This window comes from Conger conger, chromosome 6 (genome assembly GCF_963514075.1).
Source record: "Conger conger chromosome 6, fConCon1.1, whole genome shotgun sequence".
Lineage (NCBI taxonomy): Eukaryota > Metazoa > Chordata > Actinopteri > Anguilliformes > Congridae > Conger > Conger conger.
Genome location: NC_083765.1, coordinates 19,045,068 through 19,189,246, shown reverse-complemented (window position 1 = coordinate 19,189,246; position 144,179 = coordinate 19,045,068). Strand labels below are relative to the sequence as shown.

The window sequence follows — 144,179 nt, the reverse complement described above, 5'->3', positions numbered from 1 at the left end:
ATTAAATTCTATTCCATTTCCAACTGCAGTTTTACACTGTTTTTCACCAATATACGAATGCCTTCGGAATGTGTCCTAAAGCATAAAAGAGTTTGATCTTATTTGAAACAAGTTGTATTCCCTTAATTCTTTTTGTAAGGTGTCAAATCCAGGTATGACCATCTTGAAATGACCAGCTACTAGCTCTTTCAAAACATTGCTTGAGCTAATCAAACTATGTTGACTATGGAGCTGGTCTGAGGTGGTCTACTATCTACCAGCTGTTTCAAAACCTAGCTTGAGCAGTTTTTCAGCAGGAAAGTGATATTTCTGCCTTGCATGTGCCTATCCATGCACCCACTCTAAAATGCTGTTTGGCAGAGAAAGTAGTTCTGGTGCAAACATTATGCAGTTACATAAGTATTCTCGACTGCACATTCTCTACTTGTAACATTTTGGTCCCTTGATTTAATTTAAATATCTTCAGATGGGAACATGGTAAGAAGTAAGTTAATAGACAAACTGAAATATCACATAAAACCCTGGTCGATTTAGAAATGTGAAAAATGTTACAACTGACCCTGATGTCCTATAGCCTATGTCAAATCTGTGGTTTTGACTGACAAGAATTACATTTTTCTGATGCCTACATAAGTGTTTGTTGACCTGCAATGTTAGGTATCAGGAAATGTTTATTAGCGGGGTGGGGTAAATGGTCTGCATTTATATAGCGCCTTTTCTCCAAAGTGCTGTACAATTGATGCTTCTCATTCACCCATTCACACACACACTCCCGGCAATTAGCTGCCATGCAAGGCACCAGCCAGCTTGTCAGGAGCAATTGGGGGTTAGGTGTCTTGCTCAGGGACACTTTGACACGCCCAGGGCGGGATCGAACTGGCAACCCTCCGACTGCAGGACGACTGCTCTTACCTCCTGAGCCCCAATACTGGGGTCCTCCCCAGTATTTTGTTACCATCACCAAGTAGCACAATTCTGCAGCCAGGAGGTAGAACTAATTAGTGAAATCAGCTGGCTGAATTTATAGGTGGAAGAAATACATGACAAGACTTTTACTTTCTGACTCTTGTTTCCAACAATGTACTCTATGGTGCTTTGGGTCACACAAGGCTTAGATGCAATTTCCACAAAAATGGGCCCAGTATGACTGAATATATTTGACTGAATGCTGCTGTAGATGGTTGTTTAGCTAATAAGGCGAAGAGAATTTCCTCCTGAGAAACTCATAATGGTCCGATGGAGTTCTGTTGTCTGAAATCTACTCGACATGCTCAGTACACTGCCTCTGGTGTGAAATCATCTGCACATGCTCAGTAGGCTGTGCCCGGAGCCCATACCCACAGAACAGGACACACAGCTTTTGCATTTTGCCTTTAATGAAATTTAAATTTGCTCGTTTCACACCTAGATGTGGATGAAGCGATGTGTGTCCATATTGTTTGATGCTCTGTCTGGTTTAAAAATCGAGGGTTTTTAATAAAAAGAGACACTGAATCACCAAGGCTCAGTGAGAATGGATGAAGGACATTTTTATCTCATGTACATTATCACTGGGATATATGGTAAAGGCTGGTGTGTACATTATCACTGAGATATGGGGTAAAGGCTGGTGTGTATATTATCACTGGGATATGGGCTAAAGGCTGGTGTGTACATTATCAGTGGGATATGTGGTAAAGGCTGTTGTGTACATTATCAGTGGGATATGGAGTAAATGCTGTTGTGTACATTATCACTGGGATATGGGGTAAAGGCTGTTGTGTACATTATCACTGGGATATGGGGTAAAGGCTGTTGTGTACATTATCACTGGGATATGGGGTAAAGGCTGTTGTGTACATTATCACTGGGATATGGGGTAAAGGCTGTTGTGTACATTATCACTGGGATATGGGGTAAAGGCTGTTGTGTACATTATCACTGGGATATGGGGTAAAGGCTGTTGTGTACATTATCACTGGGATATGGAGTAAATGCTGTTGTGTACATTATCACTGGGATATGGAGTAAATGCTGTTGTGTACATTATCACTGGGATATGGGGTAAAGGCTGTTGTGTACATTATCACTGGGATATGGAGTAAATGCTGTTGTGTACATTATCACTGGGATATGGGTAAAGGCTGTTGTGTACATTATCACTGGGATATGGAGTAAATGCTGTTGTGTACATTATCACTGGGATATGGGTAAAGGCTGGACTGAGGATGGGCTGTGCAGCAGGGTTTGTGCGATAGTAATTAGATAGAGATTGATGAATGGTGGTTAAGTGAATGGGTTCTGTGGGACCTGGGGCGATGTCTGTCACTCAGGCAGACTGCAGGGCTGCTGCTAAATGAGGTAATCTCCCCTCTGATGATCCTGCTTCTGTGGTGGCAATGTGACCTCCAAGCACTCCGAGATTACTCCTAATTTAACTCATTAATATGCATGACTTGTCTTGAAATCGTTCAGGAAAGGTGCAAAACTTTTTTTGAGCAACATTTAAATGAAACCCACAAAAACATATTGAAACAATGTAGGAGTTTATTCAAGTTTATGTGTGTGTGTGTCTAAAACGTCTACATTAATTCAAACACCCACCCCAAGTAGTAAGAAATCATCTTATATTGCTGAGGTGTAAATATTCCTGTCTTCCTTTTTGCTGTTACATGTCATACTTACACATGTTTTTCTGTACTTTTTATCCATTTAGTTTAAAACACGTGGGCTGCGAACAAGGCCTTCCATTTCACATTACTTATATTCTTGTGTTAACGTTTGTGTTAAATGTTAACAACTTACAACAATCCATTTTGTCTCCGTCAACAGATCAGTGTTGACTTGACCACTCCTCCCCTTTGAGTCCATTGTGTTGCTGCCCTCACTTGAAGATTTATGGATTTTTAATATAAAATTCCTTCTGTCATGAAGATTGTTCTGTTGTTGACTTTTCCTGACGCATTGACCTCTTCCCTAAACGTTCTCATATTTAATGCAGGATGGGTTTTTGTGCAGCAGTTTTGCTGTGCAGTTGCCTGCGGTCCCCGCTCTGTGTGGGCCTGTGTTTGCTCTGCTCTCGAGCCCCTGTCCTCTCTTAGCTCTGTATCTCCTGGCCTCCCTTGCCTCACAGCTTGGTAATTAGTTAAACAAACACCTTTCCTAGTGATGCCCATGCCTGCGGTCCGCATGGTTTTGTTCAGCTCAGCTGCCCTGCCGGAGATCCTGCTCGTCCCGCTGGAGGCTTGGCCCCGCTGACCTGCAGCTCCACCAGGCCCCTGAACCCTCAAACCCAGTGGACAGGTCTGAATGTGCCCCCCCTACGGACAGGCCTGAATGCCCCTCCCTCCCCCTGGACAGGCCTGTCCGAATGTCCCATACCCCCCAGTTCAAAGGCCAAACACAGCAGAACCCTGGATACCCCCAGCTGCTTTCTGTGACACCATCACAGTCACAGCCACAGTCACAAAGGCATTCATATATTTTGCTGGTCTATTTATGTTGTGCATTTCTATGCCCTGTAAATGGAGAAAGGACCCTAGTTTATGGGGGAAGCAAAAGATTAGGAAAACGAAATTGCTGGTAACGTGCAGGCTTCCGTGGAGAGTGACATCTGCGTGGTGCAGTTTGGGCTGACGCGGTGGCTGCGCCATTGTGCTCTGCAGTAAGGGTTGAGTGTGCGTTTGCAGCGCGTCGCCTCTCTCGCGTTGTCCCCGCTTACCCGCCCAGCTCCCCGGAGATCCCGACAGAAATTGATACTAATTGAGGTGACTGTACACTGCTGGCTGCCCAGCCGCCCGCGGCCAGCGCAGGACCTGCTCGTCAGCGGCTAATTGACAAGAGCTTGTCTGTGTTTAGGAGCAGCTGGGCCTAAGCACTGGCGCACAAACGCAATCTTGACACAGCCTCCCTTTGCCTGAAGGAGTCTGAGGGCAAATGTAGTTAAAATGAAGAAAGATTTATGGAGACCATTTTTGGGTGACGTGACAGAGGATGAACATGGGAGATATTTTTCCTGGTGGAGTCTCTAGGCTATTTGGCTTGTCCTGGTTGGAGTGTCTTGATCTAGTGGTTAAGGATAATATAAGGGGCAATTAGAAAGTAGCAGTTAGCTCGGTTAAATTATTATTCGATGCATCATTGTAAACTAGATGTGAAGCGCACAAACGTTATTTAGCCGCAATAAAGATTTTTTTTTTTTTTTTTTTTTTGCGCCTATCATTTGTCTGTTGGCACTTACAAATGTAATATTTGAAACCAAACCTATATATTATTATGGAATATAAAAGCACACAGCCCTACAGAGCCGTGAGTGGATAGATTAAAACGTATTATTTTAAGCCCAGTAAGAGAGCATAAATCAGGCAAAATGGGGCATTGTTCCGGTGGAGTTTAACTTTCCCACTGTCTGTACGTGAGAATAAAAATAAAGAGCCGTGGAACTTAGTTTCTTTCGCCTTTAGACCGAAATCGCAGTTTTCTTGCGTTTTCTTTGCGTTTCCTCGCTTTATTTTTCAGTAACAATGACGACATTGAAGCACCCCGGTGGTGCGCCACAGTTGGGGATCTTTGGTAGTGTTTTAGACATCTTTAGATTTCATCAATCAAAGTGACTGCAGTTTTCCATAAAAATGCTGAATTCGGGTCTGAAACTGGGAGAAGTTTATAAAAATACCCGGCTGTCCTGTGAAATGATAAATTGCTATCCTTTTACATAGACAACAAGAAGAAAACTTGTTTGTGGTCCCATTTTCATGTATAGCTTCAGATAAACCGATATAACATGTTCTTTGTTCAACAATTCCACCTAAGTTACCGTATTACAGCATTATATTTATGTGGGAATGAACAGCATTGAATTGTAAGTGGTACAGAGACATTCATTTTATAGGAAATGTCTTTTGCCAAAATAATAAATAATAGCATTAACTAATGTCCACCTATGAATAATAAAATAGATTAGATAAAAGAGAAAGTTCGTTGCTTTTTTATGAAATAAGAAACGTAATTAATGGCTTAAGGATGTTAGATTTGCGTTTGTTGTTTATTTCTATTAATTTCATCATTTCTAATGTTATTATAACTATATTTGTATTGAAGGATAAGGAAACATTCATCATTATATCATTACTATTGGAGATGGAATATGAGTCGTTATTTACAAGGTTGAACTGTAAGCAAAAAAACATTAATTAATTGAATTTATATATATTTCCTCTGTCTAAATGACACTAAACTCGGAAAGGAAGAGAATAGACTATTTAAAAAGTGGACTGATTCATAGATATTTATATCGTGGTTGTGTTAACTTGCATCATGGCATCATTCACCCCCTCTGTCCTCAGTATCTTCATTCATACAACTAATGCTCAAAAACAACAGCTTGACTGTACAGTAAGAAACCCAGCGAATGTGCGGCCATATTGCAATGGACTTATAGTCAAAACCTGCTGCTTATATGAGGAAATAAAATACCTCTGAAGTCAAAGATAACCTCGGTAACACATTCGGAGGTTTTTTTTTCCTGCTTATCACAATTCATCAAGTGTGGCCCGATATATCTCCATGATCTCCCAGATATGACGCCGCCCAGCATGCAAATGAGAGCGCAGGTCAGCGCGGAGGAGGCCGGCGGGGAGAGTACGCGCCCTGGCCGCGGTACGGCGTGCCAGTCACTCCGGAGGGGGGCTCACGGCTCTCCCCGGCTTTAGTCCCGTTTTTCAAAGCCCTTTTCATCGTCTCTGCGGGCTCCTCGCCGAATGAGACTGGGTCTAAATAAAGGAGCATTATGAAAATTATAATATCAACCCCAAGAGCATGTCCGTCTTGGCAGTTTCACAGCGTTCACGCATTGAGCTGCTACATCAGCCAAGTCGATACCTAAACGTCCATTTAAATGTATATACTGGGGCTGAATGAAGCAACAGTACTTTCTTTATACAAGATATCCTAACTTTTCAATTTCGTGACACTTGATTTTAGCTCGCCCCCTTCACACCGAATTCTTTTTTAGTTGGTCTTTTAACTGGTCCTTTGTGGCTTTATCTGCCACACTGTCTTACTTTAGTTTGTCGTTGATGATAAATGATCCTTATCAGACCTTTACAATCTTTATTGTGATACATTTTCAGGCAAAAAGAATTCGTACAAATGTAGTGAAAGCACCAAACAACGGACTTGGGGGATAAATAAGCCGGATTCCACAGACAACAGGTATTCATGCCATTACGGAATAGTATAGCCTGTAGTCTCTCTCCTTGGATATTCCATCTGAAAAGTTAATAAATATGATCTGAAAGTCAACCTCTTGGCCGGATCGTAACGAGATGACTTCAGCCATACACATAGCCTAAAATAGAATGACAAAGTATTGGGTGATTGCATCTCCTCCTTTTCACCGGTGACTGTTTATGCGTGAAAAACATTGCTTCTCAGCCATCAAATGTGAAATAAACTAAAACCCAGGTGACGATAGGCCTATTGATATTGTTGTGTAGGCTGTATGAGAAGGGGGGTGCATAAATATTAATGGTCTGAGTGAAAAGAGTGTTTGACAGATATGATGTATGGCGGCAGATGAACTGAAGGAGGTATTCAAATGTACAGTACGTGGCTCATTGTGTTGTTAATTACCTTAAAGTGGGGGCGCATTTCATAATAATAAAGCTTTTATCATTAATAAACCGAGTGGAGCTGATATAATTGTGTGTGATGAATGGCGTAGGCGCTGTTCTGCAGGTGCCGCAAGATGCTGGTCACTCCGGGGAAGTGAGGTTCCCTCATTGTTGGGTGACACTGGGCGCGTATATAGACTGAGTACGAAGCGATATTTCTGCATGGATAAGCAGGTGCTCGTGTTGTGTACATGGAAATAGAAAACAAAAACAATAGGGGCTTTGGACTGGAGGTTAGGAGTATGAAAAATGGTGCAATCTTAGGACAGAGTGAAAGGTCTGACCGGAGCAGGTCTGAGGCATCTCCTGCGGTGAGGTCTGCATTGGCTGCTAATAGAGCTCTAATTGATGGGCGAAGCCCCATTTCCTCGCGCCATCCGTTATTGCTCCATCCAGCCGCTGTAAAATAGAGCCGTAATCGGATTGCGCAATTCCACCAGGATCGGAGCAGCAGCTAACGGCACAAAAAAATCGTTATTAAAAAAGTTAAAATGCTGGCTTGAAGTCGGCTTTCTGCCTTCTTTAAAGGGAAAACACGAAGCAAAGGATACCATCGAGGGACCTGACAGTAACCTACCTCCAACATTCCCCCCACCACACACACACACACACACACACACACACACACACACAATAAAGCACTGATCATAGATTACTTAATACTTCTTCACAATAACAGCAGCAATGATGGCCAATTATATATATATATATATATATATATATATATATATATATATATATATATATATATATATATATATATATATGTGTGTGTGTGTGTGTGGATTATGATTACCTAAATTCCTCTCTCTGTATATTTGCCATCCCAACATTGACGTAAAGAACTACATGCCTTTATCTTGAGCTCCTGCTTCTGCGCATTTAAATCTTGTTCCTTGGATAAAATGCTGAAAAAAATCTTTAATATAATTTTCCTACATGCAGAATATGGTATATTCAATTCAATTAAATTCACTTCAATTTTATTTGTATAGTGCTTTTCAAAGTAGACTGTCACAAAGACGCTTTACAGAAGGGAAGAAACATCAGCCCTAAGCCCGCAAATAGCATATGAGGTAAACGACTCCCTAGTAGGAGAAAATAGTGGTGAGAAAAAACACCCCGATGGGAATGTCGAGAGGAACCAAGCTGTAGGGCGATGCCCATCCTGTGCTGGCCTATAGGCTAAAATGGTAACAGTTCAGGAATTGAGCTAGCAATTCTGCATGTCATCTGCTAGAATTCCATATATTTCTACAATCGGTTTGCATATTCGTGATTCATAGCCCAAAGGGGAGATACTGACATAGTTTCACATAGGAGCACCAGGATTAGTGTGTTAATGTTAAAGAGGAGGCAAAGTGTATTAAGAATATTGAAGGAGTACTGCTTTAGATGACTAAGGATTTTGCTGATGCCTTAAATGGCTTCTTTGTTGAGGGTTTTATCAGGGAGGAGGTTACTAATAGGCCAGAAGGCATATTCAATACTAGAATGTTTTGGCCGATATTGAGATATGGGATAAATACGTACAAAACTAAACTAAAGACAAATAAGGCAGCTGGATGGCATATTCCCAAGGGTACTCAACAAGTTCATCAGATCATCTTTAAAGTCATACTATGCAAGATTTCTTTCCTTGCTTCTCTCCTGTGTTTACAATCAAAAAACATCTGCATCGTGATTCTCAACCCTGCCTACACCCCCAAAATGAGGACGCTCACCCACCTATAAAACAAGTAGATATTTTATTCTACTAGCTGTCGGTAGCTTTCTAACACTATATTGCAGACTACTCCAATTACATCAGGGGGTGACATTGGCTCAGGTGGTAAGAGCAGTCATCTGGCATTTTGAGGGTTGCCGGTTGGATTCCCACCCCGGGTATGTCAGAGTATCCCTGAGCAAGACACCTAACCCCCAAATGCTTCTGACGAGCTGGTTGGTCCTTTCATGGTAGCCAATCGCCGTTGATGAGTGTGCGCATGAATGGGTGAATGAGAAACATAAATTGTACAGCACTTTGGATAAATGCGCAATGTAAATGCCAACATTCACCACTTATGTCTCTTTCAAAAATACAGCTCCAGTCTGCTTCAATCTGATGCACATAAATTATGCAGGATAGTAACTGTTTGATACTACAGATTGTAGCTCTTATTAGCAGAGCTCCAACCAGCATCAACCATGCTCGCAAGCAACATGCAGGGCCTGGACCCAGTCTATGGGGGGCAGAATTGAACCAGGGCGGAAGTTTGGTCAATCTGGAAGAGGGGAAGAGTCACTCGAACACTCTAGCTTCGTGAGCATTCTAACACACACACAGACACACACAAGCCAGGCTTGTTTGCTACGTTACCCTTTAGCTAACCTGGCTAGCATCTATGCTAGCGTCTGTGTCCCTGTGTTGTATATATCTTAGTTGGTGCTTGTGTTTGCTGTATGTACTGTTCACTGTTCATTCATACTTTTTCATAGTATATGCTATATTTGCTACAGTTACTGGGTCAATACTTTAACTAGCACAGATACACATACTAGTTTTTTCATTCACATTCGCATTCAAACAGTCTACACTCAGTGAGAACTTTATAGTGAGCACTTTATTAGGTATTTATTAGACTTATTGGTCTTCTGCTGCTGTAGCCTGTCCACTTAGAGGTTTGATGCGTTGTGTGTTCAGTGATGCTCTTCTGCATACCACTGTTGTAATGTGTAGTTATTTGCGTTACCAGTCTGGCCCTTCTCCTCTGACCTCTCTCATTAACAAGGCGACTTTGCCTGCAGAACTGCTGCTCACTGGATGTTTTTTGTTCTTTTCACAATTCTGAGTAAACTCTAGAGACTGTTCTGCATGAAAATCCCAGGAGATCAGCAGTTTCTGAGATACTCAAACCACCCGATCTGGCAGCAATAATCATTCCACTGTCAAAGTCACTTAGATCACATTTTGTCCCCATTCTGATGGTTGATGTGAACATTATCTGAAACACCTGACCAGGAATCAATCTGGTTGCCCTTCTTTGAACCTTTTCCAACACCTCTTGAAGTATGCCCCCCAAAAGTACACACACTGTGGTACAAACAAAAACTGATTATCCATATTTGCCACACGATTGGCTGATTAGATAATCACATGAATACGTAGGTGTACTGGTGTTCCTAATAATGTGAGTGTAGCGACCTTGGATAAATACTTGCACACACAAATAAAGCACTTAACATTTTATTTTACTTATAAAGCTGGGGGGAAATATGTCTTTTTTTTGTCTTCAGTGTTTGTGCGCATTTCCTGGTTGGGGGTCCAAACTGAGGCCAAAACGTTACTCTTACTGTTGATTTGGTTCTTTCAAAATCTCCAAAAAACAGCATTGGCATCACTCATGTACTGTAGTGAGATTTATCCCAAAAAACAGCATGTTGTGCCCTTGTGTCTGATTGGCCTTATTTGGCACCTGGACATGGCAGGATCCAGTTGGGCACTGAAGAATAAAACCACAGTACAATTCTGCATTTTATCTGGGCACAACAAAGATATACTGTATAATGTAAATAAAAATACAACTTGACAGGGAATATCAATTTCTAAACTAGCCCCTGAGTGACTTGAACACATTTGTGTGACAGTGAGAGAGGGATCATAAGTGGTGAAGTACATTCACAATTCAACCAGAAGCCAGAAATGGACAGATTCCTTCTCAAAAAGGTCACATCCTTCACCCTCCTCACTCTCTTTTACCCTCTCTCACTCTTCTTCATTCTCCTTCTCACTCTCTCTCTCTCTTCTGCCCTTTCTCACTCTCTTCCTCACTCTCTCTCTCCCCCTCATCTCCCTGTAGTGTGTAATGAGGCATGTCTTCACACAGGGGCTTGGGGGCTGGGGGGATGATTGATGAATCTGGGGTCTGGGGCGAGCCCTGCTGGGATAAAGACCCACAGAAGGGCCCATAGAGCTGGGATAGTGGTGGGGCTGGGCTGGCTCAATGGCCCAGACCCTGGAGTACAGAGGCCAAACAGGCAGGGAAGGTGCTCTGTTGTTCTATAATCCATTTAGCCATTGAGCCACCAGCCGTCTGAAGCAGGATAAGTAGTGCAGAGGAAGTGAGGGGGGGTCGAGGGGTTGGGGGGGGGGGGGTGTTTAGGGATGGCAAGATGCTCTCATTGGGCTGCAGTGATGGGGGAAGGAGATCCGCAGTAAGGACGCAGAGCTGTTAAACCCCGGGGCCCAGGGACGAGACCCCAGCATGGGGTGAGTATCCAGGGCCCGTCACCACAGCCTGGCCCCGAAAAGTTTCTGTTCCACTGCTGTTGGGCCGGGCTGTTCTGTAACGACTTTCTGGAGAAAGAATGAGAATCATTTTAGTGGAAAAATGGAAATGCAGAAAATTCAAACCATTCTGCAAACTTGATAAATACATAGAAACCAGTAGTGATAATACAGAATGATATAAAAACATAGTGTCATCGATGAATCTGCAGTAAAACAGAGAGAGAAAGAGAACGAGAGAGAGAGAGAGAGAGAGAGAGCAAGACAACAAGAGCTTGTCTCTTCCTCGTGTCTTCATGACTGAAAGCTTGGCTGTACTCCTCTCTGCAGGCTGGTTGTCGTGTTGTTCCTGAGACTGTGGCTCAGAGCCAGAGTCTAGCAGAGCCGGCCTGCTGCCAGGCTTCAGAACTGCACCAGCCGTCAATGGATCCATAATCTGCCCCTGATATGGGGGGTCAGCGCTCAATGCGAACCCCACGGTCTGACACAGTGATGGTCCTGTCTGCCTGTCACAGGCGGGCCGATTGGGCCTGCTAGACGCCACCTACCCCCCTTTTCATTTATTTACAACCTTCTACCCCCTGCTTCTATTTATGTAAGCACTTTCTACAACGCGAGGAGAGTGAAAGACAGACATCTTACTGTGAGGGTTAGAGTTTACCGATTTTTCCCTTATTACCCAAAGTATGAAAATATGAAATTAAAATATTCAGCATACTGTATGTTAAAATGGCTGCCACAAAGTGTGGTCTACTATGTAATATGCCTGGTATGAACATCTTTGGAATATGTAAAATAAACAGAAACGACCTTTATGATTGTGTTGTTGTTATAATAACAATAAAAGTAATACATTATTATTATCCTTCTGTCTGTGTGTATGTGTAAAAACAAATGTGGATGAGGATGTGTATGTGTGTGTGTGTGTGTGTGTGTGTGTGTGTGTGAGTGTTGAATCCAGAACCAGGCCTGACCCTTTCATATTTCAGGATTCATCGGCATCGGACTGGGAAGAGTGCAGGGTCTGGGAGAAGCACCACCCCAAACCCCGCCTCCTCACACCAACCCCCACCCCCCACCCCGCTCTGTGCAGAAGCCCCTCAGGCTGGATAATTGAATTGCGTCCATGATTAGATTATCCCTGCAGCAGCATGCTGCCCGTCTGAAGTGCGGCTGCCCTCTATTCTACTTAACCCCACGGCCCCAAAAACCCACTCCTGCCATAACCCCACAAACCCACAAACCCACTCCTGCTACAACCTCACAAACCCACTCCTGGTATAACCCTACAGCCCCACAAACCCACTCCTGCTATAACCCCACAAACCCACAAACCCACTCCTGCCATAACCCCACAAACCCACAAACCCACTCCTGCTACAACCCCACAAACCCACTCCTGCTATAACCCCACAAACCCACTCCTGGTATAACCCTACAGCCCCACAAACCCATTCCTGCTATAACCCTACAGCCCCACAAACCCACTCCTGCTATAACCCCACAAACCCACAAACCCACTCCTGCTACAACCCCACAAACCCACTCCTGCTATAACCCTATAGCCCCACAAACCCACAAATCCACTACTGCTACAACCCCACAAACCCACTCCTGCTACAACCCCAGAAACCCACTCCTGCTATAACCATACAGCCCAACAAACCCACTCCTGCTATAACCCTACAGCCCCACAAACCCACAAACCCACTCCAGGTATAACCCCACAAACCCACTCCTGCTACAACCCCACAAACCCACTCCTGCTATAACCCCACAAACTCAAAACCCACTCCTGGTATAACCCCACAAACCCACAAACCCACTCCTGCTACAGCCCCACAAACCCAGTCCTGCTATAACCCTACAGCCCCACAAACCCACTCCTGCTATAACCCCACAAACCCACAAACCCACTCCTGCTACAACCCCACAAACCCACTCCTGCTATAACCCCACAAACCCACTCCTGGTATAACCCTACAGCCCCACAAACCCATTCCTGCTATAACCCTACAGCCCCACAAACCCACTCCTGCTATAACCCCACAAACCCACAAACCCACTCCTGCTACAACCCCACAAACCCACTCCTGCTATAACCCTATAGCCCCACAAACCCACAAATCCACTACTGCTACAACCCCACAAACCCACTCCTGCTACAACCCCAGAAACCCACTCCTGCTATAACCATACAGCCCAACAAACCCACTCCTGCTATAACCCTACAGCCCCACAAACCCACAAACCCACTCCAGGTATAACCCCACAAACCCACTCCTGCTACAACCCCACAAACCCACTCCTGCTATAACCCCACAAACTCAAAACCCACTCCTGGTATAACCCCACAAACCCACAAACCCACTCCTGCTACAGCCCCACAAACCCAGTCCTGCTATAACCCTACAGCCCCACAAACCCACTCCTGCTATAACCCCACAAACCCACAAACCCACTCCTGCCATAACCCCACAAACCCACAAACCCACTCCTGCTACAACCCCACAACCCCACTCCTGCTATAACCCTACAGCCCCACAAACCCACTCCTGCTATAACCCCACAAACCCACTCCTGGTATAACCCCACAAACCCACTCCTGCTATAACCCCACAAACCCACTCCTGCTATAATCCCAAAAACCCACTCCTGCTATAACCCCACAAACCCACTCCTGGTATAACCCCACAAACCCACTCCTGCTACAACCCCACAAACCCACTCCTGCTATAACCCCACAAACCCACAAACCCACTCCTGCTATAATTCCACAAACCCACTCCTGCTATAACCCCACAAACCCACTCATGCTATAACCCTACAGCCCCAAAAACCCACTCCTCCTATAACCCTACTGCCCCAAAAACATACCTGCTGTAACTCTACAATACCACAAACCCACTCCTGCTATAACCCTACAGCCCCACAAACCCACTCCTGTTATAACCCCACAAACCCACAAACCCACTCCAGGTATAACCCCACAAACCCACAAACCCACTCCTGCTACAACCCCACAAACCCACTCCTGCTATAACCCCACAAACTCACAAACCCACTCCTGGTATAACCCCATAAACCCACAAACCCACTCCTGCTACAGCCCCACAAACCCAGTCCTGCTATAACCCTACAGCCCCACAAACCCACTCCTGCTATAACCCCACAAACCCACAAACCCACTCCTGCTATAATGCCACAAACCCACTCCTGGTATAACCCCACAAACCCACAAACCCACTCCTGCTATAATCCCAAAAACCCACTCCTGCTATAATCCCACAAACCCACTCCTGCTATAACCCCACAAACCCACTCATGCTATAACCCTACATCCCCAAAAACCCACTCCTCCTATAACCCTACTGCCCCAAAAACATACCTGCTGTAACTCTACAATACCACAAACCCACTCCTGTTATAACCCTACAGCCCCACAAACCCACTCCTGTTATAACCCCACAAACCCACAAACCCACTCCAGGTATAACCCCACAAACCCACAAACCCACTCCTGCTACAACCCCACAAACCCACTCCTGCTATAACCCCACAAACTCACAAACCCACTCCTGGTATAACCCCATAAACCCACAAACCCACTCCTGCTACAGCCCCACAAACCCAGTCCTGCTATAACCCTACAGCCCCACAAACCCACTCCTGCTATAACCCCACAAACCCACTCCTGGTATAACCCCACAAACCCACAAACCCACTCCTGCTATAATCCCACAAACCCACTCCTGCTATAACCCCACAAACCCACAAACCCACTCCTGCTATAATCCCAAAAACCCACTCCTGCTATAATCCCACAAACCCACTCCTGCTATAACCCCACAAACCCACTCATGCTATAACCCTACAGCCCCAAAAACCCACTCCTCCTATAACCCTACTGCCCCAAAAACACACCTGCTGTAACTCTACAATACCACAAACCCACTCCTGCTATAACCCTACAGCCCCACAAACTCACTCCTGCTATAACCCTACAGCCCCACAAACCCAGTCATGCTACACAAACTGGAGAAAATATGAAAGTTATTATTGTATTGCTATTCATTGCTCTCCCTCATTAAAGGACATGTTGTGAGAAAAATCACACCCCCTGCCCCCAACCATTACATGCCCACAAATCAGATTATTTGCTTTCCATTTTGGTTGGTAGAGTTGTTTACTGTCTTTATTAGTGAGGTGGCTGGTATAAGTTATGCTTGTTGCTTTACTATGAGATATAGCATAATTACATTTCTCTTCAGTAATTCTTAAACAGTAACTATAGAAGAACAAATATGGATAGCTCAACTAAATGCTGTTTGTAGGTAAAATGGCTAAATTAAATGGGGTTGATGTTTGCAGAGATGAAGCAGTGAACAGAAAGGTTCCATAACCTCACACAACACTTTCAAACCCTGGTCGCAAAGAGCAGGCAAATAATAATTATGAGTTTGTCTACCAGGGACCGAGTGGTCTGATATTGAAACAGACCAAGGAGAGCTGAATTTTAGTAGTTCCAGTGCAGAGATGGCAAAGATCCTGAAATGTACTTGCTGCAGTTCTCTTTGTGTCATTTCACAGTGCAATTTAATTTCCATTAAATGCACCATAAATATTCTCTGCCACATATGAACCAAAAGTTCTCTGAATGAACAAAACAAAGCCTCTAAAAAGCATATTTTTTGCTTAAAACAACTATGCAGACTTCCCTATATATCCACAGATTTTTACTTTTTTTTACATGCCACATTTTTGTTTAAAGTCAATGTGTGTGATTAATATGTACTGTGGAAGAAATCCTGTTGCTATTCAATTATCATCTATTGCTTCCTGTAATTGTATCAAACCCCCTTTAACAATACATTCATGCCAAATGTCTTGGGCAAAGTCTGCCTTTCTTTCTTTATTGTTCTTCACTCTGATAAAAGCAATTGAATTGTTGGCTGCGATATTGGATTTTGCTCTGTAGAATATACTGAAATCATATTTTTTGTTAGAAACTATCAATAAATCTTGTACAGGAAAAGTAATAAGATACAAATATGAAGAAGACCTTGGGAAAGAAAATACTACAGCTTAAGCATTTAGGCAAGTTAAAATAGAGTGAAAATACCACAGGATCATTCATCTGGAGATGGAGATGGTACCCTGGGCTTTTGATATTGAAGTGACTTGGGACCTATTTTTCCTTTTATTGGACACATGGGCTGTACTAAATTGAAGTATGAATGTGTGTATGTGTGCGTGAGTGTGCGTGTGTGTGTGTGAGTGTGTGTGTGTGTGTGTGTGTGAATGAGAGAGAGAAAGAATACACATGTCTGTACATTAGATAAAAACATAACCTGTATTTGTGTGGTTTTCAGTTGCTCCGTAACTGGTGGAGGAAATAGTAATCACTCTTGAGGAATTGCATTAGTTATCATCAGAGATTATGGAAAGTTCACTGTCAGCCTTGAATGCCATAGACTGAGCCCAGAGAAGAGGCCCCTCACTCAGCTGATCCTGAGGCTCAGTTCACTAACCCACAGAAACACCATCCAGCACAGCTACACACCGTTAATAAATGGTAAATGGCTGGAATTTATATAGCGCCTTTATCCAAAGCGCTGTACAATTGATGCTTCTCATTCACCCATTCATACACACACTCACACACCAACGGCGATTGGCTGCCATGCAAGGCGCCGACCAGCTCGTCAGGAGCATTTGGGGGTTAGGTGTCTTGCTCAGGGACACTTCGACACAGCACGGGCGGGGGATCAAACCGGCAACCCTCCGACTGCCAGACGACTGCTCTTACTGCCTGAGCCACGTCGCCCCTAATAAGACGAAATGATCAACAAAAATAAAACAACTCATTGGTAAACTGAAACAAAAACTATAAACAAATTGAGAACACAATTGAGACTCAGTGAGCACAGCCTGGCTATAGAGACCGGCCGCCACCGGCAGACCTGGCTGCCCAAAGAAGCGAGGCTGTGCTTCCACTGTGACAAACAAGAAATAGAGACAGAGCTGCACTTCCTCACCTAGTGTGACAAATAAAAAGAAATGAGAATGTCTTCACAAAATTTAAAAGAGCACACCCAAATTTTCTAATCCTACCAGGGACCAAACTGTCACAAATTATCCTTGGAAGGAAAGGATCCAATATGCAGCAACCTGCTATAGATAGCAGAAACCATAATCTCCCATTAATTAATTAATGGCATTTTTTGGCAGACGCTCTTATCCAGAGTGATGTATAGTTGATTAGCAGGAGACAATCCTCCCCTGGAGCAATGCAGGGTTAAGGGCCTTGCTCAAGTGCCCAACAGCTGTGCGGATCTTATTGTGGCTACACCGGGATTCAAACCACTGACCTTGCCTGTCCCAGTCATTTACCTTAACCACTATGCTACAGGCCGCCCTACCCACCAGTGAGTATGTATTTATTTTATTAAATATTGTGTGTTTGTATTTATTGTATTTATTTCCAGTTTCATATTTATTATTAGTATTATTTTTGTTATTATTACTAGTATATTAACATTTTATATAACTATTGTTGTCATTGCTGCTATTGTTATTGTTTTTGGTTGATTGTTATTAATACTTCAATCAGTACTTGCAATATTTATGTAAAAATGTCATCACAAAAAGCACTTTGAATTCAAATTTGAGAGAGAGGGAGAGAATAGTAAAAAATAAATCAAATATATTTCACGAAATTGTCCCAAATTATCAAGAACATCTCTGTCCTGACAAAGGATGAAACCTGAAAATCCTGTTAGGAGAAGGATAACAGCCCAACTGCAACACATACAGTATGAGCCAGTGAGCCAGCTGTAACCTGAGGGACACTGAGTGACCACAAACATTGCTGTTATAATTTCATTAACTTATTATTATTATTATTATTATTATTATTATTATGTTTTGTAGTGCTATACATTTTGGCAATTGAACTATGAATTTGAATTGAATGAGAGAGAGAGAGAGAGAGAGAGAGAGAGAGAGAGAGAGAGAGAGAGAGAGAGAGAGAGAGAGGGAGAGAGCGAGAGAGAGAGAAAGGGGCGAGAGAAAGAGACGAGAGAGTGACAAAGAGAGAGAAAAGAGAGGGAGAGAGGGAGGGAGCAAAAGAGGGAGAGAGAGAGAGAGGGGGGGGGGGGGAGGGAGGGAGAGAGCAGAGCAGAAATCCCCTGTCAGGGTGGGCTTGTGTACAGGTGTGGTTCTCTGAGTGAGAAGCCCATCCATCTACTGGAGTCACTTTTCATAATTATTGAATTACATTCCTCATGAGCCATTAAGAAGTACATTTACTTTTTAACCACCTGCTCTTCCCTCTTATCCACCATTTGCACCATCAATCTTTCAGCGTTAGCGGCTAAAAGCTTTCTGACTTAGCTATAATAGGGCACTGCAGGCCTGTGTGCAGACCACAGCCCCACAGCTAGAGTCACTCAGTCAGACCAGTGCCCCAGAGCTAGAGTCACTCAGTCAGCCCAGAGCCCCAACACAAGAGTCACTCAGTCAGCCCAGATCCCCAACACAAGAGTCACTCAGTCAGCCCAGATCCCCAACACAAGAGTCACTCAGTCAGCCCAGATCCCCAACACAAGAGTCACTCAGTCAGCCCAGATCCCCAACGCAAGAGTCACTCAGTCAGCCCAGATCCCCAACGCAAGAGTCACTCAGTCAGCCCAGATCCCCAACACAAGAGTCACTCAGTCAGCCCAGATCCCCAATACAAGAGTCACTCAGTCAGCCCAGAGCCCCAGCACTAGAGTCACTCAGTCAGCCCAGAGCCCCAGCACTAGAGTCACTCAGTCAGCCCAGAGCCCCAGCACTAGAGTCACTCAGTCAGTCCATCTACTGCCCTAGCCCTAGAGTCACTCAGTCAGTACAGGTTTTAGAGGAATGACAATCTCAATGACAGGTCATTCGTTGTGTGGAGACACGCACACACACACACACACACACACACACATGCATGCAGACACATGCACACACCACACACACACACACACACATACACACACAGACACACAAGCATGCCCACACACATACACACATAAACTAAAGTTAGCCACAATGCTCACAGACATGGACAGAAATTAATGCATGAAACACACACCCAACATTAACAGAGAATGCGTCTTCCATTCTTTCCCCAGTCTTTTTCTGTTGTGCATTTTAGAGCCACTTCCTGTGTGCTCTCGGGTAATTGGATTATCTCTGGCCTAATGGGCCTCTCTGCGGAGTATGGAGCCACCAAGCCCAGACCCTGAAAGACCCGCCCCCACCCCCCATCAGCCAATCCTGCCCCCCGGCCCCCCCCTCAGCCAATCGAGGGGGGGAGGCAGGGCCAGGTGCGTTTCTCTACAAATCGAGTTAGCTGCGAGATGCCACATCCAATTGTAGAAAATTGATGTGAGAGTTTGTGATGTCTGCCATAGGTCTTACAACAAAGGTCAGCATGCCTAGACAGTGACATCAATCTGCCCCACGTGCACAGCACCCACGCCTCCAATGGATTAAAGGCAGTATGAAAAACAAATTATTCCCTTATAAATATCGCACATCAATTGCACCTTCTCAGGAAATAGGGACAAGGAATATGAGTCCTATATGTGTTCCTATAATAATGAAGGCACAATATTGCAAATACGAGAAATGTGAGTTATTATTGCTGTCATTACTGAGCCGAGTTGTGCTAAGCTCTTCAGGCCCCATTATAAAGACGCATATATGGAGAATATTTCTCAGGTTATGCTTTAAAAATGTTTATTTGCTCAGCTTGTTGTTCTTATTACCAAAGCTTGCATTTGGATGATGATCCATTCAGCCGTACTGATTCATATTTATTCAATGTGCTTTAGGAAAGTGAATGGTGTGTCAAAACTCTTTCTATGAATAAACATTTACTGTAATGCATTCTTTATTAAAGACAATGCATTTAAAAGTTTCAGTGCTTTATTCTCCGATTCAAATAACTGTTCTGCGATTTCCACAGAGTCTTATTTCAGGTGCATCATGGAATCACTTTTATCACACCTACCTTTATTCAGAAATGCTTTTTCCCCTTTATTATGTTAGCGCTCTGGCCTGCTCTGAGGAGGACTGGAGCTGAATGTTTAGACTGCAGGTCCTGTATGGTTCAGAGAGGAAGGGGTTGAAACAGTGCGGAGTCAGTGAGCTGTGGGCTGGCTGGGAATCATCACAGCCTCACTGTTCAACACAACCTGAGGGAATAAACAAATAAACACATAAACACATAAACACATAAACACATAAACACATAAATAACCTAAAACTGATACATGTTATTCCTACAGATGTCTACTGTGCAGTCTCTTAATGAGTCTATTAATATCTAATAAAGGAAATGAATTAAATGCACGGCGTTTTTAATTTTTGTGTTTTTAATGTACATTATTTATTTGGAAAGATAATGGAAAATATTTACTAAGTAAAACAACACAATTAATAAGAGTGAACAACTGAACAACTAAGCACAGTTTACATTATCTGTTTTCACATTTGAGTACAGTTTACATGTTATCTTTGTTTACATTTGAGCACAGTTCAAATGTTATCTTTTGGCAATAATAGTAAGTCCAGTGGCACATCAATAACTACAATATATTTCCAGCACTGCGTTTAGCACAGGGCATATGATGTTTGAATTATGCTCTTATCTTTGTACTTATAGCCATGGTCTGAGCAGGTTGCAGTAAATGGCTGGTCTGCTATAGTCTGATAGAATTCCCATCATGCCTTTGGCATACAGTATGTGGACAGTAGCAGGAACTGGGAACACTGTCACCTCAGTAACACAGCTCCATGGTGTGTGTCTGTCTCATGCATACTGATCACATTTAAACATGATGCGGAACAAAAAGGGGAATTTGTTTACATTAAGCGTGATTGGGCCCTCAGAAAATGGCACACGCATGACCAAATAAATAAATGAATAAATAAATAAAATAAAAAAATTTTGACTTGACAGTCAAATGCAAGGGAAATGTGCAGACCTGACCCCTGGGGAGGATTGAGTGGGGGGGCTGTACATCAGCCCAGATGTGCGCTCAAGATGGCGCATGTTAGCTGAGAGTTCGAAAAGGTAGAGCATGGTGAACAAAATGGCTGCCAACAGGGAAGACACAAGAGAACAAAAGCTGACAATCAATTCACTGTTATAAGGCACTTTAATCAATGTAATGTTTGTTCTTAACTTGAAAAAAAATCCCAGGTGAGCAGCTAATCAGCTAGCTGGCATTGTTGGACCTAAGTCGGGTCCATTTGTATTAAACAGGCATAGGTTGCAAAGTAAATAGTATGTTCATTTAAAATCGTTCAACAGTAACTGCTGCAAACATAGCTCGCCGTGAATATTCGCCATCTTGGACACACGTCACTACGCCCGTGTATAGAGATGAACTCTGAGGGGTGAGGGCGAGGTCTGTAGCCCAGTGTATGGGGGTTAATCCTGGGTTGGGGTGCGGGGCCTGTTCTCGAGCCTCTGGAGCACAGCCCCATCTCTGCTGCTCTCTGCATTATGACTCAGGCCTGGGTCTGATAATGGACCAATTGAAACAAATGAATGTAGGGAAAGATAAATGAATCTGTCCTAGATTATGACATCGCTCACATTTGATTTATTGTCCCTCTCGACTCGGGGGGGAAAGGCAGGCGGGTCTTCCTGATGTCACAGCACTAGACACACCACAGAGAGGACTTGTTGGAGTTTGGTTGCGTGCGTACTTTCGACCCCGCAGCCTACGGGCCACCAGCGATGAGGAAGTCTTTAGCTGATGAAGCAGATATTACATGATGAAGATGAATTTTGTGTTTGTGCAGAATATTAATGATTTTATCCAGGCAGTATGAAAAGGCCATGAAGTCACCTTAAAATATGACAGAATGCTGCATATTTATTCTAAGAAAAACACATTGTTTTAAACACAGAGAGAGGAGTTTCAGGTCGTGCTGACTTGCAGAGTGTTTGTTTACAAGCCAAAACCTAAAGCTCAGCTCTAGTCTTTTTCACTTGTACTTGGTACTTAAAAAAATAAATTAAATAACCTTTAATATTTGACCTGGAAGTCCAACCTCTGTGTTTGTGCTTGACCTCCCATCTTTGCCTGTTTTCTCCATGTGAAATGTTTCTGTGGACTTGTGGTCAGAATGGTGATAAGGAAATTCAGAAATTATTGCAACAGAATGTTAGAAAACAAATTGCAAATCAAATATCTATCTATCTATCTATCTATCTATCTATCTATCTATCTATCTATCTATCTATCTGAATATATTTGGTGTCTATGATGCTAAAAATCGGAGACATATCCAAAACGTGGCGTGCATCAACATCAACTGACTGATACATAGTTCTGAGGAATGAACAGCCTGGTGAGCCCAGCAACAGCAAACAGCCTGGCAGACCTCAGAAGACCACTGTAGTGGATCACAGAAGAATACTTTCAAATGTGAAGTAAAAAACCTCTTTTCAACTGTTGAACTGATCAAGAACCCACAAGGCAGGGTAACAGTATGCTGGATAACTGCACTGAGTAATACCCCCAAAGCAGGGTAACTGAGTATGCTGGATAACTGCACTGAGTAATACCCACAAAGCAGGGTAACAGTATGCTGGATAACTGCACTGAGTAAAACCCACAAAGCAGGGTAACTGAGTATGCTGGATAACTGCACTGAGTAATACCCACAAAGCAGGGTACCTGAGTATGCTGGATAACTGCACTGAGTAATACCCACAAAGCAGGGTAACTGAGTATGCTGGATAACTGCACTGAGTAATACCCACAAAGCAGGGTACCTGAGTATGCTGGATAACTGCACTGAGTAATACCCACAAAGCAGGGTAACTGAGTATGCTGGATAACTGCACTGAGTAATACCCACAAAGCAGGGTACCTGAGTATGCTGGATAACTGCACTGAGTAATACCCACAAAGCAGGGTAACTGAGTATGCTGGATAACTGCACTGAGTAAAACCCACAAAGCAGGGTCACAGTACGCTGGATAACTACACTGAGTAATACCCACAAAGTAGGGTCACAGTACGCTGGATAACTGCACTGAGTAATACCCACAAAGCTGGGTAACTGAGTATGCTGGATAACTGCACTGAGTAATACCCACAAAGCAGGGTAACAGTACACTGGATAACTGCACTGAGTATTACCCACAAAGCAGGGTAACAGTACACTGGATAACTGCAATGAATAATACCCACAAAGCAGGGTAACTGAGTATGCTGGATAACTGCACTGAGTAAAACCCACAAAGCAGGGTAACAGTACGCTTGATAACTGCACTGAGTAATACCCACAAAGCAGGGTAACTGAGTATGCTGGATAACTACACTGAGTAAAACCCACAAAGCAGGGAAACTGAGTATGCTGGATAACTGCAAGTTAGTAAGTAAAAAAACCAACCTTTCTGGGTTTTACTCTATCCAGTTATCCAGCTAAAAAGTATTTGAATTGAATTCTGGACAGATGAGGATGAGTGTTAACCTGTACTAAAGTGATGGAAAGAGGAAACTTGCTCATGAAAACTGCTCATGATCCAAAGCACACCACCTCATCTGCGAAACATGGCGGAGGTAGTGCCATGGCTTTGGCATGTATGGCTGCTACAGACACTGGCTCACTTGGGTTCATTGATGATGTCAGTGCTGACGGCAGCAGCAGAATGCATTCTGAAGTGTACAGAGGAGGCACTTCACCTTGCAGCAGAGCAATGACCCAAAACATACTGTTAAAGCAAACAAGGAGTTCTCCAGGGCCAAAATGTGGGCTGTTTGTGACTGGCCAAGTCTGTCACCTGTCCTGAATCCAAATGAGCATGAGTTAGACAAGACTGAAGGCAAAATGCCCCAGAAACAAAGAGCAACTGAAGTGGGCTGCAGTACAGGCCCGACAGAGCATCACCAGGGCAGATACCCTGTGTCTGGTGGTGCCTATGGTTTGCTAACTACTCTTCAGGCAGTGATCAGATGCAAAATATTTGCAGCCAAGTACTGAATATGATTATTTTACATTTAGTAAATTTGTTCAATTACTTTTGCTCCTCTAAAATGCAGTGACTCTGTGTAAAGATTTCTGTATGAAATTCCTACATGGATCTCCTGCTATCAATGCAAATTAGAGCTGACAGTTTATAAGTTAACATCACATATCTAGTTATTTTATTTTGGAATAAATGTGCTGGAGTACAGAACCAAAACAACAGAAAGATATACAGTATAATCTAAAATATTAAAGTTTTACATTTTGACTCAAGCATTATATTCAATAATGAGTGTGAACATTTATGATTATTTTAAGGATAATGTATTATTTTATTATTTTCAAAACTTCTTATTTCCAATTGATGGCCTTATAGTTTTCAATCAAATATAATTCTTATGGATGTAATTATTATGATATGAATATTATATATTTTTCAAAAACGATGCGTGAATCCAGCACACGGTCTTGATACACAAAGATGGATATTAACATTAAAAGTCACTCAATCATTTGTGACCCCGCTCATTCTGTCAAGATGGTCCTTAATCGCTTCATTCCGTTTAAAATCCCAAGTAGGCCTACACAAAAGCTGGTTTTATTTGAGTAATGCATGTGGCCGTCTCGCTCTCGACGTCCCGGAGTCCTAAATACACGAAGATACACGTCAGCATATCCCGCCGGGCTCCATGGCTCCGGGCACCATGGCTCCAGGCACTATGCGTGTTAAAGCAATGACGGAGGGGCTGGTTAATGACACTGACCCCGACTTCCCCAACGGCTATTCAGCTCAGCCGCAATAACATCCAGGCAGCTGATATATGAGACTCTAGCTAATAATTGTCAATTAGGTACTGATGCGAAGAATTAATCCGGAACGTTAAATAAAACCCGCCACCCCCTGACACCAGCAACGTCACAAAACAAGGTATAGAAAGTGGAGATCTCGTTTTGGTGAGCCTATTGTTTGGCATATATGTCTCTGATTGTTTTTTTAAATCTTATTTCTTAGCCTCGTGGATTCCTTGACTTATATTGGCACGACTCTGGTCCTCATGTTGACAAATGGCAATAACAGACTCCAAAGGCAATGAAATGCTTATAATCAAGCTTTCTTATATCTGCAGCATGGAAGTGATTGAACACACCTGACTAATCAGAAACACCTGTGATGGTATTTGCCCCAAATGTTATAGCGCCCTGAAATTAAGGGACTATGTATGTACAAAGGCCTGTAATTCCGACATGATGAAATGAAAGTGTATTAAAATACTATTTAATAAAGGCTGATAATCTGCACTTAATTTGTGAATAGTTTGATTACAGTGAGCTCACTGTATATAACCTACTTTACAGCCTATATCCGCCCATTATTTCGACAAACTGTTTAGCAGAGATTTCAATAACATTCCTCCGATGGTTAGCCTGCTATAGCATCATCGATGCAGACCATAATAGAAGGTCAATGTTAAATTGTACAAGATGAAATGATGACAGGAGACTCCGTGAAGAATTTAATTCTTTTTTATTTTGGACAATTTTATGAATCAGATTTGTGAATACTGGCGAGAGATTTAATGATCGCAATTTTTTTAAATCTTAACTCAAACCGATCGATGGCATCTTTTTCTGTTAATGTCGTCTTAGAGCTTGAAGTAATTTAGTAATTGAGTCTAAGGAAGGCATGTTGCCAGCAGCAGGTCTGCTTTTTCAGAGTAATATGTTTGCTAATTTTATCCTGCGGAATGGGATTATTATGTTAATCCTGCTCACTATGCCTAAACTCGTGGCCACTTGGGAAGTCTGTGGAACGGTTTGACTGCGCAAACCTTGGGGAGTCCGGCATTCCTTTACTGGTGCAGAGAGGACAGGTAGCTACGTTATGGATGTAAATAGCACATACTGTGCATCGACTGCGACTAGAAAGAATTCACTAGTTTGGGTTAGGTTAATTGCTGGTATTAATCAACAGTTTCTAATGAACTTGCTTATAACTTAAATTTAACAATGAATCACCGCCCTCACCGACACCATTTCAGAAACGTTAAGATAGTGTAGTATGCAACTTCTGACGATACGCTTAGGACGCAAGTGTTATCGCCATTTATTTTTTTATTTTTTTATTTATTTATGTATACAAAAATACATTTGAGCAACTGAATCGGAACACTCATCCCCCCCCCCCCCCCCCCCATCCTTCACGATTACGCAGTAATATAATAATATTTCAGCTTGAATACCAAGAATGGGCTACAAGACATTAAAACCCAGGATTTATTGTATCTTATAAAGCAGCAGGAGTAGTAGTAGCCTGAGAATAGTAGTAGTAGCAGTAGTATTAGTAATAATAATAATAATAATAATAATAATAATAATAATAAAATTAATAATAATAATAATAATAATAATAATAATAATATACCATCTTTCAACTTGCTGTGTATAAAACCAGCGGGCCTAGAGTTTAAACTTCGGAGTATGGGGATATTAGTTACTCGCTAGTTTTGTGCGGCTCTCGGATTGCACTAAGAATGGAAAGGGTTTATAATAATTCAATTTACTCTCCCTCCTCATCCTCTTCTGGGGCAGATGTCACTTCATATCGGCGCGTCTGCTCAAACGCTCCGTCTCTAAACCTCTGGCAGATGCTTCCCCCATAAGGAGCACTACGGGAAAGACTGCGACAACTTTTTAAAAATTAAGTTGCGTGGCGACATGTTGAGCGCCATTATTTCACGTGCAAACAATATTGGCCTTAATGACTAACGTCTTTAGTACATGTGGTAATGTGATATAACAAATGGAAATTTTGCAGTAAGACGCATGAAATGAAACATAGCACTGGACTGTTTCTTTCTCATTTTAAATAACTTATTCAAGATAAGATTCGTGCTTATCTTGAATATTATCACTGTCGTCCTCTGTAAAGGCTGCATATTCAAACTCATTTGTACAGCACATTTTGTACAGAAGTTGCTATATAATAGGCTAAGCTACGCTTTCATCCCGTTGAATTACTGCTATAGACTGCGTAATGAATGAGCTAAAGCAGAATTTGAACATGTATCGTCACCAATTGTATTTTACGCTGTCATTATCTTGCACAGCTCATCACATGAAAAAACTGATAAGTTAATGTCTAAAGCTTACATGCCCATAGAGTCCGTTCATAGCAGAAATATTTGGACATTCTGTTTAACAAGGCAGTTCTGAGCTTCTTTCACAGCATTTGTTTATGGGCTGGGAGGTTTAAAGTGGGACTGAAAATGTGAACATTAAATTGAGAAATCAACCAATGAAGGCAAGAACGGGCCCCAAGGAATGTTTAATGGCTGATATTTTATTTATATATTCCCATGTCCGCTATGATTACACCCCGCCCCAGATTATTATTGTTTAGCCTCAGGAACACGTCCTCAGTCAGAGTAAGACATTATGTTTAACGTGACAGCGATTCTTCTCTTTGTCTCACTTTCTGTACTATATCTCTTTGTGCGCGCATACATCCATACAATGGCATTTTTGTCTTTTTTTCACTGGCTTGTCGCATTCTTCTCCTTAGTGGAGTTCAGGATCTCTAAAGAGAAGGGTCCCTTTCGGCTTTATCCATTTTTTCACTATTGTTCACCTTGTAAACATAAATGTTGGATTTGGGAAGGCGTGTGTTCCTTCATTTATTTGAAGGAACCATTTGGATTGTATTTGTATTATTAAGTCAACTGTTTTTTAACACTTTTCATTGATAATTTCGCTTTTCATTGATACTTTGCCATGAAACCACTTGCGATTATATGTTTTCAAGATCTAAATGAGAATTACCACAATGATATATATATATATATATATATATATATATATATATATATATATATATATATATATCTTAATAAAATTTCATTTTATTTTTATTTGCATATATTTTGCTATAGTGATGATACCTCGATGTCATAGATTTTGGTTTAAATACGATGCATTTTTTCATGATAGCTGTGCTAAAATAAGCAGAATACTACACTAATAATTGAACCTGATATCTCAATCTCAGGGATTCCTTCAATTCAAAATGTATCATGTTCAATGTCCAAATTAAAATGTAATTTTAAAGCACAAATAAACATTTTAGTAAAAAGTATAAAATGGAGGCCTCTCTGTCGTTGGGGGACTATAGACCTCGAGAAGCACACAACAGGGCCCTTTGAATGAGAAAGAACGGAGGAGAAAGCTATAATTCTATTTGTCTCAGCAAAATATCAGAAAGGGTTTCTCCTCGCTTTGTGCATTTTATTAGATTAATTCTTAGCAATTGGTTTCTTTTCCTTGCCAGACGCGTGTAGGGAAGCCAGTGAGGCAGTTGGTCTTTGGTTTCAATAATCAAATTAACCATTTGGTACAACTTTTAGCCGAGACTCGCGTGTAGAAGGAAAACATTAACATAAAAGGGGACTGGGGTGTGTCAAGAAAGAATAAACTTTTCTGTCATTCATCTTTCAACTTACAGAGAAAAGAAACGCCATATTGATGCAGAACACTAGCTAGTGTTTATTCAAACTAAGACACTCATTTAAATAATTAATTTTATTGAATAAAAAAAGCATTTCAGGGAGTGAAATATAACATAATAGCCTACGTTGTAAATCTTACGCGGTTTCGGCTACACCTGTCCATTTTTATTTTTATTTAATCCTACCCAGAAAATATAACAATAAATGTCTTAGCGTATGGTAACGACAACGTGCAAGGACAAATTGACGAAATTAATTTTTGGTTGATATTACTATTTTTTCTGTCGTTTTGACGAAAAGCCATGTAGCCAACTTACTTTCAGAACATGCATAGGCCTACTGTCGGCACACGTGTGGGACCGCATTTCCACAGCTGTATGTGGAGACCGGGAAACAAGTCTTTAGGCCCTGGCAATTTATCTCGCACTGTCACATGGTGAACATTTATTTTCATTGTTGCTTTGAAAAAAGCGTTACAAATACTTGATTTGACTTACTCTGTCAAATCAGTTTTGTAAAACAGCAGAATCAATAAAGCCATCGGGAAGCACAAAAATGATTTCAACCAAATGCCGGTATCAACAAAAAGGAGTTGTGTTCCTCGAGACTGCGCTAGGAGGACAGTACAATTGTATTGCTTTACGTCAGATAAATGTGATCTGATAGATAGTTTTAGAGACGTTCTTCTGCATTCTTCCATTTTAAAGGCGCTTTAAGTTGCAAAAGAGAAAGGGGAATGCCACGTAAAATAAAAACTGATTCAAATAAATCTCTGTTTTTAATCACGAAGAAGTCTATTGATAGCGAGGATAACAAAACAAAATATCGTTGTGTTACTATAACAAAATTAGGCACTTAACTCGACTAATACTCCGGGCCTCAGATCACAATGATGACTTCACGAGTTTGTTACTTTAATTACAGAGTTGTTACTGGGCATAAAGCGGAATAATGAATGTAATAAAACGAATTACAGGGGAATTGAAATCATATAAAACATTCCCAATTTGTTTATGGAACGCTCACTATGCAAATAAGATCTAATTCTTCGTAGAAACAAACACAACTTATGGAATCCTGCTGCGAAAACGATTTATCGTCCATTGTCAAGTGGTTTATAAGTAGGTTACTTTTACCAACACAATCTTGATGAACTGAAATTAATAATTTCCTTACTTTTTTATTTTCAACACCGACTAAATTCAGTAAGGATGGGTAGATAATAATAATAATAATAATAATAATAATAATAATAATAATAATAATAATAATTATTATTATTATTATTATTATTATATTACATGCTTTTTATTTTTGTGCTGTTATTTGTATTAAAAACATGAATAACCATTTTAAATGAAAGTAATATTTTCGTATAGCTTAATGATCGCTGTTGTCATGCTTTAATAAATAAAAATAATTAAAAAGATAATAAGTATTATTGTTATTATTATTATTATTAATAGGCCTAATAATAACAAAAATACTACTACTACTACTACTACTACTACTGCTACTACTATTACTAATAATAATAATAATAATAATAATAATAATAATAATAATAATAATAATAATAGGCGTAATACAGATAATTACATTAATAATAATAATAATAATAATAATAATGATAATAATAATACAAATTTAAATAAATAATCCCAGGTGTTGCAGAAAATAACACTACTGACTCCTGAGAGGGCGTGAAAAGGAGGAAACATAAACGCGTCAGTACTATTGTACTCATCCCGATCTCTCCACTGTCCCTGTCTTTCAAACGTTTCACGCGCTTCGGGGGGCGGCTTGTTGTTAAATTGAGCGTGTAACGTCCTTACAAGAAAGCCGGGGAGGCACACCCGGGCCCCGAACTTCAGCCAAGAAAGTACGGCAAAAAAGAGGAGAGGAGAGAGGTGGAAAATACTATCTAAACTTTGTGCCCAAGGTATATGATCAGTTAAAAGGCTTAAAAGCTCGGGGAAAATTGGATCAGGGAGAATCGTCACCCAACTTTCATTATTTCCAAGTGGTGTGATTGAATTAAAGGGCAAGGGGATGGTTAGGGGAGGGGTAGAGGGAGCCGGTGCGTAATGGTGTGGTATTAAATTCTAATTAGAGATGCAGGGAATCAATGATAGGGGAGGTTAGACAGCTCGGTCCCCCAGTGCCAGCCCAATAGCCTGATGAGTTATTGTCATGTAAAAAGCGCCAGCAATAAGACCAACCGCTTTGCTATTGTCCAAGTAGAAAGAGCCAAGTTTATTATGAGGACTCTATGCTCTAGAGACCTCGGGCTAGGCGGCTCATAGGAGGCTTTTCATAAAACAAGGCTCTGCTGCTATAAAGGAGGCCAGTGTAGAAGCAGGCTCCGAGCAGAGCGCATCTACCCACAGTCAAGCCGCCTTCAAACAAAAAAAAAGGAAAAAATTACAACTGTTATTGCTCCCCAACAATTTTAACGTTCATTTAAATCCTGCTGTTTTTAATCCACATTGAAATAGATATATATTTTGAAACTGCTTTTTAATCCACTGAGCCTTTTCAAATGTATAAAATGGAATATTCTTACCTCAATTCCTCCGCCTACGAGTCATGTATGGCCGGGATGGACACTTCGAGCCTGGCATCAGCCTATGCGGACTTCAGCTCCTGTAGCCAGGCCGGCGGGTTCCAATACAACCCGATTCGAACCACGTTCGGAGCCTCCTCCGGCTGTCCCTCCCTCACCGCGGGATCCTGCAGCCTCGGCACGCTGCGGGACCACCAGAGCAGCCCGTACGCCGCAGGTAAGGACCTCCGCTTCTATTCCCCGTTCAAGAGCCTCTTCCTCGGTATATAGGAAGCGGTGATTGCATTTGAAAATGGAAATGTGTTTAGTATTTACCAAACGAAATTTGCTTACACAAATGAAAGAATTTATCACGTTAGAAGTGATTGCAGGCAAGAGGTAATTCAGTTACGGGGTTACACTATCCCTGTCAGACCCGAACCGCCAACAAAATTATCTTAAGCTGCCAAAATGATCGGCATAATTTATTTACTTTGCGATGAGACGTAAAGCTTAGAAAATAATGAAATAACCACGGAATAAAGCTCATTATTGGGACTACATTTGTTACCGTACTGTAGCCTACAACGAAGGAGTAGGATGACAACATTGCTACATTTTCAAAATTTTTACTTTTAAAAGATTACAATTGCAGTACATAAAATTAAGTACAGTTAGATAACTGATTATATTCGTATTTTACAGCAATACAGACTGGGTATAAGTTACACAGTTGCAAAATATTAACTCTGTTGCAGGACATTAACCGTTTTCAACATATTTATAATATTTAAGAAACAGAACATCTTTTGCCTTTTTTTAACGGTAAAAAAATGGTAATGGTAAAAGTAACCTACCTATTGAATCATCAGCTCAACACGAGAGGAGAGTAATAATAATAATAATAATAATAATAATAATAATAATAATAATTATTATTATTATTATTATTCTAATTATTATTAGTATTATTGTATATAATACTACTAATACGACTACTACTAATAATACTAAGAATCATAATGTTAATAACAATCATTATCATTATCATTACCAATATTTTCATTATTATGATTATTATTATGATGATGATGATGATGATTATTTTTAATTTCATTATTATTATTATTATTATTATTATTATTATTATTATTATTATTATTATTATTATACTCATCATCATAATCATGTCTTTGCATTCTCTCCCACGATATGTTCAGTGCCCTACAAGTTGTTCACGGATCACGGCGGTTTGAACGAGAAGCGGAAGCAGCGGCGCATTCGGACTACGTTCACGAGCGCGCAACTGAAGGAGTTGGAGCGAGTATTCGCGGAGACGCACTATCCCGACATCTACACGCGCGAGGAGCTGGCGCTGAAGATCGACCTCACCGAGGCGCGCGTGCAGGTCTGTTCCGCTCCTGAGGTGCACTTTAAATTAGCCTGTGTGAATGAACATTCTGCAAAACAATGCTGCAGTTTCCCCCACCACATATTGGGCCTGAAATTGCACTGCCATTCCAGATAATTTGGGGACTAATGCGGCCTCTACTGTAGGCATATGCCTGTAGAGGATACATATATAATCTAAACACAGATTCATTTATGTAATAATAAATGTGAATGCAAATTTTGGAGATTTATTTCAGATTAAAATACATTAATATAAAAAAAAGAATCAGTGAAGAAACTGCATCTTCCCTGTGCATTAAAGGACTTAAATGCTAGATGTAATATTTGCTTGTAGGTTAAATGGTTTTCTTCGTGTTTTAGGTGTGGTTCCAGAACAGGCGCGCAAAATTTCGCAAGCAAGAGCGCGCGGCAGCCGCTGCAGCCGCAGCCGCCAAAAACGGATCTTCCGGGAAGAAGTCGGACGCTCGGGAGGATGAAAGCAAAGAACCGAAAGTTACTGACCCAGACAGTACGGGAGGCCCGGGTCCCAACCCAAACCCCAGCTGTGGTGGACCTAGTCCGACTGGAGGACAGGGCAACCCCGGAGCCAACGGGCCAGTGGAACAGGTGAAGACGTCGACACCGGGCGGTCTGGGAGGCACCACACCGAACCAGGGATGGGCCTCGGCTCCCGGAACCATCACGTCCATCCCGGACTCATTAGGAGGACCGTTCGCGAGCGTGCTGTCTTCATTGCAGAGACAGAACGGAGCCAAAGCCACTTTAGTAAAGACCAGCATGTTCTGAAGCGCGAGGAGAGATGCTTGAAACATCGAAATAATTTAAAAACGAACACTTAAAACTGGCGACTGTACTGCCCAGAGTAAAACGAGAGGGATTTAAAAAAATACACTCGAAGTCCGAAGCAGAGGGTGGAAGAGAGAACATTATTGGTCGCCAAATCGATGTGGATCCCTCTGACCACCTTTGATGTTACATTTCTCCATCAGGATCCGGGCAGCACAGGAAATGAGTATTGAACATTTGATTGTTTTTACCCATCGGCCTCGTTATGATACATTACGGTGGTTTTGATCAGCACTTGCGTCATTCCATGAAGGAAACAATCTGCCACCGTGTATGTTTGGCGATAGGCTAGCTCTTTCCCCGGTATAAAACTATAATACTGTACTAAACCTTTTCCAAGCCAGAGCATACATTATTTCATCGATAGCCTATTTTTGTTTGCCTAAGATGATTAAGCCCCATGGCTGGTAATCGCCATGTACACCGTTTCAATTTATGGATGAAAAAATATTTGTTTTTATTTCACTTACAATTGTCGCGACAAATTTAGTTCATATATATTTTCGACCAAAGGCACAAACTACAAATTTCAATGTTAACAAGAATAATTCAGAACATTGTGTGAGTTTCTACGGCTGTGTTTGTGTGGCTCAATTGTATAGTGTTAATACAAGTGTAAAATTGTCTTCTATAGTTCTATAGTTATGTTTACCCTTGTACTTTATTGAGGCTTTTTGACGTTTTACAAGGTCACCACGGGTTTATTTCTTTCGTTTTCAAAGGAAGTGTTCCAACATTGTATTTATTAAAATCTGATTTGCATGTTGTCCTTTTCAGTCCAATTTTATGATTATCCATTTCCCTTTTTGTGAGCATAATATTGCAGGTTTTGTTCAGGATTTGAAAGCTATTTATATGTAGGTATAACGGATACTTATATTTAAGAGGGAAATATTTCTACATGTGCATAGTTTTCCAGGAGTGTACCATTGACTTGGTTGTTAATAAAATGATGAGAAAATTTACAGTGTTGAATATATATTCCTTCCGAAAGCAGCATGTTGTGGCTGCATTTCATTAAGTGATATCTTTAAAACGATACAACTAAATAAAATATATAGATCAGTTCGCAAAAGGGCTAACAACATCCTCCGGTAAGGTCATTGGTAAACACCGTTATCATTGAACTGTGTTTTAATGCCCCCTAGTGGTAACTCTGAAAATATAAATAAGTATTCTCGAGATAAATTCTTCTATTATAATTCACTCTATATATCTATTTACAGTAAAAAAGAAACGGTGTATTAATTCAGAGGTGGTGTGTGGTTTCTATACGATGGTCTGTGCATTTTCCGTTTTTAATGTACAACACTATCATTGGCTGATTACACAATTGTTTCAGGACCACGGACAGAGTCAACATTTATGAAGCCCAATGCTTTCTATTATGCCCCCAATAACCAAATTAGTCCACGCATGCATTTTCACACAAACTAAAACAATAATACAAGGTAAATACACGATAATTATGAACATTTTATTTACAAACATACATTTGCTATAAAAGCCATCTCATTTCAACATTTATTTAATCTGTTATTTAAATTGCTTTCAAAGGAACATTGTAATAAGTACACAAGTTAGTGTTCTCAATGCCAGCGTACAGATACCTCTCTCCCTGCGCAGAGAGGATCCTAATTGCCAATCAAGTTACATCTTGGATTATATCTAAATCTGTGTCATATGCAAGCAGAACAGAAACACTGCCAGAATACATATCAACGGAACACTAAATTATCTAATTGAGTTCTCACTGCAAAATGGCATAAAGGGGAATATGCTTAAATTCCAGATCACTGCCATTCTAAAATTAAAGGGTTTAACTTCAGGGGTTCGCTGGAGGTAGAACAGTGGTTCTGGTTCAATTACAATGTTACCATAAATAAGAGGTTACCAGGTACTAATTTTGTAAAATTTTAAACCCGATAGCACCCAGAGATTCACAATCTACACCCAGGTATGGGCAATCATAATTGTATCGTATGCTCATTAACAATGGGGTGCTGTTTAGAAAAATGCGGTAGCCTACGTACGAGCATAATTAACAAGATATCAAGACGCTGAATACACAGTCCCAATACATTTGGAAACATTTTGACGTTTTGTGTTTGGTTTAGGTAAGAAAAGTCAAAAGAAGCATCATCATTCAAAAACCCGTGAACACACCCGTACTTCCGCCGGAGGTCACGCGCACGTTAGTCTCTCGTGAGCATACACACAGTGACCACTTCATTAGGTAGACCTGTACACCAGCTCGCGAATGCAACTATCTAATCAGCTAACCATGTGGCAGCAACTCAACGTATGAAAGCATGCAGATATTGTCAAGAGGTTTAGTTGTCGTTCAGTCCAAACATCAGAATGGGAAAAAAATGAGATCTAAGTGACTTTGACCATGGAATGATTGTTGGTGCCAGACAGGGTGGTTTGAATATCTCAGAAATGGCTGACCTCCTGGGATTTTCATACACAACAGTCTCTAGAAAACGGAAAAACACCCAGGAAAAGAGCAGCAGTTCTGCGGGCAAATATGCCTTCTTAATGAGAGAGGTCAGAGAAGGGCCAGACTGGTTCAAGCTGACAGGTAGGCAACTAACAAAAAAAAGCACACATTAAAATAATAAAGTGGCCACTGAGTGTATATTAACCATAAAATAACTTTATCTTTGGATTGACTCTCCAGACCCAGCATTCCACAACATGTGCAATCAGCTGCATTCCTAAGGCACAGGTTTAAATTCATGTCAAGCCAGCCACGTAAATAAAAATTCTAATCAAGGTTTCAAGGGAAAACAATCTCAGCAAAAGCAACCATGCATTCTTTCTTTAAATAAATTACTGCAATCATATGTGATAATACAAATTAAAAGGTGTTTTTGAAAATAAAATTTGACATGTTAATCAACTAAAAATGCAACAACCATGTGTTAAATATACTAACTCAAATCTTCTGAACTGCCTTTATACTTTAAGGCAGGTAGCCGAGCTCTGGCATTCCAAACTAAATAATGAAAAGCAAACCAAAAACTCCTGGCACAAAATCAGGCCATTTAAAGACACACTCAGTGTTCTAAAGCCATTAAAAGCTCCCTGCATTGATTGCTGGCAGCCAAGTCAGAGAATTGGCTGCATTACTAAAGTCCAATTAAAGAATTATAAATATCTGGCTGCTAAACAAACCCATCTGACATTTTTCCTGGGAGAAGGGAACGACTGATACTTTGCCATTCATAAGAAAAAACGACAGAGCCAGAATTATTTGAACCTTATTGGCCTGATGTATACTGTGGTCAACAGTATTCCAAAACACAGGCAGATCTTTAATTTCAGGTAACCCAAAAAAATGCCCTGGATGTCTGAGTTTCATAAGCGTGCATTATTATGCACACATCTCTACAACATGAGAGAAATGGGAAATATCATTATGAGTGTAAAATTAAGGAGCAGTTCCAGTGTGATTTATACTCAAGTCTCTGCAGACCTATGATGTCCACTGGATACATCATATAATAATAATTATTATTAATAATAAAAATAATAATATAAAGTGCTTCTTCATTTCACAAACTGCTGAGAAGCAAAAGCCAGCCACTAAATAAAACACACATTAAAACATAATTAAGACCAGATTGCAAAAAGAGAAAATGCATGCACCTTTTTTTGCATAATGTTCAGTTACAGAAACAAAATTATTGCATTAGCAGATTCCTATATTGCATTATTTATGTTTAATATAGAATGCCAAATTGTGATGTATCACACACACACAAAAAAACAAGTCATAATACGATTCAGAGGTCAGTTGGGTTGGTATATGGTAATGTCACATCCAGGTGTTAGTTTATCAGAGGAAAACCACTTCCTATGTCTGTTGCGAGCCAAGTTGAGGTCATTCTAACTTGATTCTCGTGAGCAAGGAAAACATGTTCCAACTCTTCAGTCCTGACTGGGGTCCCAGTGGCGATTGTCTTGGGACAAGCAGGTATGAACATGCTGAAATGTTCTCTCAAACAGGGATGAACGCAGGTATGAACAAGCTGAAATGTGCTCTGTGTCTGAGCTGTGTGGAGGTCCCGGTAGGTCACAATATGGTGGGCTGGCCAGCAGCTATAACCAAGAAACAGGAGGAGCATTAGGAAGAGGCTAAGCAAGAAGGAAGTTTCTGTTTAGCTGCTAAGCAATCAGCTATGGTGCAGCTAAGAGGCAAATCCGCGTCAGTCTTAAGTCACCTCCCAGATTCTCTGTTAAATACTGTTAGAGTCTAGGTTAATGTATGAATCAGCTGATATTAAATATTTGAATGCTTTAACAGATATGATAATTGGGCACTTTCACTGAACTCTTTATTTTGTTGGATAAAAGCTTTGTGCTTACCACGGGACTTTACATAGCACTGGTGGCAGTTGAGGAGGCCATTACGAATTCTGACATCAGTCCCTGAGCTGGTGTCCCCAAGCTGACCTTTACAGACCCCACACTGGAGCATAAAGTGCAAACACACATCACATATGGAGGAATGCACAGGTTATATATACAGGTACACACATATTACTTATACACTGTTCAACCCCTACCAGTCCTGCTTCAGACCTGGCCACTCCTCTCCATCAGTGAGTCACTTCATGCTCTACGAGCAGCCTACCGCTCAATCTGCACTGATTCTTCTAGATCTCTCTGCGGCCTTTGACACTGTGGATCACTCCATCCTCCTGTCCACCCTGGCAGCTACAGGGATTTGCAGCACAGCCCTGAACTGGATTGAGTCCTACCTCTCTGGTCACTCCTTCCCGGTTGCCTGGGTTGGTAGAGTGTCAGCACCTCATCCCATTGCCACAGGAGTTCCCCTGGGTTCAGTTCTCAGTCCCATTCTTTTAACCCTTTACACTAAATCCCTGGGCCCTGTCATCTCTGCTCATGGTATGTCGTATCACTGTTATGCGTGGACACTCAACTCTTTCTCTCCTCCCTATCTGAGACACAGGTCTCTGCCTGCGTCTCTACATGCCTGAGAGATATCCAGAGCTGGGTGGCCAACTACCATGTAAAGCTCAACCCAGGTAGGACAGTCTAATCTGTATTCCTGCTCTAACCTCTCCCTTTCTTGATTTCTCCATTTCCCTAGGGGACACTCCAGTGACGGTGCAAGGAACGTCAGAGTTGTGATGGACAACAGCTGTCCCGCTCTGAGAACATTGCGGCAGTGACCCAGGCATACAGATATACAACATTTGGAGAATCCAACCGATGTGGTACTCTACAAGAGGGGGAGCTGTGTACTGACCGTGAAACACTGGATATGGAAGCAGAGATGGAGGCTCTCGATGATCATAGCAGCTCCTTTCCCTAGCGGGAGCCCACAGCTGGAGCAGAGTTTCCTGCCACTCACTGACCTGCATAGGGCACCATTTTAAAACAAAACTGTTACCTCCCTGCAGGGGGCGCCATTTTACACACACTTTTGCGGGCATGGCTGGGAGTGTGTGGGCAGGGCTTAGTGTGTGTGGGGGCGTGGCTCGGTGTGTATGTGGGCATGGCTGGGTGTGTGTGGGGGCGTGGCTTGGTGTGTATGTGGGTGGTGCTGGGTGTGTGTGGGCAGGGCTTAGTGTGTGTGGGGGCGTGGCTCGGTGTGTATGTGGGCATGGCTGGGTGTGTGTGGGGGCGTGGCTTGGTGTGTATGTGGGTGGTGCTGGGTGTGTGTGGGGTCGTGGTTTGGTGTGTATGCGGGTGGTGCTGGGTGTGTGTGGGCAGGGCTGAGTGTGTGTGGGTGCGTGGCTTGGTGTGTATGTGGGCGTGGCTGAGTGTGTGTGGGGGCGTGGCTTGGTGTGTATGTGGGCGTGGCCGAGAGTGTGTGGGGGCGTGGCTTGGTGTGTATGTGGGTGGTGCTGGGTGTGTGTGAGGGTGGTGCTGGGTGTGTGTCTGGGCAGGGCTGAGTGTATGTGGGGGCGTGGCTTGGTGTGTATGTGGGTGGTGCTGGGTGTGTGTGTGGGCAGGGTTGAGGGTGGGGCTGAGCATCCTGTGTGAGTCCTACCTGTTTGGGGACTGGGGATGGATGGAAGATGAGTTTGCAGGTGATGAGTTTGTCGCTACATTTTCACAAGATCCACACCTGCAGACAAGCCAGACCTTTGACAAACACGAACACACTCTAACACACTCTACATTTCAGAAACATTAACACACACTCCCTACATTTCACAAACATTAACACACACCCCCTACATTTTACACACACTAAAACATACCCCCTACATTTCACAGACACTAACACACTCCCTACATTTCACACACACTAACGCACACCCCTTACATTTCACAAACAGTAAAACACACACTCCAGGAATTACACAAACATAAAACTACAGCCAGCACAAACCACAAAATGAAACACACGGATGATGTCCGCACATGCAGGGACAAGCACACGCACACACCTCTTTGCTCTTCCAGGCTGTGGGTTGAGGTTGCGATCTAAAGACGCAGTCTTCTTCTGCATCTTCTCTGCCTCCTGCTGTGCACTCTGGGCCTGTTTACTGCTCCAGGGTGAGTCTGTGCACACATACACAACTCTATATTACTGGTGTGCGAAGTGTGACAGTGAGCTGTGTGTGTGTGTGGAGTGGGAGGTGTGTGGAGTGTGTGGGGGGGGGTGGAGTGTGTGAGAGATGTATGAGAGGAGTGTGTGAGGGGTGTGTGTGTGTGTGGGTGTATGTGCGTGTCGGGTGTGTGTGTGCATATGTGCTCGTGAGGTGTGTTGTGTGTGTGTATGTGTGTGTGTGTGCGGCATTTTTGTGAGGTGTGTTTCTGTGTTTCTCACTGAAAGGCTGTTGTTGGGGCGTTGTGCTTCTGCTCGGCTCTGCAGGGAGACTCTGGCCGTTCTGGTGAGGAGCTGCATTCAGCTCCGGCAGGACTGGGGTCAGGGGCAGCGAGACTCTGGGGGGGTAGAGATGAGAGGTGGGGGGTAGTATATCTCCGGACAGCTTGTCCGAAACAAATGTTTCAGTTTCACAAATGTACTTGCTAAAAAATTAGCTTCAAGCAACTAAAAAACTAAAGTGAAAAACTATAAATTACAGATACTGGTGACACCTGGTGTTGAAAACTGGAACAGACAGAAACAGCTTCCCTGGCTCCACCCATTTTGTCTTAATTTTTTATTTTAAAGGTACAATAGGTCATTTTGGACTTCTAACGGTCAAGTGAGGAATTTCTCAAACCACAACACAGTTTATCCAACCCCTTCTCTGTGAACATGCTGACGTTGAAACGCCATTGGCTGTGGCAATTAGAACCAATTTACAACCATTGAGCTTGAATTATTGTCCAGCTATGCAATGTTTTGGTACAGAGTGCCAGCCCGTCAACTGTATATTTTGAAACCAGAATTTAAGGACCTTTAAACACAGGCAGAGGGTGAGCCAACATGTCAGCAAGCCTTTTTCAATGATAGGAAGAGATTTACAATGGTCTTGTAACAATGTTTTAACACAAAAATCTTACCTATTGCAGCTTTAACAGAAATTAAATATCTGCCAATTAGTACCTGTGTGTCTCACTGCGGTCCTTCTGTCCCATGAGTGCTTCCTCTGGTGACACCTGTGGGGGAGACACACCACCATAAATCAGAACAGCTCTAAAAATTCAGGTGGGTCACTCATGGCTAACATTATGGTTCCCCCACTGAGGACAGAGCAGCATTCTCAAGGGTTAGCATTAAGGTTAGTGTTAGCATTGCAGTTAGAAGAAGTTTGAACATATACATTATTGAACCCCGCGGGGTAATTTGTACTCTGCATTTGACCCATTATAGTTACTTAGGAGCAGTGGGCAGCAGTGCCTGGGGAGTAATGTGGGGTTAAGGGCCTTGCACAAGGGCTCAACAGCTGCATGGATCTTATCGTGTCTACACCGGGGCTTGAACCACCAACTTCCGCGTCCCAGTCATGTACCTTAGCCACTAGGCTACAGGCTGCACCCAGTGCTGGACTTAGGAAGGCTTAGGATAGGCTGCTGCCCATTTCAGTGTTTATTTCCCCCCTTATACCTGACCTGTGAAACATAGGAATGCACTCCCTTGGGTGATGAGCCTCAAGTATAAACTAATGAAGTGGGGAAGGTGACCCATGCTCAAAAAGCACCTTCTGAAAAAACATTTATTGGCCCAAATGTCATATTAGCCAACTAGAACATATCATTATTTATACTTGTGAACTTGCCAACTATTTGAGTGAGACTGCATGGTTATTTACAAGAGTATTCTAGCATATCAGTCATTCTCCAGCCAGTCTGGCCCCACCCACTCCAAAGTCTGCCCCCTCCCACTCCAGAGTCTGGCCCCGCCCACTCCAGAGTCTGGCCCCACCCACTCCAGAGTCTGGCCCCACCCACTCCAGAGTCTGGCCCCTCCCACTCCAGAGTCTGGCCCCTCCTCACCGCCTGCACAGGCTGCTCCTGCTTTAGCTCCATGTTGGCTGGCGATGGGAGGGTGAGGTCCTGGGGGCCGGGAGGTGGGGACAGGCCCCCACGGAGGGGGGAGGACAATGCTGAGGAGCGGGGGCTCAGGGAGGGCATCGTCTCCTCCAAAATCCTCCTTTCCTGCAGGGCACAGCAGCCCCAAAATAGCACTCAGGAAACAAATTTTTCATTTGTATTGAACTATTCCATCAGCCTCTCCATGTGAAAGTAAAATTGTACATCTGTAGATACATCTGTAGTTCTGATTAACCCACAGAATCATCTGGAAACTCTCCTCCCAGAGTTCACTTTAAGGAGTACGCAAACAGGGACGGCAATTATCAACGATAATGCTAATGTCTGAAAGCAGTTTCCATGACTACTGCTTTACTGTAAAAGGGCCACTCACCTCCTCATGGTGCCTCCTCTCCTCCTCCTGCACCTCCATCTGCGCTTTCTCCCACTCCCTCTTCAGCTTCTCCTGCTCCTGCTCATACCGCTCCTGCCCACATCACATGACACGGGTCACACGGGCCAAACAGGGGAACACGCACAACCAACCCACACCTGGGGCTCTTTCCAGCCCCTTATTTTTCACCTCCTTCTTCCTTTCCTTGCTCCAAGCTCTACCCATCAGGAGAAGCCAGAAAAATAGGCAGTGAAGATGGGGCAATCAAAAAACGTGAATTAGGCAAATAGAATGTCGTTGCTCCTTCAAACATCAGTTCGAAATCACGTCAGTTATAGATGTGGCAGATGGGGAGAGGTGGATCCACAGGTCGATCATTTATGTGTCACGCATTCCAAACAAATACTTCCGCAAAGGATGCGTTCATGTTTTCTTGCTCAAGAAACATTTGGGAGTCTCTAGCTCTAACTTCTAGCTAGCACTTAAAAGGAATATTTAATGGGCTGTAATTTCCTTAAAGATGGTGGACGTTGACGGATTTCCAGGCCAGGCAAAGAACGAGGAGATAGGAGGCAAAAAAGAAGCTATTTGAAAGGCACACAACCACACACACATCTGGCCAGAAGGTTTAAAAAAGGGTGAAGCAGGGTGTAGAGTGGGGGAGGGTGGGGTGAGTGGGGTATAGCAGGGTGGGGCATTTCAGGTAACACACCTGAAGCAAGAGCTCCTGCTTCTGCTGCCATCTCTCCTGCCTCTTCCGCTCCTCATCAGGATCCCAGGACCAGTGATCCACCTGCTGATCCACATTAGGCTCAGAGTTAGGGTTCATTACAATATGACTATGAGCCTCTTCATCCAGCCTATTCATTAAAACAAAATACTTAATACAAAACCATATGAGAAGACAAATAAATAGATGGATTACACAGGTTTTCATGATTTCTGCACAATTTCATAATCGTGATGATTGGCCAGAGAGACTCATCACAGACAGAGGACTGAACCAATCAGATACTTACAGACGAGCTGTCTTTCTCCCTGCCCTCTGTGAAAACACACAAGAGAGCCAGTGTTAAGGACACTGCACTGTATAAACTAACTTTCACAGTTAGATTTACATTTTAATCATTTCGCAGACATTTTTAATCCAAAGTGATTTAAAAGAGCATACATTCCTCAACAAGTGTAAAGCATAAAATCCATAAGTGACTGTATGACCGTAGCCAGTCATAATCAAAAACCATAGTCATAATAAGTGCAGATTTTTATTCTATTTTTTAAAGGGCATAGAAGACATTGGGAGGGTGGGTGAATCAAGATGGAGGACTAATGTACACTGAAAAGGTGTATTTTCAGTCTGAGTCAAAATATCGGGAGGAATTCTTCCATTCTGAATGTGTTGGAGACAGACAGAGTCAAAATATGGGCAGGTCATTCCGCCACTGTGGTAATGAGGGGACCACAAGGTGACCAGAGTTGGAAGACTGGAGTGGTCTTGCTGGGGTGTAGAGTGCAATTAAAGTCTGGATGCACAGTGGGGCAGTCCCCTTAGCAGCCTGGAATGCCAACACTAACGCCTTGTAGTGGATACGTGCAGCAATAGGCAGCCAGTGGATAGCGATGAAAAGTGGCGAGCCAACCTGGGTTGACCGGTGGTCAGGTGGGCTGCAGCATTCTGGACCAGCTGGAGGGGCTTGCAGTGATCCAGGCAAGAGAGGACGAGCACCTGGACTAGAAGTTGGCTTTCTCCGTTAGGATATGACGAATATGGAGGAAGAACCTGCAGCCTCTGCCAGTGCAGGATATGTCTGTGGCAAAGCTGAGATTTATATCAAGAGTCACTCCAAGATTTTTTACTTTGCGGGAGGGGGATACTACACAGTCAGTGAGAAGCTGATTGTCGGAGAGGATGGATGGGCAGAAAGAGCAGGGATGTAAAGGAGTTCAGTCTTGCCAAGGTTAAGCTTGGGGTGGGGGGACGTCATCCATGCAGAGATGCCAGCCAAGCGGGCAGAGATCTGCGAGGTGACCTGAATATCAGGATGGAAGGAAAGAAAGAGTTGTGTTTCATCGGCATAACTATGAGAAGAAAAGAGATAACAGAACCAAGAGACATGCTGTACAGAAGAGGAAGAGGAGGGGACCAAGGACTGAGCCCTGCGGCCATCCAGGTCACCTGGTAGGAATGATTGGAGAGGTAGGAAGTCAGTCACGCGGTTGCAGATCCTTTGAAGCCCATGCCAGTCAGCTATGAGAGCAGAATCTTGTGGTTTACTGTATCAAAGGCTGCCGACAGGTCGAGGAAGAGGAGGACAGAGGAGAGAGGTTTGGCTCTAGCAGAGTGGAGTGCCTTAGTGACCGCGAGTAGGGTGGTCTCAGTGGAGTGGCCACTCTTGAAGCTGAATTGGTTGGGATTGTGAAAACCGTTCTGTAGGTGATAAGTAGACAGTTGAGAACAGACAGCATGTTCCAGAGTTTTAGTTAGATAAGGTCGAAAGGGAGACAGGCCAGTAGTTGATAGGAGCAGAGCATAATATTCTCAAAAAAAATTAAATGTTTTTTGAAAAGAGGAGCCCTCTGAAGAGCAGATGGCATTGCGCCAGAAGAAAGGGAAGTGTTGATTAAGGAGCAGTTGAGCCCACATCATACAAATACATTTGACAAGAACATGTATTTCAGGTTCTATTTTGACTTGAAAACATCACCTGTACAGTTAGAATTTGAAGAAATGTTTACAGTAACGGCCAGACTTTACAATGATTTCTAGATTTCCCAGAAATCACACCCAATAATAATTCAGTGGGAGGAAGGAGAGAAGGAAGAATTACATTTTACCATGACCTCAGACACCAAAAATATCACAAAATGAAAACTGATAAAGTGAAAACAGAAGCTCGACTGTAATAGGGCAATCAGAGAGTTCAGTTTGTGCATTTCCAGTTCCTGTTTCAGAGCTCATCTGTGAGCCGGAGCTGATCTGTGTGCCGGAGCTCTGTACCTGTATCAGTGAGAAGCGACTCAAGGTTACCTGGCAGCAGAGGAGAGCCAGGTGTGTGGGCCCCTCCCTCTGTGGGCTCAGCTGGGCTCTGTGCTGGTCCATATACACCCTGAGACACACCCAGGGCCCTATGGCACTGTGAGAGAGAGACAGGTCAGCTGACCCCTCATCGCTCATCCCCAAAACAAACTCCCACTACTTCACCAGGCTCATAACATCGACATTACATTAGGCAGTCCTTACTGTGGGCAGGGGCCTGGGGTGGGAGGGTGTGGCTTCCTGGTCAGGTTGGCTGGGAGGCGTGTCCTTCCTCTGGGCAACAGGAGCCTGTACTGGGGTGGGAGGAGCCTGCAATGGGGTGGGAGAGGCATATACTGAAGTGGGTGGAGTCTGTACTGGGGTAGGAGGAGCCTGTGCAGTGGTGGGAGGAGCCTGAACTGGTGTTGTAGGCCCCGCCCTTGGTCCCGCCCTAATAGCTCTGTTGAAGGGCTCCCCAGCGTCTCCATTAACCCTCAGCATGCAGTCAGCCTGCGGACATACACACACACACACACACCCCATCAGCCTGTGCACACACAGCAGCCTGCAGGAAAACACAAACACATACGTCAGCCTGTGTTCACGCACACATACACACACACACACACACCATCAGCCTGTGTGCTCACACGCACATACACCGTCGGCCTGGTGGAAAACGCACACACACACACACACACACACACACACACACACACACGCCTCATCAGCCTGTGGACACACACACACACAGGAGCCTCACCTTGACTGAAATGCTGCCTCTCTGTGAGCTCGAGGGCTGGCTGTATGGTTTGGGTGTCAGAAGGGGCACAGGCTTGCTGGGGGCGGTGCAGGATGGGGCGTAGGCCTGTACAGGGGCCATAGTTGAAGTCTCCAGTGTGGCAGAGAACTTAGGAATCAGGGTAGTGGTAACAGAGCAGGAGTCTGTGGTCTGGGAAGGGGTGGGGCCTGAAGAGGAGGAGAGGCCAAGTGAGGGGGCGGGACCAGTGGCCACAGGGGAAGGGGCAGGGCCAGGGGCCACAGGCGTGGGGCAAGCTGAGGGGGCAGGGCCAGGGGCCGCAGGCGTGGGGCCAGCTGAGGGGGCAGGGCCAGGGGCCGCAGGCGTGGGGCCAGCTGAGGGGGCAGGGCCAGGGGCAGCGAGCTCTGCCGGTTTGGACAGCTGCAGTCTCTCCAGAGCGGCGTCGCTGAGGGTGAAGCGCTGGGCGTAGCGACGCAGCACGGTGGCAGCCTCCTCAGGGGAACACGCGCTGCGGTACGCATCATGCAGCTCCTGCTCTCTGCGCTCCCTGAAGAGAGAACCGCGGTCAGACCACGACCATGAGATTTACAGAGAGAGTAGGGGCCAAGAGGTCGGAGTCCAGGGATCCTGCAATGTGTTTCCTCCACCCATTCATTCAGCCAGCTGATTTTACTCAGTACTTCTACCTTCCGGCTCCAGAATTGTGCTAATTATCAAATCCAGGTGATTGCAACAAAATACTGCAAAGGACTTAAACTTCCTGAACCTAGATTTTCCACCTCTTGTCTGAATATAGCCACTGTTAATAAGGGAGAGGCAGGTAAACACACACACAGACACACACACAATGAAAGGAGCATTATATGCTGTGTTTTCATACTTTTCCTCCACAATCTCCTTGTAGGTCTTGATGCTCTTTCTCCGTTGGGACGCTCTGTCATCTCTAACCATCAATCTCTCCATCATCTTCCTTTCCTCCTCCTTCTTTATCAGGTCCTGAGACGCAGTCCTCCTGCGGTTCTTCCAGCGAGCCAGGTCCTGCCATTTCAGAAACAAAGAGCATGATACCATCATCATCACCTTCACCACCTCATCATCATCACCATCATCATTACCACCACCTTCACCATCATCATCACCATCATCATCATCATCACCATCATCATCATTATCATCATCACTTCGTCAGCTGATCCCACACTCCCCTACGACTTTCTACTCTGCACGCTGGAACAATACCACCAGATGAGCTGCTCCTGGGTAAGACCTGTCATCAGAGGCCGTTGCCCCACAAATTCAAACTTACAGATATTAGGGGCAGTGGCTACAGTAGCAGGTATTTGAGGCAGTGGCTACAGTAGCAGGTATTTGAGGCAGTGGCTACAGTAGCAGGTATTTGAGACAGTGGCTACAGTAGCAGGTATTTGGGGCAGTGGCTACAGTAGCAGGTATTAGGGGCAGTGGCTACAGTAGCAGGTATTTGGGGCAGTGGCTACAGTAGCAGGTATTTGAGGCAGTGGCTACAGTAGCAGGTATTAGGGGCAGTGGCTACAGTAGCAGGTATTTGAGACAGTGGCTACAGTAGCAGGTATTAGGGGCAGTGGCTACAGTAGCAGGTATTTAAGACAGTGGCTACAGTAGCAGGTATTTGAGACAGTGGATACAGTAGCAGGTATTTGGGGCAGTGGCTACAGTAGCAGGTATTTGAGACAGTGGCTACAGTAGCAGGTATTTGAGACAGTGGCTACAGTAGCAGGTATTAGGGGCAGTGGCTACAGTAGCAGGTATTTGAGGCAGTGGCTACAGTAGCAGGTATTTGTGGCAGTGGCTACAGTAGCAGGTATTTGGGCCGGTGGCTATAGAAGCAGGTGTTTGTAACAGTGGCTATAGTGGCAGGCATTTGAGGCAATGGCGCCCCATGGTGGCTCACTCACATCCTGCCACTGGCTCTCCTCCTCACGGTGCTGGTTGTACTGGCTCTGCATGAGCTCCTGCCGCGCCTCGCCAAGGGCCTGCTCCGCTGTCTCCTCACACCGCATGTCCGTCATGCTCACGCTCCTGCAAACAGGCAACAGGAAACGGTCACGGGCCTACACCCTGCCAAACCGCAAAATCACAATACAGCAAACGTATTTAATACATACATGTCTGCGTTTGACAGCAGCCAATCCAGCAGAAAAACAGGAGAGATGGGAATGTAATTCGAGAGCTTAACCAGGAATACAGCGATGTTTCAGCCAGGGGCACCTCACCGTGAGTGGATGTTCAGTGAATTACTTCATGAATTACTGCTTCTAATAAATTGTATACGTGCTGCTGCTCTCATTCATCTGCAGATGTAGTATTATTTGCACCAATTACAGCCAGCAAGGATCCAGCAGGGAATATGCATTCATTAGCCCTAATCCAACCCAGCCCAGCCCTAAACCAGCCCCAAAACAGCCCAGCCTAGCCCCGCCTAGACCAGCTTAACCCAGCCCAACCCAACCCAGCCCTCCCCAGCCCAGCGCAAGAGAGACAGGCCCCACCCTGCAACTCATAAAATATTCAACAAAATATCTGCTTAAGAATCATATTACATACTGGATGTGGATATTTACATCACCATATTGATGCGTCATTAATTCTGGAAGAGCAGGATGATATATTATGGTAGGGTAGCATCAGGTTATGGCACATAACACACAACCGAGACACATGAATGCATTTGCTGTTCTGCTGCAGACAGAATAAATGGAGGTGTTATTTTAAGTTGAGATTAGATCCCTACACAGCTGTGGATCAACCTACGCAGTGCTCAGTAATCAGACATTAGCATTTACACCTGCAAAGGAGAACTCCGAGACACACAGTCACAGGTTCTGGAGACTTCTGTATACCATTTGCTGCCTTTAAAAGACTTAGGTTCTGAGTTAGGATCGAAACAGATTAAATTAAGATGCTACCAGAAATACCACAGAAATCACAGGCTCTTAGGATGGGTGGAGCCATGCATACCATAGAAATCAAAGGCTCTTAGGACGGGCAGAGCTATGAATACCATAGAAATCACAGGCTCTGAGGATGAGGAGTCTCACATTGGGGGGAGATCATCTAACCAGGAGGGTCTGCGGCGGGGCTCGCTCTGCAGGGTGCTGGAGAGGGGCAGGGGGGGTGCAGAGGGGGCAGCGCTGTGTTTTGGGGAGAGGGTGATGGGACTCGTCATGGAGGTGGAGGTTGTTGTGGTAGCAGTCGTCCTGGTAGCAGCAGGCACGGGTGGGCAGTTTAGCTCTGCCGAGAACAAGCTTGAGCTGCTGCCGAGAGAATGACTCAGTTACACAAGTGGGCGAGCTGGGAAGGGGGTGGGACATTTCAGATATACGTAAGCTGTCAACATGAGAAATGTACTAAATATTTTACAGTATTCATATAACCAACTATGGAAAAAAGGGAATTGCAGAAACAGCATGTCATGTATGTTCATCAATATGATCATCATTATCTTCCCCCATAACAGAAAAATAATTAATAGAACATGAAACTAAAATTGCCATCAGCAGCAAGTAGACCTGCTCAGCCTTATTCAAATCCACAGAATATTTGAGGGGAGGGAGAGATCACTAAAAAAATATTCATCATTCATACAGCTCAATGGAAAATCGGTGTTCAAGGAGACTTGCATCAAAGAAACAACAGCAGTCCGATACAACCCCCAACATGCCCCACAAACAAAAACACTGCCTTTAAAGAGGAGCCATTTCCTCTGACCTGTGAGCGTCTGACACTGGCTCCGACTCCAAAGGTTTGACGTAAGGAGACGAGGGACTGGAGGTGGGTGTAGGCGTAGATTTGAATTTCACAGATCCAGGCACAGGTAAGAAAGGATTGATGGCTGGTGTAACACCACCCCCTGGAACTTTCTGGAACTGCCCAGTTCTGCGTGCATGCATGTCATCTTTCCCCAAATCTGGATGGCTCTCTTCTTCATACTCATCATCATCATCACTGTTGTAGTCATCAGGACTGCCGTAGTAGGCAGTGGCCACTTGGATCATCTCTGCTACTCCAGGAACAGGTTTGGCAGAGGCAGCAATGCGTTTCTCGGGGTCTGGGTGATTTATCCTGTCTTTCTGGGGGTCTGGGTGATGAAGCACTGAAGTGGCAACACTATGGAATGACAAACCAAGCACTGAGAGCCAAAGACTAGAACATGAGTCACTGTTTTTCCATCATGCAAAAACACCAAAAGCAGGCTGGGCAGACGAGTCTTGGGTGTTTATCCTGGGATAGTTCACATAGAAAGTTCAAATTGCTCAAAATATTAGCACTTTAGTTGAGTTTTGGTAAACTTTTTAAAGAATAAAATATTTTGAAAATGAATACAGTATTATTCACCAGTGCACTAAAATCACCGAAAACAATTCACAAAGCAACCATCAGCTGAAGATGGACCATCCAGGACAAGGCTGATATGTTCAATGCCTTTATAAATCACCGGTTCAATCATGCGACACACCAGGGACACGCAAAACAGCCAACCTGCCACTAAACTGGCAACCTCAAAAAAACATCACATATTTACCTGTAAATCAACATTCTCACCTTCACAAAGCCACAAATTAACCACTGCAGTCCACCAAACATGTTAATGACAAGCACACATGTGCACATGTGTTAATGACAAGGCATATATGCACACGTCAGCAAGAGGGCTCTGCCCACCTGAGCTCCTGTCTGGTTTGGGGTTTGCTGAGGTTCATCTTCACCCTACTTTTGGAGCTGTCCAGAAAAGGCTCTCTCTGCATGTTATCGGGCAGGGCCTCCATCTTAGTTTTGGTGGTATCTGACATGCCCTCTGTCTTGATTTTGTGGATATCTGGAAGTGTATCCATCTCAGTTTGGGGGGTAGAGGGCAGGCCCTCTGTCTTGATTTTGGGGATATCTGGGGGTGGATCCGTCTTGGTTTGGGGGGTAGAGGGCAGGGCCTCGGCCTTGGTTTTGGGGGTATAGGGCAAGGCCTCGGTTTTGATTTTGGGAGTCCCCCTGAAGGACCCCGGCAGAGGGAGGAATCTGTTGAAGGAGGAGCCCGTACCAGGCTTCTGACAAACCCCAGTCCTTCGCACCAGCATGTCATCTTTCTGCAGGTCAGGCTGCCTCCCCTCCCTTTCCCCTGCCTCTTCATCGTCCTCCTCCTCCTCACGTTCTTTGTAGTGGGCCAGCTTCTGGTCCAGAGCCTGGTTCTCCCGGCACGCCTGCTCGTACAGCGATGTTTGGTCCAGCGCACAGTCTGCAGCTGCCAGGGGGGCCGAGTCTCCATCGCTCACATCGGCACTGCAGGACCCGAGGGCCAGGGGGAACAGAGGCACGGTGAGAGACGCTCCGTGCACACTGAGGGACAGACGTTCCCACACAGCTGTTCTGTCACCACCACACCAAGCATCACCTCCCATCAACTCAAATTCACAGGTGTCAAAGGTAAACCAAGCAACGCAAAAAGCAAAGGGGAGAAATTAAACACTACAACGATAATACCAATGCTAGTACAGGTGTGAGGACCTGTGGACCTGTGATAACACACAAAATGTGTTCAATCTAGAGAGGAATTGCACTAGATATGAGAAGGATCTCATTTCAGCGCAGTCAGGTCAGACACTGCCGGTACAGCAGTGCAGTCAGGTGAGACGCTGCAGGTACAGTCAGTTGGGTGGAGCCCAGTCCGCCAGGATTGGTCAGAGCTACAGAGAACAGCACAGGACTGCAGAACGACACAACTGCGCCAAGGAGAGAGCGTGGGGCACAATGCAGAGAATTCACAGCAGATCCGAGCAGTCAGTGTCAGAGCACCTGTGCCTGCGTGCATGTCTGTGTGCGTGGATACATTTGTCTATATGCATGAGTCCATGCACGCGTGTATCTGCATGCATTCGTCTGTGTGCATGAATGTGTGCACGTGTGCATTTATGTGATTGTGTGTATGCATATACAGGTCTGCGTGCTTGTGTCTGTGCATGTCTGCATCTATGTGTGTGCATGCATGCACAGGGATTTCTGCATGCATAATGTGAGTGTGTGTATGTTTGCGTGTGAGTGTATATAAGCACCACAGCCCAGCACAGCATGTCTTGGCCATACCTGGCCGGCTTGTCAGTCAGCTGGGAGCTCAGGCCAATAGTGGGCGTGGCCACAGCCGCTGAGGCGAGGAGGCGGCGGAGGGTTTGGGCCTCGCTCCCCGGCCCCACCCCCAGCTCCTCCTCCTGCCCCGGCTGGGCGATGCGGAGCCGCTCCCAGAGCTGCTGGTCCATCTCGGTCACAGGGCCGAAGTGCACAAAGCGTGGCCGGCCAGAGGGGGCGCTGTGCTGGGCTGGGACCGGCCGCAGGGCATGGTCCTCCTGCTCCGAGGGCAGCAGGTGGTCCTGCTCCGAGGGCAGGGAGCCCTTCTGCAGACAGGCCTGGCACACAGGGGGCTCCTCACTGCACCCCCAAATCACACAGAGATGGGCAGGGTAGAGCATTACTACAGGATGAACGGTGCCCAGGGCTTCACCTTATAAACATCCTCTAATCAGACTGGAAACGGGAACGCTGGGAACTATCAAAAACTTTGATAGTTTTATTTCCCTGAAAAACACTGCGCGAGAGAAACATTCTTGTGGAAAAATAAGGGCAATGATGTGCACTGAATATTACAGACAGATGGGGCTTCAAGGCCAAGCCACTGATATGTAGCACACAGCCTCCTGGGTAACAACCAGAAGAGCAGAAAAAAAAAAAGAATCTGCCACATTAAGCAGCTCTTTCATGGAGCATCGGAAACAGTGGTCTCCCTGACAGCCGTCTCCCTGACAACAATTTCCCTGGTAGTCTGCTGAAATCACAGCCACGTCCAACCAACCATCATCCCCCAAACTGTTCATGCTGTTCCCTAACCTGCGTCTGTTATATCTGCTGCTCTACAGAGATCAGGCTACTCAGGCAGGTCTGGGAGGTCTGTGATGCTGGTGCAGTAGGGGGGTGGGGTGAGGCACCTGGGCTCGGTGGACATTTTGAGGCGCTGCCACGTCTGCAGGTCGGAGGGGGTGATGGAGGCGTTTATGAAGGGCTGCGGGGGGGCCCTGGGGGGGGGTCGGCTCTGCGCTCTCCGGCGGGACAGATCGTCCTTCTCCAGGTTGGGGAGGGCCTGGGGCCCCCGCCCCCCCTCCTGCTCCTCCTCCTCTTTACAGGGGATGGCATGGGACATCTCAGGGGGAGGGGTCTCACTACGGCAGGGTAAATAAGTCCTGCTTAAAGCACTGAGGAGTAACCATAGTAACCATGCATGCTGCAAGCACAGCCATAAATATAAAATGATATCCAATTCATTATACCTCAAACATGTCCAGGTAAGTTAGTGATATTACAGTATGTTCACATAATATATACACCGATGAGCCAAAACATTATGACCACTCACAGATGAAGCGAATAACTTTGATTATCTCGTAACAATGGCACATATCAAGGTCTGGCATATATTAGACGCCAAGTGAACAGTTGGTTCTCTTAGTCAATGTTTTGGATGTGGGAGAAATGGGCAGGTGTAAAGACAAGGGCCAAATCATGATAGCTGGAAGACTGGATCAGAGCATCTCCAAAGCAGCAAGGCTTGTGTGGAGCTCCCGGTCAGTAGTGGTGGTGTACATACTGACATTGATCCGAGGAGGGACAAACCACGAACCGGCAACAGTGGGTTGGGCGCCCAAGGCTCATCGATGCGCAAGGGCAACAAAGGCTCTCCCGTTTGGACCAATCCGACAGAAGGGCTCTTGTGGCACAAGCCGCAGAAGATTTTAATGATGGCCACAGGTGGAATGTGTCACTATACGCAGTGCATCCCTCCTGGGCATGATGCTGCGTAGTCACAGACCGGTCAGATCAAGTGCCCATGCTAACCCCTGTCCACTGCCCAAAGCTCCTACAATGGGCACACGGGCATTGGAACTGGACCTTGGACCGATAGAAGGTCCGATGAGTCCTGTTCTCTTTTATATCATGTGGACAGCCAGGTACGTGTACACTGTTTACCTGGGGAAGAGATGGAACCAGGATGCACTGCGGGAAGAAGACAAGCCGGAGGAGGGAGTGTGATGCTCTGGACAATGTTCTGCTGGGAAACCCTGTGTCTGGGCATTCAAGAGGACGTCAATTTAACACGTGCCATCTACCTAAACATCGTTGTGGACCAGGTACACCCCTGGCAATGATATTCCCCGATGGCAGTGGCCTCTTTCAGCAGGATAATGCGCCCGGCCACACTCTCACACATTCTTTGGCAATGACTTGAAGAACATGAAAAAGAGTTTAAGGTGTTGCCCAGGCCTCCAAATTCCTCACATCTCTATCCGATCAAGAATCCGTGGGATGTGCTGGAACAACAAGTCCAATCCATAGCGGCTCCACCTCAGAATTTTCAGGACTTGAAGGATCTGCTGCGAACATCTTGGTGTCAGATACCACAGGGCACCTTCAGAGGTCTTGTCCAGTCCATGCCTCAGCGGGTGAGAGCTGCTTTGGCAGCATGCGGAGGACCAACAGCATATTAGACAGGTGGTCATAATGTCTTGGCTCATCGGTGTATTACAGCCATATTATGTTTGCCACACAAAAATAAAGTATACAGTATATGTATGGAAAAATAAAAATGACCAATCACCAAGGCGCTAAGGCTCAACTACTGCACGCCTCATGAATCAGGACTTGAGATGTTTGAACTCATTGTAAGTAGTTACAGAGAACCGTGTCAGACGAATGTGTGAAATGTAAAATGCAAATGTAATCTGGATCTAAAGAATTTTGCCACACATAGGGGGAGTTTAACAAGCAGACCACCGCAGCAACAGGAGACAATTTCCACAGGAGTACGAGAGTCCAAATGCTGCAACTTAAGGCATCACATGAACACCAGACCAGCGTGATCGGCAGAAACCTGGAGAGCTAAACCTCTTGGCAAACATAAGGGCCCAGACTTCTCCCCACACAACCAGATCACCGGGCTTTTGCACAATTTACCACTACGTTCTCTCCACACAACCAGATCACTGGGCTTTCACACACTTTACCATTATGAGCACCAGAAGTGTAGTAAAGGGCCAGAGAGAAACAAACACTGTTTGGTGTTTCCATTTCCTCAGAAGAGGGAAACAGAAAGTGATCATTGCATTTAACAATAAGCCACTTTGAAACTGCACCTTAAGTCAGGACCTTGCTGGAGTGTGTTTGTTCTCTCCTGCTGTTTTATCAGAAGCAGAGTATTGGTGTTTATGAGAAGTGCATTATGGGAAACGGTATAGTCCCTATGGAGTGGTGAGGCACCTGGGCTCGGTGGACATTTTGAGGCGCTGCCACGTCTGCAGGTCGGAGGGGGTGATGGAGGCGTTTATGAAGGGCTGTGGGGGGGCCCTGGGGGGGGGTCGGCTCTGCGCTCTCCGGCGGGACAGATCGTCCTTCTCCAGGTTGGGGAGGGCCTGGGGGCCCCGCCCCCCCTCCTGCTCCTCCTCCTCTTTACAGGGGGCGGTGTGAGCCTCACTTTCACTGGGGTGTTTTACACACACACATACACACACGCACACACAGACAGAGACACACACATACATACACACAGACACACACATACACACACGCACACACAGACAGAGACACACACATACATACACACAGAGACACACACACACACACAGACACACACACACAGAGACACACACACACGCACGCACAGACATACAGCACAATGCAAGGCAAACAAAACAGAAGTGGGAAAAATCAAGGAGAGAATGAGCAAAGAAAAATAAAATGTGAAAAAAACAGCAGGAGAGAGGAGTGTAGCAGGGCAGGGGGGATGAGTGTAGCAGGGCAGGAGTGTAACAGGTAAAACAGGATGAATGCAACAAGTTCAGCAAGAGCAAGCAACAACCAATCAGGGAATCCCTTTCACACAAGCTCCGCCCATTAGCTGTCCATCACAGGCACACCCAGCCCACAGCAAGACCCAACCTCACACAGGCACTGTTACAGTAAGGGTGTGCTCCATTCTCCCAGATTAAATCACCGTTACAGTATGGATGTGCATCAGCACTGCAATGCATCCAACACCTGCAGTTCAGGCAGGCTCCATGCAGACAGAGAGTCTCGTGGTGTTAATGGGGTGAGTCGTTTCCAGCACGCCGTTCCGTTAAAAACAGGCCCACATGCCACGCCCCAGAGGCTGACCTGAGGGCCGCCCGCTGCCACGCCCGACGGAGCCCCTCCCACTCCTCCCTGACATGGCCATCGCTGGCCGAGGGCAGGAAGTGGTGCACCCTGGGAGCTGAATGACTCATTCTGGCACGGCGGGATGCCAGGTCGTCCTTCTGCACGTCCGGCAGCCGGCGCCCTTCGTCGTCCTCCTCCTCGTCAGAGGCCCAGGCCTGCTCTGCCTGCTGCAGGAAGTCGCTGGCCTTGCGCAGTACGATGCTGGGGCAAGGGGGTGTGGCTTCCTCCATTGGCTCCTCCTCTGCCACGTGTTTGAGGCTGGAGCGTTAAAACAAGCTGCTTTAATGTCGGCAAGATACCCAGCTCCAGAAAACTCTCCTCAACCTACCAACTCTACCCCTTTCACATGCGCTCGCACACACACTCATATACGCACAGAAATGGAGCAACATCAGGCAGGCCCATTTTCATTGTTCAGGATTATCATTACTGCCGACATTCAAACAGCACAATCCGCACCCACACGATGCCTCCTGTGTGATACTGAAGCAACTTGCACAGACTTGTTGGTATTTTAAGCAGTCATGTCATGTTAAACTATAGGACATGCGCCACAAGCACATCGATATGCATCACTTTAGTATTAGATGGTAAGCCACGTCGGTTTTTAAGTGCATTAACAATCATCGCTGCTATGCAGCGTATCAGCCTCCTTGAACCACACCTAGTGCAGGAGTAAAGGAAAAGCTTCCGGGAAAAACACCATCTCCTCAGATACGCACTGGCTGTAGATACGAGAGCAGCAGGTCGTACAGCTCCCATGTGATCAGTCATGTGTTTTTGTCACATGGAGCTACGAGACCTCACTGCGGGTGCCAGACGATGAACTCAAATGCATGCAGAGCGTTCAGAAGTCCTTCTCAAGCAGAGAACGCGCTTTTAACAAACTGGAGTAAAAATAAACATGACCCCCACCACAGGCAGTGAGGGGGGTAGGGGGTTTGACCAGGGTGAGGGTTTAGATGGGGTAAGGGTGGGGGTTCAGATGGGGTAAGGGTGGGGGTGGGGGTTTAGACAGGGTAAGGGTGGGGGTTCAGACAGGGTGAGGGTGGGGGTTCAGATGGGGTAAGGGTGGGCATGGGGGTTTAGACAGGGTGAGGGTGGGGGTTCAGACAGGGTAAGTTTGGGGGTTCAGACAGGGTAAGTGTGGGGGTTCAGACAGGGTAAGTGTGGGGGATCAGACAGGGTAAGTGAGGGGGTTCAGACAGGGTGAGAGTGGGGGTTCAGATGGGGTAAGGGTGGGGGTTTAGACAGGGTAAGTTTGGGGGTTCAGACAGGGTAAGTGTGGGGGTTCAGACAGGGTAAGTGTGGGGGATCAGACAGGGTAAGTGTGGGGGATCAGACAGGGTAAGTGTGGGGGATCAGACAGGGTAAGTGAGGGGGTTCAGACAGGGTAAGTGTGGGGGTTCAGACAGGGTAAGTGTGGGGGATCAGACAGGGTAAGTGTGGGGGATCAGACAGGGTGAGGGTGGGGGTTCAGATGGGGTAAGTGTGGGGGATCAGACAGGGTAAGTGTGGGGGATCAGACAGGGTGAGGGTGGGGGTTCAGATGGGGTAAGGGCTTGGTGGTTCAGATGGTGTGAGGGTGGGGGGTGGTTAGTAGAGCCAGCTCACCCCCCTCCCCCCAGCTGACCTGAGGTAGCGCACGGCAGCAGGAAGCACGCGGATTCCCGCCTTCTCCAGCTTCTGCATCCTGCGCATTTCCTGTTCCTCTGGCCCCTCCCACAGGGCTGGCTCCGCCCGGCTCTCCCCTCCCCAGGTCACTGTTTTCTGCCGGATGGCTCCCCCCTCCACCTGTGCCCCCCCCAGTCTCATACAGGGGACCCGACTGACCCCAAACACAGACCCAGTCACAGGGGTGACATGATGCAGGTCACATGGTGCACAGGAAGTTTAACACAACACAAAGACAGGGCCTCCCTGACTAAAACAGCAGAGAGAGACAGGGCCCCCCCTGATTAAAACAGCAGACAGAGAAGCAGGTCCCCCTGACTAAAACAGCAGAGAGAGACAGCAGCTCACACCATTGGTTATACCAGCAAAAAACACCAGGATTGGTTTGACAACAACTCTACACACATCTCCACTCTTCTGGACTATATGCATAGAGCCCACAAAGCCAGCCTCAACAACCCTGCATGAACATCCCTAAAGCAGCGATGGCGAGAGCAGAGAAAGGTGGTGCAGCGTGAACTGCAACAGTTGAAGAATGAGTGGTGGACTACCAAAGCCCATGAAATCCAATCCTATGCGAATATGTATAACTCCTATGACGCCACCCGAAAGGCACTCTTACAGTGGCTGAGAGAGCACACAGCAGAATGAGGCTGTCTGATAACATCCCCAAAACAAGTCCTGGTGCACTGGAGAAAATGGCCTCCAACCCATCCGTAGGGGTGCAGCTGGCCGAGGAAAAACGGGCTGAAAAGTACTTGGGTGAGGCAGAGTCGTTACCTGATTGGTTGCTCTCCTCCAATAGGGGAGGTGGCTGTGCTCCCACTGGTCTGCACCTCCTCAGGATCCGGCCTCTTCTTGCGCAGAGGGGCGGGGCCGTAGGCGCTGGTGCTGCTCTTATTGGGCAGGTACTGGTTGAAGGGCGCGGTGGGGTGTGGCTCAGCGCAGATGGTGCGACGGGTCAGCATGTCGTCCTTCTGAACGTCTGGCAGCCTTCGGGGTCCGTCACACTCAGAGTCACTGCCACGGCCTACAGGGGGGGCAACACTGCTGATAAATACATGTCCCATAATCCACTGCAATCTCCTGTCCCGCTTAGACTGACATCTTATTCAAACGTACAGACTGCTCTGTTAAATCTGCAGCAGGTTCCCGTTGAACTGGGTGGGTTTGTTTGTTTTAAAGGTTTCTCCTGTTTCTCTTGGTGGGAGGGGGGCATTTACTAGAACTGGGATTTCACTCCTCTAAATGTAAAAAATTAAATAAATTAAAACAAACTTTTAGGTTATAATTGCTCCACATGCGTTATTTATGGATTTGAATGCTTTTTACTGGTTGAGGAAAAGTCGCTTTGGATTGAAAGCATTGGCTAAGTGACTAAAATGTAAATGTAAATCTAATTCCTTATTTTCAATATCCCCTTGAAATTATTAGAACAATTATAATTATATTTATGTATATTTGTATTATAACAATGAGAGTAGCTAGTCCAAACTCTGACATGTGCAAACAAAGACATTTCAAAAAGGAAAAATAATAATCTGTTAATTGGAGAATTAAAACAAAGTCCTATTTAACTGAAAAACAAATAAAAACTCAAAAGGACTCATTTGTAAAGGGATGTTCTCAAAGACCTGGACTTGTGAAAAAGATAAACCGGCTTCCCACTCCCATTGCTGGACTGGTCAGCGACCGAGTGACTGTGTGTTTGTCTGTGTGTGCGCGCACACAAAAATATGGTAAAAAAACTGTACACTCCAGTAACTCTCTAAACCATAAACTGCATGGTGGCAAGATTATTGACAATAACACCAGAAAATGACAGTGTGTTGCAGTTCCGTGTTCATCCAGCAGAGGGCACACAGGGTGAGTGAAATGGGCAGCTTGGCTGTGCTACCTGTGTGTTTAGCGGTTCCCTGAAGAGGCCCGGTGGTCTCACGGCGAAGCATTGGTGTGCGTTCGAGAGGAAGAATGTAAAGGGCCTCAAGAATCTCCTAAATTCTGAGTGAAACAGAGTACATACCCTCGCTGCAGGCGGGGATCAGCACATCGGGGGAGGGGGACCCCAGAGAGTCCAGGCTGTCAAAGGAGTCGCCCCGGCCGTGGGGGGGAGAGAGAGACTCGCTGTGCTCCGCCTCACCACTGTCAATGTACCCGCTGTCCCCGATACTGCCCCTCAGAGTCTCAGTATCCTCAGAGTCCTAACACACACACACACACACACAAACACACACATTTCAGCCAAGAGAACTCTCACGACATCCACCTGCCCAGACATCCAATCCCTCTCTCTCTCTCAAATTCATATATAAAGCATATATGAATATAAACAGGTAAAAGGTCGGCAATACCAAAATAAAATTCTACATCTGGAAGACACATCTACATCTCTCTCTCTCCGGAAACACACAGCACCTTCTTCATCTGAGACAACAGCCCTTCGAACACCTTCAGGTCCAGGGTGGGGCCGCTGTAGGAAGTGCTGTTCTGAGCCGCCTTCCCCAGCCAGTATATGGTGATTAATACCTGCGGGCAAAAGGAAGTCAAATAATGTTTAAAGTTATAAGTTTAAAGTTTATTGCTAGATACTAGTTAGTGATGTTTATTGAGATATAGATATTGAGTGACATTTGAGATATTGAGATATTGTGTGATGTTTATTGAGATATTGAGTGATGATCACTCATAAATTGCAAGGCATTATAGTATTGAGGGCATTTCTTAGACTAGCATCAGAACACCCTGCCTCTTAATAGGAGCAAAAGTGAACACTCACAGAATCCTCTTTTTTTTTTTTTGTTGCACATGTGTATCTGTGCTATTATTATCTCGCCATCTGAGAGTCACTTTCGGCACTTTTCTTTAAAAGATTAACATGGTGGTTGAATGTGAGACTTGTCAGCTGTCTTTAGGCAAGAACAAAACGTTTATTTATTTATTATTCAGTCATTTAAATGTATTTTAAAACTTTTTTTTCAAAGCCTAAATTTTCCACTACAAAAGTTCACCCAAACTGTCTGGGCTTGGTAATGAGAATTGTCAATTAGCTATGATTGACAGACCGTGCCCCCACATTCCACGCCGTGGTTTGTTACCATAGCTAGCGCCATGATACGTGCTCATCTTGGGAGACTGAATTTTCACAAACTAGCTAACTTGATATATCAACTATCGATAGCTAAGGTAAGGACACTGACTTATCCAATAATAATTTTTGCTAGCTAGCTAGCCCATAACAAGAAAGCCAGCGGTGCAAACTACGGGTCATATTTCTTTACGGGGCGTGGTTATCCTTGTGTGACACACTATGAGGAGAACATTCTCAACCAGTTGAAAATAGGATATTTAGCGTCTGCTAAATGCTTTGTAATGTAATGTAAACACGCCAGGACACAATAATAATGTTCATGCATACTGAGTGATGACAATATAAGGGAGCTAATCATGTTTCAGCTGAGAACTCGGACTGCATGCACTGGAGAAGGAGAGAACGAGAAAGCGAGGGAGAAAAAGCAAGGAAGAGACAGAGAGGGAAAGGGACAGAGAAAGGGAGAGAGGAGAAGAGAGAAGAGAGTTCACTTACATTCTTCAGCTTTCTGCTGCAGTCTGAACCCCTACGAAGGAGACAGAAAATATGTGTCAGGACTGAGACAGACTATAAAGACAGATTAATAAGGCATAAGTTGTCCTTTTTGTCCATTGAGGAGCAGTGGGTGGCCACAATGCAGCACCCGGAGACCAACTCCAGTTGCCCTGGTTAAGGGTAACGGAAGGAGCACACCTAACCTGACATGAGCGTATTTGAGTGTGGGGGGAATCAGAGTATGCAGAGTAAACCCACATGAATACGGCCAGATCATGAAAACTCCATATAGAGAGGATCTGGCCAGCCAGGATTCAAACCTAGAACCTCCTTCCTTGCGAGGCAACAGCTAACCACTACTGCCACCAGACAGACAGATAGACAGACACCAGACAGACAGACAGACTGACAGACAGCAGACTGACTGACCTGAGGTTGGCACGTACAGAGGTGTCCTGCAGGTCTCCAGGATCAAACAGCTGAGTGCCCTTCAGCCCCAGGCTTCCACACCCCCGCAGAAACAGGCACAGGTTATCCTGCACCGAGGGGAACACACTTTATACACACACTCACACACTTTACACATACACTCACACACATACACAGAAACGCACACACACACGCACTCACACACACATTCAAACACATTCACACACACACTTACACACAGAAACACTCACACACACTCAGACACTTTATACACACACACACTCACACACTTTACACATACACTCACACACATACACAGAAACACACACACACATGCACTCACACACACTTACACACACTTTACACACAGAAACACTCACACACACACACACACACTCAGACACTTTATACACACACAAACACATACACAGACACACACACTCACACACACTTTACATACACACTCACACACACACTTTACACACAGAAACACTCACACAGACAGGTGTGCACGCACACACAGACAAACACACAGTCAGTGGTCGCTCACCAGTCCAGCGATGGGAGTGGGAAGCCGGTTTATCTTTTTCACAAGTCCTGGTCTAATACAGCTGAGGAGCCTGTGGACAGGATATAAAGGGCCTTTACCCAGCATGCACTGGGCCTGCTTTGTACAGAGATGCAGCTCAATTCAGTGGATTCATCCACAACTTTTCATTGGCCCCTGAAGGGCGACATCACTACCATTAACAGATGTTGCCAGCACTCAACATTCAAGCTGAACAAATTGGTAAGAGAGATATGTGTCAGGCTGCAAGTATTTTACATTTCCTTGAACCAGGGCAATCTTAAGGAAATCAATAAATGGCAATTAGACAAATGTGGTTTGACTGTGATTGATGCTGCAGCAAGCATTTTATCAGTCAGTAAACATTTAATTCTAGAAGAATGTTCTATGTGGATCTTAAACAGGAGGTATATTTTTGACCAGGGCTCCTTGGGAAAGAAATCTTGAACCGCAATGGGACTTCTTGGTAAAATAAAGGCTAAATAAAAATAAATAAAGAAAGCACTCATTACTTTAATAATCACTAATATTGTCCGTTGGAGCTGTGAAAGGCCCAGACTCACTCGCAGAGCAGAATCCCGTTCTCCAGGCTGCTTCTGAAATCCCTGTCACCAAAGCGCCGGCCCGTCGCCTCCTGCAGTTCAACACAAAAAACAATAGTTTCTTATTTCATTAAGAATGATTGTGTTTATTCTTCTGCTGTGTGCTTTATCTGCAAAATAACATTATGACAAGCGCGGGACCGCAGAGAGCTGTGGCCAATGCGAGGGGTCATGCCAGGATTATGTGCCAGGTCCTCAGGTAAAACTGCTGAACAGTGAAATTTGATCAACTGCACTTTCTACAGTTTTCTAGCTCTGCGGAACATACCTGGAGCGATTTGTGGTGAGTGACAGGTCAGGAATTAGGACACTATTCTTAGAGGTAAATAAGTTGAAGACGTGCATAATAATTTAAAATAGCAGCAGAGTGGAGTACAAATATTCTGCGGGAAATTAATTGGTTTGGAAATGAATGAATTTAAAAGAAAGGAAAAAAAGGTGTTGAAAAAGGTGTTTTACTTCTCCATCTAGAACTCCCAATTTAAGAGCAGTTTGTTGGTTTCCTGGAGGAACCATCCCCATCCCTTTGAGCTGCATTTTAATGTGAAAGGGGCTATAAATAAAGCTCCCAGTGGACCAGGACATGGCTGTTTGGGGAGGGAAGCAATATGAGTCAAGCTGGACATGACATACATATAATCCTCACACTTTTATGTACTTAATGAAAGTGCTTGTGGGAAAATTCATTTAATTGTATTTTTCCTAAATCTAAAGTGTAGATTAACCTTTGAGAAATAGTCTAAGATATTTCATATTATGGATGTATTTATTCTTACATAAGGCCAGCAGTCTTTCCAGAGCCATGTATGTGCATTCTGGACTGTACCACCTGCATTCTAAACTGGACCATACCAACACCATTCTAAACTGGACCATACCAACACTATTCAAATCTGGACCATACCAACACCCTTCTAGGCTGCTATTAAGAAAGGCAAAACTCAGTCAGGAGATTTAAGTTGTGTAACACAGTTGTGTAACAAATCTGCAGGAGAGCTGATCCCAACACTGTATTGTACAGCCACACAAACACACATATGAACATACTTATTAAATGTACACTTACAAGGTTATCTAACTAAAGATGACTTGAACAGGACTGCTTGTGAAAGCCTGCCTGCTTGCTTTAGGAACATGCCCATGTTTACTGCATAATCCCATAATCCGGATGAGTTACTCTGCGAGCCTCTGAGCCTTTTCACATATGCTGAGCAGAGGCAGCACCACAGACATGTGGAGATGGGGGTGAGGACAGGAAGTAAAAATCAAATGTCCTTTTTACCTGCTTTTCTGTGTCTGTGGATCTGTGTGTGTCTGAGGGGGCAACATATCTCCCCTCTAATTATCTGTCCAACACATGAAATTACAATACAGGCATCTTATCCAGAGCGACATACAACAAACCATAACCATACTCAGGGACAAGTGCGCTGAAAGACTCTTAGAGTGCTAGAGTGATTATATAGATAAAAACTAGATAGAACCCTGTAGATTAAACTGATGAGAACACTGTATACACATGTGCGCACGCATGCACAAAATCCCCAAGCAAAGACATGCATACACTGTTATACACACACACATTCCACAGCCACAGATACATAATCACAACCAACATAGTCACGCAGTCACGCACACACACACATGCGAATGAGCCATGCCAGTTTTGCATGCAGTACAGAGGAGGACAGGGTGAACACAATGAGGCCATAATAAGGTGCTAAATCAACCATATTCCAGACAGATAAGATCAGATATCAGAACACTACTTTAAGATGAGAAGCTTTATTTAGTGACTCAAATCAACCACTTTCAGAAACAGAACAAATATAAAAAGAAAAATGGTGTGATTTATATCTACAACTTTATAACTCTATACCATGTACCAGATGAGGGGGGGATAATTAGGCAAATTACATTACATTACATTATTGGCATTTGGCAGACGTTTTTATCCAGAGCGACGTACAGTTGATTAGACTAAGCAGGAGACAATACTCCCCTGGAGCAATGCAGGGTTAAGGGCCTTGCTCAAGGGCCCAACGGCTGTGCGGATCTTATTGTGGATACACCGGGATTAGAACCACCAACCTTGCGTGTCCCAGTCATTTACCTTAACCACTACGCTACAGGCCACCCCTGCAAATGCAGTGTAGTCCGTAAGTATTTGGACAGTGACACATTTTGTGTTCTTATGGCTCTGTACTCATGTGTATTGGATTGGAAATGAAGCAATGAATTAATTTGAATATATTTACTTCCATAGTAAATTCAGGAATTACATCCTGTGTATACATAGTCCCTCCAATTACGATGGTTGGCCTCTTAACTGTTTCTGATAAGTCAGGTCTATTCAATTGCTTCCTTACTGCAGGTACAATGCAGTCCATAAGTATTTGGATAGTGACATGTTTTTTTGTTGTTTTGGCTCTGTACTCCAGCACATTGCATTTGAAATCAAACAATTTTTGCTTTGATGGTTTACATCCATATTTGGTGAATAATGTAGGAATTGTAGCTGTTTTTATACATTGGCTAGTCCACCCAATTTTAGGGGACCAAAAGTGTAATTGGACGATTGGCTCCACAAATGTTACTTGGACAGTGTGTTAAATTTCTATTTCCAAAAAGCTTTTGATAAGGTAACGCATGATAAACTCATTATCAAAATGAGGATGGTACAAATTACAGGAGCCATTTCAGAGTGGGTTCAGAACTGGCTACGGGATAGAACACAACGAGTAGTAGGAGGGACTTTATCTGAGCAGGGTATTGTGGGAAGTGGATTCCCACAGGATTCGGCACTGGGGCCACTGCTCTTCCTCCTTTACATAAATGACCTTGACAGAGGCATTGAGAATAATTTAGTTAAATTAGCAGATGATATATAAGAAAGATATAGAGGTCCTGGAAAAGCTTCAGAGAAGGGCAACCAGATTGATTCCATGTATAAAAGATGGAAGTTATGAAGATAGACTTAAGATGCTTAATCTGTTTAATCTTAGTAAAAAGAGATTTAGGGGCGAATTTAATTGAGGCTTTTAAATTCATTAAAGGGATTAATAAAATTAACTATAGGCGATTCTTCAGAGTGAGTCCGGTTAGCAGAACAAGAGGGTACAAATGGAAACTGGCGAAGGATAAATTCCACACAGATATTAGGAAGTATTCTTTCACACAGCGAGTGGTCACCGTGCAGAATAGCATGCCAGGACATGTAGTGGAGGCAGAAACACAAAGGGCCTTCAAGACCAGGCTTGATACAGTATTAGATATGATTTAGCTTTTAGGAAAACTAAGCAGTAGGTACACTTACTGGTAGGAAAAGGTGAGCGTTGCTGAGCAGAATGGCCTGTTCTCGCCATTATGTTATGTTAGATTCATCATTAATTCATGCATAAAAGGTTGAGACTTGATTCTAGGAGTGCCATCTGCATTCTTTTATTGTCTCACATGAGCACAAGTATCAATGCCAGTGAAGCAGGCCATCAATTGGCTGAAAAATCAGAATAAATCAATCAGAGACATAGCCAAAATATTAGGTATGCCACATTGTTAAGAAGCAAGAACTCACTGGTGAGCTCCGTAATGGCAAACGATTTGGTCAACCACGGAAGATCAGAGTAGTAGATGACAGAAGAATCCTTTGAGTTATGAGAAAAATCCCTTTGTAACTGTTCAAGAGATCAAGATCACTCTCTAGGATGTAGGCATAGATGTGTCACAGATGTCCATCAAGAGAAGACTATGTCAGCATAACCTCAGAGGGTTCACTACAAGATGCAAATCCCTGGCAAGCCTCACAAAAAGAATGACCAGCTTACAGTTTGGAAAAATGTACATTCAATTAAAGGTTCTGGATTGGGCATGTATGGCTGCCACTCAAACTGACACACTTGTGTTTGTTGATGATGTCACTGCTAACAGTGCCAAAGTATACAGAAATTTCTTATCTGCTCAGATGCAAGTAAATGCATCAAAACTGATTGGACGATGCTTCACCGTGCAGCAGGACAATGACCCAAAACATACAGCCAAAGCAACCAAGGAGTTTTTGGGCCAAAAAGCGGAATGTTCTTGACCATGTCAATCACGTGAAACCCGGGTACCCGGAGGAAACCCACGCGGACAGATCATTAAATCTCCAAACAGAGGCCTAAGTGGGGTACAAACCCATGACCTCCTTGCTTGGCAACAGTACTACCCACTGTGCCACAAAAAGGGGCACAGTGGCGTAGTGGTTAAGATAAATGACTGGGACCTGTAAGGTCGGTGGTTTGAATTAGCCACAATAAGATCCGCACAGCCATTGGGCCCTTAACCCTGCATTGCTCCCGGGGAGGATTGTCTCCTGCTTAGTCTAATCAACTGTATGTCGCTCTGGATAAGAGCGTCTGCCAAATGCCATTAATGTAATGTAATGTAAAAGTCTAAAGTCTGCACTTTAACCACATAGTGATCACTGACTTCAACCATTCGTTTTCTGGAGTACACAGCGAAAACAACAAAAAATGTGTCATTGTCCAAGTATTTACTGTATAAGGAACCTTTCAGTATGTATTCATTCTAGGAATTTTGTCAATATGATTGTACAGAGTTGTACCACTGACAGACCAAGCCAAACAATAGGCGTACCAAAGTCAACTGTTTGGAACATCATTAAGAAGAAAGAGAGCATTGGTGAGGTCAGTAATCACAAAGAGACTGGTAGGCCAAAACAAGACCTTTACAGTTGCTCGAAAACGAAAACAGGTCATTCAGCCCAGCAATGCTTGCCTAAAAGTAGTAGGCCAATAAAGTGTACATATTAATTTACCAAAAAGCTAAAAAGTATCCAGCACCGCATCAAGCCAGATCTTGAAACCCCCCTGTGTTCACAAACACTCTTCAGGAGGCAAGCATGGATGTGTCAGTGGTTACTCTCCACAGAAGATCTGCAGTGGCTACACTGCAAGATGCAAACCACTCTTTAGCAGCATAAAAACAATGGCCAGGTTACAATTTGCTAAGTAGTATGAAAAAAGCTTGCAGTGTTCCGGAAAAAGGTTTTGTGGACAGATTAGACCAAGGTTGACTTGTATCAGAGTGATACAAAAACAAAGAGGCAAAAATCAACTGCCCAAGGACCAAAGCACCCCCCCTCATCTGTGAAATATGGTGTTATAGTTTGCGCATTTATGACTAAAGCATTTATGATGTACAGATGCATCTTACCTGTTCAGGTTCACTCTAAACTCATTGGCCAGTGCTTAATCCCACACATACACCAATGCTCTCTTTGTTCTTAAAAATATTCTAGCAAAGTAGTTTACTAGATACTGAAAGCTTTCTTATACCTGCACAAAGGAAGCGATTGAGTAATCAGAAACAACTGTCCAATTACATATTGTCCCCTTAAATGGAGGGATTACGTATAAAAAGGAATGTAATTCCTACATGGATGAGACGGGTGCGTGGGGGTTGGACCCAAAATGCACGACTCAGAAACAATAGTAATATAAAGACCCCTCAGGGCTTTATTCGGGACGAATCCCAGGAGAGTAGTCAACACAAGCAAAGTCCATACACGTAGATCCAGCCAAACAAAACGTAAACAAACAAAAAGCACGGTGCCGAGGGAAGAGGCAAACTCGTAGTCGGTAAACGTGCAGGGAGGTCCGGTAGCAGGAGAGCTGTCAGCGGGGCTGAAGTACAGGCGGACGGCAGGCAGAGGCGTAGTCGTGGGCGAAGCGGAAGTCGAAACCATGAAACAATCAGCGGGACAAAAGTACAAAAACGGTAGGCGGGGACGTAGTCGAGAAACAAAACGAAGGTCACAAAACAGAAATCAATAGTCGATGGTCAGTAAACAGGCGTGGATCGTAACGTGTAATCAAACAGTAAATAATGCTCAAGAGTTGCGTGAAAAAACAGAGGCAGACAATTTCGCAGTGAACAGTTGCGCGACTGGGCTATAAATGCAGGTGTAGACAGGTGTAGACAATTAGTTAGAGCGTAGCAAGGAAATGGAAAACAGGTGCGATGGATGACAAGTTTAACAAGGAGATTAGTAATCGTTAGTAATAAACCTATCCTGCCCTAGCATTAGTAAATTAGTAAATGACATGCACGAGAAACGTAAGGTAACATGAACACATGATTAGTCTTGTTAGTTTCTACCCAATCCTGATCTAGCGTTAGTAGTTTTAGTAAATAGACAAATAGAACATTAGGGGAGTGAAGGACAGAACGAGAGAGAGAGAGAGAGAGAAAAGGCGGAACGCAAGGTTTGCGGAAAAACATGTAAAAGTGTATGCATAACAACGACCAGTTAACGTAACAATAAACATGCATCGAAACATAACACAAAGCGAAACTAAGACGATAATCACTCAACATAACCAGGTAATAAAATCGTACGATAACATAACTAGACATGACAAGAAAATAAATCGTAACGAAACATAACTAAACAACATGACGAACCTAGACAACATAATACATGATAAAACACTACGTGACTAAGACAACATGAATAAACATAAATCAACATAAAACATGGTGAGACAGACCTGAAACGTGACAATGGATTGCCTGATATGGATGTAAATACCCTCAAACTAAAGATGACTGTCTGCATTTTAACCTCATTATTCGTTGTCTCATTTCAAATCCAATGTGTGCTGGAATACAGATCCAAAAGAATAGAAATTGTACCACTGTCCAAATAGTCATACGGGGCTGAAATTAAAATTAATTTTAAATTAAAATGGGGTGAGAGGATACAGGCTTAATACATGAAACGTGGAATGTGGGGTGAATTTTAAGTGAAGCAGGGAGTGACAGTTTAACAGAGGATGGGTTAATAATGCTGTGGATCTTAAAGGGACCAATGAAGCGGGGTTGCAGTTTGTGAGAGGTGGCTTGGAGGGGAATGTCCTTAGTGGACAGCCAAACGGAGTCACCTGGTTTGTAGGCTGGAGCTGGTGTGCGGTGTCGATCCGCGAAGCGCCGATTACGGTCTGCCGTGCGTAAAAGTGCGGCCTTGGCATCCCTCCAGATCTTAGCGCAGCGCTTCATGTGGGTGGCGAGGGAGGGAACGGCGATCTCGGCCTCCTGGTCAGGAAACAGTGGAGGTTGGTAGCCAAGAGAGATCTCGAAGGGAGATTTTCCGGTAGCGGCGCAGGGCAGGGTGTTGTGCGCATACTCCACCCAGGTGAGCATCTTGCTCCATGAAGCCGGATTCTGGTTAGAGACACAACGAAGTGCGGCTCCCAAATCCTGGTTGGCCCTCTCGGTTTGCCCATTGGACTGGGGGTGATAGCCGGATGAGAGGCTGGCTGTGGCACCGAGGGCCAGGCAGAAGGCTTTCCACACTTGGGAAATGAATTGTGGGCCCCGGTCGGATACAATGTCTGAGGGGATTCCGTGGATGCGGAACACCTCCTTTATCAGTACATCCGCGGTCTCTTGGGAGGTGGGTAATCCAGGTAGGGGGATGAAGTGGGCTGCCTTGCTAAAACGATCCACTACGGAGAGGATGGTGGTGTTACCTTCGGAAGGGGGAAGTCCGGTAACAAAGTCCACCCCAATGTGGCTCCAGGGTCGACTGGGCACGGGCAGCGGTTGGAGTAGACCAGCAGGGGCTTGGTGGGAGGCCTTGCTTCTGGCACAGGTGGTGCATGCTTTGATGAAGTGTCTGGTGTCGGGGATCATGGTGCTCCACCAGAACTTTCGCTTAAGCACCGCCAAAGTGCGGGTAAAGCCGGGATGGCAGGACAGGGGAGATGAATGAGCCCATTGGAGCACCTGTGTCCGAGCAGCTGATGGGACATAGAGGCGTATTCCTGGGTTGGACCTGGGGTCGGGTTCCTCCCGTAGAGCCCTCTGGATAACAGCCTCAATCTTCCAGGTTACGGATGCGACAGTGCAGGAACCCGGGAGGATGTTCTCAGGTGCCTCACGCTCAGGACAGGTGTCGAATTGTCGGGATAGGGCATCTGGCTTGACGTTCTTAGAACCCGGGCGGTAAGTGAGAGTGAAGTTGAATCTTCCGAAAAACAGCGCCCATCTGGCTTGGTGTGAGTTCAGTCTTTTGGCCGTCTGGAGGTACGCCAAGTTCTTATGGTCGGTCCAGACGATGAAAGACTTCTCGGATCCCTCCAGCCAATGCCTCCACTCCTCTAGTGCCAGTTTGACTGCGAGGAGTTCTCGATTTCCCACGTCATAATTTCTCTCCGCTGGTGAGAGCTTTTTGGAGAAGAAGGCACATGGGTGTAACCGGTTGTCGGAGGCAGAGACTTGTGACAGCACGGCTCCCACCCCAGTGTCAGAGGCATCAGTCTCCACAATAAACTGGCGAGTGGGATCGGGGTGCACCAGGATAGGGGCGGTAGAGAACAGTCTCTTAATTTTTACAAATGCCCCATCTGCTTCGGGGCCCCAACGGAATGGCATGGCAGTGGATGTGAGCTTGGTGAGGGGGGAGACAACTTGGCTGTATGATCTTACGAATCTGCGGTAAAAGTTGGCGAATCCCAAGAAGCGTTGGAGTTGTTTCCGGGTGGAAGGCGTAGGCCAGTCAGTGACCGCTTGAATCTTCTTGGGATCCGCCCTGATCTGTCCCTTCTCCAGAATGAAGCCAAGGAACTCGACAGTGTCGGTGTGGAAGACACACTTCTCCGCCTTGACAAACAATTTGTTCTCCAAAAGTCTCTGGAGAACTTGCCTGACGTGAATCTCATGTTCCTTGGCATTGGTAGAGTAAATTAGAATGTCGTCCAGGTAAACAAATACGTGTCGGCCCAGTAAGTCCCGAAGAACATCATTGACTAGCGCCTGGAACACAGCAGGTGCGTTAGTGAGGCCGAATGGCATGACCAGGTACTCAAAGTGTCCAAGGGAGGTATTGAAGGCGGTTTTCCACTCATCACCTTCTCGGATACGAACCAGATGGTAGGCATTGCGTAGGTCTAACTTGGTGAAGATCGTGGCATCGTGTAGAGGGTGAAAGGCAGAGTCCATCAATGGCAGAGGGTATTTGTTTTTTATTGTAATGTTGTTAAGTTCTCTGAAGTCAATACAGGGACGCAATGAGCCATCCTTCTTCTGCACGAAGAAGAATCCGGCGCCCACAGGTGAGGAGGATGGGCGAATCAGTCCATTGGCTAGGCAGTCCCGGATGTATTTCTCCATGGCCTCCCTCTCAGGTCTGGAGACTTTGTATAAACGGCTTGAGGGGAGTGTGGAACCGGGTAGCAGCTCGATGGCGCAGTCGTAGGGTCGATGAGGGGGAAGCGTCTGTGCCTGTGTCTTGGAGAAGACCGTGCCTAGGTCATGGTAAGGGGTGGGCACCTTCTCCAGGGAGGGCTTGGGGACCTGTGGTGGGTTGGGTGCACCCTCTGCTGGTGCAGGAGCGGATCGTAGGCAGGATTGGTGACACTCACGACTCCAGGCTTGAATCTGGCATGAACTCCAGTCAATGGTGGGGTTGTGTCTCTGGAGCCAGGGTAATCCCAAAATGAGCTGGTCGTTAGGGGACCGGATGACACGGAACTGAATCATCTCGTGGTGGTTTCCAGAAATGATCAGCTGAATGGGTTTGGTGATGTGGGTCATGCGGCAGAACGTCTTTCCGTCCAATGACCGAGCATTCTCGGGGTGGGGTAGTGGGAGGGTGGGAATGTCCAATTCCATGGCCATCATTTCGTCAATGAGGTTTGCGTCAGCTCCAGAATCCACCAACGCGTTAACCTGGATTGCTCTGTCGGGAAGCATCAACATGGCCGTAAGCGTGGAGCGATGGTCGTTCCTGGCAGCGCCTTCATATTTGTTGAGCACTTTCACCTCAACAGATGAGGCAGAGTTCTTGGACCGGAGGGTGCACCGAACTTGGGTGTGTCCCAGCCTCCCACAATAGAAGCAGGAACCGGTTGCTCTCCGACGTGTCCGTTCCTCAGGCGATACTTTCATGCCTGCACGGGAAAGGTCCATGGGTTCGACTCCTTCGGCTAGCTTCTCCTCCGGTCGGGAACTTAACCCTCGCCTGGGGTATGCCTGAGTGGGTGGGACCTGTCTCTCAATCCGGCGTTGTCTGGCACGGTTGTCCAAACGGATGGCAGCACGGACGAGTGGGTCGAACTGAATGATGGGTTCGAGACGTGCCAACTCGTCCTGGAGTGCCTCACTCAGGCTGGCCAGGAACAGGTTAGCCAACGCTGCATCATTCCAGCTGGTGGCCGCCGCGAGAGTACGGAACTCGATAGAATGGTCCGCCGCGGTTCTCCTGCCTTGGCGAAGGGCGATCAGACGTTGGGATGGCTCTTGGTCACTGGATGCATGCTGGAAAACCTTGCGGATCTCCTCGGCAAACTCCGGGTACCGGGGAGGGAATGAACCCCCGGACCACACAGCTGTCGCCCAGTCCAAGGCTCTCCCCTTGAGTAATCCCATCACGTAGCCGATCCGGCGGTCATTGCTGTTGTAGGTCTGAGGTTGCTGCCTGAACACAAAGTCGCACTGGAGCAGGAACGCCTTACATCTCTCCGGTTCTCCGCCGAACCTCTCCGGGGGGGGTTGTTGTGGCTCCCGGAATTGCCAGGTTCCCATGGGGTGGGAGGGTAGAGGTGCAGGCGGGTTGGCAGGTTCCTCCAGTGGGTGTGGCTGGACCGCGATGGCGAGTCTCCTCATCTCCGCACACAGCTCACAAATCTCCAGACGAAGTTCGGAGATTCCTTGTGAGTGTTGCTGGACAATGGCGCCTTGTTCCTGGAGTGCGTAGAACATGGCGGTTGAGTCAGCCGGGTCCATGTTGGCGAAATTGTTCTGAGACGGGTGCGTGGGGGTTGGACCCAAAATGCACGACTCAGAAACAATAGTAATATAAAGACCCCTCAGGGCTTTATTCGGGACGAATCCCAGGAGAGTAGTCAACACAAGCAAAGTCCATACACGTAGATCCAGCCAAACAAAACGTAAACAAACAAAAAGCACGGTGCCGAGGGAAGAGGCAAACTCGTAGTCGGTAAACGTGCAGGGAGGTCCGGTAGCAGGAGAGCTGTCAGCGGGGCTGAAGTACAGGCGGACGGCAGGCAGAGGCGTAGTCGTGGGCGAAGCGGAAGTCGAAACCATGAAACAATCAGCGGGACAAAAGTACAAAAACGGTAGGCGGGGACGTAGTCGAGAAACAAAACGAAGGTCACAAAACAGAAATCAATAGTCGATGGTCAGTAAACAGGCGTGGATCGTAACGTGTAATCAAACAGTAAATAATGCTCAAGAGTTGCGTGAAAAAACAGAGGCAGACAATTTCGCAGTGAACAGTTGCGCGACTGGGCTATAAATGCAGGTGTAGACAGGTGTAGACAATTAGTTAGAGCGTAGCAAGGAAATGGAAAACAGGTGCGATGGATGACAAGTTTAACAAGGAGATTAGTAATCGTTAGTAATAAACCTATCCTGCCCTAGCATTAGTAAATTAGTAAATGACATGCACGAGAAACGTAAGGTAACATGAACACATGATTAGTCTTGTTAGTTTCTACCCAATCCTGATCTAGCGTTAGTAGTTTTAGTAAATAGACAAATAGAACATTAGGGGAGTGAAGGACAGAACGAGAGAGAGAGAGAGAGAGAAAAGGCGGAACGCAAGGTTTGCGGAAAAACATGTAAAAGTGTATGCATAACAACGACCAGTTAACGTAACAATAAACATGCATCGAAACATAACACAAAGCGAAACTAAGACGATAATCACTCAACATAACCAGGTAATAAAATCGTACGATAACATAACTAGACATGACAAGAAAATAAATCGTAACGAAACATAACTAAACAACATGACGAACCTAGACAACATAATACATGATAAAACACTACGTGACTAAGACAACATGAATAAACATAAATCAACATAAAACATGGTGAGACAGACCTGAAACGTGACAATGGATTGCCTGATATGGATGTAAATACCCTCAAACTAAAGATGACTGTCTGCATTTTAACCTCATTATTCGTTGTCTCATTTCAAATCCAATGTGTGCTGGAATACAGATCCAAAAGAATAGAAATTGTACCACTGTCCAAATAGTCATACGGGGCTGAAATTAAAATTAATTTTAAATTAAACAGACAGCCAGTTGGTGAACTGATCCAGAGTCAGTGTTTACCCACCTCTTCTTCAGAAAATAAACAAGCTACACAGACACACTGTTAACAAACAGTGTTCAACAATCAAAGAACTGCAGAGCAGCCATCTGTGGCCCTCATATTCAGTATTTGCGACCGGCACAGTACCCAAAATGCCAGGCAGTCGTCTTTGTTGGCAAGGGCACTGCGGCCATACACGGGCGCATTCAAAGCCCTGTTTAACATGTTTCAGTCCAGTCTCTGCTTGCAAGGGCTCAAGCTGTTGCAGAGATATGGCAGGAGACAAGGGGTTTTCAAAAGATGCCAATAGAAAACATCCTCATCCCTTTACTCTCTTGTCTCAGCACCTACCTCACAGCAGTGGTAATGATGCCTACCTCACACAGCAGCAGTACTAGGCCTACCTCACACAGCAGCAGTACTAGGCCTACCTCACAGCTGTGGACATTCTGGGTCAAGGAGAGAAAAGATCAGCTTGTGGGGGAGGGGAGGCTGGGAGACCTGGCCATGCCAGAAGTGCAGCTCACTAAATGATGGTGTGCTCTGTGTTCCCTCCAGAGCACACCATCTCAGCTGAAGGTCAGATAGGGGTGAGCCAAAATGTCAATCTCACATGACCAGATACAAAACACACACACACACACACACACATTCACACACCCTAGCATAAAAACAGAATCTTCATCGTGTGACAGTCTCTCACACATGCATTTTCACCCAGAATACCCTTCTCTTTCGCACACTCACATACACACATACATACATACATATGTACGTACACATACACACACACGCACACACACACACAGTCTAGCCCCCCACAAACTCTACTGTCACCCCTCACCTCCCAAGTGAAAATCGAACTGTGAATTCAATCTTTGATTTCAACATGACTTTACAATGTTGGGAATGGTATCAAAAAACACTGTTAAAATTACATACAAGTTGGAGATGTCAAATTTGAAACCCCTGTTGCAATTAATCGTTCCTAGGCAACCAGCTATAAATGGAACATTTCTGCCAGTCCAAAGAGCGATAGCAACTAAAACAGCCGTTATCATTTGAGAAATATTCCCAATATTGATTGAGAAGTAGATACATACATTTATTTCAAGCAACTGTAATTATTACACTGCTATTTCTTCCAGAAATGTACTGGTTGATTGCAGCTTGCTCAAACTGTGTCTGCAAGATGACAGAAGAGTACAGATCCCCACTTTCCTCTCTACCCTGCCGTGGCTACCATTGTCTTTTACAGCTCATTTAAAATGACTGAACTTGGTACTAACTTTTTGACATGTTTGAGTCCATGAGAACATGTGTCCAAGAGCAGACAGTGAGTGCCTGAGACAGGAGGAGTAACACACATACCCCCCGATGTTAGCTATGCCTGGAACCTTACCCCTGCAAACCCACATTCCCGTCTCTCCCCCAGCCCCCCTCAACCAAAAGCTTGCATGTGAAGGACTCTGAAAAGAGACTTAAAAGAGCTGTTCATTGTTGTATTTTGTAGCCACTGGTTGGCTTGTGAGGCTACCAAGGGATTCCTGCCCTCGAAGGGTAGAAAAATAATAAATTTCACAAGTAGGCCAATTACACAACAGAAACCTGGCATGGTGGCATAAGGAGAGACTGATTTTTCAAACTGACAGACATGCAAGCCAACAGACACATCTCTGCCTCTGAATATCAGTGCCAGCAAGGGTATCTCCCTGGGACAATCAATGACAAATTAATTATTTTCTGGAACCAGGATATTAGAATTGCTTTGTTTAGACTTAGTATTAGCAAGGCATTGTTGTTTAGCATTACATTTAGGAATGCAGCATTGACTAGCATTGGTGTTAGCAAGGCATTGTTGCTTAGCATTAGTGTTAGCAATTCATTGCTAGCATTAGTGTTAGCATGCCAGTATTGTTCAGCATCAGTATTAGCATTGTGACCCAGCTGGAGTTGGGGGGGGCTTTAGTAGTGAAGGGGCTCTCACAGACAGAAGCGTGTATCTGTCACACCCCCATCAAAGCGGCCTTTCAGTGTCCAGGGACAGCACTGTCATTCCACCACTGTGTGGTTCACACTATCAGGACCTGCGAGAATCATCCTTTTCTCTGGCTTTGGGTGTGTGCCATTGGGCTGGTGAAACACACATTCCAACCAGACACAACACCATCAACACAGATAGAGCAGGTCTTTTACAGAAAGTGGAAAGATTAGTAATGAAAAACTGACATAAAAGCTAATATAATATATAGGGGCGGCCTGTAGCGTAGTGGTTAAGGTAAATGACTGGGAAACACAAGGTCGGTGGTTCGAATCCCAGTGTAGCCACAATAAGATCCGCACAGCCGTTGGGCCCTTGAGCAAGGCCCTTAACCCTGCATTGCTCCAGGGGAGGATTGTCTCCTGCTTAGTCTAATCAACTGTATGTCGCTCTGGATAAGAGCGTCTGCCAAATGCCAATAATGTAATGTAATGTAATGTAATATAGAAACTAATCTTCAATCTAGAAACTAGCCATCTGAGTGGCAAGCAACTACTAAAGACGGCATACTGCCAGACTGTTGCTGTCAGTTTAAATGTGGTAATAATAGCACAGTCATGCCTGCAGTTAAACCACCCTGCATGCCGTCACTGCCAGATGGCTGAATCTACGCAGGACTGGGCTTGGCTAGTGCTCAGCTAAGAGACCTGCTGCAAGGCCGGCTGCGAAATGAAGCTCTTTTCATGGAACACATCCTTATAGATCCGTTACAGACAAGAAATGAGAGGCAGGACACTGGCCATCACCAAATGGAAAAGGTTGGACAGGGGTGGACGTATAGATGGACATAATTACTATTTAAGTGACTGTAAAGGGACTGAAAATAGTTGAAATAACCATCAATTATCACAGAAGGATGTGTCTACAATTCATCTACCAAATATCTATTCAAAGTATTGTCAATAACTATAGTAACACACATTATAGTCAAACCTCTTTGTTACAGCGTCTCTGCACAAAGCCTAATACAAATAGTGTTGAATTGAAATGGAAGGGTGGCGTGGTGGCATAGTGGTTATCACTGTTGCCTCGTAAGAAGGGATTCTTGCGGTTCTGTGTTCAGATGGTCCAGTGGGCCAGATTCTTGCTGTTTGGAGTTTCCTCCCTCACTCAAACACATGTATGTCCTGCCATTACCTTTGCCCAAGGCAATGGCCCCAGAAGTGGAGTTGATCCCCAAGCACTGTGACTGCCCACTGCTCCTAAGAAACTAGGGTGGGTCAAATGCACAGGCATGCAAAAATTACCCTATGCAGTTCAATAATATTCACTGGGCACTTTATTATGTATTTATTAGACTTCTTTATTTTTTTTTCTTAAACTTATTAGTCTTTTGCTGCTCTAGCCTATCCACTTAGAGGTTTGACGCGTTGTGTGTTCAGAGATGCTTTACAACTGTCGTAACGTGTGGTTATATGCGTTACTGTCACCTTCCTGTCAGCTTTGACCAGTCTGGCCATTCTCTTCTGACCTCTCTCATTAACAGTGCCTTTTTGCCCCCAGAACTGCTGCTCACTGGATGTTTTTCTTTCCGCACCATTCTCTGCAAACTCTAGAGACTGTTGTGCATCCCAGGAGAACAGTAGTTTCTGTGATAACCACCCTATCCGGCACCAATAATCATTCCATGGTCAAAGTCACTTAGATCACATTTCTTCCCCATTCTGACATTTGGTCTGAAATACAGCTGAACCTCTTGACCATGTCTGCATACCTGTATGCATTTAGTTGTGCCCACATGATTGGCTGATGAAATATTTACATGAACAAGCTGGTGTACCTAATAAAGTGACCACTGTGTGTATATTTCCTTATCTTATCTTTAATAAAAAATCTAAACTTTTCAGAATTTCTAACACAAGAACTTGCTTGAACATTCTGAATGGCTAAATGAGTTGGGTTGACATACGTTTGTGAAGGAGACAGCATAGACCCACTTCTGCTATGCATTCATTTAATTTGAGGGTAAATAGCCTTGTCTTTTTCTCCGGTTTGTTAGTGTTCATATATAGAAAGTAGGGAAAGTGCGATGGAAACTACGACCCATGTTATTTTCCCGACACCTCTCCAAAAAGAATCCCACCATCCTGCACCACTCTCATTGAAACTGGCCTCTCCAGAAAGCGCTCTCAAAATGTGCCAGTCCCGTTTTAACCCCTGGCCTTCTTGCATATTTAACTGGGACAGTCTTGTCCAGTAAATGGAATCATCCCGGGCTTGTAAAGCCAGATAATTGTGGCCAATTTTAAATTATGATGCTTTTTCTTGATGGGGACACCTCCCATTTCAGAACGAGCACGGAGAAAAGTGTAAACATTATTAACAGTAGCAGCTGTCCTCAGGTACGTGAAGCACTGGCTCTCCTGCTCCTTACAGGACCACAATGTTAAGTAGCTATATGAATGAGTGAATGTAAAGATGAATGACTGAATAAATGCAAGGATGGTTGGATGGATGAATGTAAGCATAAAAAGATTAATTCATGTAAAAAATAATTAATGTAAGAATGGATGATAGGGTGAGACACATCCCATGTGATATACAGACATTTTGAGAAGCCACATACAGAGAACAGACAGTGAGAATGACAGCACAGTCTGCCCTGGCAAACTATGACATCCCCTCTGGTATGCCAACAGTGGCCTGCATTTGAACCGAACAATATGTGACCACTGTATTAGGCAGGAGCTGGCTTTAAACAGCACTTCTGCATGCCAATTCAGCAGCAGACTAATAACTGCCGGAGTGAGCTCACAATACAGGTTCACGTTTCACTTTTAAAACTAGCATAGCGTGAGGAAACTCATTCCTTAGAGCAACTCAATTTAATTGATAGTACTTTTTTTAAACCTTTCACCATTTAACTTGTGCGCCGATATTCGTTGGTACAAAAGAATTTGGGGAGCAAAACTGAATGGGTAAAAAAATAGTCAGCCAGAGGGAGGCATATTTACATTATCGAAAACGAGAAAAATGAATAGTTAAATATGAAATATGAACCACATTTATAATCTCTGGTGATTATTTTAACTTCTATGAGCCATTGTATAAAACTCTGCTGAATGCCACCAATCCTATGTTGCGATCATGCATGTTAGTAAAAATGCGTTACTCATGAGTGGTATTAACTTATTACTATTAGGCAATCATCATTATAATTTGGAGATAATAGACCATTAGGTTAATAATTGTCAGTGTCAGGTCAATGGATGAGCTATGAGACCCGCTGCACATGTATGATGTGTCAGTAATTTATAGCAATCATTCTTTCTAAAAAGAGAAAGTCGCACTGGAAGAACAACAGACGCGGTTATCAATCAAATAATGATCCTTTTCGCCAGTCTGCAGCGTGGATCCAACTTATTTCGTCGTCAGTCACCCTGTTCAGCGTTTAAACGGGAATTCCATGCCTGGTTTTCCAGCGTGGATTAACCCAGTAACTATAGTAACCAGAGTGGTCTCAATTTGCGGTGGGTGGGAGAGTGAAGTTCAAAACAACAGACGAAAATGGAACATATTGGCAACAACATACCTTAAAACAGGTCCACTCAAAACATAATCATTTGAATTTCTATTCGAAATCTGATCCTGAACTAATGGAGGAATTCAAAAATTCATAGACATTTTGCCAATGTCGGTTGTACGGCTATAGCCTAATACTGGTCTATGGTCTATGATCTAAACCCCTTTCAAACAATAAAACCTCGATTCTCCGATCATTGTTCGTTGCCACGATGCAACATAATCCATCCCATGACACGGTCATTGTTTTCGGCCGAGCGCGAATGTAACCCAATACTCGAAGCCAATGACAACTGTCTCCCAACAGGTGACCGTGCAATATTTATAGCCAGCGCCTCTGAATAGCCAGCAACATAGCCAACTTGTCTGGCTACTAAATCCGAAATAGTTTTAGGGAGATTTTATATTCCGACGTAGGCGAAGTGTTGATGTCGGTATTATATCTTAACCACATTTTGTAAAATAGTCATTAATGCTACATCGCCAAGGGATTGACTATGAGAAAGATTATTCGAACTCACCTCGATCCATTTTTGCGCTTCTTGAAAAGCTGGTTCTGGAGCCGATTCAGACTGCTGATGCTGATGTTGGTGTGAATTTCGACCAATATCACAACCGGGACTGGCCATTTGCAGAACCGTGAGAGCAGGCTATTGGCCGCACTGTTGTTCAGACTTGAAATATCTATCCAGAATCGCGGGGCGAAAGAGCTGCGCAGCCAAAATGGTTTGCTAATAAAAATCTCCGGAACATGTATTTTCGACTTCAGTCCGGGAGTCTCGCCGTATCGCATTCACACGTTCCGTTGCTCCACGGAGAGCTGCACTGGGTTGGTTTTTCTCGCTATACAGTGAGGGAGACTTCTCGACTAGAGAGCTGCAGTGTGGACCAATAGCTAAATATAACCACAAACCCGAGTCCGCCATCAGCCAATGCAAAGCAAGCAACCGCCACCTCCAGCCAGTCGCTGTCACACGCCCGCGTTTGACACAAGGGGGTACAGCCTCGCACAGAGGCGCCTAAAAGAATGTTTGGAGGCGGGGGGCATCGATGTGCTCAATTTGCGCCAAGTTCCGGCCAGTTCAGGGGATATCGCGTGATTCACCTGCACCCAGTAGGTCAGTCCTGCTTTACGATATCCCTTTAAACTGGAGCATGGAGGAAATGTCGAAGTTGATTCAGTCTTACTTTCACTCACTTATAATTGCTATAAGATGAGCAAGCCGAAATTCAACAGTGGGACATGTTATACCAACCAGGCCAATTCATATTTTCATTCCAACAAAGGCCACGCAGTGATTAACAGTTTACCGATACCAATTGACAAAAATATTTTGGGCAACTCGCAGATCTCTGCCTGTCCTGTGCCAGGTGTCCAGGCGTAAAAGCACTATATCCCACAGAACTCATATGCGGCATGCATGTGTATTGGCTTCCTTTTAAACCGTGTACTATTAGAGGCAATTATTTTAGTAGACCGAAACGTTATTGGCTACGTTCTTTACATTGCCGGATTTGCCCTTTAGACCAGTTCCTTTGAATCATTTCATTTGCGTTGGGAAATCCAGCTTCTTCGGCGTGTTCGATTGCGTGGCCGGGGTGTGTATGTGCATAGGTCTATTTGTCATTCTGGAAAAAATAAAATAACCCCACTTACGATCAGTTCAAAACAAAATGGGCTCTCAATTCAAAACAGTGCAAGTAAATCAAATTAGTAAATAAGTGTCCAATAATTCAAAGTTAAATTCCATTTGTTTTTTAATGGACATGTGAGGAACATTTGATGAGCCAATACAATCTTCAAAAACAGACTGAGGGCCATCATTTCCATAGGTTTAGGTTTTTTTTTTTTTTTTTTTTTTTTTAATGAAAAGAATTGAAGGTGGTTAACATATCTGGTGCTACCAGACTGGACAACAATTTGTCAGGAGAAACCATTTAAGGTCATGAATGGAACCAATACTGGCAGAAAGTTTCAGTAACTCAGAGGGACACGGGTGCAGAAGGAAAAAGGCATTTATTAAATTCAAACTGCATAGCACTGAACAGAAAACATCTTGCAGTCTGCAAAAGCCCTGCCCAGCAGTGCACGCTAAATGCTATGGCCTTGATTAGCTAATCACATTTTTTGGTATGGTTTTGATTGGGGAAAATGACAGCAAGGCAACTTGACTACAGGTAAACAGCTGTCAAAGGCAGGTTGTGAAGCGGAGCTCAGTGTCTTTGCCACAGACATCACAACAGTGAAACAAAATCAGAGAAGATGCCCCAGAAGGGTTTAACATTTTACAGCCAACAGGAAGAGCGCCATCTCACACAGTTCTAGGCTTGGTTCGGCATGGTGTAGCTTGTGCCCATTTGGTGACAGTCTCGGGTTCCCCGGTGGAGTTAGGCCTTGCACAAGGCCACGGCGGAGAACCGAACCTCGTCCTTCTCTCGGGCTGTAAACTGACGGCAGATCTTTGCTGCATCCTGTAGAGAAAAGAAAGGCATTTTACAGGTCTGCGTCTGAATACTAGCATCCTATCCCATCCTATCCATTTAAATCAATCATTGAGCAAATAACCCATTGCACATCAACCATCTATGGGTGAAGTGAAATTAACCTTAATGGCCTAAAATATGACTATTCGCAGATGTGGGACATTACCATTACAAAGGTGTCCTTGTTTGTAGCACCATGTTTCACAGGAAACTTAATTCTTCCATCTAAGGGAAGAAAATAAGCAAGATCTGAATTTGACAGCAAGGTTAATACAGCATGAAGCAAACAAATTACAAATTAAACCAAAGCACAGAAAGTCAACTGCAAAATATTGTGCCTCACCCAGCTCGTACAGATGTCCGTCCACATTCACAAAGGTGATGAAATGGAAGTTCACCTTGTCTGCCTCAATCTGAGGAAAGGAGCAGAGTGGTCAGATGCACACACATGCTCACACAGCCTGTTGAGACCAACACATATCCACAGCCTCGGAGCTGGAGCAACTTTTTGCAATTAAACACACAATACATGTTAAGGCCTGGAAAATGGAAATGACTGTAGGAAGAGCATGTGTACCCGGCACTGCCCCTCTGCTGCGACATCATCATGGGCAGCACGGATTTCCTGGGGAGAGAATGAGAGGTTTAACCACTCAAGAGCAGCAGAGAAATGGGGTCTTATTCAAAAAGCAGACACAGGCCCGTATTCACATTCGGAGTAAGAGTGCGGATCTCAGATCAGCCCAGCCTTTCAGCTCATAATGGAAATGGGCAGATTGCACACAAGGGAAGCCTGATCCTAGGTCAGCATGCCTACCCACAGGCTCTTGAGGAGCACAGGTGATGTGCAATTCATTAGACCAGGCACGTAAATCACTCATTCCTAGGCTTTTGGCTCCCCCTAGTGGAATGCTTGATTTGTCAAATAAGCCTTGAATCTCTAAAATCTTAAACAGCATAGATCTTAAACAGCATATAGTAGTACAATATTCAACACCATGCAACAAGTGAAATTTAGCATATTCAACTTCATTGATTAATAATTAATGAAATGCTTGCTTTGAGAGTTTGTCAAGAATGTATTCATTTTAAAGCAGTGCAGGTTTGGCTCAATGCCATTTGCGGTCTATTTGACAGTGACAGTTTCAGGGACCAAGGGACCACATGTTTACTACCACTGGTTTCAGCGGTCAGTCTACATTTTAATTACAATGTTACTAATTTATTACAAGAAACTTGCTTGGCTTAATTACAGAGGCTGCTTTACTCCCATCAGACCAACTTTAGTTTCACAAACTTGCATGCACAAGAGCACCTGAAGCCAAAGACCTCTTATTGTGACTGTCCATGTCTGGTACTATGGGGAGGTCCCTGTAGAAATGATGGGTTTACCTCAGATATTACATGTCATTTGGCTGATGCTTTCATCCAAAGCGACTTAGTTGATTTAGACTAAGCAGGAGACAATCCTCCCCTGGAGCAATGCAGGGTTAAGGGCCTTGCTCAAGGACCCAATAGCTGTGCAGATCCTATTGTGGCTACACCGGAGATCAAACCACTGACTTTACAGGTCTCAGTCATGTACACTACATGTGATTAAATGCCAGGAGCAGAAATGCATCTACAGCTTGAACTCCTGGTTTCTGACATGCTGTACCTTATTACTCTCCAGGCATGAGGCTCTCCCATCTGCGGACAGGCCGGCTGTCTGGTCTAGAAATTTCTTCAGTGCTGAGTCACTGTCTGCCGTAAGAGCAAAGTAAGGGCAGACAGTCACCACCCAACCCTGCAGTCTTCCACAAAGCCAAAGACCCTGCTTTTCACACTGTTCCATCCACACTATTTCAGACAAATTCACCCATCCTGTGGGATTCATTTAGTCTGGTCCCACCCTGATAAGGGTTGGGCAGATGTTGGTAGACTACACACAGGGGTGCTCACCAAACTCCAGCTTGTCCTGGTTGTTGGCCACTGCATGCAGCAGGCCCACTGTGCCACAGGAGTTGACCACAGTCTGCCTGAGGAAGAACACTTTGGGGTCCTCTGCCCCCCCCAGCTCCGCCACCTGCTTCTCCCTGAAAGACTCGTGCTGAGGGGGAAACGGTACACATCTCAAATCCTTCACTTCCATTTCCCTACGCACTGTCACACAGCCCCAGATTCTGCCTAGAGGTGGTAACGATTAAGACGAGAACAGACTTGTACATACAACGATTCATATTGCTATACCCGTTTCTCGTATTCAAAGCTGATGGTAGTTTTGAATGTTCAACTGCAATTTCATTCTACCTGCAGTTTAAAGGGTGCCATATTTTGGAAGTGCCTTTTCTTACATCAGAGGTCCTGCACAGAAACTTCATAACCAATGGAGCCCAATTAGTCAAATTAAGCAGGCAATGCTTCCAATTTACTGCATTCAACCAGATAAATGCTTTAGTGAACCAACCTATAACCAATGCAACTTCAGAACCCGTATGGAGATATGGAGAATTGTCTAGTTAAACTTGAAAACATGAAAACTAAAGGCTCGTGGTCGCGCAGAAAACATAACCCTGAACGCGGATCCCAGCCATTTAAATGCAGAGTCCAGGACATAAGCAGAAATATTGATCACTGATCAGTCCCCATGCGCTCCCTCCCGCGGCCTGCGCAGCCAGCGCCCCACCTGTTGCGTTAGCGGAAAGAGCAGCATTACGGCACAGGACGGGGCGGGTACCGATGACAGCGACTCGTCCTCCAGCCCCAGTACATCCACGAAACGCCAAGTCTGCCGGACCCCCAGCTTGCTCAGTACCTGGAACCCAAAGCAGGGGAGAAGGTGACGCATCATTGTACAAAATAATTGGCCGTGGCTTTTAATGTATAGCTAATATTAAACCATAATGACTGGAAACGCCCAGTCTCAAGCAAACAAGTATGGAAGACGAACAATTACGATATTGACCGAATTCCATATTTCGTCTTCAAAATACTGACATTGTCGCCCCCAGTCCCCAATAGATGCTCGACCACACCCATACTGACGACAATGGCCGTAACCAGTTAACATTAACAATCCGTAAAACAGTTTAAACCAAATTGTGTATGCAAGCAGAAACGCGCAAAATTAGCCAAAACCCCAATTCCGTGACGTGAGGTGACTCAGCGTCTACGTACGTTGTTCAGCATCTGGAAAGAAATGAGAAACAGATCGAGCCAATTAGTTTAAAATGTCACATGAAACACCAATATTACACTCCAGAGAAATAAGCATCAATACCAATCATAGCTGTTAAAATATAGGCTACTGAACCTCGGGATTAATTTCCATAGGCTTCCACTCCATGGCTAGCAGGTGGGTATGGGCGTCTCTCAGAAGTAACAGCAAACACGGCGTACCACAGGGTTTTACTAACAGCGTTTCGTTATTTGTCCACAAGCCCAAGCACGCCAATTATATAGGGCGGTCCTGTCCCATTGCTGCAGCTGAAGGGGGCGTAAATGGATAATAATAACCCGGAGACTGTAATTTTAATGTTTAAGTTCCGCACAACAACGATGCAATTTGCATATTATTATTATAAATCAATATATTCCGCACAGTCTTTTCTCTTTCGAAGTAAGCATAAAGATAAGGTCGTTCTGGTCTCGTGCAAATAATAGTACGGTCCATGATCGAAAGATTCGGTTAAAAAACTGCAACGGAGAAACCAATGACGAATGTGGAAAATTAATTGTGAACCTGTTCATTTTACAAAAGAATGAATAACTTCTACAGTGTGGTTTTATTTTATAATTGGCAACTAACTTATAGTTATAAATAATTGTTTATAATATAATATCGGCTGAGATACCTCTCTCTTTTAAGGTGCTTTAATGTTTGCTAACCTGGGACATTCCCATTGCACAGAATGAGGTATTTGTCTCAGTTTATCTTTAGAATTAGACACAAACCGAAATATTAATCCAGTGACTCCTGGGATATTCCACATCTAGCATGTTTTTAATAAGACCAGGAATGGTTTTATGCATTGGAAAGATAGGCCAAGCCAAGAGAAAAGCATGAGTGATCTAATTGGAAATACTTTATCTATCATGAAATAGTAGACTGAACATTTATATGCAATTAAATAAAATAAAGGAAAAGTGTTGTGTCTAGTCTGTAACCTGTGTTACACAGCAGATCACATTTTCTTCAGCTGAATTGTAGATTCCATTTATTCAAACAATTCTGTTAATCAATTAAAGGGCATGCAATATATCGGAGTAGCTCAATAACCCTAATCCTTGATCAGTGGTGCCCAAACCTAGTCCTGGAGGACACCTCTGTATGCTGGTTTTCATTCCAACCACAATCAGAGGTAAGACGGTAAGAGTGGTTGTCTGGCAGTGAGATCACCATCCTGGGTGTGTTGAAGTGCCCCTGCGCAACCTTGCACAGCAGCCTGAGTGTGTGTGTGAATGGAATGAAGAGGAATTAATTGTAAAGTGCCTTGGACAAAAACACAATATAAATGTAGTCCATTTACAAGCAGTTCTTTCTTCATCAGTTGCTTTCCATGTTTAGAAGGATTATTTACCTTTACCCCTTTGTGCAGATTCCTATTCTGGCAACCCTTTCCCATTTTCACAGTGTGCTAATGTGAGGCTTTATAAATGAGCATCACAGAGACTTGAAATATGACCTAAATTCAGGACGTGTGTAGGCAAAAATCCAAAAATGTAGTTGTTTTCCTTTATTAAGTAATGAAAGTACAGCGAGTCACAAACAGCTAGGAGGTAAATGTACTGTATTCATAAAGCCCTTGACCACAAGTGTTCAAAAGGATGATAGGCAGAACCAATGAAGATCTATGAAGCAAAAAATATTAAAAGGTGTACCCTGGTGTTTCCTGTAAATCCTGGGTATAGAGGGGAACGTGGAATGGTTCGGGGAGACTCGCTAATACAACCTCCTGCACACCATTTGCTTATAGCCATTCATATTACATCTTGTAATTCTTGTAACACATTGTAATTCTATTTCTGAAATGCACATTGTTTAATAAATTCTATTAATTTGAACCTGCATTCTCTTGACTCTCACCACTGCACACAGTTTAGAGTTGTAACAGACATAGACGACCTAGGATACCTGCACCCCATAGTCACTCGCCTATACACCAGTGCCATCACAAGATACATAAGCATATCATTGTAGGCTATACAGGCACGTCCGCGTCTACATAGATAGATAGCGTATAGAGCCACACTATTGGCAGATGTTTGCAGTTCCTTTTGTTGAACTGTTGAACTTATCTTTTGGAGCCAGATAAACAAGAACAAAATTAAATTAACCCTGTTCCCAGTAGCATTGGTCAGACTACACGCGTTTCCTTCACCTCTCAGATACTTCCGCCTTTTGGTGTATTTGGTGGGTTCTTACACTATCCATTCATGAACATATAATTTTTTTTATGGTTCCCAAACCATTTGCCTTACAATATACCACTCGTTTTCAGAAAAAAAGTCTAAATTATATTTCCTACAGTGAAGACAAGGGGCAATTATGCTAGCTGACTATAAAGAGCTACGGGCCGACATGGCTCAGGCAGTAAGAGCAGTCGTCTGGCAATCGGAGGGTTGCTGGTTCAATCCCCTGCCCGGGCGGTGTCGAAGTGTCCCTGAGCAAGACACCTAACACCCAAATGCTCCTGACGAGCTGGTCGGGGCCTTGCATGGCAGCCAATCGGTGGCGGTGTGTGAGTGTGTGTATGAATGGGTGAATGGAGAAGCATCAATTGTACAGCGCTTTGGATAAAGGCACTATATAAATGCCTACCATTTAACTAATATTAGAACACAATTTGCTTGTGTGTTTTTTAAAGTTTTTTTTTTTATTACTTTACATTATTAAACTTCATCTCACCGGTGGTGTTATGGGTGAAAAATAGTCACTGTGCTGTTTGATATCATTATGTGCACTACACTGAACATAGTACAGAAAGCAAAGGAGAGCATTGTCGGAGATCAGAAAGAAAATAATAGACAAGCATGGTATAGGTCAGGGGTCGGCAACCCTGGTCCTGGACAGCCGCAGGGTGTGCTGGCTTTCGTTTCCACCTTAAAATAAGCAAGCGACTCAGACCCAAGAAACCAAGTGAGGTGAGTTAACCGTGTAATCAACGGCTTTCATTGATCAATTAATGCCAAGCAACAACGAAAGCCAGCACACCCTGCGGCTCTCCAGGACCAGGGTTGCCGACCCCTGGTATAGGTAAAGGCGGCCTGTAGCGTAGTGGTTAAGGTACATGACTGGGACCCGCAAGGTCAGTGGTTCGATCCCCGGTGTAGCCACAAGATCCGCACAGCCGTTGGGCCCTTGAGCAAGGCCCACATTGCGCCAGGGGAGGATTGTCTCCTGCTTAGTCTAATCAACTGTAAGTCACTCTGGATAAGAGCATCTGCCAAATGCCATTAATGTAATGTAATGTAATGGCTACAAGACCCGTGACAACAGTTGCAAATATTAAGAAGTTTAAGGTGCATGGAACTGTAACCAACCTTCCTGAGCATGGCTGCAAAAGGAAAATTGACCCAGAAGGATAGTCCGAATGGTAGAAAGAACCAAGGATAACTGCCAAAGAGATACAAGCTTAACTCCGAGGTGAAGGTATGTCAAATTCTGATCGCACCATCCATTGTTTTTTGAGCAAAAGTGGGCTCCATTAAAGAAGAGGAGGCCTTTTGAAAGAAAAACATGAAAAATACAGACTGGAATTGCTAAAATACATATTAACAAGCCACATTCTGGGAGAATATCCTTTTGACAGATGAGTCAAAACTGAAGTTTTTTGGCAAGTCACATCAGCTCTATGTTCTCAAATGAAAAATGAAGTTTTTAAAGAAAAGAACACCATACCTACAGTGAAACATGGAGGAGGCTCAGTTATGCTTTGGGGCTGCTTTGCTGCGCCTGGCACAGGGTGCCTCGAATCTCTGCAGGGCACAATTAAATCTCAGGACTATCAAGGCATTCCAGGGTGAAATGTACTGCCCAGTTTCAGAAAGCTCTGTCTCAGTTGCAGATCATGGGCTCTCAAACTGGATAATAACCCAAAACACACAGCTAAAAGCACCTAAGAATGGATAAGAAGAAAACATTGGAATATTCTGAAGTGGCCTTCTATGAGTCCTGATCTGAATTCTATAAAACATCTTTGAAAAGAGCTTAAACTTGCAGTCTGGAGAAGGCACCCATCAAACCTGAGACTGGAGCATTTTTCTCAGGAAAAGTGGGCCAAACTACCTTTTAACAGGTGCAGAAGTCTCATTAAGAGTTACAGAAAACATTTGATTGCAGTGATTGCCTCTAAAGGTAATATATTAGGTTAAGGGTCCCATCATTTTTGTCCAAGCCATTTTAATTTGATTTATTATTTACAATATTATGTTGAATTAAAACAAAGTCTGATTTCTATTAAATATGGAATAAACAATGGTGGATGCCAATTACTTGTCAGTTTCAAGTAATTTAATTACATGTCATTAAAGCAGGAGACAATTCTCCCCTGGAGCAATGCAGGGTTAAGGGCCTTGCTCAAGGGCCCAACGGCTGTGCGGATCATATTGTGGCTACACCGGGGTTGAACCTTGCGGGTCCCAGTCATGTACCTTAGCCACTGCGCTACAGGCTGCCCAAGATCAGAGAAAATTGTGCATTCTTAATTTTTTTTGTGGCGGGGTACTAACAGATTTGACCACGTCTGTCGGTACCACCATGAGTATCCATTTGTAATGTGAAGAATGTTCCTTTACTTGTCCGAATAATATTCCATACTTAAAAGCTCAACTGAAGGCTTAGAGATATTTGACAACATCTCTTTGCAAAGGTCTCCGGCCATAACACAGTGACCTTGAAAAGGTCTGGGAGAAACCTGGAACAATTATATTTATAACCAGACAATACCAGATACAGGATTATCTTTGAATAATCTCTTTACCATTGAAGAGGATGTGTCTGTTCCTCCTTGTCTGTGTGTGCATGTGTGCTCTCTCTCCTTAAAGATATGATCAATGGCCTCATAGATAGTGAATCAATTGTACATGTTGGAATAGACAGATGCTGCTGCAAAATAAATTTGACAAGAGCAAACAAGCCTTATTTAAAGATCCCAATGTTGCGAGAAATCTGTGTAAAGTTATTCATGCCACGCTCCCACACAATGATACTGTGCTATAGCCTAGTGGCTAAGGTGAGCTGGAGGGTTGGTGGTTCAAGCCCCGGTATAGTCACAAAAACATGAGTGCAATTGCTGGGCCCCTAACCCCGACATTGCTCCAGGCCCCTGCTTTGTCTAATCAACTATAAATCGCTTTGGATAATAACCATCAACGAAATAATTATGTGCTTGTCTGTGAGAAGAAAAGGAGTTCCTGTGATGTTGTATATGGGCATAATAATGTGAAGAGGAGCAGTTGTGATGACAGATCAAGAGGTATTCTTTTTGAGTGTGTGAGGGACAGATACCTGTAGCTAGAGACCAATGGATAGATATAGATAAAGAGCAAGAGAGAGAGAGAAATAGAGAGGGTGTGTGTGTTCAAGGCAGTGACACTTGCAAATAAATCCCCCGTCCCTCTGAACTGCATATATTACATTTCTCTATGCGGACCCTCTAACTCAACCGACAAGCCAACAGAGAATTTTATTGATTTTATACTTTCATTTGATTTTAAGTATTGTTCTCTTTCGTGGCATTGTCTGTATCTGAATGTTTTTGTTTTTACTGCCGTAAATCACTTTGTACTGTATGTTCAAAAAGAGCTATACAAAGTTAATACTATCATTACTAACATAGCTTAGAATACTTCTCAATTTAAAATCCTCAACACACACCATAGTACTATAGTACTATTGGTGCACCTGGCGAGTTGCTGGCGTACTGGCCGTGGCTGCTGAATGTTTCCATTTCCATCGTCAAGCAAGGGGTGCACAGATCAAGCTGTGTGGCGTAGGTGGAAAATGGGCTGGATTATGCTCACAAAATTATTAGTGGGTATGATGCACCTTGATTCATTCATAGCAAATGAACTTAAGATCCATGCATATTGTGTAGGTTGTATTGGCAATTTCCATTGTCTCTACAAATAGAATGGAAGATGAGGATAAGGCGGATGTTTCTCCCAAAAAGTTGTTTTTCCTCAACATTTATTATGGGCTAGTTTTAATTCCCCATAAACCTGTAGCTCAATATTTTAAACATGCTCTTCAAATTTTACTACATAAAAATAGGGCAGATCATAACATAGGCTACCAAGCCATTCACAGCGTGAATGACTCAGTATGAAGTGTTGTTGAAATGAAAGAAAAACATACCGTACTGTCAGGAAAGTGAAGTTTAAGGTGAAATATGGTTAACTGTATTACTCCGTAACTGTATTCCTTGCTAGAGAGGGATAATTTTGGTGAAATCAATTTTTTAATTAAATGTTTGATTTTGGTTGGTTCTATTGAAACATAATAAAGTACAGTATTTTTCACATGTTGGCATTTTAGGTTTCTCAATAATGATATTGTTTAACTTTATTATTGTATTATCTGTATTATAGTATTATTTGTGCAATTGCCAATCAGGGATGTCAACAATTCTGGAGGCCATTGTATATTGGCCTAAATATTTGAAATAGCAATTACCCTGCAATTTGTTTAGCAGAAAGAAACACAAACAGTTTTTTTATTTTAAACTTTATTTACATAATTAGTAAACTACTGGCTCATCTGAACAATGATGTTAAGAGAGATCTTAACCAGGATGATGTCAGACCATGGGGCTATTAGGACAAGACGGTCTATGGCTTCTGATCTCCAGACTCCAACTTGGGAGTGTCTGTGGGCTGGCGGTGGGCGGGGAAAACCTCCCAGGGGCTGTTCAGGTCAAATTTGCGGAACTCCTGAGATAGTTCCACAGGCTCAGCTACCACCCTCTTCACCTCATCATCATAACGCAGCTGGAGAATACAGCGATGCCAACGGTTACATAGTAAAACCATGTACAATGACTTGCATAATGGTAGCAAACAAAAAAAAAATCTAAACACTGATGTTAAGTCATTGGGGCCACTAATACTAAGTGACAATGACAATGGGCCATTATGAACAGGATTACAAAGCCACTCATTCAAGAGAAAGTCAATAAACTTAGTTTAGCTGGGGATTAGTGCCAAGTATTTGCCCACTTCCTGATTTATCATTGCAGATTTGTCACACTGAATGGGTTCAGGTCTTGAAGATTATTAGGGTAAGACACATGCAACATTGCTAATTACAAATTTTATAATGTGGAAAAGTTCATTTTTTTTCCATAATTTAATTTAAAAAGTGAAACTTTCATATATCCTAGATTCATTACAGCGTTCATTCATTGTCTTAATCTTGATAATTATGGCTTACAGCTCATGAAAATAAAAAATCCAGTATCTCAAAATATTAGAATATTACATAAGGATTTATAATACAGAAATGTCGACCTTCTGAAAAGAATTTTCATTCATGCACAATACTTGGTCGGGGCTCCTTTTGCACAAATTACTGCATTAATGCGGCGTGGCATAGAGGCAATGAGCCTGTGGCACTGCTGAGGTGTTATGGAAGCCCAGTTTGCTTTGATAGCAGCCTTCAGCTCATCTGTATAGCTGGGTCTGGTGTCTCTCAACTTCCTCATGAAAATACCCCATAGATTCTCTATGGGGTTCAGGTCAGGTGAGTTGGCTCGCCAATCAAGCACAGTAATACCATGGTCAGCAAACCAGTTACTAGTAGTATTGGCACTGTGGGCAGGTGCCAAGTCCTGCTGTAAAAGGAAATCAGTATTTCCGTAAAGCTTGTCAGCAGATGAAGTGCTCTAAAATCTCCTGGTAGACGGCTGCGTTGACTCTGGACTCTGGACAGTGGACCAACACCAGTAGATGACATGGCACCCCAAATCATCACTGACTATGGAAACTTGACACTAGACTTCAAGGAACTTGGATTCTGTGCCTCTGCACTCTTCCTCCAGAATCTGGGACCTTGACTTCCAAATAAAATGCTAAATGTACTTTCATCTGAAAAAAGGACCACTGAGCAACGGTCCAGTTCTTTTTCTCCTTAGCCCAGGTAAGACGCTTCTGATGTTGTCTCTGGTTCAGTAGTGGCTTAACACTAGGAATGTCCACTCCTTGTGAAATTCCCCCAAGTTCTTGAATCGGCTTTGCTTGACAGTCCTCACAAGGCTGCGGTCATCCCTGTGGCTTGTGCACCTTTTACACAAGCACCCTGTGAACAGCCAATGACCTTCTGTGGCTTACCCTCCTTGTGGAGTGTGTCAATGAGTGTCTTCTGGACAACTGTCAAGTCAGCCCCATGATTGCCCGACCAAGTATTGAGTGTATAAATGAACATACTTTTCAGAAGGTCGACATTTCTGTATTATAAATCCTTTTTTTGATTGGTCTTGTGTAATATTCTAATATTTTGAGATACTAGATTTTTGATTTTCATGAGCTGTAAGTCATAATCATCAAGATTAAAACAAAAAAGGCTTCATGTATAATGAATCTAGAATATATGAAAGTTTCACTTTTTGAATTAAATGAGATGCACATATACTAGTTTTGCTTGACAGCAATTTTGATGAGAACAAAAACAGCTACAGAAATATGAGTGCATTTAAGTCTAGTTTGCCTGAGTGACAGGTTCCTTCTACTTCTCTCTTACCTCAACATATCCTGAGAGAGGAAAATCCTTTCTGAATGGATGCCCTTCAAATCCATAATCTGTGAGAATCCTTCGGAGATCTGGATGGTTTGCAAAGAAAACTCCGTACATGTCCCACACCTGAAAACAAAATATACAAGCAACATCAGCCCTGTAGAGGAGTTATAGGCTTTCATCAGTCGAGTTTGTATTTCATATCATTTGAAATGCTCCATAAATGAACAAACATCTGTGAGGCAAACAACATTCTTAAAAATATTTTTTCAATACTATAAAGCCAGTTATTGTGTCTTCTCAGTTTCATGTTTTTTTTCCACTGAATGTGATACCAGCCAGGGCTACTTTGTGAATTTTGTAGATTCATGATGTCAGGTTATGTGTGCTCCTGCCATTGGCTGCCTTACTCAGTGCAGGCAGTTTCCTTCATCAGTTCGAGCTGGTGAAGTTAGACCGTACGCCATAGAAGCTCGTTAGAGAAAATCTATAACTGATCTGGTGAAAGTGGGCTACAAATGCAATTAAATATTTGGCTTCAGACAGCAGCAAGTACCTAGTTAGCCTATGCCCTGGCCCGACTCTGGTTTCGAGTCATTATCCTGCAGGACAATTTACCTACAAAGTCCTCAATCTCAATTGACATTACAAGCATTAGTAAAGATTTATTTTGAAGCTGGACTCTTACCTCCCTCTCATACCAGTTTCCAGCCTGATGGACAGAGACCGAGGAGTCTAAAGGGGTCAGTTCGTCCGTGTATGTCTTCACTCGGATCCGGGAGTTGTAACGAAGTGAGAGCAGGTTGTATACGATCTGTCAAACGCACAAGACAATCAAGGCCATCTGTGAAAGCAGGCACCTTTACATGGCACATATTGCATATGTACGCACAATGTATGTTTATGGCCATAGGTTTGTGTAGCTTTCAGTATCGCTCCATTTGTTGACAGATGCTTGAAAAAGACATAACCAAAATAAAATGGTTACTATTCTTGAACCCTTTGACTACAGGCATAATCCTGGTCTCTTCTGAAAGGTAACCCTTTGGAGTTTGTTTTCCAGAATGACTCTAAATATTACTAAAACAAAGTTACAAATGCTCAAACACACTGAAAATATTTTCAGCACTTGACTGGATACAGATTACTGTAGCTATGGCTGGCATCCTTAGAAACAATGAGAGTCACAACACTGGACAAACCCCATTTCAAATTTGAGGACAATATCACCAAAAATGAGCATACTACCACATTACTACCACATTAGCTTACCAAACTAGATCACATTGTTGCTAGTCAAATAATGTTAAGTTACTAAAAACTAGCTACAGAAGTTAGAAAACGGCCGGCCAAACAAAACCTGATAAAAAAATAATAATAATAAATAATAAAAATAATTTTTGATTATTCAAAAATAATCAAATTCACAATATTTGTTTTGTGAATTCAAAATAATGATTTGTATGGCTTTTCCTAAAACTTTGAGAATTTTACTTGGTCCTTAGCCTAAAAATACCCCAAACTTCAAGCACATGTCCTGTTGTTGTGTTTATTTTCTGTTTGTCGTGCTGCAGTGCGCTTCGCTTTATTTTATTTATTGCAATCGCTGATTTTTTCAATTACCATGTGTTCTCCATGACTGGAAGAATACTATACAAATTTCCAGGTTTTGCAGGATGCATGTTCACCCCAAGCTAGTAAACCACATGGCTGGAAGAATATTTCTGACTCATATAATCTGAGAACATGATGTATGAATATAAGAAAATGTCAAATAAAAAAGATCCAATCCAGATATGAGACAAGCATGAATAGAATTTCATTGTACAACCTTCAAAATCATTACATGATGAATCATTACATGCATCAATTTTGGAAGTCAGTCATTTCTGAAAATGCCATTACAAAAACGTCACTGAACTGCTCAAGCAAAGTTACGAGTTTTTAAGGAAACCAAACTTGAACACTACCCTATGTCTGATGAAGTAAACAGTGAAAATAGAGCTGTGAGCAATGCAGAGGGTGGTGATCGGCTATACCTCAAAGCGATTCTGGCGTGTTGGGATATCCACTGCAGTGAGGTCTGTCATGTTCCTGAACTGGGCATTGGTGTGATCCCGCAGGAACGTGAGCACAGGAACGATCCCATCAGGGTGTATCATTACCTCTAGCTCATTGAAACAAGTCACCTAGAAAATCAGTTACAGTCTTTTCCACCTGTTCACATAACAACATTTAAACACTGCATTGTCCATTCCTAATTACAATGACTTTTCAGTGCCAGATAACAGAAAACATAATTGAAAAACGTAATTGCTTTCTTTCTTACCTGGACTTGCTGCACATACTTAGGGAGCATCTCTGCAACATACCCTCCAAAAGCTGAAAGGTGGTCTTGTGTAACGGTATCCTTGGGCCTGACGGTGGCTGCATCCGAAAAGGTATCAAATAGTTATCCTAAATTGTAATGTAACATTTTCCATTCATTATATTTTTTAACAGGGAGGAAGGTTTTACAGCTTACAATGATTAAGTTGAGCTCTATTGAGACATAAACAAAATCAATAAGCACACCTTACATTACATTACAATAGCTGTCATAATAATTTTTATAAATACACCATATACACACATGATCACCAGTAATTAGCTAATTAACCAACCCTTCCTCAGTACTCATCAAAATAGCATGTAAGAGTTCCAAGCTTAAAAGCTCACGTCTGATCTCAGCCGAAGTAGTCTCCAACCTTGCATGCTGACCAGCATTCCAATAGGCAGCTGAAAAAGAAATACATTAACTAATTATTTAGTTAAAACCAGTCTGCCGTTTTCAGTGGTTATTTGCAGTTGTAACAAACAGACCAGTTGTCTTGGTCATACGAAGTTCACTTAAGTCTGATGCAGAGTTAAAATTCAAATAAAAAATTATAAAAAGCCGGATGTAGCCTAATGTTAAAACATTAGTGCATGTTAACTAAAGACAGTTTCATTAAAACCAAATAAAATGAAAACAGTTCGACCTGCCGATTGATATGACACTTGTGTCGTCTGGCAGTCGGAGGGTTGCCAATTCAATCCCCACCTTGGTTGTGTCAAAGTGTCCCTGAGCAAGACAACTAACCCCCAATTGCTCCCAACGAGCTGGTTGGTGCCTTGCATGGCAGCCAATCGCCATTGGTGTGTGCCTGAGCGTGTGTGTGTGAATGAGAAGCATCAATTGTACAGTGCTTTGGATAATGGTGCAATATAAATGCAGACCATTTACGATTTCATAAGACCTTTTATCCTCTCCCTAATATTAGGGGTGTAATATCTTGCGGCTAAATGACTGCTACTGTATTTGTTGAGCTTCTGTCTTAGCAATTGAGACAATCTTTGACAAAGTTCTGAGTATCCCAGCACAGGGGCAGGATTCCACCTCCTCCTGGTGGTTGGTTTTGGCATGTTTTCTATGTTGTTTGTAGCTTACATTGAACTCTACAATGGTAGCTTACCACCTGCCACCCAAGCCTAAAGATGCAAAGCCAGATTGCTTGTCCGTGTTACTCTGTGTTGAACTGTCCATCATGTACCGCCTGGAGAAAGCTTGCATCTGCCTCTGGGTGCCCATCCATTATGTCTCTCAAACTAGCTACAGGTCTTGCAGACAAAATATTCAATTCCTCTTCCAAAGACAAAATTCCTTCTGTTGACCACTGGGAGAACATCAGGGGAGAGTTGATTCAGGGCAGGAAACATATCAGTCTGTGGCGCTGTTCCTGGCTGCTTCGGCTTCCTCCAGCTCCAACACCAACGTAGCCCTGTTGACGCTTATGCCCCCCACGGCCCTCTCCAAAGACAGCCACCTGATGATGGCTGTTTAAGGAAACATCTTGGAGTTCCCGTAATCGAAGTGGTTGAGTTGTGATGGAAACTATCAATGTTCTTGACAACTTAGTGCATCTTGTACTGTGTGTACCACAGTGAACACTAACCATGCATGGGCTATCACAACGTAACTATTGTGTTACTCCAGTCTTATGCCCTACCATCACAGCTGCCAGCCCAAAGAGTCTGCTTAGGTCCACATTAAGGCGCGCAAGCACCTCTACTATTTTATCAGTAATGTACTCAGCAGTACCGGAGTGCACCATGCAGTTGCCAATGAACATAGAACTATGATGAAACATTCAAAATAAGTGTTGCATATAAAATATGAATCAAGATTCAGCAACTATATTGCTTATTTTTCGCCTCAAATGTTTTGTCAACAGCGTTCTTTGGTGTGTAAGCGCCTTCAAGGTAGTATATGCTTAGCCGTCTAACCACTGTCTGCATATGCGTTGCAAAAATCTACATGGTTCCCATTAAAGGCTTATTATTGCGTAGTTTCTGATCGTTATAGAATAAAGAGGAAACCATTTGCATTGAGTCAGTGATGATAGGCTCGTTGTACAGAGCTACGATCAGTTGCTGCCAACTGTAGTTTTTTTTGTTGTTGTTTTTTTTCATGTTTGCTGAGATGATTTTAGCTACCCGCGAAATGGAACACGTTTTCATCGTTAAGCGTCGCAGCAGGTATGGGCAGTTTAAACGCAAAATATTCGCAGAATAGGAATTTTCGTATCATTTATTCGTTACGACCCTGATTTGGTTAGCTGAACAGAGTAAGGTCAATGGTTTCGTTCACGAATGACACAGACCTAACACATTTCCACATTAAATATCATGCCCAGTCTTCAGAAGTAATGCACAGCATATCATTTCGAAGACATTTGAAAAATAACATTGACATTATCTACTTACAATTAAAACTTCTACTCAGCCCTCCACAAAGAAGACGAACGAAGGAAGCCGCCATATTTATCTGTCAATTTTAGAAGCAAGCCACAATAAGAAAGTGACTTCCGGTAACAACTAGAGAGAGACATTTCACAATAAAAGAAATCTGACTTTCCGATTCTTTCTTATGTAGAACTGAACGCAAAAATGGCACGTGACATCTGCTATTTCTGCAATTATAACATTATTTTATTATTGAACATATTTACATTCTTCATAAATACATTGAATCACTTTCAAACTAATTTGTTACTGCCACATTTGACTCTACAGTCTGTGAGCACCTTGCTATATTGTTAAGTTAAAGATTGAAATTAAGTTCTAAATTCGATAAATGCAACCTGAGTTGTTGGATGTGACTATAATTCGAATGTTTTAGATCACCCAGAACATACTTTTATTTTGATGGAAAAATATAAATAATAAACCAGAAGTATATAGGGAGGTAAAGCGGATGTAAACTCCATATTATATAGAGTAGCGTTGAAATTCAAAGTATTTTAAAGCATTTAAAAACATAGCTTATGCAGAATACGATGGTATTTAAATTCCTTAAAAATCATGTTTTGCGTTTTTAGATCGCCGAGAAAGGCTAAAACTCAGTCTCCCATAATGCTTTCCCTTTCAAGGTGACGACGTTCCCTAATGTCCGAGACAATGCCTTAGAGCAGGGGCGCACAACAAGGGCTGATCCGTTTCAAGATTTTGTGCAACTTCTGCTCCTAATTATTCAATTGACTGAATCATATATTATCTGACATGTATATGAGTACCAGCTACAGCTGCAGCCTGCAAGTGTATCCTAATGATTTTACTGTGCTCAAGTACAGGCTTGAACCAGAGTCATTTATAGAGCTGTCAGCAAATAAAAAACAAGGCAATTGGTTGGAACAAAACCAGTACACAGTCCATAGACTGTATAAAAATATAAAATCTACCCCGTCGACTCTAGCGACCACGGTCAAAACATTCCTTCCGTTCCGTCATTCCGTCCGTTCAATGGTAGTTTATCTCCCGAGAAATGTGTTTTATGATTATAGTTACTAATTGACTGTCCCAGAGACCAAAACACTTTGATTGATGTGAATATTTATGGAGAAAATTACAAATAACTGCACAAGACCGAAGGTCCTAACATCTATTTGCCTGCCAAGCTCGTAGTCTCTGGTTAGCTTCCCCACCACAATGTCACAGTGGATCAAATGGTAAATGTTAAATGGCAGGCATTTATATAGCACCTTTATCCATAGCACTGTACAATTGATGCTTCTCCATTCACCCATTCATACACACACTCACACACTGACAGCGATTGGCTGCCATGCAAGGCCCCAACCAGCTCATCAGGAGCATTTGGGGGTTAGGTGTCTTGCTCAGGGACACTTCGACACAGCCCAGGCAGGGAATCGAACCGGCAATCCTCCGACTGCCAGACGACTGCCAGACAACTGCTCTTACTGCCTGAGCCATGTCGCCCCCAGGATCAGCATTACCATGTCATTGTATGCTGAAATTGATCGGGTATGTGACTCGTACCAAGTTTTTATGAATGAGACTTTACACACACAAAAACCAAAGCTGATCTAGAAGTAATTTAGTTATTCGTCAGGAAAGCTAACTCGATGAGTTTACATTAAGCCAGCTAACTTCCTGAAATAAATAGGCCTAATAGGTTGTTGTTGGAGATCAGATACCATTTCTTCAAGCTGATAGCCTTACATTATATTGTTGAACATTACTGTCTGCACATTACTGATGTATCAGACTATTTATTCAGTGAAATCTCCAGATTTATTCATCCATTGAAAAAATCAGCCAAACAATATTTTCATACACATCTGCAAGACAATTCCTTCCACCATGGGTTCCCTCAGCAGATTTACCATGCTTTTTTCCCATAGGGATTTCGACGTCTGCCGAATATAAGGTCTGTGGTTAATATACTGTAAGGTGTTCAGTGAATGGGTGCTGTGTGGCCACCAGATGGAGGCAAAGAGCCAACCTCCTGACCTGGCAAAGCCACACCTCAGCCAGGTGTATTCAGGAGGCCACACCCCAAACAAAAAGGGCATGGTCTGTTTTCTCTTCTTGTGTCTGAAGAGACTGGTAGAACAAAGGAGTGACTGGAAGACTCTGAAAAATTAGAACAAAGGAAAAGCTCTGCGACCCAAATGGTATGAAAAGGATTTGTGAGTTAAAATCCAAGGATTCAAAACCAAAATAAAAAGACTGTTTGGAAGCTCAAAAGGAAAGTTTGCTGACTAAGCAGTGTTTTCTGTTTTTGCCGAGGCTGCTCCCCAGTGTGCAAGTTATTTTTTTGTTGAACACTAGTTTTTTACTGAATGAAGCGGATCCTGCCTTGTTCCAAGAAGATTAAAACCTTATAATTTTGATCGCATCTCCTGACTGTCTTATATGCCCTCCCGAATCTCAACATACACTCTTAAAAAGGTGTTTTGTCACAATGCAAAGAGTTTCATGTTTTGTCCTCAAGTTAAATACATTTTTTCATATCTCAATCGTGTATTTCCTGAATTCCTTTATTTCCATTGAAACCTGATTCATACCAGGCCGCCGCCGCCTGCAGGTGACACTACTGTTGTCATTTCCATATAGAAACTTGCTAACCACTTGTTTTTGTAACGCGTATAACCACGTCAAAATTCACGGTTGCGATATTACTGGATGTAACTCATCTTGTAGAACACAACCTGAAATGGGTTTAAGTGTACGTTAACCAAGGATCTTATATTTGCCGCAGATCAAAATCCCTATGGAAGAAAACCATAGGAAATCTGGTGAGGGAACCTGTGGCTCAGTAATATTAACTCTAGGTCTAGGGTCTATCTGCTGGTATCATGTGTTAGTCAAGGCAAGCAGAATTTCAAATACCAAATACCCCTGGCAAACATTACTATAATTTGTGATAAAGATAGAACATATTTGGAGTGATTTTTGATTCTTGTAGAACATTTCATAATCATTTATATCATTGGGTTTGTGCTTATGGACATTCTTTTTTTAAAAGTCCCTAACCCTGACCCCAGAGCCCAATTCCCCCTCCACCTCCTGTGGTCAGATCTCTTTGTTAACATTTAGCAACATCATCATGTAAAAAAAATCATGTAAAAACATACGCAATTTCAAGTGGGAAATCATTTTATAAACGTTTATGCAAACTTCTACCAAAATTGCAACGGTTTTACTTGGATCAGTATGGAACAAACCGAAAGCTCCAGGATGACATGAAAAGCTCAAAAACACAAATATGCGTTTGGGCCTTTAAACTGTGATCCTTTTTTATGGCCTCCCTCACCATCTTCTTCTTATTTAATAAAATACTGAAACATCAGATTAAATAGTATATGCTTTCTCCCCACCCATACACAATCAACTAAGTATAACTTCTGTCCAGCAAATAACTGACTACATGCATGTTATTGAAGTGACGACTAAAAGGCATTTTAGCTAAGTTTCCAATGGTGTATATTTGTTGGGCTTGCATAGGACAATACAGCATTATTTTGCCTGTGGAACAAAACTATAGCATTCTCAATATGCATGCAGAGACTGTTGCACTTCAGGGGAAAACAGTTCTTAAGATTTTATGTCAAAAAAGGTTCACCTTGTTCAAGAAAAAAAAAATTTTCCGATACCTACTTAATAGAGGACTTCCTTTGTAGGACTTCCAAGGAATCTCTTGTCTGAGTGAATATTTCTGAGGAAGACGGTGAAAACACCTTTGACTCCACAATAGAGGGCATTTTCAGAGGTGTGACCCCATTTTATATTGGGTGAGCATATAATTAATTTTAAAAATATTATTCAGTAAGCTTATGAATAAGGAGGCAGCCTGCTTTTGAATAATAAATAGCATGTGAAATTGTGGAATGTGTTTGACTTGTTGATAAGGGTTGGGTATTGAGGTCCATTGATTAGACCTCAATGAATATATTAGTATACAAGATGTTATTATTGTCATTATTTTACTTATTTTTTTTTATGATCTTCTCGACCTGTTGCTGTTGGGGGCGTAAGGAGAGGGAGGATGAGACAGAGGAGTTGGGGGAAGGGTGACAGGCAGGGGGAAGTGCAAACACTTTTTTCAGGATAGTCTTGTATATGTAGTGAGGTGCATGTATTAACGATCATGCAAATATTTATATTCTCCTCCAGTGTGCATAATAATGATCACGCAAATATTTATAATCTCTAGTGCACAAGGCGCACTTGGGTGTCATCTCCTTTCTCACTCCCGTTGTCTACCCAGTCAAATATTTACCTGTTCGCCAGGAAGTGATTGACATCCATCAGCGCCACTGATAGAGTCAGTGACCTCATCCCCTAGTGCAAGAAACCTTGGAGTGGTGATGAACAACAGGCTATCCTTCTCCAAGAACATCGCTACGGTGACCCGGGCGTGCAGGTTCTTCCTGTGCAACATCCGGAGAATCAAACCCTTTCTCACCACCTACTCCACTCAGCTCCTTGTTCAAGCAATGGTCCTGTCCCGCCTGGACTATTGCAATTCTCTGCTGGCTGGCCTTCCAGCATCTGCCATCAGACCCCTACAACTGATCCAGAATGCTGCAGCCCGTCTGGTATTCAATGTTCCCAGACATTCACATGTCACCCCCCTGCTCAGCAACCTCCACTGGCTGCCTGTTATGGCTTGCATCAAATTTAAAACTTTGGTGCTCGCATACCAGGCAGTTAAAGGATCAGCCCCTGTATATATTCAATCCCTTATAAAGACCTATACACCAACAAGACCCCTCCGTTCTGCCACTTCGTGCCGTCTGGAGCCTCCCCCTCGCCACACCTGCACTTCACGCTCACGACTGCTGTCTGTCCTGGTCCCACGGTGGTGGAATGACCTCCCGGTGGATGTCAGAATGGCAGTCTCTGACCTCCTTCAAGCGCAGACTGAAGACCCATCTCTTCAGACTACACCTGAGACGGGTGCGTGGGGGTTGGACCCAAAATGCACGACTCAGAAACAATAGTAATATAAAGACCCCTCAGGGCTTTATTCGGGACGAATCCCAGGAGAGTAGTCAACACAAGCAAAGTCCATACACGTAGATCCAGCCAAACAAAAAGTAAACAAACAAAATGCACGGTGCCGAGGGAAGAGGCAAACTCGTAGTCGGTAGACGTGCAGGGAGGTCCGGTAGCAGGAGAGCTGTCAGCGGGGCAGATGAACAGACGGACGGCAGGCAGAGGCGTAGTCGTGGGCGAAGCGGGAGTCGAAACCATGAAACAATCAGCAAAGCAAAAGTACAAAAACGGTAGGCGAGGACGTAGTCAAAAAACAAACGATGGTCACAAAACAGAAATCAATAAACAATGGTCGGTAACAGGCTTGGATCGTAACGTGTAATCAATAGTGGTAAATGCTCAAGAGTTGCGTGGTAAACAGAGGCAGACAATTTCGCAGTGAACAGTAGCGCGACTGGGCTATAAATGCGGGTGTAGACAGGTGCAGACAATTAGTTAGAGCGTAGCAAGGAAATGGAAAACAGGTGCGATGGATGACAAGTTTAACAAGGAGATTAGTAATCGTTAGTAATAAACCTATCCTGCCCTAGCATTAGTAAATTAGTAAATGACATGCACGAGAAACGTAAGGTAACATGAACACGATTAGTTTGTTAGTCTCTACCCAATCCTGATCTAGCGTTAGTAGTTTTAGTAAATAGACAAATGGAAACACTTAGGGAGTGAATGACAGAAAGAGAGAGAGAGAAAAGGCGGAACGCAAGGTTTGCGGAAAAACATGTAAAAGTGTATGCATAACAACGACCAGTAAACGTAACAATAAACATGCATCAAAACATAACACAAAGCGAAACTAAGACGATAACCACTCAACATAACCATGTAATATAATCGTACGAAAACATAACTAGACATGACAAGAAAATAAATCGTAACGAAACCTAACTAAACAACATGACGAACCTAGACAACATAATACATGATAAGACAATACAAGACTAATACAAAATGAATAAACATAAAACATGGCGAGACAGACCTGAAACGTGACAGGTCCCCCCCCTTAACGACCGACTCCTGGCGGTCCTAGGAATTTATCAGGGTGGTCACGATGGAAGTCTCTGATGAGTGATTTGTCCAGAATGAGACTGGGAGCGACCCAGGAGTAAGTATTGAACCCCACGGCCCCTCTTACGAATGTTCAAGAGTTTGTTAACAGTAAAAGCAGGGTGGTTGTCAATAATGCGGGGGGGAGGTGGTGGGGGATCTGGGGACATATGGGGTGAGAGGATACAGGCTTAATACAGGAGACATGGAATGTGGGGTGAATCTTAAGGGAAGCAGGGAGTGACAGTTTAACAGAGGAAGAGTTGATGATTCTGTGGATCTTAAAGGGACCAATAAAGCGGGGTTGCAGTTTGTGGGAAGTGGCTTGGAGGGGAATGTCCTTAGTGGACAGCCAGACGGAGTCACCTGGTTTGTAGGCCGGAGCTGGGGTGCGGTGGCGATCAGCAAAACGCCGATTACAATCTGCCGTGCATAAGAGCGCGGCCTTGGCGTCCCTCCAAATCTTGGCACATCGTTTCATGTGGGTGGCGAGGGAGGGAACAGCGATCTCAGCTTCTTGGTTGGGAAACAATGGAGGTTGGTAGCCTAGAGAGATCTCGAATGGAGACTTTCTGGTGGCGGCGCATGGAAGGGTGTTGTGCGCATACTCAACCCAGGTGAGCATCTTGCTCCATGAAGCCGGATTCTGGGCAGAGACACAACGTAGCGCGGCTCCCAAATCCTGGTTGGCCCTCTCGGTCTGCCCATTGGATTGAGGGTGGTAGCCGGATGAGAGGCTGGCTGTGGCACCGAGGGCCAGGCAGAAAGCTTTCCACACTTGAGAAATGAATTGTGGGCCCCGGTCGAATACAATGTCTGAGGGGATTCCATGGATGCGGAACACTTCCTTGATAAGTACCTCTGCAGTCTCTTGGGCAGTGGGTAACCCTGGCAGGGGGATGAAGTGGGCCGCCTTACTGAATCGGTCCACCACAGTGAGGATGGTGGTGTTACCTTCGGAAGGGGGAAGTCCGGTAACAAGGTCCACGCCGATGTGGCTCCAGGGTCGGCTGGGCACAGGCAGAGGTTGGAGTAGACCAGCCGGGGCTTGGTGGGAGGCCTTGCTTCTGGCACAGGTGGTACATGCCTTGATGAAGCGTCTGGTGTCGGGGATCATGGAACTCCACCAGAATCTCCTCTTCAGCACCGCCAAGGTGCGGGTAAAGCCGGGGTGGCAGGAAAGGAGGGATGAATGGGCCCATTGCAGCACCTGTGTCCGAGCGGCTGCGGGAACGTATAGGCGTAATCCGGGGTTGGGCCTAGGATCGGGTTCCTCCCGTAGAGCCCTCTGGATCACCGACTCGATCTTCCAGGTGACGGACCCCACGGTGCAGGAGGCCGGAAGGATGTACTGAGGTGCCTCACGCTCAGGACAGGTGTTAAATTGGCGAGAAAGGGCATCAGGCTTAACGTTCTTAGAACCCGGGCGGTAGGTGAGTGAGAAGTTGAACCTCCCGAAGAACAGTGCCCATCTGGCCTGTCGGGAGTTCAGCCTCTTGGCTGTCTGGAGGTATGCCAGGTTCTTGTGGTCGGTCCAAACGATGAACGGCTTCTCGGACCCCTCCAGCCAATGTCTCCACTCCTCCAACGCCAGTTTGACTGCCAGCAGTTCGCGATTTCCGACATCATAATTCCTCTCCGCCGGGGACAGCTTCTTGGAGAAGAAAGCGCAGGGGTGTAGTCGGTTGTCCGCGGCCGCCACCTGAGAGAGCACAGCTCCCACCCCCAAGTCGGAAGCATCCGTCTCAACCACAAACTGGCGGGTGGGGTCGGGGTGAACCAGGATGGGAGCGGAAGAGAACAGTCTCTTGACCTTGGTGAAGGCCGTCTCAGCTTCGGGGCTCCACCGGAATGGCACCGCAGGGGACGTGAGCTTGGTTAGAGGGGAGACCTCTTGGCTATAGGATCGGATGAACCTTCGGTAGAAGTTGGCGAATCCCAAGAAGCGCTGGAGTTGCTTACGTGAGGTGGGTGTGGGCCAGTCGGTGACCGCCAGAATCTTCTTGGGATCCGCCCTGATCCGTCCCCTCTCAAGGATGAATCCAAGGAACTCAACTGTGTCAGAGTGGAAGACGCACTTCTCCGCCTTGATGAACAATCTGTTCTCTAGAAGTCTCTGTAGCACTTGCCTGACGTGGTTCTCATGATCCTTGGCATTATTAGAGTAAATTAAGATGTCATCCAGGTAGACGAACACATGGCGGCCCAACAAGTCCCGAAGAACGTCATTAACCAGGGCCTGGAAGACAGCAGGAGCGTTGGTGAGGCCGAATGGCATGACCAGGTATTCAAAGTGTCCGAGAGAGGTGTTGAAGGCGGTCTTCCATTCATCGCCCTCACGGATACGGACCAGGTGGTAAGCGTTGCGGAGATCCAACTTGGTGAAGATGGTGGCCTCGTGAAGTGGGTGGAACGCGGAGTCCATCAGGGGCAGAGGATACTTGTTCCTCACCGTGATGTTGTTCAGCTCCCTGTAGTCGATGCACGGGCGTAGGGAGCCATCTTTCTTTTGAACGAAGAAGAATCTCGCACCGGCGGGAGAGGAAGATGGGCGAATTAGTCCGTTAGCCAGGCAGTCACGGATGTATTTCTCCATAGCCTCCCTTTCTGGTCTGGAGACGTTGTATAGGCGACTAGAGGGGAGTGACGAACTGGGAAGGAGCTCGATGGCGCAGTCGTAGGGCCGATGAGGCGGCAAAGACTGAGCTTGTGTCTTGGAGAACACTGTGCCCAGGTCATGGTAAGGAGAGGGGACCCTCTCCAGAGAGGGTTTGGGAGTCTGTGGTAGAGCTGGCACTCCCTCTGCTGGTGGTGGGGCGGAACGCAAGCAGGACAGATGGCACTTAGGATCCCATGCTTGCACTTGGTTAGAACTCCAGTTGATCGTGGGGTTGTGTTTCTGGAGCCAGGGTAATCCCAAGATGAGTTGGTCATTAGGGGACTGGATGACGCGGAACTGGATCATCTCCCGATGGTTCCCAGAAATGATCAGTTGTACGGGAATAGTGATGTGCGTCATGCGGCAGAACGTCCTTCCATCCAGCGACCGCGCATTCTCAGGGTGGGGTAGAGGGAGGGTGGGAATGTTCAGTTCAAACACCAGAACTTCGTCGATGAGGTTGGCGTCCGCTCCAGAATCCACCAATGCGTTAACCCGGGTTGTTCCGTCGGGAAGAATCAGCAGGGTGGTGAGCGTGGGACGATGGTTGTCTCTGTCAGAACCCTCATGCCTGTCGACTGCTCTCACCTCTACTGGTCGCCTGGTCCTGAAGGAGCACCGAGCCTGGGTGTGACCCGGCCTCCCACAGTAGAAGCACGAGCCGGTGGTTCTGCGGCGTGCTCGTTCCTCGGTAGCGATCTTGGTACCGGCCCGGGACAGGTCCATGGGTTCGGGTCCCTCCGACTGCTGCTCCTCTTGTCGAGGATTTGGCCCCTGCCTGGGGTACGGGTTGCCGGGAAGGATCGGTCTCTCCGACCGGTGTTGTCTGGCACGGTTGTCCAGGCGGATCGTGGTGCGCATGAGTTGGTCGAGCTGGGTGATGGGGTCCAGTCGCGCCAACTCGTCCTGGAGCGTCTCACTCAGGCTGGCCAGGAAGAGATTCGCCAACGCCGCATCGTTCCAACTAGTGGCCGCCGCGAGGGTGCGGAAGTCGATGGAGTGGTCTGCCGCGGTCGTCCGTCCCTGGCGCAGAGCAATCAGTCTCTGGGATGGCTCCTGGTCGCTGGATGCGTGTTGGAAAACCTTCCGAATCTCCTCGACGAAGGCCGGGTAACGAGGAGGAGATGAACCCCCGGTCCACACCGCAGTAGCCCAGTCCAATGCCTTCCCCTTCAGCAGTCCCATCACATAGCCTATCCGACGGTCGTCGCTGTTGTAGGTCTGGGGCTGTTGCCTGAATACGAAGTCACATTGGAGTAGGAAAGCCTTGCACCTCTCAGGTTCTCCACCGAACCTCTCCGGGGGGGTTGTTGGGGCTCCCGGAATTGCCAGGTTTCCATGGGGTTGAACGCTGGGGATGTGGGTGGGTGGGTAGGCTCCTCCCGTGGTTGTAGCAGGACCGCGACAGCGAGCTTCTTCATCTCCGCACACAGTTCACGAATCTCCAGGTGAAGCTCGGAGATTCCTTGTGAATGCTGCTGGACGATGGCTCCTTGTTCCTGGAGGGCGTGGAACATGGCAGTAGAGTCAGCAGGGTCCATTGTGGCGAAATTGTTCTGAGACGGGTGCGTGGGGGTTGGACCCAAAATGCACGACTCAGAAACAATAGTAATATAAAGACCCCTCAGGGCTTTATTCGGGACGAATCCACGAACGTGTAATCAATAGTGGTAAATGCTCAAGAGTTGCGTGGTAAACAGAGGCAGACAATTTCGCAGTGAACAGTAGCGCGACTGGGCTATAAATGCGGGTGTAGACAGGTGCAGACAATTAGTTAGAGCGTAGCAAGGAAATGGAAAACAGGTGCGATGGATGACAAGTTTAACAAGGAGATTAGTAATCGTTAGTAATAAACCTATCCTGCCCTAGCATTAGTAAATTAGTAAATGACATGCACGAGAAACGTAAGGTAACATGAACACATGATTAGTTTGTTAGTCTCTACCCAATCCTGATCTAGCGTTAGTAGTTTTAGTAAATAGACAAATGGAAACACTTAGGGAGTGAATGACAGAAAGAGAGAGAGAGAGAGAGAGAGAGAGAAAAGGCGGAACGCAAGGTTTGCGGAAAAACATGTAAAAGTGTATGCATAACGACCAGTAAACGTAACAATAAACATGCATCAAAACATAACACAAAGCGAAACTAAGACGATAACCACTCAACATAACCAGGTAATATAATCGTACGAAAACATAACTAGACATGACAAGAAAATAAATCGTAACGAGACATAACTAAACATGACAAGAAAATAAATCGTAACGAAACATAACTAAACAACATGACGAACCTAGACAACATAATACATGATAAGACAATACAAGACTAATACAAAATGAATAAACATAAAACATGGCGAGACAGACCTGAAACGTGACAACACCTTTCCCTCCCCAACTCACAATCACCGTGATTAGCCTTAGACCGTAATGGCACTTATGTATAGATATTGTTACTTATATAGGTATTGTTGTTTTTATTGGCTGTTGTATTGTTGTCTTCTAGCTGCCAACTGTGGTATGCTAGTTTGAAAGTTGATTGTACTCTTCAAGGGTTCTGAATTTCTGTATGTTCACACTAGGACTCGGAACAATACTGTCCTCTCAGGTCCACTTTTGCACTTGTTCTTGTGTTTGATTTGCACTTTGTTGTACGTCGCTCTGGATAAGAGCGTCTGCTAAATGCCACGTAATGTAATGTAATGCAATGGAGGGTGCGCTGTCTAACAGGTGCGTAAAGCATTGAATATAGAACAGGTACACCCACCTCTTTCTTGTCTCTTTCTTTGCATCCTCGTGGCTGGGCTGTAGGAGATTGTTTGGCGTGTGTGATCCTCTAAAGGATTTAAATCGGTATGCTAAATGAATTCACGTACTTCTATATTTTAAATTATACGCTGTTTTAATCTGAACACTTTATGTCCCAGTGTGTGTTTATTGTCTGGCCGAAGTTAAGACGCAACTATCGGCAATAATCAAGTTCCGCTGCTGAATCAGGAAAGGGTACGTTTTACAATATATTCTCTATTGTGTTTTGTAAACGTAGTTTTGTTAATCTTCTACTAAGGTTTTCTCCAGTGCCTGAGTGTTAGTTCTGCATACTTGACTGTATGATTAATTTATTGATGTATATTTGTAATGTTTGGTATTTATTGTCCTTCTTTGTATACGGACGGTACCATTCATGTCATGACGACGTACTTTTAAATTGCTTGCCATTTATTGTTATTTTGCTCTGTAGGCCAATTCGCTTGGAGTGCTGTATGGCCACTGATTACTGATTACCTTTCAGAAGAGGCCAGGATTCAAATTTGAAAGTGGATTTGTCCAGTGTTTTGACTTGGTTCCATTGTGTTTCTAAGTGCACCAGCCACAGCTACAATAATCTGTATCCTGTCAAAAACAGAAAATGTTTTCAGTTAGAAAACATTACATTACATTATTGGCATTTGGCAGACGCTCTTATCCAGAACGACATACAGTTGATTAGACTAAGCAGGAGACAATCCTCCCCTGGAGCAGTGCAGGGTTAAGGGCATTGCTCAAGGGCCCAACGGCTGTACTGATCTTGATCTTATTGTGGCTACACCGGGATTAGAACCACCGACCTTGCGTGACACGCGGCTGGCCTGCGTGTCCCAGTCATTTACTTTAACCACTACGCTACAGGCCGCTACATCCACTTTCACTTTTCAGCTTCTGTAACATTGTTTCAGTAATATTTGGAGTAATTCTAACTCTTGAAAAACACACCAAAGGGTTACCTTTCAGAAGAGACCAGGATTATGCCTGTAGTCAAAAGGATCAAAGAATAGTAACCATTTTATTTTGGGTATGTCATTTTCAAGTTTGTTAAGAAAAGGGGTTAATGTACGTTTGACCATTTTGATGAGACAATTCAAATGCGTAGGTCAAGCAATGCCAGAAACAATAGAGTAGCTGGGCGCTTGCGAGAAATAATTTGCAATCCGGGTTTGCATTCATATGTTTGACGTCGTGTTTTTGTTGGTTCTGACAGGGCTAAATTTATACCTCTCTGCATTCGAATCATGTTCAGGAATGTGAAGACTCAGATGTCACACAGGACTGACCAGGCTTGACAGCGATAACCTTTTCTGGTATAACAGAGGGCACGCATGACCGACCTGACTCGTGTGCTATTGGGAGGCACAAACGCTGGATTGGTAATAATCCTGTAATCTGTACCCCGCCTCAATGTGTACGGGACGAAAATATATTTTCACAGTTGGAACACTTTGCCTTTGATAGAAGTACCTAAATAAGAGGCAATGGGAGCAACACGGAAGACGGGGATGAACGCATCAGCTGGAACTGGAGTTTTTGTATTGTCCATGCTGTCAATACCAATCTCATATATTTTTAATTTTTTAGCTTATACAAACAGGTGAGCGGTAGTTATTCTACTTTGGATGTATACCAAACAATTTACACGGTTTGTAGCCCGTGTTAGTTACATGTTTTGGAACATTGAAGCATACGACCAAATACTGGAAGTGGACAAATAACGTTTTAACAATCAAGGTATAGCCAGATGTATAATTTCACTGTATGCATTAGCCCAGTCAATGATATCGGTCGTAGCGCAGCTAAAACAAAAACACTAAAACTAAAGTTATGTTTATGTCATATAATTCAGTAGTCTATTATCTGTCTTTTCTAGCACCGAAGCGCTTGTTGTGGCAGGGGCGTTAATTTTACTTATCATCGCAACGTCGGCTCGAATTTGGCTAAGGAAGAAGCCACCTAAAGATCCTCTTTTCTATGGTAAGACATTTTGATTATGACGAACATTTTGTTTCGTATTGTAGGTATCAAGATTAGCATCAGATAGATTCCATTCTGTTGCTGACGGAGTGTGATACAGTTAAAAAGCATGGGCAAATGTGGCGTGGGACAGTTGAATAATGCCGAGTGGTAGTACAACATAGGCTACATATTTTAGTTATAGTTTTAGATACAGGAAGATTTTTCGAGCTATAATTGTCACATGACGGAGTTGTTTACAGTTTGTGTGGTTCCTTTTTTCATAGCTGTTGTTTAAAAAAGTTTTTGTTGTGAATTTCTTTTTTATCACATGAATGATCATGGAAACATGATGCTGTGACGACAAACTACTACCCTTTATTGGCAGCTGTGTGCTACACCATGTTATATTTCTAAATGGGGAATAACGGAGAAGCATGTGAAACGTCACACACTTTTATATTTTTATGTATTTTGCCAAGATCTAAAGTGCTAATTCAGAAGATACTTTAATTTAATATTCAATGTCACTTTTACAGAAGGTTTTGTCATTTCACCCATACAAGTCTTTATAGCAGAGTGCCATAGAAATGATAGAGAAATTAAATAAACATGTGTTTGTTCTTATTTTGCCTTTTTTCCCCAGTTTATGCAATATATGCATTCTTTAGTGTGGTGAACCTCATCATAGGGCTTGAGCAAGATGGTATCATAGATGGATTTATGACCTTTTACTTAAAAGAGGTATGTACTGAATCTTATATTTAAGTAATTTTAAAATATGATGAAGGCCTTTGACTTTTGTACAAATATCTGCCAAACTGACTATGAAAACTTTGTTGAAATTTTGCATGCATGTTCCAGGCAGACCCTTACATCAACACGGCACATGGACACATGATTTCCTACTGGGATGGCTCTACGCATTATCTCATGTACTTGCTGATGGTTGCAGCGATAACATGGGGGTATTACTGTGTTTGCACTTGCTGTTTATCAGAAAGCTTACTAGAGAGAGTCTGTGTGATCACATTTGACAGTACAATTGCACATTAAAACACAAGGTACACAAACAAATAAGTGCCCATTTTATTAATGTGTACTGTTCTTGTGTAATGTGTAGTTCTTACCAAAGTTTCTCTTTGCTTGGCACATGGCCATCAAGAGAACCTGGATCAATACATATTCAGTGGATAGGCATCCTTGTCCTGAAGGTGTATATTTAGTAGCTCTAACTGACTCACAGAAAGAACATCATGACGGCTGCCATGAGCTGCAATGGCTGACATGGCTGTGACAGTAGTTTAATGCAAATAGACCTACATGTGAAGATATTTTATCTGCATCAGAGTCTAGACCGCTGAATTCCTCTCGACCATGAACTGCTGAGTCTTGACCAAATAAATACCACTCCAAACACACCATTCACATTTTCCACTCCTATTTCCTTCTGTGCTGATTGTCAGTTGTTAGCTGATTCATAATTTAGCAAAAAGCCATTAGATAACATATTGAATCAACGTTGTTAACATTATTTAGAGTCAGCAGTGTAAATACATTGCAGCATAGCTATTCAATGCTCCAAGTACAGTAGCTGAATCAACTGTGTTATTAAACAAGTGTCTTGTTTCTTGGAAGGGCAAGTTACAGAGCTATTGGCCTCTTCTGGGTGGGGTCCTTCTTAATGCGTGTAATAGTCTACATTCCTGGCAATGTTGTTGGTAAGAAAATTAAGTACATTTAAAAGCGTGTGGCTAGCATTTGCACCTTATTCGAACCTGTGTCCCAACATAGCCTATGGCAGCTGACTATGCACTCTTCTTACAGGAAAGTATGGGACCCAGCTGAGCCCACTGTTCTTTGTACACTCGGTGTACATCCTGATCTCCGTGTGGGCATGTTTTCGTGTCTTCAGGCAGCCCCCCACACTGGAGGCACTGTCCTCGGTGAGAGACCCAGACTGGGCACACATGCAAGTACTCTACTGGGGAATGGATAAATCTGTGGTTTGTTGCAAAATCTGGTTAGGGTGTTTGAGAAATTATCTTTCTGCATATGCACTTATTCTGGGAAAACTGCCAACAACATGTTTTATGTATAAATATAGTGTTATATCTAGAATCATCCAGATGACTTTCTGTAACAACAAGGAAATACATGTTTGTGTGTAGAAGAAAAAAATCAGCTAGCAGCCTTGCCTAGTGAATGACCTTTATACAGACAAGCTCTGGGGAGAGTTAGCATTTCAGTCTCAGCTACTGAGACCTCCAGATTAACTGTTTTGTTGTCAAATATGGATGCATGCATTACACATACAGACATGAAAATGTTTTGTGAACTGAAAAAGACGAAATATGTATAGAAGAACTTATCCACCAACAATGTTCATTTGTGTAGAGCATACAGGAAGCCCACCGGCAGAGTCTGGTGCAGAGGCCACTGGATTTACTCTTTGCCATCTACCTCATCCTTGCAACTGCTTTCTGCATCTTCAGAGGTTTGGTAAGGCCAGTAAGGTGAAAAGGGTGATTTTGGCTGGATAGGTCCAAATATTATATTATGATATTTAACTTCTACTGTAGTTTCATAAAATATATGAAACAACAAAATATTTTTTATACCAGCCATGTCAAGCACCAAAAGCATTTTCTAAATTACAGTATTTCCTGTGCAATAGTTTTTTCCCAACTTAGCCCATAGATATAGCTATCAAATTTAGCTTGGTGTTTCCAAACCAAAATAACCTGGGAATTAGAGATGTTTTTGATATATAGATATAATTTTTCTCTTTCTATTAAATGTTTGCATTTTCTCCCCTATTCACCTGTGGGGCCTCCCTTTAAGACAACATTGTGCTTGTGTGGTCTTCAATGGTCAATGTTTCTTTTCATTCCTGGTAATATGTATACCTTTGATGTCTGTGCAGGAGTGTTGTCTATGTACTGCTGAGTGGCTTGGTAAAGGTGCTTGCTATGAACATAGGCTAGAGACTACAATGGTAGGTTTGAGCTTTGACTATGTTATTAGTCATCTCTGACCTGGAGTCCACTGTGACAGGTTGCAATAGGCCCAATTGGCCTGGCTTCTTCAGGCTACTGCCAACAATGCTGCCAAAGGCTACTGGGTGTCATCAGGGAGAGACACACCTTTGCTTTTCTTGTCCTGTAGTACTGGATGGCCTGTAGAGTGAGAAATACAGCAATATCTGACTTGTTGGCAAATGCACTGTGCTTTTGGTTTGAGTGGTGAAAACAATAACTAGAGGAGTGAAATTTGGGCGATTCCCAAAGATCTGTCTGTCGTGTATGCCAGATTCACTGCTATTATAAGTCTCAGAGATTTCCACAGAATGGCGGTTATGTCACGTAGAGTACGCTGGAACAAATGGAGATGCAGCTGATCTCAGGCACATGAGATTGGAATGAAGGAATGGCTCTGTGTAGAGGACCACCTGTTTATCATGCCCTGGCCACTATAGTTAAGCACCGTAATCCCAGCCCATGGGACTTCTGCCTGTACACAGTGTGCAGCACTTACCTTAGTTCAGCATGAGTGAGGTACCAAGGGAGCGAATATTGCGACACTTCTGTCTCAGGTTGCACTGGACTGTCCCACTCAGTGGTGTCACGATTACCTGCAGCACTATGAGCCTTACCTGAAGGACCCTTCGGCCTATCCAAAGATCCAGGTGAGAGGAGACAAGGCCAGTCTCAGGCTCTCTTGTCATTGAAATAATCTGGACATCAGAAGAGTTAGTAACTGACTGTATGTATTCTTTCCCTGGTGCAGATGTTGGTAAACATGTTTTACTCTGTGCCGTACTACACGATAACGCTCTATGGGCTGGTGGTCCCAGGCTGTGACTGGATTCCTGACCTGACACTAGTGCACTCCGGAGCGCTAGCACAAGTGAGTCCATATATAAACGGTTATCAGACACTCGATATATAAACGGTTATCAGACAATATATGAACGGTTATCAGAGTACAGTTATTTTCTTATTTTACAGTTATTTTCCAAACATTGATCAAAATGGTGAACTAAAAGTTCAGAAATTAGATTTGTATTATCAACAAGAGAAAAGAGAAATTTTGATAATGGGATTTGATTATAATTTTAGATTATGGGCTGACTGATGGCTGAAAACAAAGCCCATTTGACCAATACCCCTGCCCTCATCTGAACACTGTATGTGCCAGGGACAGCCTGTGCTTCTCAACCCTAAATTTAAGATGTAATGGGCATGAGTCAAAATGATCATTAACTTTATTTTGGAGTCAAAAGCAGGGCCTTTCCTTTGACATGTAGCGGTGGTGCTATTCTTTAAATGCCAGCTGCTCATGCTATAAATAAGACCAAGGGCCCATAGTCTAAAGCTGGGTGGGTTTCTCTGGACAGTTTCCCTTATCAACACAGTGGCTTTAAAACAGTACAGTAACAAAGTCCCAGGCCACACAGGTGTACTCTATACATCAAAAAAGATCATGTAAACATGCTATGTGTGATTGTGTGAGTGTATGACCAAAATCATTTTAAGTTGCCATTGATGAGGAAATGTATCAGATAAAGAATTGTAATTGTGAGAGCCATTATTATAATTTTCCACTATGGTCAACATTAGTATAATGGATAATAGCAAAGTTATTAGTGTTAACCTTTATCTTTACAGAGTGCGTGTAATTCTCTTTGCAGTAAAAACCTGGGGAATTGATGTGGGTAGGGAATACTGGCTGGGGTGGGGTATGGTAGTGGAAGTACAGCATAAAGCTGTAAATTGGGAAATTTGACAAGAACGATGGCATTAATGCTCCAGCTCTTTCAAAAAGTGAGGCGGGATGTTTAATGAACCAACTGAATCAGGACCATGTCTTTACATCTCTGCACTGGCATATTGGATACCACTTCAGGCAGAAGGAACACTGCTCATTGTTGGCTCAACAAAGTTCTCATGACTAGCAAGTCCGAAGGAAGCTTGCTCAGTTTCAGTTGTTTGCCACAGTGTAGAGATATTCTGAATCATGAAACACATTACGTCTCCTCCCCAGGCCCAGTTCGCACACATCGGTGCCTCCCTACACACCAGGACCCCCTTTGCCTACAGAGTCCCAGAAGCCAGCAAGACCCTCTTCCTGATGGTCAACACACTGTACGGCCTGATACCCCAAATTCTCAGCTACCGCTGTGTTAACACCCCCCACTTCTTCCTTAAGCATAGACAGGACAAAAAGGACTGAATGGAGCAACAACAGATATTCTGTAAAAACCTTGGAAAATGTGTATTATTTTGAGGCACAGGATCAGAACAGTTTGAGATTCAACACTGTAGAGCAGTGGTCCTCACTCCTGGTCCGGGAGAGCCGCTGGGTGTGCTGCTTTTTGTTGTTATGCAGCAGTATAAAACTGTTTTTTTTTCTTTCAGTTTTATACTGAAAAAGCATCAGTCTTTTCACTGAAAGGAAAATTTATATCCTATTTTGTACTTCTGGGGTTTAAAGTTTTAAAATTATTTTTATTTACATTACTGCCACGGGTAAATATTGGATTCGTGATTTTACTGAATTGATTTTACTGATTTCTGTCTTGTTTCCATTGTTTACTTTTAGTTTGAACTCTTTGAAACATAACTTGGAATGGTACTAGTTTTGGGACGAACTCCTTTACAAGGATCAAGGGCTTATTAAGTTTGATAATTGAACATATTTGCTACATTATATAAAGACATATTATATTTCATTAATAATACTTTTAAATCTGTAGGAAACAGTACAATTATTTCACTCCATTGTTTTATGCTTTTAATTCAAATCCCAGACTTTAATATTGAAGTAGTGCCCCAGGTTCCTTTAACCCCTTAAGTCTCACAGGCGAGCCTGGTCTCACTCTAATTTGATGACAGGTGACCAAATGTTCTGACCACTGAAATCGGCCTGGCTCTGTGTTCTGAAATCACCCCTAGTGGTTGAAGTTAACCGTATGTTAACCAAAATTGACGCACTCCAACACGTGTGTACAAAACATTTTCGTGTCTAAATTAAACCATAACCTCTGTTACAATTTCTTGCCGTTTGCCAACGGATCTATTGTGGCCCTGAGTGGGACAGTCCCATGCAACCTAATCTATTATTTAATATATCTCTTCATATTTTATATCTATTATATTTCTCCTTGCAATTGCAGAATGTCATCATGGGGTGTTGCTTATCCAGGATTCGGTATATGTGTACCGATTTTCAGGGCATGAAAAGCAGTGCAATCATGTTGCACAAGGGTTTTTTTGCATTCATTTCTTTTTTTCATGGTGCAATTTTCAATCACTATTGTTACAGGATATACTGTTTGAAAGCATTAAAACTCACAGATCTAGTTGTATAACCTATTTTAAGATGCCAGTTCCTTATTTTCTAACATGTGGGTGGTAATACAAGCATGGGGGGGGATCTCATTTTGGAAATCCACATACTTCAAGAAATAAGGTAATGTCAGTGTCCTTTTCATGACAAGCAGACCAAAGGCATAATAGTTTCTCATCCTAAAAATGTAGAAACGTAGATTGAACGTCCATTGTTTCCTTCAAATTTCTCTGGAGGAATTATCGTTGTCCGTTTCGCCATTGCATACTTACTACATACTTAAAGAACTGACTACAGACATGTTATTGAAGTGATAACTGAAAAGCATTTTAGCTAATGATATTATGTTTCCAATGGTTTGTTTGGCTTGCATAAAACAACACCGCATTTTTTTTTGCCAGCTAAACGAAACCATAGCATTTTCAATACACGCACTAATACTGTTGTACTTTGGCACAAACAGTTCTTGAGATTTTATGCAAAAAAGGTTGATGTTTTAGAACAAAAAAAATTATTTTGAAATGTCTACGTTTAAAAAAAGAACTTACTTTGGAGGAGTTCAAATGAATCTCGTCTGAGTGAATATTTCTGAGGAAGACACACTTGACTCCACAATAGAAGGCATTTTCAGTGACATGACATTTTATATGCGTGAGCATCTAAATACATTCTCAAAATATTTTATTATTATTCAGTATGCTCATAAATAAGGAGCCAGCCTGCTTTTGAATAATAAATAGCATGTGAAATTGTGGAATGTATTTGACTTGTTGATGGGGGTTGGGTATTTGACAAAAACTTAAATCAGTGGATCTCAATGAATATATTAGTGGTAAAGATAGTATTATTGTGATTATTATACTTATTTTTATGATCTTGACCTGTTTTTTTTAGGCACACCAGCCACAGCTACAATACTCTGTATGCAGCCCAAATCTGAAAATATGTTCAATGAGGAAAAAAGCTTCAACTTTCACTGGGTTTCGCTTAGTTTTAGTAATATTTAGAGTAGAAAACAAACCCCAAAGGGTTACCTTTCAGAAGAGACCAGAATTATGCCTCCAGTCAAAAGGGTGCAAGAACAGTAATACTAAGGGGTTAATGTTGTATAACAGTGAACATAAGTGTATCTACCATGCTTTTATATAGTACATAATTTAGTAAATGCATAATAATGACAATACAAAAAGTTGCATTCCAATGATTTTATTCTGTAAAATTATTTCCCATAAACAGCAAAAAACATTTTACATTTAACTACAAACCTTGAAAATGTAAAACATGTTCCAATCACAAGCATAACAATTATTAAAATATAATCAAAACTCAAAGTGTAAATGAGCTTACATTTCACAAAGGCTTTGTACTAACTTTAAAAAAAATAAATAGAATATATTCTTTGTATGATAAAAAATAGAAAAACAAAAGGCAACTTATTTAATGTTAATGGAATGCTTTACTTGAAATTACAGAAGAAATGGAGACTTCTGTCAGCAGGAAAGGTACTTTTGCAAACATGGATTGTGTTCTCGAACAGATTGGTAAATTTGTATACTGTTGGAAGTAGTGCAAATGGCTAACTGTAGGCAGTTAGTTACTGTCATCTGATTAACTGAGATGACCTCCATCTCATGTAATGTGTACAATGGTCATGCATTCCACTAAAAAGGTTTTAAGAACATAACCAAATTCCACAGACACAACTAATGTTTCACTTTTTTTGTAAGACGATTCCATTATTTTAGCTACAGGTTAGTTTAATTCTTGTGGTCCTAAGGTCTATGGCTAAATTAAATATATAGATACAAAGTGTAACTTGGATTGTGCACAATACTTCATACATTTACTCTACCTTTTCAATGAAATTTTCTTCTTATAGTATAAAGAAATTAGTATTATGATGTGGAGAAAGTTCAAAGACAAATAAATGTACGAGCATATACTGCTGTCCAGGTTTTGTTTAAATTGTATAAACATCCAGTTCAGTGTGACAATATACAATATACAGCCTGTTAGGGTATTTCAGAGAACATATGATATAATATGAAAGAAATGTACAAGCTGTGATTTGTTTAAGATAAATCAGTCAAAGAAGTGAAGTGGAATGTTAAAACTTAGCACTATTTCAAGGCTTTGATACATTTTTATTTTTATTTGAACAGGTAGGACAGAGAGTAATAGAGAAATAACTTGAATATATTCATAAATAAAAAAATTAAAAAAAGATTTTGCTTCGTCATGAGTTGAATGAACTGACCCCATGGTCAACAAAATGGGTATTTAGTGTCATAGTAGTAGAAAAGATGGTCATTCTTTATATAAGAAGGTACACATGAGAGGCCTAGTTTGTAATGGAGCACCAGAGTAGATGGTGGGAATATTCATGAGTTTCACAATTCATATAACACTTGACAGCCACAATAAACGGCCTCCCTATAGGGGCATCCTCAACACTTAATGCTCTTCTCTGAGTAACTGGGTCTGGAAAAGAATGACAAATATTAGCATTTAGTATTATGAGACTGCCACAAACTACAGACTGGAAAAAAATACATTATGTAGTAATGTACGGTACACAACACTTTCAAACACAAATTCACTAAAAGCATGTTTTTCTAAAATTGTATTTAGCTGAACATCCACGCTTCACAAATCAGTTATCCTCTGTAATCACTCAATAACAGCATTTCTGCCCCCTTGTGGTGATGTTTAGCATTTCTGGTGTTGACTTATTGACTGACTATAGGCTGCTGTACTGATTTACAAGCTTTAGCTAAGTGTATTTTTGTGTGTTTAAAGATGTGGAAAAGGAAAGATAGACATTGATTAACATGCCCGATACTTTAGGCATCAACAAACTGTAGTACAATTTTTTTTTCTCTTGAAATCTTATCTAATCTAAATGACACAAATCAATTTATTTATTGGATTTGGGGGGCTAATTTGAGTAGGTTGGACACAAAGGTGTTTAACACAATTCCATATTCCATAGTCTCTATATTCCACAATTTCTATAGTAGTTTTGACAAAACAAACAATATCCAGCATTTATCAAATCATAGGCCAACAGAACATTTTGCACTACTGATGTAGGTAGTTGTGGGTTGTATGAATATCAGATGGGCAGAGGTGCCATGTTGTCTGAATATGGACGTAAAAGCAAAGCATCAGTCAGACATGTGGAGAGTTTACCCCTTGGATGGCGTTGCGTCCTTCTGAGGCCTTCCGCATGTCGTTGTCAGGGTCTCCCGCGTCCAAGCTCTTGTGGTTGTCCTCCTCACCCTCCTTCTCCAGCTCCTCCTCACCTGAGGACTTCCTGGACAGCTTGGAGGACTTCAGCAAGAAAAAAACATTTGTTATTTAGCTGAAACTTTTATCCAAAGCAACTTACAGCTGATTAGACTAAAGGGACAATCCCCCTGGAACAATGTGAGGTTAAGAGCTTTGCTCAAGCTTTGCTCACTGGGGCTTGAACCACCAACCTTCCAGGTCTCAGTCATGTACCTTAGCCACAGGCTGCCCCAACATGATACAAGCTAAAACCTATGCCCTATGCCCTCAGAACCAGTGCCGACACGTGACTGGCCAACATGCCTTTATGTTGTGCAACAGAGCGGCATTCTTTACGAATTTGCAACAGATCCACAAAGCCTAAAAGGAAGGCACCTCAATTAAGATGCATCCATGTGAATCCGAATCATATACAGGTGCCAGCTGTATAACTGAACATCACATGAGTAATACTATTCTTAATTTTAAGAGTTTAAGATAAAAAAAAAAATACTTGTGTACATACGTTGTCGTAGAGCAAGCATGATCAGATAACTTCCTCAACTATAAACCCATAAAGCTTGGGTTCATTTCATTCTGTATGACAATACATTCTCATTGGAGAGGTATAAAACATCTCAGCAGAGAAGCTCTCCAATCATGACATACAGACATAAAAAAATTGAACCGTACTGTAACCGTGCATTATGCATATTGCTTTAGAAACTGATCTTTTGATACATCATTCCCTGGAAAAAGTGAAGCACTCCAGTTGCTAAGCAACAGTGGTTGCTAAGTGAGGTTCAGTAGAGAAGTAACTGTAGTAGAAGGTTCTTCATTTCAAGAGGGAAGAACACATTGTTTGAATGATTTGGTCTAGCTGCACTAAACCGCTAGCGTTTCAGTAAACCCATTCTTTCTTGATATGAATTTTACCCATTGTGAAGCTCTCCAAACTTGCTGTAGCCATGGAAATGTTACAGATATAGTCCCAACCCCTAATAATGTTTCCATTTACCAATTTAATATCAAACCGTATTTGAACAGAAATCATCAGTAGATGGGGGGGGGGGTGAATGTCTTTGCTAATCCCTTACTTAACAAACCCCGCTCTTAAAAACTAAAATTATGTTTTCACTGAAAAGCCAGCTACTAGGACTAAGTGCCACAGCTCAATACTACCCAACAAATATCTGAATACCAGAATTATTTTTCTGTTAAATTCAGGTTACATGACCCATGCACAAGGACCTTGCTTGTTCAGCCTGTCGATTCGTGCACCTTGTTGGAAGCGGCCTTTTTCCTCTTGGATCCGGCCTTGTCTCCCTTCTGCTTCCCTTTGTCGTCCTCTTCTATGGAGTCGCCCTCTTCACCCTCGCTGCTGCCATCAGCCGCGTTGCCCCCCTCCCCCTCTGTTTCTGAGGAGCTCTGCTGCTGGATAGCCTGCGCGTACCAGCAAACTTTCAGCATGTTCCATCACTGCGTGCACCACCTCTTACCTCTGCCCAGCCATCCCCGTTACACTGTAGCCTGGGTCAGCAGCTGCCAGAAAGGCCAACACATTTTTGTATAACATTACAAAAATGATTAGCCAAAGAGCCAGTTTGCTTCCTTTACCTAACTTAGTCAGAGATGAGGAACAGAAAGGAATTGTATACAAATGTAATGAATTAAAACAGGCATACACATTTGAAATTCAGAATTAGCCAGGAAGGGTAAGCTTCCTATACTGTACAAAGAAACATAAATATTTAACTAACTAGCTCATTGAAATGTTAGTTTTCTTCACACCCTGAAAGCATGAAGAGAAAGCTGAGTCACAGATAAAATGACGCTGACCTGGTAGCCTGTGAACTTGACCCCAGGATTGTTCTCAATCTCCCATAGACCCTCGTTGAATCCTTTTCTCTTGTTTGACTTTCCAAATTTCTCTTTATACTCTTTATATGGGAGAAGATCCTTTGGCCCAAGAAATGCGCTGAATTTGGAGTGGGATAAAGGGGTAAAAAAAAACAATACAGTATGGCTATCACCGAGGGTTTAAGCAACAATGCATCCCTGAAATAAAACTAACTGCTCTTGCACATACAGTTTCAATGTTGTTCCTATGCTGTGATTACATTAAGTTTGTTGTAGACACATGCACAATACATCCTTTGGGCATTTGGGGAACATTTCCGACAATTTGGAATTTCACCAAACACTTGTATCCTTCCCAATCCTTTAGGTGGATCTCTACAGGTCGGCTTCACCCACTCAAAGTAACTACCAAATGAAACTAACAAAAACAAATGTTGATTAAAAAAAAGCAGACAGGCTGATAACTGCTTCAGGCAACAGTTAGTAGTTAACTGACATCCTTTAAAACGGATCATTCCGTAACCTGATCTAAACTTTGTGCCAGAAGAAACATCAGACCACAAGCTTGAGTTCCTCAGTGCATTACGTTTTGAAGTTCATAGTTATTTATTCAGATTCTACACTCAGAATTCAATGAAATCTAACCTCAGATGCTCTGTTCTAAATGGTTTATGATGAACACAGGATGTTGTTTTCCTCAATACCTTCACAACTTCTGAAGGTCAGTGGTCCACGAAATTGACATGTTGCATGCCAGTCGAGTAATACATTTTCATCAATCGCTAGTCAAATGGACCACACTGTAGTTGAAATCTGGGCCTGAGTCAAAAACATTGGGGCCCACTGATTATTTTCCAATGGCTTATTTTGAAAAACACAACACGGAAAGACAGGCCCTACGTTTCATGGGTGCCAAAGAAGAAGATGGGGTATTTATTTGCAGGTGGCTTCACAGCTCCTTCTGGGAGTTCATCAATCTGTGAAGTAAAATCAGAGAGGAGAAAAGAACAATAACTCACCACCATCATTTGCAACTGGTCTAATGCAGACAGATCAATTTGATCACCCTAGAGTTGTGAACAGTGTGTTCAGAGAAGGAAAGCACGTTGGATTCCACACGCTGTCTCCATAATTACTCAAACTGCAAGTAGAGGTAGGGTTTGGGGAAAGAAAGTCGATTTCTAATTAGACAGAGCTTCCCGGTACATAATCGGAATTGCTTGCTCAAGAAGGTTCCATTAAAGCTGGAATCAATAATTACATACAAAGATGAGCTTCTGCATTTTATCAAAGGCCACTCTGTGCTTGAATATGAAGGAAATCATGGTTTGGAAAATAAATATATCACTGTACTGCACTCTACTCTGTATACCAAATGAAAAATCTACATGGCAGGATCTATCGCATTAACTTATGTAAAACATGTAAAATGCTTGTGTAAGAGCTAGAACACTGGTGAAATCACAATTAGTGAATGTACTGCTCTAATATTAAAAAATAAAAATATACACTGTGTGCACCTGAGAACAAACATTAACACAAATGTATGCATTTGCATACATTGTAGCCTATTCTTCTTCTTAGTTTGGAAATCCTATCTTGCCACATATTCTTAATTGCATTAATTATAATTTACACATACTATAACCAAATAAAAACTGATCACATTTGCACACATCCATCATTCATACAGAAATGTAGGTATGAATTTACATGGCAATGGTTTTTAAGCCAATACGGCACTGGCCTGGGAATTAAGTGCACAGGGACAGTATCATGGCTAAATATACAATATGGCACCTGAAAGTCCTCTTACATACTTGTGGGAAAAGTCATTGTAACTAATGCCCTAGGAGCACGGGGGACTGCACATCAACAAGCAATTCACACACAGGTCAGGCGATGGCCTGCTCTCACTGATCATCTCTGGGACGGTATCTAATGAAGCCGTTATGCTGATGGGGCCTGAACTGGTCAAGCCCACCGCCAAATCTGCATATCACTTCAGCACTGGCTGGCCAGAGCAGTAGGTGCATCAGCATAATCACACCACTCTTAATGAACTCCCTGGAGATAAAGGCAGCTTTCGCAAGGACAAGATGCCAGCACCATAACCTAATCTGTGGACTCTTGTGTAGAGCAGTTAGCTAACGTGGACTAAATTGAATCTGCTGTAGTCAGCAGGTATAAAGAGGGAAAGGTGCTAAGTGGAAACACTTGGATTTTGGGGCTTGTTCCAGACAAGTTACGCAGAAATAATTTCCAGGTGAAGAGCATGTGTTTGTTGTATTCACAAAATGTACAATGTGTGAAGTGCAGTAGTAGTACATGGCCTGAAGGATGGATGATAGCTGGTTGGCCAGATGGGGCCTCTGACCTCCTGGATATAACAACAAAAGTACACAAAAGAGTGACAGGGAGGAAGATAAGCCATTGGTCATTGTTAAAAGTTGAAAACATTCAAATTGCATTTCTATTATGGTACACCTTAAAGATACAATAGGTAATTTTGCACTCCTAATGGTCAAGAGAGGAATTGCAGCAACAAACACCCTCAAACCACAACATGGACTGTTTCGGAAAGTTGACAGTGACAAACGCGACAGAGCCTGCCGTCTTTTTGTAGTGTTCTAGTAAGAAAATGTTTGCCCAACAGGTGACTTTATGAAATGTTCACTTTAGCGTGCTGCACAACATAATTTATTTATTTAGTCTTTTTGAAGTTTTCACTTTATAAAATGATACCAGTTCGTTATCGGTAGCAATAAGCAAATGAGCAATTATCCGAATTTACAAACATCCACCTGAGACACAACGCCTGTGCAACAATGCTTGCAACGCTCGTATTGCCTCAGGTGGATGTGTAAATTCGTTGAGCTAACTATGGCTAATTTGCTTGTTGCTACCGATAGTGAACTGGTATTGTTTAATAACTATATATGTAGTGTTCAATTGGATAATAAGCTTTAGAGTTTCAGAGACAGCTTGTCTGGAGTGCAATTTGGGCAACTACACATGCATAATCAGAATAAGCCCCCATGCCACTGGCTGTGGCAATTCAAACTTTTTTTCAACTTGAATTATTGTACAGCTGTGCAATGTTTTGATACAGTGACGGCCAGTCAACTGTATATTTTGAAAGCAGAATTACCAGGACTATAAACACAGGCAAAGGGTGAGTCAACATGTCAGTGAGCCTTTTTCAACGTTAGGAAGGGATTTACAATGGTCAAAAATCTTACCTATTGTCCCATTAACCCTTCATGATAAGAGATCACAAATGTGTGATTAGAATGTTCTTAACAATAGAATGTTTTTAACATTCTAATGCCAGTGTCACTACTGGTGATTGAAAGCAAAGAAGTTTTAGAACGCCGACTCGAATTTCGAAAAAACATTCCAAAGGGGTAAAGGACTAAATAACCCAGTCAGGTGTACTTACAGAATTAGTTGTTCAGTGTTCTGGAACGTCAATATAGTGATCTAGAACTCACTCCACAAAGGGTTACATAATCCCATTTTCTGAGCAGTGATACTGAAGATCTACAAAGAAGGCCTTGGAAATTCCTTGGAAATCAAGGATGGTCCTATACAAGACCAGAAAAATTCAGGGCTTGCTAATGATCCATCCAATCTGGGGACAAGCAAATCCCTTTGCCATTTATTATGATTACAAACATTAAGCCTACATTCATTTACTATAGCAGTCACTCTTATCCATGACAATTAATTTATACAGCTGATTTTTTGTCAATATGGAACATATTGATAAAATACTATTATAATACATAAGTAATATCAACTACAGGAACTGTGTCTTGTAGTTCAATCTTTTCTGGAGGAAGCCATGAGAAGTGCCACATTCTCAGTGCAATACTGTACAAGGTTATGTGGTATGACTGTAATATAACAGTTCAATGGGAATGACCCACCAACCTTGTAACTTGTTGAGAAGCATGCCTGACATCTCAACTTGCAATTAAACATTTTAAAATCTTGAATGTGCCTCTTCTACCATTGGTTTACGCTGGCTCAAACTATATCACCTTGGCTTTTAAAATATGGTAAATTAGCTCAACAAACCATGGCAATTTGGTTGCACTTCACCGAAATGCAGGGATATTTTTGAAGTGGTTGAAGTGGTAAATTTGTCTAATGTGCCCTCCCACATCAAAGTGACCTTTGAGAACTGTTCATAATGCACTAGTTGTGGTAAGCACTTGGGACACTTCCTGAACTAACTCATAATTGAGAATGATTCTAGACCCACAAACTGTGATAGTCTCTTTAGATTACAATAAATGTAGATGTTAGAAAACGTTGATCAGATGGATTTTAGAGACTTGCTTATTGAATGCAGGTGAAATAAATCAACTTTATTCTTAAGTAGCTGCACATTTTAAAGTATTCTGCTAACAAATGTTTACTTTACGAAGGCCTAAATTAGCCATTGGAGCTGTCATTTCATTTTTATTCAGCACTAATACTTGACTTGTTCGCAAGGAATTAAAGTGATTTACTGAATTTAAACAGAATTTTACACTATATCAATATCAATCTCGTTTTCGGCGGACTAAAATGAACATGTTTATTTCACTGAGTCCCATTTATGCAAAGTTAAAGTACAGCGAATAACCTTGTCCCCTGATCAAATTGATATTCTAATATTTAGTCAATATGTTTTTTAAGCAGACGCGTAATTTTGTGGTCGGCCCGAGGGCAAACTGGTGGAGGCTGCACAAGTTTTCAGAAGACGCGTATTGTCATAATAATTTGTCACAATAACGATTCTCAATAGCATATACACCTCTCTGACAGTTCTAAAACGGTGTTTAAACGCAATAAACTAAAACGAGTCACATTACAGACCTTCCACGCCCCCCTCCAAAAAAATTTGTTTGAGAAAATGGAGAAATGTTATGAAAGGAAACGTTGGCGTAACTCCACCAGCAAGTAGGCTACAGTAGACAAATGCTGACAACCGTTTTCACAAACCTTTGAAATACTTTACTGTGTATGCTATTATCGTTTCTATAATATATAGGCTATCGTTCCATAGGCTAATATATGCCCACTGAAGGCCAGTATTCCATAAAGCATTGATTTTGCTGAAAAGATGAAGAGAGAAAGCAAAACGAGGTGAACAGAACAACAGCATCTCCCGTCCTCTACCACCGGCTGCAATGTCCCAGCCAACCCCGCCTCCCTGCTCTCCAGCCCGGTTGCCTCATATACTCACCCTCGCTGGCCAGTGTGGGTATCCCTTCATTTTTGCGAAAACCAGATCTCCAGCTTTGTACTCCCGAGGTCGCGGACGAGCCATTATTGAATATTACTCGATTTTTAACGAATATATATTTATGTGCAACCCGTCTTTAAAACAAGAGGAATGATCGCCAACCAATGTTTTGATAAGCAATAATGCAGGTTTCCGTTTATGGATATAAATAAATAAAAAAGGAAGAGGCCTGGAAATACCTTTTTCTTACACTAGGACAGACTGTAAAATGCTGAAATTAGGCAAAATACGTAATAAAACAAGAATCCAGACGCTGTGCAAAGCCGTAAACGTGATCCTCGTAGGTTTTGATGTTTTTCCACTGTGTGAAGGAGAAAACTCAAGCGGTCGCCTATTCTCTTCTGATTCATTTGAAACGCAGAGCGGCTGTCGAACACCGAAAATATGGATTCTTTTCGGGATAATTCTTCTGTCAGGGACCTTTAGCTTGTGACTTTCTCATGCTCATGGTCTTTCGTTAAATGTTTTTTGTTTTTTTTTTACTCAATTTTCTTACATTACATATTCTACTTTCGTATTCAATCACTAAACTTTAAGCATATTATTCATTTTTTATCTGAAGGATGTACTAATAAAATGTTCATGCGAATGAAGATGCGAATGAAGATGAATGGTGATGTAGTTTTTTTTTTTTCTTTATAGTCCAAGAACCGCGTCTTTTTCGCAACTTGACTCCTAAAAGTGTAGTATTTTCTTGGAGAAGAATCGTTTCAGTGATAAAAAACATTCGTCAATTTTGGCTAATTTATTTTTCAGTCATTTCAGAATTGCTTTTGCTGCATCGATCATTTCCATTGGCAAAAGAAAGTAATAGATGGGAATGATAAATGGGTTGGGGTGTTAGGCCTGTCTGTCATAATTGTACTCGCACACAAAGTTCAATGTACGTTAACTGTAACATGTATGTCACCCTATAGGTAAACTGTGTATGTAGGCCGTAGCTACGAAGTAGCCTAGTGTGGTAGCTAGAATATCATGTATGAAGGGATAAAAAGAAATAAAAAAGAAAGATACATTCATTTTTGTTTTATCTGCTAACTAAATTACATAATTTAAATGAAAAAAATACTGAATTACTAATTTCTCTAAAATATTACATAAATAATTGATAAATAATTTTGCATGAGGGTTGTAATGTATTCAGTCTTTGTGAACTTAAATTAATTTCAGTGTGCTGGTGATAAAGATTTTAATATTGCTATATTCATAAACAAAATGTATTTAAATCATCTATATCTATCAATATGTGACTAGTCACCATGTATTTTTGAGGCAACGTTGTAAGTCTCCTTGAATAGGAGGGTCAATCAAGTAAATAGAAGGCTATCCCTCTAATGGCGATATCATATGAAAGACATAATTTCAGGCAAATTACTATAATTGCTTTAATGGATAACGGTTCGCTGTAACAGCAGCAGGTGATGTCACATATATAATCTCTTATTTTTATAATTGCCCTTATATTTTGGCTTGGAAACTTATGGATAAAATTGCTAAGGTGCTTTCCATATGTTACTACAATATATGTTACTTCAATTATAATATGTTATCATAATCATAATATACTATGCTATAAATGTATAATTGGCCTTTATTTTGCCCTGGTAACGATAATAATCACATTTCAAAGTTTTTAATTCAATATTAATAGCAAGAACACACTTAAATTATCAGTTTATCGTGTACAAAGATGTGTAATATTATCACAAACGAATATATTATGATTTCACAGAATATATAGCAATACAATATTATTTCATGCCAGGCTCGTGACAATACTTGATGATAGGAGATTTTGTGGATTCTCCTTGTGTATATACAAGCCACCACTAGATGGAGCTACATCTAGGCCTATACGAAATTGAAATTGCGGATTTGGCAGTACGGTCATTTTGTGTCAGGCAGGGGGTGCCCAGGATTTTCCCCCCACTATGGATATCTTGAAATCGTATTTACTTAAATTTGACTTCCCATTTGTTTTATGTCACAACAAAATGTTAAGAAAACTAGAAAATATTCTGAAGAATTCTCAGGACACCTTAATGTGTAGCCTACCTCTAGTCTAAATATATATTTATATTTCTACTGTACAGTATATGATTGGTAACTTTATAAAAAGATATATGTGTACAAACAAAATATGTATTAGAAAAGAATATGGTTAATGGCAAGAGTGATTAATGAAACAAACTAATGGCATATTGGAATGTTGTGCTATTTGCATTTGAAGACTGTGGTGTGGGGTGATGTAAATTATGTTCCTATGATCTGTTTTGTTTTTTTTAACCCCTCTCGACCCCTTTGCGTAGCTTCAGGAAGAAGTCATCTGCAGCCCATCTGTCTCAAGTGCACTCAGTAATATCCCCATGGAAATTTATCAGTTTTTCGAAGACCTGTGGACAATCCATTCTCCTTACTCCTTGCACTTCTCCGGAACTTACACCAACTATACAGGCTGATATTGGTGCCCCAAAAAGCATGCATGGAGCAAAACAGCCGGTGACCGTAAAGGGGAGCTTTGAGCAGGGAATCAGGAGCAGGGAAAAAGTGGCCAAGACTCCTTAATAACCTAAAAGATATTTTACACACACAGCTCGTTTCGGATGCCATTGCATAAAATAAATGCTCAAGCACCACGTTTGAATCCTCATGATGTACAGCACTTACTGAAATAACAGCCCAACAGTAGGTTTTAGAGTGGCACTAGATTTCCACATCAGTGCAAAATGATCAGTCTACTCATTAGGCTTTGCCATTTTAGATGATAAGTGGTGATGAATAGCTTCCTACAAATGGAAATTACAGTTGTGGGTTGACTGTATCTAGTGAGTTATATAATGCTTTGAGCGTTAGCCATTTTAAGTAGGAAGGGGTGCTGCAGCGTTCTGGATATTGCATATCAAAAAACTGTTGAACATTTTTTTTAGTGCTGAATTCCCACTTTGATTATTTGCCAAATTTATTTAATCCTGTCCTGCTCTAAGGATGGGTGGATTAATATGTATTTATTTTTGGGAAGTCATGTTGCCTGACTGAATTGAAATATGTCTATTGGTTCCCTGTGTGTGTGTGTGCGTGGGTGTGTGTGCAAGACAGCTGTTAGAGCCAACAGGTAAGTGACCTTAACTCAACCCCAATCCTAACTCACCGACGGACCTGAGAACAGGGTCCTCATGACATCACTCCTTCCACAGTGTTCTGTGGAACTTTCATTTCTTTGCTGTTGACTGTTTAGCAGAAACTGTGTGTGACTGAAATCAATATATATATAATTAATTAATTTATTTATTTATTTTAGATTTTTATTTTAGAGGAAGGAATACACAGCTACAAGAGATATTGTTTTATTAATCACTTTAATTACAGCTATTTTTGTGTTATCTGCCTTGCAAAACATTTTCTTTTACACATTTTTGTGTAGAAAACATTTGTGACAGAAGCTTAACAAAAGCATGCAAACAAATATGGCATGGTATTTATGAATACCAATAAATCTAAAAATATGGAAGTTTATTAATGTTGTTGCTTTTTTTATACAAAAACTCATGTAACATGACAAAGAAATGGTAATATAGCATTTTAATTATATGCATAATAAAACAAAGTTACAAAAGCACATTGAGAAACAAACAAGTGAAGCATAATAGAACACTAGTTTGAGAAATGTGTTTTGACCATCCTGTAAATTAATGACCATAGATGCATATAGATGATACATCTAATATAAAGAACAAGATACAGTGTAAGTTTTTTTGGTTTCTTTCAGAGTACAAATGTTTCTATTCACAAAATATACAATTAAATAAACAATATTGTACCAGATCTTTTGTGACTAGATTTTGATGTTGGGCTCTGTTCATAGCTTTAATTGTTTTTTTTTGTCAGTGCAAGACTTTTTTACAGTAACTTGTTTCGTGTTAAGTGTTGTGTCCACAGGTAACTTTGTACCAACGGCCTTGAATTGCTCAATTAATCAAATTTATATCAGGAGTTTAAAAAAAAATGGTTGGTGTGTTTGTGGATTTTTGTTTTATCTCAGCAATAAGACAATTGTTATAATTCATTGGTGTTGATTGAAGACCATGATTTAGGTAATTTGTTGAAACGGATGTCTTAGTGCTAGGGTGAAACAAAAACCTGCACCCACATCGGCCATTTTCAGATAAGATTGGACACCCCTGATCTATAAAGTTCAAATATCTGCAATGACAAGACAAGCAAGCAGCATATTTACATGGGTATATTTCATGGCTTGAACCAGTTGACAAAAATGACAAATATCACAACATCAAATTTCTTAACACAAAGACCTGGAAAAATATACAATTCTTTAAATAACATACAATTCATAGCTTTTTGAACAGAGCCCAAGTTCAAGTTTAGCCTTGATACACTTACTGACAGCTTGAAAACATTTCAAATGATCTAAAACTGCAGTTTAATACTGATTACCCCATATACAAGGATTTTAAACACCTCATTAGAGATAAATCTTTGGTCAACTTTAGGTTTTAGCAACAATGTAAGATGGAAGAAAAACAAAGCTATACAAAAAATACCAAACAATAATTTAGCAAGTACACAACACATTTTCAACAAAGACGTTTTTAGGATCATAGTCTGAAAATGCCACAAACCTAAGACTTCACAGCCGCATCCATCAAAACAATACTCTAATTCACAAGAAAATGTGGACATCAAATAAGATCAACACTTATTAACAAGAACATTTTAAACAGTTCACATAGTACCATTGATTGAAATGCAATTAGGACACAATGAAATAACATTGCACCAAGTATGCTGGGAAAGAATGGGAACTGTGGGTCCCATAGCAACCAGACTTGGTCTATGTGAAACATACTGTAAGGCAAGAAATGTCTTGATCGTAAGTACTTGTAAGTGCATAGAAATAAAAAGGGGGGACAAGAACTAAGATGCCACATATGAAGTAGACATTTCCTTGTGATGTAATAATAGAAAAACTGTGAAACTTTACTGTGATAGACATGAAATGTAAATTCAACAAAAAATGCCTCATCAGACCAGTTCTGATCAGGCTTGAGGTACTGAAAATATACTCCCAGGTTTAATGATCTGTATTTGTTCAGAGCTTATTTTTTTTCCAAATGCAGAAATAGTCAACATTAACCCAGTAAATATGTTGTACACATAGTCATTCCTTAATATTTGAAATAATATTTATTCCTGACAAAGTGGATGCAAACCAGATTTAGCAAGACAAAAGTACATCTTTAACTCGCAACTGTATTTCAATTTCATATTCATTTGTTACAAATGTTTGAAATGTAACCAATAGGTAGGTAGTTTCAAGGAAATGTTGCGCACTCTCTTAATTCTTTCTTGATATTGTTAGTTGTTAACTTTTTTCAATGAAAATACAACCAGAAATACCTGAAAGACAAATCTGTCAATAAAGACCCCTTTCAATGTGAACTGAACTGACATGGGGTAATGTGCTTTTTGTACCAATCACGTGTTGCACCACAGAAAATAAAGTGTACTCCAAAAATATTAACTTCACGGCAATTCCGGGAAAAAGCACCCACAATAGAATAACACCCTTTCTTGTCATATCAATGTCTGAAGGAAAGGGATTATACCAATATAATTTTTATTTGAGCTGTAGGTAGCACAAATTAAGTCAATTGCAACCCATTTGAATGAAGCACTCATGCTAGTCCTGGTCGTGCGGTGCACTTGCAGTCAAGTTTCTGTGCAGGTTGGGGTTCTGGCTGTGTCGGTTCCGGCTCCTGACGGACGAGAACGTGGTGTCGCACCCAGGGACTTTGCATTTGTGAAGCAGCCGGAGGTGAACGGTTTTGTAGTGAGCCCTGAACGTGCCCTTGTTGCTGTACACCTTCTGGCAGATGTAGCAGGTGATTGGGGAGCCACCCTGCATGTGCTGTGTGGGGCAGCCACCCGGCCTCTCTGCCAGGCTCAGGTGCAGCCCTTCTTTGGAGGCCAGATTCATCCCATCGCAGCTCTCATCGCTGTCCTCCATGGGGAATCCCTCCTCGCTGCCTCCGTCCGAGTCCCAGGACGAGCGCACGCTGCCCCCGGACTTGGGGACGGAAGAGGTGCTGAGGTCCAACACAGCCTCGTCCACCATTTCAGCCTCTCCGAGTGGCTCCAGCCTGCCGTCTGCAGTCTTACTCATGGGAAAGACCAAACCCATCCTGTTGTGCCCTTTGAATATCACAGACGCCTGCCCAACTGGATCCTTTAAGGGGAAATCCTGGCGATAGTCGGCAGTTGTGTCTCTGCAGAGAGAAGAGCTGGGGTAGATTGTGCTTGGTGCTCCATAGTGATCTTTGGTCAACAGCTTGTGGTGTAGGTTCAGATTTGCACTGTGCCTGAAGGTTACAAAAAATGAGAAAGTTACAAACTTTGCACACACAAAAATAAATGTTTTCGGCATATGCACTTTTTTGGTTCAAGATTAGGAGGGGTAAGAAGAGCAGTGGTTTAAATGTTTTGTTAAGTGTGTTCAGTTCAGTTGACAGTCGACAAGTCTCACCTGTCTCTGCTTCTCCTGGAGGGGAAGGCAGCATGGCAGCCTTCCACAGTGCACATGTGCATCTCCTTCAGGTGAACGTTGCGGTAGTGCATCTTCACACTGTATGGGTTCTTGAAGGTTTTGCTGCAGATCTCACAGTGGTGGGGAAGGTCCTCCCTGTCCGAGCAGATGGCCTGGGGATCAGTCTCTGGGAAGCCGTTCTCGTAGTCATCCGCACACAGCTGTGGGGCCTCCTTGCTGTTTGTTAATATTTTCAACAGTCCTCCATTTGTGGCCCTGTGGTCGGTCTCTGCGCGGTCAGCACCGGGGGCCTTGTTTTCAGACTGCATACCGCCGTAGCTCTCCATCTCGGGCCCCAGAGCTGCGTTGGTAAGACCGCGATTCTCCTTCTGGCCGGCGTCGAAGGGTGATGTGCATGTTATCACGCTGCCTTCCAGTGTGTACCTCACCCCAGCATCTGCGTGCTGCGGCCCGTCCTCCTCCTCCTTGCTGGTGCAGTGCGGCGCGTTCGACCGGAAGTCGAGGGACCTCGACAGGGCGGCAGAAGGGTTCTCTCTGTCCATGGCCTGAATGACACCATAGGTGTCCCTGTCACCTGCCACCTGCTTCTCGCAAACATAGCTGCCACTGTCGGACTCGTCCTTCTCCCTCGATGGCAGAGGCACCTCCTCATCCGCACTGCTCTCACCCTCCAGGTCCCCCGCAGACTCCACCGCCTCCTTTTCAATTTTTATGGGCATGCTGGACTTGCGGGACTTCTTCTTTGGTACAGGGTCGGAGGAAGGCTCTGTGGCGGCCGGCTTGGCCAGAACGGACGAGGAGATCAGGGGTAGGGAGGGCAGAGCGCCTGGGGTGTTGGCCAGCTCAGCGGGGGTGACAAGGCTGCGATAGAAGGGCAGGACGGGCTGAACCGTCTTCAGGTTAGGGAATAAGATCCCGCTTTGGCTGATGCTCGGGAAACCGCTCTGCAGCTTGGAGTCGGCGCTGTTGATGATGTAGCTGGAGACAGTCCGGCTTTCGGCAGGGACGGGGCCAAACTCCGGCCTCTTCTCCCCCTCCGGGGAGTCAGCCACGGACAGACCGCCCCGCAGGTCCTTGTCACGGTTGTTGCGGTTCATGGGCATGTGTAGGCGGGGGTTGGGGTTGGCACTATGCCGGTTGCGGCTGCGCAGGGAGCTGAACACCATGTTGCAGCCCTCGATGGTGCACTTGTGCTTGATCTTCAGGTGCACGGCGTTGTAGTGGATCTTCAGGGTGCCCTTGTCGTAGAAGGTCTTCTCACAGGCACTGCAGTAGACCCGGCCTTTCTTGAGCCCGCTGCCATTCTTCTCCAGGGATCTCATCTTGCTCTCGGGGGACATCTGCGTGACATCACAGCTCATGGAGGGCGTGCAGGGCGTGGAGGGGGCGTCCGAATAATTATCGCTGGTTGGGAAGTCCTCGGCCTCCACTTTAGGCGTGGTGGACTCGAGGGGATTGTCGCCCTTTTCGACGTCTGAGGTGAAGGAGGCGGAGCTGGAGCCCAGAAGGCTACCCTCAGTGGCCGAGGGAGGGACAGGGGTGGGCTCTTCGGTCCTGCAATGCTGCTCCCGTCTCTGGTCCTGTCCCAGGAGGAAAGACCCGGGGGAAGATGAGCCAAGCAGGGGGGCCGGGACTGAGCTGAGGAACTGGAAGGGCAGCATGAAGGCCATGCTGTTGATGAAGTTCTCGAAGTGATGGACGTTGCTGGTGCTCAGCTTCTCCACCTTGTTGGGCAGGCTCGGGCTGCGCTGCGTGCTGCTCTCAATGAAGGTGCGGATGTCTGAGTTGGTCCTGGTGCTGGGAACGATCACTGCCTGTCCTTCCTTATCCTGAATGGCCATGAGCTCAACAATTGACTTGGTCTCCCCGAAACGCAGAAACTGCTGCAGCGTAGCGATCTCCTCTTCGAAGGTCATAATCGCCCAACGGTCCAGAACTTTCCCAGTAACGTCCTGAAATGTAAAATGAAGTTCAGTTCTCAGTCCTCCAGTTGAATTATGAATTTGAATGGGCAAACATTTGTACCCAGGGGAATTACAATGCTACAGAGCCCTAAGCACACTGACATTTTCAAATGAAGAATTCTACACACAGCTTCATGTACAGAGACACAAAAAAAATAGGAATGTCTAATTAGTGCATCAAAGTGTTTCATCTTTATCTTAATTCTTCCTCATTTAAATCAAGTAGATTTTCCCACTCCAAGTCCAATTACATGCAAAGGAGGGTGAGTGAGATCAGAGGGGAGAGGTTTTCACATCGATCCAGCAGCTGTCCTTCTCAGCACCGATGTAATTACTCATGAGCGCTACTACCAGTCTTTGAAAGTCAAGCTGCAACTTCACACTGTCACCGCGGTAAATATTTCATCATACAGCATTCATTTGACAGCCTGTTGAGAATTTCGATTTTACATTCACTATTAGAGGAGCTAACGTACATTAAATGCAAAGACCTGAATTTTTGATATCATACTAATCGCTAGTGCCACAGCGGTGGCTTGGTATGGCATCTTTACAGAATAATATTTGCTAATTATTTCAATGTTTAATGGACGGGGGTCGGCTCTCAGAAAAAAATATTTAACAGAACGGGAGAGGGGGAAGTCCGCGGTTTCTCAGATACAAATCACAAAAATGATATCCTTGCCAGCGCTCATTGCCTTAACCTGTTATTATTACTCTGTTTGAAGAAAGGCCCTGTAATTATACAGAAGGAGCGCACCTGCAGCACGTATCCACGGATGTAGTCCTGCAGTGTCCAGTCCAGTGCGTTGAGGATCTGGACCACCTCCTCCTGCTTCAGCACGCTGAAGAGCCGGTCCAGCAGGATCTTGAGCCGCACCGGGATGGCCTGCGTCCCGTACAGCATCAGGCTGCAGATGTCGAAGACCACATTGGAGTGCACTATCTCCACCTGGCTGCCCTGATACATGTGGTGCACTTTCAGCTTGCTCAGCGCTGCCAGACAAAGCACATAAAAGCACAGATTGAAAAAAGGCCCTTTTTTGTCTACGTGTAGCTCGGAGGTGGCAGTGTTTGGGCCCTTACCGTGCGCTACCCATCCATGTCTGCAGTTCTCACACTGTCTCCGCTTCAACTTCCCTGGTTTGAAACTCTCGCAGTTGCAGTTTACCAAGGTGCAGCAAATAGCCTGTCGGCGAGAAACAGATCAGCCATGAGCACAGCGCTACACTGGAATACCATACCATGGATAACATATGAAATTACACATAAAGCATACAGGCAGATCATAGTGCAAGATTTGCGATGATGAAGTTAGTAGTGAAATTCGCGAAAATAATGCACAAATGTTATGAAATCCGTCCATCCTGGGAGACATGTTAATGCCTAAAACAAAATTCAAAAGCAGTGGTGAGGGGTGAACAGAAATGTGGTGCTCCTTGCTGCTGTTTTTTCCTTTCAGCATTAAATCAAACCTGCGGAAAGTTATGCTTCTGTTATTTCTGAGCGTATGGCTCGGGTTGGAAGCTTTCCATCAGAGCAGCGAACCTTCATGCACACTGTATCCTGTAGAAGGAGAACATATATTATTGTATACATGCATTGTTCAATTCCATGGTAGATTTTTTCATTCATCGGTGTCACAATGACGATTGACTTATCCATTGCACAAGAGAAATAACAAATGAAACCTCTTTTTCTGTTAAGTCAGACAAATCAAAAAAGTTCCAGATCTGGAAGTGGTCAATACCAGTCTAATCTATAAATTACACACCCTTTTATTGAGTATATTTTCAAGAAATAAATCTAATGCCCTAAATAACTGAGGGTCTTGTGTTTACTGGGTGCAAAGAGCTCCATGTGTACAGAGACTGCTCCTGACATGTGTAGGTTAGTCAGCCAGCCACAACCTTGACTGAGACAATGGGGACTTAACCCCGCCAGCCTGCCTATACACCAGTGCCACCACCACTGCGGCTGGAAGACATGGTTCTGTAATTGTATGGTGCGCTCTCAAAAATAAAGTTACAGTGGAGGTACATTTTTGTTCTTTAAGGAACAAATTTCCCAAATGTACACTGAAAGGTACAATATAACATAATAGGTACAGTGTTATTTTGCTACAAATAAGTAAAAAAAACCTTTTACAAACAAAAAAGGAATGAATGAACAAACAATTAAACCGATGACAATTTTATGTTGTCCCCCAGTGACAAGCTTTTGTGCCTTTTTCCGGCACTTTTCGTTCCTTTTTTTTCTTAGAGTGAGTGCAGAGGCATTCTCTACACCTAATGGGGTTTAAATTTCCTGACAAGCGTCTGAGCCAGTGTTTGTCATTTTGCCTGCCGCTGTTCTGTTCTTCCTGTCCACTGTGGAGGCTGGTCCTAAGTGCCATCAGATGAAAGTGTGACAGAGCGTCTGCCTCACAGCCTGGCCACATGCGCCTCATCATTCCCCGCCCTAACAACCCCAAATCTCACATTCCTCTGTGGACCAAAATCCCCTGCCTCTCTCAGGGGAAAGCCGCCATGCAGTACAATTTCATACAGGTTTGTGAAATCATGGTTTTCATTTGAAAAAGAAAATGTTAAAAGTTAAATAATGAGAAACTTGCTCTATTGTTTTCAGGTGGTCTGTGCAGGAGCCAGTGCTCCACGAATGGAGGGGCCATCTGAGAGGAGATCGCTTCCCCCAGAGGGCAGGGCAGGTTACTGTATGTCTGCACTGGCAGAGTTTTACTCAGACAACTGCTAGGAAGTGTGCTATTCTGAATCATATAGTATCTGTTCCCTCGCCAACAGACCTGCTCTGCGGCTAAGGGGACAATGCAGTAACAGACAATGTGGCCACACAGAATCTATAGGAAACAAATTTAGGTTTAATCCACTCTCTCCACACTTGTCTGCCAAATCTCCCTGTAAGCAGCTGCAATGAAGCAGAAAAAATATTTTTATTTTATACATTTTAGTAAGGTAGACTTAACATTGGTATTATTGTAGTTTGAGGTTTTTGTCCAAATAAAAAAACTCCTGTGTACAGTAGCATAGCTTTGCCATGTTTTTTTTCCTATACCAGTACTCTTTTTTCCCATTGTTTTTCTCTCAGAATATAGCAATATAAAACAGCATACCCTACAAAGTCACATGAATGTACATAAAATGCTAACATTTTTTAAATCCACTGCATTTACCACCATCTCTGCTTCTTTATAATACAGAAATATATAATATTCAAATTGTCATCATTTTTGGCCTATTTTAAATGGTGACTATTTGTTGCCATTTAACATTTTGCCACAGCTTATAACAACCAGTCTTATAATAATTCTAGAGCATGGAACTATAGCACAGGGGAAATAACTTAAAGAACAAAACTCAGTTAAAATAGATTTATCTTTTACTGTTTCAATACAGAATTACCGCGGATGCTACACTAAGAACCGTGAGTTCATCATTATGGAAGCTCTTCTATTTCAATCATACATGCTAAGCCTTAAAGTTCTTTTTGTCCCTGTTCTGGGTCATCAATAATACATGTTTAGCACACATTTATAATTCTGACATGCTTGGAGTAACCTTCAAGAACATGTAGTCAACGCCAAAGAGTAGCCACTTTCTAATCAAATATGACTCCTGCTTGAGTTTAATTAGCAGAAATACTTTAATGTTGACTGCACTGCACCAGCGAAGCACCTGATTTTCATTTAAAAGAATAAAGTGACGTGTGGAACCGTGTGTCTTAAAGCAGCCAAATCCCATCATTATCAGACACAAAACGAGCATGGTCCCATTAATATAATCCCATTACACACACACTGTTCCTTTGCTGTTGCGTTTAATATACGTCTCAATCAGTTCAGTGGAAACTGAGAGGTGGAAATGCCACCATTCCCACTTTGCTGCAATTTTTCTTAATTAGCTATTCATTACATGAACCAGAACATTTTTTTATCGTGTTCTTTCATCCCCGTGAAGCCAATCTGACAAGCCATTTCAAAGGGCTCAAAGCTCCTTACAAGCACAGCACCCCCCCTGCATTTTTGTTCATTCATTCCAGTTGGTTTTTATAATAAAAGTTAGGAGAACATGCTGCAATGTCAAATTAAAATCAAAGAAAGTGAAAAATACATACAATTGAATATTGAAGATCTGAGGCTTTTGAAATCAATGGGGAAATTCTCCCACCATGACAGGTATGTTTTATTTAACGAGGCAGCATAATCTATTTCAGTTAATGTATTAAATTAATTTTTATCCTCGTACCCTGTAGTCCAATACAGCCACGATTTACACTCAGAAGAGCCAACATGAAGCCATTTTTAATGGCTCTCCAGTCCATATTCCTTTTTGAGAACTTTGGTAAACAAGACACAACTATTTGCCATTTGAACAATAGCCCAGATTCGTGCTGCTGACAGGAACAACAGCTCACCCCAGGAATGCTCTCAGAAGGTGCTCAGAACACACTTACACATCCCTTAGCAGCGGCCCCTCTTTGATAGATGAGAGGCAGTGAATGAAAGACTGACAACTGCAAATACACTTTCCCCCAGCAAGCGGCATAAGGTTCAGAGCAGCCATTAGCATTTGAACGAATTCTACCAAGTAGCCTTAATGTAATGGCTTCCATCAGGGTATCATGACTAAGTGTTGGTATTTATATGATGAATGCCCAGCCTACCACGCCATCTTAAAACAACATGCTTTTACAATAAGGACTCCATATGTCCAGCTTTTCATCTTCTCAAAGTGAGGAGGGTGACACAAAATCGGTTGTTGCTTTGTCATCAGACATTTTAATATTTGAATGTCTTGAGCAAAAAATAAGTAATGTATTTCCCAGCTAGTTAGCTTCCGTTGGAAAGCTCATTGCTCTCATTTCACTGAGAATGTGGTGGGGAAGAAAAGCTATCAATGGAAAAATCTTTTTTTGTAATCCTTCTTTTTTTGTTTCACTGCTAATACTGTCACTCAGCTCCTGGGTATTGTGTTCCACAGCCGGAGAAATGTGAAGCAGATGTGTGCAGAGGTTTTCTCTCGGAGAAGATCTGCTCTCAGCTCCTTACGTTTTTTTCCCTCACTCTACAATGTCAAACATTTAAAAATGGAAAATACTCAATATATCTCTCATGGTGTTGTGATCAGCACATTTAAAACACTTCAGTTATCAAGTGAAGGAACGCAGGACTAATCAACAGCAACAAATAAATACATGAATATACTGATACAAAATTTAATAAATAAAAAACTTGGTAATTGCGAAAGCCAGATTAATTGCAAAAAAAAAAAAGAATTGTGAAAATTAAGTTAAGTGGATAAATTCTGCAATTATAAAGGCATCTAATGATTTGAAATGCATTCCACCATGCATTCCATTTTACAGATAATGTAATGATTAATGATTAATGATAGACAATACAGATCGGATCTATCTGCCACTCATTCTCATTATAGGGTCAACCTGCAAAGCAGTAACAATGTCTTTAATAATGTACAGTAATAATGTCCTTCCCGTTCCAACAGTGTACTACAACAAAAATCTGGAGACCTATCCAGAAGAAATCAGAGTTAAAGTAAAGGTAAACCATCACGTGCACAAGTAATCACATTTTACTTGAATG

At 43.3% G+C, this 144,179-nt stretch overlaps 7 protein-coding genes across 15 annotated transcripts in view; 2 read left to right on the top strand and 5 right to left on the bottom strand.

The window, feature by feature from the left end:
- Window positions 1-25,732: 25,732 nt before the first annotated feature.
- Window positions 25,733-34,216, top strand: phox2ba (paired like homeobox 2Ba). 2 transcript variants are annotated; one of them, XM_061246669.1, is made up of 4 exons: window positions 25,733-25,820; window positions 31,039-31,234; window positions 32,217-32,404; window positions 32,770-34,216. In XM_061246669.1, exons 2-4 carry the CDS (start codon window positions 31,045-31,047, stop codon window positions 33,193-33,195), a joined length of 804 nt encoding a protein of 267 aa, XP_061102653.1. In that variant the 5' UTR covers window positions 25,733-25,820; window positions 31,039-31,044; the 3' UTR covers window positions 33,196-34,216. The 2 variants fall into 2 exon arrangements, with proteins under 2 accessions (XP_061102653.1, XP_061102652.1); XM_061246668.1 differs by lacking the exon at window positions 25,733-25,820 and having other exon boundaries at window positions 30,815-31,234.
- Window positions 34,217-34,718: 502 nt separating this feature from the next.
- Window positions 34,719-81,547, bottom strand: limch1a (LIM and calponin homology domains 1a). Of its 6 annotated transcripts, none has more exons than XM_061246192.1 (32): window positions 81,227-81,547; window positions 62,972-63,042; window positions 62,391-62,460; window positions 61,841-61,947; window positions 61,412-61,442; window positions 60,244-60,354; window positions 59,852-60,029; window positions 58,609-58,858; window positions 57,788-57,982; window positions 56,113-56,412; window positions 55,219-55,437; window positions 52,896-53,126; window positions 52,003-52,341; window positions 50,593-51,201; window positions 49,639-50,037; window positions 48,969-49,184; window positions 47,826-47,949; window positions 46,772-46,929; window positions 45,895-46,438; window positions 45,357-45,461; window positions 45,144-45,249; window positions 43,135-43,160; window positions 42,828-42,911; window positions 42,116-42,208; window positions 41,686-41,847; window positions 40,796-40,848; window positions 40,070-40,185; window positions 39,687-39,801; window positions 39,284-39,361; window positions 38,537-38,645; window positions 37,630-37,732; window positions 34,719-37,362 (listed from the first exon to the last, which is right to left on the bottom strand). In XM_061246192.1, the coding sequence occupies exons 1-32, from the start codon at window positions 81,332-81,334 to the stop codon at window positions 37,337-37,339; spliced, it is 5,436 nt and encodes a 1,811-aa protein (XP_061102176.1). In that variant the 5' UTR covers window positions 81,335-81,547; the 3' UTR covers window positions 34,719-37,336. The 6 variants fall into 6 exon arrangements, with proteins under 6 accessions (XP_061102176.1, XP_061102178.1, XP_061102177.1 ...); XM_061246194.1 differs by having other exon boundaries at window positions 42,828-42,908; XM_061246193.1 differs by having other exon boundaries at window positions 48,969-49,181.
- A 1,158-nt stretch (window positions 81,548-82,705) lies between these two features.
- Window positions 82,706-86,624, bottom strand: uchl1 (ubiquitin carboxyl-terminal esterase L1 (ubiquitin thiolesterase)). Its single transcript, XM_061245495.1, has 9 exons — window positions 86,482-86,624; window positions 86,346-86,357; window positions 85,855-85,983; window positions 85,131-85,278; window positions 84,847-84,932; window positions 83,767-83,814; window positions 83,533-83,602; window positions 83,356-83,414; window positions 82,706-83,177 (listed from the first exon to the last, which is right to left on the bottom strand). Exons 1-9 carry the CDS (start codon window positions 86,512-86,514, stop codon window positions 83,094-83,096), a joined length of 669 nt encoding a protein of 222 aa, XP_061101479.1. The 5' UTR covers window positions 86,515-86,624; the 3' UTR covers window positions 82,706-83,093.
- A 6,270-nt stretch (window positions 86,625-92,894) lies between these two features.
- Window positions 92,895-99,765, bottom strand: ndufs3 (NADH:ubiquinone oxidoreductase core subunit S3). The gene is made up of 7 exons (XM_061246313.1): window positions 99,685-99,765; window positions 97,618-97,677; window positions 97,229-97,326; window positions 96,939-97,088; window positions 95,588-95,713; window positions 94,906-95,025; window positions 92,895-93,158 (listed from the first exon to the last, which is right to left on the bottom strand). The coding sequence occupies exons 1-7, from the start codon at window positions 99,737-99,739 to the stop codon at window positions 93,000-93,002; spliced, it is 768 nt and encodes a 255-aa protein (XP_061102297.1). The 5' UTR covers window positions 99,740-99,765; the 3' UTR covers window positions 92,895-92,999.
- A 12,435-nt stretch (window positions 99,766-112,200) lies between these two features.
- Window positions 112,201-119,630, top strand: LOC133130681 (transmembrane 6 superfamily member 1-like). 2 transcript variants are annotated; one of them, XM_061245433.1, is made up of 11 exons: window positions 112,201-112,321; window positions 112,508-112,894; window positions 113,171-113,274; window positions 113,900-113,997; window positions 114,118-114,221; window positions 114,892-114,974; window positions 115,081-115,199; window positions 115,651-115,755; window positions 116,849-116,941; window positions 117,043-117,162; window positions 118,300-119,630. In XM_061245433.1, exons 2-11 carry the CDS (start codon window positions 112,779-112,781, stop codon window positions 118,486-118,488), a joined length of 1,131 nt encoding a protein of 376 aa, XP_061101417.1. In that variant the 5' UTR covers window positions 112,201-112,321; window positions 112,508-112,778; the 3' UTR covers window positions 118,489-119,630. The 2 variants fall into 2 exon arrangements, with proteins under 2 accessions (XP_061101417.1, XP_061101418.1); XM_061245434.1 differs by lacking the exons at window positions 112,201-112,321; window positions 112,508-112,894 and adding exons at window positions 112,899-113,031; window positions 113,642-113,699.
- A 1,164-nt stretch (window positions 119,631-120,794) lies between these two features.
- LOC133131285 (hepatoma-derived growth factor-related protein 3-like) lies at window positions 120,795-130,616 on the bottom strand. The gene is made up of 6 exons (XM_061246574.1): window positions 129,974-130,616; window positions 125,635-125,711; window positions 124,714-124,852; window positions 124,156-124,317; window positions 122,797-122,937; window positions 120,795-122,085 (listed from the first exon to the last, which is right to left on the bottom strand). The coding sequence occupies exons 1-6, from the start codon at window positions 130,055-130,057 to the stop codon at window positions 122,059-122,061; spliced, it is 630 nt and encodes a 209-aa protein (XP_061102558.1). The 5' UTR covers window positions 130,058-130,616; the 3' UTR covers window positions 120,795-122,058.
- Window positions 130,617-133,508: 2,892 nt separating this feature from the next.
- bnc1 (basonuclin zinc finger protein 1) overlaps window positions 133,509-144,179 on the bottom strand; it is a 34,225-nt gene continuing 23,554 nt past the window's right edge. For both annotated transcript variants that reach the window (XM_061245640.1, XM_061245639.1), the window contains exons 2-5: window positions 139,646-139,748; window positions 139,320-139,555; window positions 136,575-138,547; window positions 133,509-136,410 (exon numbers count right to left, since the gene is read on the bottom strand). In XM_061245640.1, the coding sequence (XP_061101624.1) occupies window positions 135,732-136,410; window positions 136,575-138,547; window positions 139,320-139,555; window positions 139,646-139,748 (2,991 nt within the window). In that variant the 3' untranslated portion in view covers window positions 133,509-135,731. The remainder of the gene's footprint in view (window positions 136,411-136,574; window positions 138,548-139,319; window positions 139,556-139,645; window positions 139,749-144,179) is intronic.

Bases quoted from the DNA above. Each gene is read 5' to 3' on its own strand.
- phox2ba (XM_061246668.1), top strand. From the start codon at position 30,994: ATGTATAAAATGGAATATTCTTACCTCAATTCCTCCGCCTACGAGTCA. The intron at 31,235-32,216 runs GTAAGGACCTCC...CGATATGTTCAG, and splicing joins GAGCAGCCCGTACGCCGCAG to TGCCCTACAAGTTGTTCACG. The intron at 32,405-32,769 runs GTCTGTTCCGCT...TTCGTGTTTTAG, and splicing joins TCACCGAGGCGCGCGTGCAG to GTGTGGTTCCAGAACAGGCG.
- limch1a (XM_061246192.1), bottom strand. From the start codon at position 81,334: ATGGCCAGTCCCGGTTGTGATATTGGTCGAAATTCACACCAACATCAG. The intron at 61,948-62,390 runs GTGAGCGACCAC...CCCTCGGTGCAG, and splicing joins CCACTCCCATCGCTGGACTG to GATAACCTGTGCCTGTTTCT. The intron at 42,209-42,827 runs GTGTGTTACCTG...TGATGTGGGCAG, and splicing joins AGCAGGAGCTCTTGCTTCAG to GAGCGGTATGAGCAGGAGCA.
- uchl1 (XM_061245495.1), bottom strand. From the start codon at position 86,514: ATGGAGTGGAAGCCTATGGAAATTAATCCCGAG. The intron at 84,933-85,130 runs GTGAGCACCCCT...CTCTTACGGCAG, and splicing joins CCAGGACAAGCTGGAGTTTG to ACAGTGACTCAGCACTGAAG. The intron at 83,178-83,355 runs GTAATGTCCCAC...TTTTCTCTACAG, and splicing joins ACAAGGACACCTTTGTAATG to GATGCAGCAAAGATCTGCCG.
- ndufs3 (XM_061246313.1), bottom strand. From the start codon at position 99,739: ATGGCGGCTTCCTTCGTTCGTCTTCTTTGTGGAGGGCTGAGTAGAAGT. The intron at 95,714-96,938 runs GTATAGCCGATC...TGCGTTTGACAG, and splicing joins CACGCCAGAATCGCTTTGAG to ATCGTATACAACCTGCTCTC. The intron at 95,026-95,587 runs GTAAGAGTCCAG...TTTTGTTTTCAG, and splicing joins GAAACTGGTATGAGAGGGAG to GTGTGGGACATGTACGGAGT.
- LOC133130681 (XM_061245433.1), top strand. From the start codon at position 112,779: ATGGGAGCAACACGGAAGACGGGGATGAACGCATCAGCTGGAACTGGA. The intron at 114,222-114,891 runs GTATTACTGTGT...GTTTCTTGGAAG, and splicing joins GTTGCAGCGATAACATGGGG to GGCAAGTTACAGAGCTATTG. The intron at 116,942-117,042 runs GTGAGAGGAGAC...TCCCTGGTGCAG, and splicing joins CGGCCTATCCAAAGATCCAG to ATGTTGGTAAACATGTTTTA.
- LOC133131285 (XM_061246574.1), bottom strand. From the start codon at position 130,057: ATGGCTCGTCCGCGACCTCGGGAGTACAAAGCTGGAGATCTGGTTTTC. The intron at 124,318-124,713 runs GTCAGCGTCATT...TGGTACGCGCAG, and splicing joins TCAAGTTCACAGGCTACCAG to GCTATCCAGCAGCAGAGCTC. The intron at 122,086-122,796 runs GTAAACTCTCCA...ATTCTTTTCCAG, and splicing joins GACGCAACGCCATCCAAGGG to ACCCAGTTACTCAGAGAAGA.